Here is a 144,179-nt window from a genome sequence, read left to right as displayed (position 1 = left end):
CTGGTTGATCAATATGTGTGATGCAGCTTCAAGTTAAGAGATACTTGGCTCGCTGACACCTACGCGAAAACCAATGCTCGCAGAGACGTGACACTAAAACATCCTCCTCCGCTTGACATCGCTTATTTAACATTTATATCAACACTTTACCAAGCTGCTCTGATGGAGCGTGGAGGCTTTTGGAGGGCTCAAGTACACTTTTTTTTCCTGCAGCTGTTATGAGGCTGCTGTTTTTTATTGTGTTTTGTTGTATGATTGGGTAACAGACAACTACCATTGATCTGAATTGGTGCACACGGTGCATTAAATGGCAGGTAACCATAGCAACAATAATCAAGATTTATGTATGTTCATGAAAATCAAAAAGTTCCGATATATGTTAGCTTCCTGTCATGATGCTAACCTACTGATACCATGCTAGTGGGAGCAAACAGGATTTAATTAGCAATCTTACTGTTGTGTAAATGTTGCCTAGAGTCAAAGCCTGACTAACCTCCTGGGTAATTTAGTAGATTGGCAGGCAGCCAGTCACGACAGCAGGAATCTCACAGTTTGATTTGGCACCTGCCTGTCAGTTAAAGTCTTCTTATGCACCATTTCTGTACCGGGCTGTAAACACGTTCTGCTCATAAACAGGAACTATAAAGAGAAATGTCCATGATGTCACCCATGAGTTTCTCAAGAGTCATGTTGAGTCTCTGTGGGAGACTCTGATCGTCGTCATGTTAGCCCCAGTCTACATAAACTCCAAATACATGCAAAGAGGTGGATTGTGAGTGGAGCTGGTAGCCGAGGCAGGTAGGCAGCTGCAGAAGCAGGTAGCCTGCTTGCACTGTGAGTCAGCACCCACCTGGCATTCAAAAAATAAATAAATAAATAAATCACTCCTGTACAGTTGTTACAAACACATGTCATCAATAGAGACCAGAATTTTTATCAGGTATGCTGTAAAGTTGGATGTTTTACCATGGAGGTCTATTAGGACTGAATTGCTTTTGGAGCCAGCCCCCTAAAGGCTGCAGGGTGACCCTAACCCTAACCCTGCAATTGTATTTTATTTTATTTATTTTATTTTATTTTATTTTACATAACACTGCATTGACTTCATTTCCCAGTCCCAGAGGTTGGACAGTTTAACATGGAGGTCTATAGAGCCAACCTACTAGAGTCTTGCAGGGGGAACTGCAGTTTTTGACGTGAGCATAATTTCTCAGCCTTTTACCATTGTGAAAAAACACCTGCTGCACATTACTGAGACAGTGAATAACTGTTGGCTCACAGACTGTACGGATCTGCTCGGTAATATAGCAGATTCCGCTGACTTGTAACATTTGAAAACACTTTGTAGATAACACAGTGAAAAAAAAATCAGCTTTGCACCAACCTGTGAGGTTGCTGAAGTTTAGTGCTCCTTCAACATTAATACAGGCTGGGTGGAAATATCCAGCAAAATGTTAGATCCCCTTCCAAATGCCCCATTTTGTACAGGAAGGAAAACAGAAAACGGGATTAAATAAAAATGAGGATTACCCCCATCCCTAAGGAATCTAATGAAAAACAATGTTTTCAGTAGCTTTAGGCTAGGATAACAAATAACAGCAAAAGCTTTGATTTTAGAATGGTTCATCTGTTGCTCCCAATTTTACTTGGGCACTTTTTATTGTGTTGGCATGTGCTTTATATATAAATGTGTTTTACACTCAACAAATCCCAAATTACTAAAAGCCAGTATTTGCTTATCAAGAGCAGTGTTTACTCAGATAAATAAGAGACCTTGATTTCCCTTTTCACTTCGGAAAGCAGTGACTATATAACAAATAAATAGGCAATTGATTTTATTTCTTTAGTACAATAAATAGTTTAACCCTGTATTTCCTTTTCTGTCCTTTATTATTTTAAGGCAAATAAAGTGTGTATTTTTTGTCAATCACAACACATTTTGTTTTTGGAATTAGGATTTGCTCAAAAACAGTACCCTTATTACCGCGTTATTCTCAAACATCATAAAACATTTATCACTTCAGTCGTGCACCAATGACTGGATTTAAAGAGACTTTTTGCTGAATTTGAAGCAGCTTTCTATCATTAGAAACTCATTACATATGTCCACCAAGAAGAAATAAACGTGTCTTCTAGTGGACTCTCGAGATGCTGCTCAAACTTCAAACTGCATTTTTATTCTTTGCATGCTTGTCGTAAACATCATCAAAGCTAACGTTCAAGCAGGCGACAGTGCAGAGGAATTAAACATAATGAGAAAGTGGTTAGCACTGCTGCTTCACAGCCAGAAGGTTCCTGGGTTGACTCTGGAGTCTGCACATTGTCCCTATGCCTGTGTGGGTTTACCAGGTACTCCGGCTTGCTCCCAGCAATTGGGGATTCGAGGTGTGAATGTGACTGTGACTGGTTTATCTGTCTACTTTAGCCCTGTGAGGAACTGGCGGAGCAGCTGGAATAGACCTTGTAGTACAGGACAAAGCGGGTTCATGAAAATGGAGGAAAGGATGGAAGGGAATCATCTTAGTGCTACTGCATGACTTACACTAAATAGTATAATAATACTCAGTAGTTGACTACCGCTTGTCTTGTCTTGTCTTGTCTTGTGGTCACAATAATACGGCTTAAATTAGTTTAATCTCCGGCTGTTTAGCATGTGAATGTGTGTATTGTGAGTGTAGAAGGCAAGATACTGTTGGCAGAAGCTAAGTGGCAGAAGCTATCCGAATGCATAAACAGATAAAAAGAAAAGCTCAAGACCACACATGATACAAACTTCATGATCCCTCACAACAAACATAGCACAGAGTCAGAGTGGCAGTAACAGTGTTCTGTCTCAGTGGTCAAAACATTTGTTAAAAGTTGAATATTCTGTCTTCTAGCACATGCATCCTCCCACTTTGTTGTTGAGACATTGCATGCTGTTTTTAGTAGCAATAAGCTCTAAGGAACCTCTTTTCCTTGGTCCCGTTTCACTGATTTCACATTTCTTTTCATATTTCTACTCTACGACAGTCGAGTCCATCTTCTAAGCACTTTAATTGCCACTGGTATTTGTATCAACACTGCTGGGAACCATTTTCATGCCGGACACATCTGTCAGCAGCAGCTGCAAATTCCCTCCTCTGTATCAGTATCTGCCTGCAACGTGACATCGGTCAAGCTCTGCCTGATACCAGCGAGCAGCCTCACATCCCCCTCTCTTATCACTACGCCTGTTCAGCCACCTGCTACTTTTAATATTAACAGCATCTCTTTGCTACATTAAAAACTCAGTCAGCCCTGTAATGGTGTTTTCACGTCTGAGATCATCATCATCATTCCTCCCCGCAGCTTTATCTCAGTCGTACTCATCATCTCCGCTGATCTGTGTTTCTCAGCCTTAATAGGCCTCTGCTGACCCCGCTCGGCTCCTATCGCCACCATCCCTCCGTGCAAGTCCCAGCCTCATCCCGGCCCGATTTGTTGTTCCCCCCTCCCACAGACATTTTCATTAAGATGATGTCAGGATAGACTCAAACTCATTCTGCATTATGTTTACTCAAGGAGATACAGGATGGGGCGTCTCTTTTGTTGTGATCTCAACGTGGTTTAATTTAAATAAATACAAATACTGTAATTGGAAAAAAAAAGAATCAAAAGGAAGAAGATAAGATGCGCGGGTGGCAGAAAAATGATTGGCTTCATGTAAAACTAAAACAGTGTGCATCAAACAGCATTTGAATGGAGCTGGAGGCGGTGTTTGAAAAGCATAAGTGGGTCAGAACCTTAGTAAGATGAATCACAGGGATGACAAGATGATTACAGGTTAGAGGAGCAGATATTTACACACTGTTACATGCAACTGGAGACTTTTATCACTTCAAAAAAAACACTGTCAAGTTAAACAATCCCATAAGGAAAACTGCCCTGAACTAACAGTGGCCACAACTCTGCACTGATTTTGTGTTTTACTTCAGAAAATTTGGAGGACTCCCAGGAGAGAGGACACAAAACACAGTGGTAAAGCAGCACAGGATGGCGATAGCTGATTGACTTTCAGATGAAGCTCCGAAATCCAGCTGCCTCACATTTCTTTCATGTGAGGCAGCTGGATTCTGAAAGACTACAAATCCACCTTTGCAGGCTGCAAACTTTGTAGACAGGGGGTTCAAACCAGTTTGCATGGGAACCTATGATTTAGAGCGTACTTTCCTATTCCCCATTCAGTTACAGAAAACACTGCCTTATCATAATTCTTGAGCAAAACCCTTCTTGCTGTTATGTGTGTCAATCATCTTATATTCATTTATCCTCAAAGATTTCTCTGTTTGGGTGGATTTGTGCACTTTTTTTGTATTGAGTATCTTTTTCTAAGATTCACCAAATTTCCACAATAATATTTCATGGTGAAGATTAATTAAATAATGGGTTTTTAATTGGGTAGAACATGACAGATTTATTCCAGATTCAACATGGCCTGAGGTAAAACCAGTCCTGTGTGTACATGGCTGAAGACAGCATGCTAATATCTAACCGCTAGCTTTCCAAGGATCACAATAGCTCATGGAATTTCCTCTCTGTGAATATGTTGATACCAATGGTGTTAAAAATAGTGGAAGAGATTCTGAATCTCAGTGTGGTATGCTTCAGCCCATCACCATCTTGTCTGCCAAAGGCTTATTAAAGAATAGGTGAAGCTTGGTGGAGCTGAGGTGGAAAGTGATAAGCAGGAAATGCCTGCGCTCACAGTGCACCTATCTGTCAAACAAAGCAATAATAGAGACAAAAACTGCAATAGAGTGCCTGAGTCACACGACCTAAACCGGACCACAATGGGACGTTAATTAAAAAAAAAAAAAAAGTGGTGGTCTACAAAGACAGAGAAACAAGTTCTCTTTTGTTCCTGTTGTACCCTGAATTACAAATATGAGAAAGTAGCCATTTGTTGCAAATATGTGAATAAAAGTGTAATTTTGTATGAAAGTGCATTGTAGACTACTATTGTCTTTTGTCACATGCAATTTTTCATAATTGACACAAATATGGCTTTATTAATTATTCCGCCATGATAAGGGAAGAAGTATTAGAAAGAGATCGATGGATGGGATAGATGTTACAGCAGCAGCCTCAACAGTAGTGGAATACAAAATATATAACAATCCTACATGATATAAGCATATAATAATATTAAACAAATGGAGGATAAAATATAAAAACAGTATGTAGGCTAGTGCATGTGGTCAAAATGGTCATATGGTTATAAATGACAACCACTGCAAATATGATCATGTTGTGAGCAAATACTAGCACAGACCATACTAGCCAAGAGCTATTTAATAGGGTTGATTTTTTTTCAATGGTTTTGTAACAAACTGTAACTTTTGTTAAATAAAGACGCCTCACTCCTGCTCAACTTCTTTGCCCATATTTGGAATTACCATGAGTGAGGTAGACCCTGATTCTGCAACAGCTGGAGCCTCCCACACACAAATTCAGTAGATACAGTAGCTTATGTGCTTATGTGCTCATATTCGTTTACAGTGTAAGGCATTGACCCACTTTTGGATTCACCCTCAAGTGGCCACTTAATGGACTGCAGTTTTAATACTTGTATGATAGTTTAATTTGTCAGTCAGGTTGCTGCTCGGTTGATGTTGATAACCTTGTCAGGAAAAAAAAGAGTATTGATTGAGTATTTGAAGAGTATTGATTTGACCTTTAATTTTGAAGTCTTGAGTCTGCCACAGCTCCTTTTAAAACAGACAGGAAATCATCTACTTCACAGTGAAGAATGAGCAGAGCATGTAAAACGAGTGCTGATTGCTTTAAATGCATATGATTACTTCTTCTCAGGCTGTGTTCAATAAGCTATAGTCATAACGAGCACCCGGCTTGTGCTGTCAAGACTGTGTTGAGCGGAGTTAAATCTCTCGGTGAAGGCATGTGGTGTTGTGCCAATTAAAGGCAGTTTCATAGAAACTTTGTGGAGCTAACAATGTGCGTATTTAACATTAAAAGCCATCCTTTCATGCTGTGTGTAGCGGTAATTACCTGTGGTCTTGTGCACACAAAAGCATTATTGAGCTGTCATGCAGCAGGTTGCCTTGCGTTGCTCCTGCTGCAGTTGGATCACAGAGGGTTATTCGAGGCCATTTGGCAATGGAGCGAGCTGGTCATGTTAAAACTCCACAGTCGGAAACGGAAATGGTGCATTTCTCTTTTTTAACCCACACATTCCTCTGTTTCTTTTTAAACCTCCACAGATTTTTTTCTTTAATTACTCTCTCCACCTGTGAGAGGGAAGCAGAACAAATCTGTTCTTCGACAGCCATATTTCTTCAGTCAGTCCTTTGTGTTGTGCGAGTGGTCGTTACAAATTGCAGACAAGGTTTTGTGGCTGATTGTCTCCTTCTTTATGCACAGCATGTGTTTAGCAAAGGTACTCTGTGTGACAGGCTGAGTGGTTCTCAACATCTTAAAGGCTGTTAAAGTGAGGTCATGTGACAGCTGCGCTCTGGACTGCAGGGGTTCTTAATGAAACATTCAGTTTTACTTTGTACTTGTCATTTTCTCACTTTACTGGAAAGGAACTAATTTCCACCTGTTTCAGAACATTGCCGCTTTAAAGTGAAGTGATTTTCACAATTATTCTGCTGCTTACAGCTTCAGTGGCATCAGAAGCAAAGGTGGCCTGTAGTCTTAGACACTTACTATCCTGTAGGTTATCTATGTGTAAAAGGAATTAAGTCCCTGAAAACAAAACGTTTCTTTGACCGCTTTACTATATGTGTCCATGTGTGCTGGGACTTGTCATAACCATAGCATGAAATGGGGACCACTCAACAGCAATGGTTTAATGTTATGAATTTGTGTGTTTTAAGTTGATCTTTACCTAAGCCTTACCCTGTTTGTTTAACTACTAACCTTACCCAGTAGTTATTTGTATGCATAAATCCAATTGTGATTACAAACACGACTTAGCCACGGGCAACAATGAAACTTAGCCAGTGAAAACAGAACAGCTCGTGGTGTCAGGGGGACTCAAACCTTAGACTCCTGAGTAAAAGTTGGCTGCATTGTGTTCCCCCTTTACCATCCCCAATCTAACACAGGCTTCTGTGGTTGTATCAGCCCCACAATCAGCTGATGTTGGGCAGTACAATGCGTATGTCGGTGAATATTTTCATGAGTGATTAGTGTACATACATATAACAATTCACAAGCTAAGCAGCAGTTCAGTTTCTAGCATTTAGAGAACCTCTTTCATACCACCTTTCCTCTCTGTCTAAAATGTGAACATTGTTGTCCTCAAAGGAGTGTCCTTTGTCTTTGAGGTGGAGGTGAACAGCTGAGTCTTGTCCTGAGGAGGTGGCTCTCCTGTGCTGAGCCATTCTTCTGTGGAGTGCTTGTTTAGTTTCTCCAATGTACAGATCAGAGCATTCCTCACTGCACTGGACTGCATATATCACATTGCTGTGTTTCTCCCTGGGAATCTTGTCCTTCGGGTGAACCAGTCTCTGTCTCAGTGTTGTCATCGGTTTGAAATGGACCAGGATGTCATGGTTGTTGAAGAATGAAAGAGGAGTCAAGGAGGCCATCTATGTTAAGCTGGAAAAACCTTCCCTTAACAGAGGTGGTGGCCTCAGACATCATCTTTCTACCACATACAATGCAGTGATTCCATCCATTCCCAGGAAGTTTGCACATACTCACAGCAAGAACAAAGGGCTGTCAACCAGTCCCCCTCCGGCAGTTTCATAGTCGTTAGCCAGTCGTTAGACACACCTGGCCCAGTCAGCCAGAACATCACAGGTAAGTATGGAAACATTTAGTGCTATTGTTTTTTCAGTTTTTAAGTTTTTACCCAGACCCACCCACTGAGGTCTGTAACCACATATAAACCATGTTTCCCCACCAACAGTTAGAACTGATGAAGCTGCTTGGATGAGCAGCGAAACGTCTTCTAGAAAACTCTACTAGTCCAGACGTCTTGCTTCAATCTTCTCTATGTATGATGACCTGGATGACTGAGAATCTTCATCAACATTTCTAGCATTTATCTCCCTCCATTGTGTCTGTCAAAATCCAAACAAAAATGCCCCCAAAGGTGATCTGCAGCCACTTTTGAATGTATTATCAAAATCATCATGAATGTCAAACTGGCTCTTTTTAGATCCAGGATTAGATTAGCATTTTTTTAATGCCTCCATTCCTCTCCTAATTGACAGCCACATTATATATAAAAGCTTCAGTGTGTCACAGCGTACCTGTCAGCGTGGCTTAAGTCATTTAGTTTTGTTTTTTATTGATATAGAAATGATAGAAATGTGCAGTCATGATTGTTAAAAAAGTGAGCCATCTTATAAAGTGGCGCATGTCTGAAAGGAGCTTCAGTCTGAGGCTGAAGAAACTCTGATATTGTCAGTCGTTGCTTTGTAGAATAACACTCAAGTTTGATCACTTTGGATATTGGCTATTGATGGCAATTATTTTGGATCAGTATGAACAAGGAAACAGTCAAAGAAATGTTAGTATGTTATATATTAAACCAAAGATCAAAGCAAAGAGACTCTGACATACTATTCCCACATAATATGCTTTACCTGGAAACTTCTGGTAATTTAAATGTGTCTGGTTTAAATGGCACATTTGCACAGGATAAGCACAGGAAAGTTACATAATAGAATGTCATATGATAACTGCTGAGCCTCTTAAAAGGCAGCAAAATGTTTGTTACTGTACACTGTTGTGGGTTATACAGTGGATACAGAAAGTATTCAGACCCCTTTAAATGTTTCACTCTTTGTTATATTGCAGCCATTTGCTAAAATCATTTAAGTTTATTTTTTTTCTCAATAATATACACATGGCACCCCAACAAGTTTTCCACATTTGGATTTAGCGATCCTCATGCACTGTGAGCTGTAAGGTCTTATATAGACAGGTGTGTGTCTTTCCTAATCAAGTCCAATCAGTATCATCAAACGCAGCTGAACTCAGATGAAGGTGTAGAACCATCTGAAGGATGATCAGAAGAAATGGACGCACCTGAGTTCAATATATGAGTCACAGCAAAGGCTCTGAATACTTAGGACCATGTCATGTTTCACTTTTTCTGTTTTAATACATCTGCAAAAATGTCAACAATTCTGTTTTTCTGTCAATATGGGGTGCTGTGTGTATATTAATGAGGAAAAAAATGCAGCTCGTGTGTTTAGCTATAGGGACAAAATGGGACAAAAATGTAAAGTGCAGCTACAGTGGCAAATAATAATGCTTAATCATACATCAGCTTTCTCCAAAAGCATGTAAGTGATGGACGATTAACCACAAGTAAGTGTCCGTGGAGCTCATTGAAGCTACTTTGTCCTGTCTGCCTACTTTCAAGTTATAGCACGAGTGATTTATATATACATATAAACCATCTCAACCAAGTTCCCATCCAATTGACATGAACAGAGCTGTTATTTGCGTTCTTGAGAAGATGATGTTTTGGATCATTGTCATGCCGGAATACCCACCCATGACCCATTTTCAGTGCCCTGGCTGAGGGAAGAAGGTTCTCACACAAGATTTGATGGCACATGACCACAGTTGTCCTCTCCCCTTGGCAGAAAAACACACCTGCCATGCTTGATGGTGGGACAGTGTTCCTGGAGTCATAGGCAGCATCGCTCCTCCTCCAAACACGGCGAGTTGAGTTGATGCCGAAGAGCTGGATTTTGGTCTCATCTGACCACAGCACTTTCAGCCAGTCCTCCTCTGAATCATTCAGATGTTCAGTGGCAAACTTCAAACAGCCTGTAGATGAGATCAAATACTTATTCATGAAAATGAGAATTAGTTTATAACTTTTTTGAAGTGCGTTTATCTGGATTTTTTGTTACTGTTATCTCTCTCACTGTTCTTTGTTAGTGGGCAAACTTACAAAATCGGGTTCAAATCTTTTTTTCCCTTACTGTAAGTGCTCCAAATCTCGACAACACAGAGATGATGACTAACCAGAGAGTCACATACTGCTACATTTGGCAAAACATAGGCAATTTGCAGAGGAATTTTAATTTTACAAATTATAGACATGGCAGATTCGCACTGGATTATGATCCAACTATGAAATTAACAGAAATTACCACAGCCCTCCTAGGTAAAGCTAACCCATTGCGAATGGAGCATAACACTGAAAGATGCTAATGGAATGAAATGCTACTCACTTCCTGTCTCCTCAGTGGGCAGATCAGATTTTTTTTATTATTTCATATAATTAGTAAAAGATGACGTGGTAAAATAAAAAAATAAAAAACAACTCCATTAAATTGTGTTGTTATGTGTTCTTCAAGTTGTTGGCAGGTTTAAAATCAATTAATTACAACCTCACATAAACAACAACAAGTGACATATGACATTATGTTGTGTTAGGAAATGAAGACAATGGGGGAAGAAGCAGCAGCCAAGGTGCTGCTGATCAAATGTGTTTGATTGATTGATCATCAGCATCTATGAACCTCTCTATAAAAGCAGACATCTGCTTGATTTAGGCATAAAGGAAAGATTTCAACGATGTTAGAGGAGCAATTGTTGCGTGCCCTTTGATCTTAGAAGGTATAAGGATATTTCTGAACAAAGTTTCAAATGTTCCACATGGGGGGGAAAAAGAAAAGAAAAAAGAAGTCGAGACAGCTGCTGATTTTCACCAGACATGCGGAAAGATGAAACAATATTTGTTGTTTGGAAATGTTCCCAGCATAAAGCCTTTCTCTCTAAAAAGAACATGGCAGCACAGCTTAGGTTTTCAAAGTTGCATCTGACCAAATCAAAGACCAAACACAGCACATGTGTACAAACACCTCATACCAGCTGTCAGTCACAGTGATGGAGGTCAGGTTATTTGGGCACCTTGAAGTCCACCATGAACCCCGCTGTGTACCAGAGTATTCTAAAGGCAAATGTGAGGCCATCTGTCCAACAGATAGAGCTCGGCTGAAACTGGGTCATACAACAGGACAATGATCGCAAACACAGCACGGAATGGTCAAAAAAGAAAAGAATCGAGGGTCTGTAACTGCCCGCAATCCAGACCTCATGATGTAATTGTTGTGGTGGGACATACAAATGTCTGCAAATTTTGATAAACTGAAACAATTACTATTTAAATTGCTGGGATCCAGGCAGTCTCTAATAGAGTTAATTCTCTCCTGATTGGTTTCCCTGTAAAATACAATTTTAGTGTCAGAATGTATGAACATGTTTGGCTCAAATCAAATGTGTCTAATATTTAGTTTGGTGATTAGGGAGGACAGAATGTGAGATCATGTTCCCTTCTGCCTTTGAAATCATTAGACCCATTACTTTTAAAGGGACAGAGCAGTAAAAAAATGGGATTTGGGGATCCTCACTTGCTCTAACATGCACTGTGAGCTGTAAGGTCTTATATAGACAGGTGTGTGTCTTTCCTAATCAAGTCCAATCAGTATCATCAAACGCAGCTGGACTCAGATGAAGGTGTAGAACCATCTGAAGAATGATCAGAAGAAATGGACGCACCTGAGTTCAATATATGAGTCACAGCAAAGGCTCTGAATACTTAGGACCATGTCATTATTTCACAAAGGGCCATGTGACACAGGTACAGCAAATAACTGTTAGTGAGCATTTTGTTTCTTAACCATCTTTGGCTAAAACTTAGTATGCTTAAGCCTAAATGTTGTTGTGTGTCTATATGCTGGGGGACGGAATGAACATGCAAACGATATATAAAAGACAGTGACGTTTGTTTGTGAAAGCATATAATGGCAGAGTGACACTGCATTCCAGTATATGAACCTATCCCATCTGTCAAACATGGTGGTGGTAGTATCATGGTTTAGGCGTGTTTTGCTGCATTAGAACCAGGATGTTTTGCTGCATTGATGGAACAATGAATTCTGAATTATACAATTGAATTCAACAATTCAATATCCAAGAGTTTGAATTAATTTAAATTGAATTAAAATGCTCCACCTTATTCCAACTAAGATGTTGTGGAAGCACCTGTAACAAGGAGATGATATGAGGAAACATTCCAAACTGCTCAGGTTGTAGCTGCTCTTTACTGACAAATGGACTAAGATTCCTCTAAGCTGTTGAAGTTGACAGATCAGCAGCTATAGCGTAGAATTTCTGATGTAGTTTCTGTGGCATGTTCTTGACATTTCAATGTCCTTCCTGCAACCATCAACTACCCAATCAAAGGTCTTTATACAGCGGCGAGGGTGCTTATAATAAACAGAAAATAATTGTTGCTGTGATGCTCACCTGTCAGGTGACAAAATGAAGCTCGTCTTCTGCACCTACTGATCAATCCCATATTTATGTTCAGATCAACAAGCTACTTGTAAATCATTCCACTCCAACATGGACACTTTATAAAGTCAGGCTATCATTTGATGTGGTCAGTTGATGTAATTAGTGTGTTAGGTGCTCCATACATCATGCCTACATCTTCCTACTGAGAAATGAATTGTGACTGGATGCACATCTCTGAATGATAGAAAGTAGTTTGGATGGATGAGGGTTCAGATGTTGAGATCAGAGCTGGTCTGCGAGTCACTAGTCCGCATTGGTCTTGTAATAATTTGGGTGAAATAGTTATTCAGAGTTTTAAATTAATCATACAAATGAATGTATGATGAGACCAACATTCTCTGCCCCCACTCTTCTCGTCATCAGACATCAGTCTAATGCTGCACTTCATGCAGATTTGTGAGGGGCCCATTGGACCCCTTAGCCCCAGTGTAGAACAGTGTTTGTGCTTGCTTTGTCGCCTATGTTGTGAGCTTCTGTTTGAGTGAAACATTTTAGTCTGTCATCCTTTAATTTATTTACACACAAATTAAGCAGTAGTTTCATTAATAAATTGTGTTTTATTTCTTTACTTTGCAACTACTGAAGGATTTCATTTTCACAAAGCATGCACCCTGTCACAAGCACATGCAAAGTTAGTATGTGTTTCTAAAGAGTGCTGATTAGAGTTCACTGAGGGCATCAGAAAAAAATCCTTTTCACCCAGCAATTTTCACCCAAAGTAGTTGCACTTAATGTAAGATTTTTGAAGATTTTGACTGCCGTAAATGGAAGCAGAGTGACAGGAAGCAAAGTACAACATTGCCATCTAGTGGTGTTTTCAGGTTATTACTATAAACACTAAATTTCAACGTCTGTATCATACAACCCTCCATGTACAGTTTAAAATCTACTCTGGGGTGGAGTTTTACATATGCGCTACTAAATTATTCCATGTTATGCATCTTTATATGTAAAATAATCTCTTATTTAACAGCTATTATTATCATTAATATAATGTATTATGCCATTATATAATTGCAATAATATAAGATAAGATAAGATAAGATAAGATAAGATAAGATAAGATAAGATAAGATAAGATAAGATAAAACTTAATTAATCCCGAAGGAAATTCTTGTGCCAGAGGTATCAAGTTACATTAAATGCAGTTAAGTACAGAGTATAAGAGTATAAGTGTCACTATAATCCAAAATAAGAGTACAGTACGCAGTATGAGCACAATATATGATACATGGATACAAATATGGAGATGTAAGGTGCTAAGTAAGCATAAATATAGACAAGTGGAGGGAATGACAGTGATGCCTGACATGATTATCTAGCGCTTCTCCCTACAGAAAGGGGAGGAGTTATACAGTCTGATGGCCACTGGCAGGAAGGACCTCCTGTGGCGTTCTGTGCTGCTCCTCGGTAGTCTCAGTCTACCGCTGAATGTGCTCCTGTAGGACAGCAGTGTGTCGTGCAGGGGGTGAGACGTGTTGTTACGAATACTGAGGAGTTTCCTCAGTATCCTCCTCTCCGTCACCTCCACCACAGACTCCAGCTCCACTCCCAATACCGAGCCAGCCTTCCTGATGAGCTTGTTGAGTCTGTTGGTGTCGGTCGTCTTCATCCTGCTGCCCCAGCACACTACAGCGTAGAAAATGACGCTGGAGACCACCGAGTGGTAAAACATCTGCAGCATGGTCTGGCAGACGTTAAAGGACCTGAGTCTCCTCAGTAGATACAGGCGACTCTGTCCCTTCCTGTATATTGCCTCTGCGAAAAACAATATATGAAATATGAATAATAAAGTCATTTTTTTCAGAGCACAATAATGATGTGTAGTTGTCATATTTTTGTGCTCCTTGTTATAGTACAAATTATTATCTGAAGCACACTGACGCAGAACCCTGGTACCAAAATGTTTTTAAATCTGTCTGTTTACGTTGCAGCTTCACCTCACCAAGAATATAACATCAGTGTTTGATCATGTGATTTGGTTTGATTTAGTTTTCTAGCAATAAAAATGCTGTGGTTGGTGTGTATCGGCTGCATGTCATAAGTGCTGAAGATGTTACCATTGGTTACTTTGATACCTTGTTTAATGTGTATTTCCACCTTATATTGTGAACTTGCATTTCATTTTGTACCAAATATTTTCAATAATTTACCAGACAGTGGTGGATTTATCTATTTAAAACTATTTAAAAAATGGTGTCAGCCTTTCCCTTGTGTTTGCTGTCTCTGCTCAGACTACTGCATTGTATTACAATGATGCCCTTGGACACTAAAACTTTACAAAAACCTGTGAAAACTCAATAAATGCTACAAAACACAAAGAAAAAGAAGAAACTAATTAGGGCCAGACACATGAGAGCACATAGTGAGCAGTGCTCTGCAATAATGCTTAATTTTTTAAATGTTTTATACTAAACAAAGACAACCAAAACACCCCCTCCCCTACCGCCCCTCTCTAGGTGCTCTATCTTATCTTTCCCTCCAAACACAAAACGAGCATATATTACCAAAAAAAATTATTATTTATTAATTTGTGTCATAAATTGAGTCATATTAGATTGAAACATATTTGTGGCTACATGCAGTAAATTTAATTTCATATATTGTTGGTGTCAAAAACAGCTAAGACACATTGATTATTCAGGTTATTCATATTTGGTACTAAAAGATACAATGAAATTATTTGCTAGTCATTGTTAAAAGTAACAAATTTATTTGTCTTTCAGATTAATACAATTAGTACAATGTTTGTAAGTGGAATAAATGGCAGAGCTCCTAAATGGATTGCTCAAACACCACCAGCAGGGGGAGACAAAGACCAGAGTTTGACTGATGCCTTTTATACAGTGGAGTTAGGTTCTCAATACATTAAGACTTTCAGCAGGGAATAGTGCAGTCACATAAAATCCAGCAATATGCTATAGAACAAACAGTTTCAACAGCAGACAGCAGTGTGTTTACATTTTTTTTATTTGTTTTTAGTACAACAGTTTTAAGTCAACTAGCCACTGTGTCTATTGAGATGCCATAGTGTATTGCTCTTTTGCATTCCATGTGTAAAGACCCCTGTTCGGTGATGTTCATGATGGCCTCCAGTTCTATGTCTGGCATGTTTTTCACAGCTATACAGCAACAAGTCATGTGCTTAGAAGGACAACCCCAATATTTTTACAAAAAAAAAGCCAAGAACCAGCAGCGGCACAAAAAACATGATCTGCAGGAGCAAATGAGCAGAATCTGGGTAGCAAAGCTGCACTAAACACCTGCATGTGTAACAGCAGACGCCTTGACCAAACCATGTGCTACTTTTTTTTTTAATATACAGTAAGTGCCAAGAACAGGTGTGGTTCACAGGGACATTTTCAAAATGCACTATGAAATAGGAGTAAAAGACCTATGCATAGAAACATGCTTCTTCAGGAAAGGATAAGTACACACTGCTAATTTTCAAAAAGGGCAGAAACGGCACAGACAAGCTACATATCGGATTAGACTCAACAAGGAGGGGAAATGATCCACATGTAAAACCAGCGCAAGTACACTTATAGCAGGAAAATTGAAAAATTCACAAAGTGGGACTGGTATTTATTTCAAAAAGGTGGATAGTGAACACAACAAAAATACCTGCTGAACAAAAAATAAATCAATCTTTGGATACGTAAAAAACCCTATACAATCCCCAGTTTGGAACTTTCAGTCTTCCGAGGTGCCTTCTTCTGAGCCGGGCTCTTTGGTTTCCTTGTTCTTTCGCACCTCTTCAAACTTCTTGTCCTACATAGAAAAGAAAAAAAAAAATGCATAATTAATGTTTTGACGGCACAATGCTTCAAATGTACATATACAATGGAAATTAATCACTCACCTTCTCCTTGAACTTCTCGTTCATCGCTGCCATAATCGCTGTGCGGTTCTCTTTGTTGGCCTCCATCTTCTGATTGAGTTTCTCCTCTGCCATCTTGCTGAAGTTGTTGTTCTCCTCCATAGCTTTCTGTTGCACTTCCTTTTCATGCTCACGCTTCTCAGCTAAGTGCTTCAGAACCTCGGCCTCATGGTTCTGAAGAAAGATTATAACAAATGAAGCCTTTAATTTTCTCCCCTTTTAAAAAAATTAAACATGCCTGCTCTAATGTTCTTACCTTGCGTCTCTCCTCCGCAGCATCCAGCTTCCTCTGGATCTCCTCCAGTGAGACGTCCTTCTTTTTGGGAGGAGACAGAGGGAACTCACCCTTGGGATCAGGGGCAGGGGCACCAAGGATCACCTCAAAGGCCTGGCCTGAGGCACGCTTATCAAGCTCCTTGACCTGGATGTCTGAACACATGGAAAAAAGGTAAGTGTTTATGCATTAATGCATGCTGAAGTATGTAAAAGTAAAATAAATGTTTAAACTTGAGGCATAATTCACCTTCAGAGGCTGCCATCTTGAATGTGCTGCAGATCAATTTACCTAAAAGAAGTAATATGTAAAAAAGTAAGAATTCATGTCAGCAGATGGCTTTAAAATTAGTGACCTCTAGTGGATGACTTACACCATTACTAAATAAACCTCGTTCAAAACAACCTAAATTTAAAAAGAAGTCTCGATGGCGACACCTCATGGTTGCATTTAGAAAAACAAGCAACCACCGCCCATCAATCCACACAAAAAACGACCCTGGAATTCGTTTGGCGCACACACACGCCATTGTTTCTTCCAACTTGTGCCAGCCGTGACATTTAGATCAATTCCCAAGCAATCAACACGCTTTATTAGACAAAGAGGATGAGAAGGAGAGGGTTCAAACGCCTGCCTACCTACCACCGCGTAATTGCCAATCGGGGACTTTTTTTTGCTGAAACAAAAGGCTGAGATGAGGGGTGGGTACGCCGGGCAGTGCCAGGTGCAGACAGGGCCCGGGTTCGGCCTGTGTGTTGCACAGCCAATGTGCACCGTCTGAAATCAGATCAGCAAACCAAAGAGCATATCCGGAGAAAATGATCATCAGGGAGCACCTGTTCCTTGCGCCATGTGTGCAAGCCGCAGGGAGGGAGGGGGTGCACACAAACACTAGAACAGACGATAAACACGCCAGGCTGGATCCTGTGCACGAATGTAGAACCAATACGAAAAACTTGATAACCTCAGCAATGAAAACAGCTGTTACGCCATTTGGTCAAATGGTACACGAGTCATAACGGATGCCCAAAATCAGCTGAGCTTCTTGAATGAAAGACCCCTCCCCTATTATTCCATGCTACCAGCTAAGCTACATGTGTCTTGTTTGTTGCTTACTTTCTATTAACGCAAAAAAGCGAGATAAATAGCGCATTGACATGATTAGAGTCAGATAAGTTGAAAGCCCACACCTCAGCATACCAAACTCACACCCACAGATGGCATTTTATTGATCTAAAAATGCCCTCGTTCTCCATGACAATATAGCCCCTTCATTTAAATCCAGATTTCTGTGATCCTGCTGGTGTCGTTGGCTCGAGCAAGCATCAAACAAAGGAGCTTTTGACAGCAGCGTGATGAGCAGCTGCAAACAAAGAGGGGCTGACGGCAGGTCGCTTCCACCCAAAAACATCGAACATTAAAAGATTTGGTGTCTTTCAGAAGACAGTAGAAAGTCAGGAAATGTCAACGAAGCCCGGACTATTTTACAAACATTAAAGAAATCCTCAAACTCTCCTCTCTGTCTCCGTCGGTGCCAACTGTGCCAGCGTCTCCCACCATACAATAGGCCAACAAGCCCGGGAAGCAGCCGCCATAAAGAGCGACAACAACCTCTGCTTCTGTCCCAAATGAGCCTCATGAGCACCGAAAATCATTTTAGTTAGCTTACCTGCTACACTAACAGCACACAACTTTCACAACAACAAAAAAACAATGACAGACATGCAAACAATACCTACTCCCTTAAAAATAATAACCACGTCTCGTTTGCCCGTCGTTACAGCACCTCTAATACTTTTATTTGTTTGTTCCTACTTACGGACGACAAAAAGAATCGCTTTCTCTGGGAGAAAGATGCTGCCAGTCAGTCACACCCACCTTCAGCGAGCAGTGGATGCTGTGCGCTCCTCTCACACAATTTACCGCGAGCCCTCTGTGCGAGCGTGCCAAGCGCGCACATAAATGGTCCAACGGCGAGTGCCGTCACGCCGTCTGCGTCCTGTGATTGGCCGGCTCTGGGCTCCCATGTGTGCTCGGGAATTGTAGTTTTTTTTTTAGACAATGCGCTTCAAACGTCGTCCAGGTCTGAAATGTGAACATTTAGTGCATAGTTATGAAATACAGTGTGGTGTCTATTAATAGTAGTTTAAAGCAAGTTTTTATTTTTTTAAGGAGAGGAAGTAACTAATAATTATCTTTCATTTTACAGTAGGACACTTTCAACAATGACTCCACCCAATTTTGTATACATGCTATATACTTGAATATATACCTGCAATTAAAATAATGTAGTCCCCATATTAATAGACATTCTGGCTTTTAAGATGACCTTTGACCCCTGCAAGAAATAAAAGGATGGTGTCATTAAGATGGATGTTAGTCACATATGAAGCATGATGACACTGCTAAGTTTACACTGAGGAATCCATTGTGAGCAATGAGCTGCAGTCCTGTTCTGCTGATATGTACCGACAACATCAGCACACGTAGCCTTTAAACAAAGCCGAATTAGCAATAAAACAACTGGTGCTGGATTCCCCAGCTGTGTTGCAGCATTTAGAGCATGCTGCACAGAGCAGTGTGACGTGACAGTAAAGCTGTCAGGGCTTTTAAGGAACACGGGACAGGTTTTCACTTCGAGATTATTTGCTTGAAATCCTTAAAACCACTACCTCACAGGTCACAGAACCTCGCTGGCCTCATTCTCCGTACGTCTGTTCTGCATCAGAATTGCAGGTTTCGTTTGCACCAAACCTGAACGTGACCCTTTTTTAAAATAGTATGTCCCTTTTAATCCAATTAATTATCTAAGCTTTTTTCTCCCAGAAGTACATTATGTGCTATTGCATGCTTCTAATTTATTTATGTTCAGATCCAATCTACCAATCTAGCTAGTTAAATTGATGTGTATATGATATTTCTGATTGTGATATCTCTGTATCTTTCTGGCTCTGGCTTCACAGTTTGTTAGGTGTTATGTAAATGATTATCGCTTGGACTGATTTCAGCTTCAATCGGCACCCGGAATATTTGATTTTGGATTATTTTTAGCTTTTACGTTATTCTGACTACGGGAGGAGCAGATCAGCGTTTGTTCGGTGACAGTGATGCTGTGCTGAAAATATCAATAACCACAGGGCCTACAGTTAGATCTATTTTTACTGTTGCCATGCGGATGTCATTTCTTCAGTGATTTTGCCATTTGTGTTGTGTTTATTGTTAAGGAGAGATTATCCAGGAACACCCTGTCTGCACTCCTCTCCATCCTCAGGTCACTTAGACAGACTGATTGGATGGTTATGGTCTCACACTTTTACAGTAGCAGAGTCAACAAATGGGCTGTGTGTGAAGTAAAACACAATGACTCAGCACTGTGATTCCCTGTGGGCTGATGCCACGATCTGTTGTCTGGGAAGGATGATTGAAAGCAAAACACATCAGAAAGAGGTGCTTTTGAGTGCATAGCCAGAGTTATTGCATGACACGAACAATGGTCAGCAATATGAGAGCACAGTTCTGAAAAAAATGCAGTGGGACTAAATATAACAGAACAAACCCACACATTGATCTTTATTGATCTCTTTGTACTTGTTTAATTAATAGCCTTCAAACTTTCATCAGCTACCTTCACACTAGGGTGTATGCAAATGTTTATTCAGTGCTCTCTGCAGCGGACCTGCCAGTGGTCTGATGACACAGATACCAGCACACAGATACAGGACCTAAGGTCAATTAGTCTAAACGCTATGTCCTTTTCTAAACCAATATTCTTTGACCTGGATTGAAACCTGAGACCCTGCACTTCAAACCACAATATTCAGAACAATGCTAAGGATAGAGCCTTTTCCTTTATTAAAGAGAGTGAGAGTCATCTGAAGTCTTCAGACAGTTAAGACTTCTATTATAAACGATGCCTGATATGGAGAAAGAAACAGAATCTCTTCTACCAGTGAGCTGTCACACCTCATATCATTGTCTGGCAGCCATCTTCATCACAGCTGCAGAAATATTTTTGTTGTGTTGTTACTAAAAATCTGATCTGTTTGTAGAAGCAAAAAAAACACTTCACTGTTTGACACATCAGTGTCATTACTTTGCATAAGTCTAAGTGGAGGCACCATCCATCTTTATCTGGCATATCTTGCATAGGATAAGAGGGAGCGTAGCTCCTGGACAGGTCAGCAGGTCTGGATGTATTGTGTTAAACCACCAAAATATTTTATTGTAAGCCTGTCTAAAGGTTTTTGTCAGCAACACAATGAGCAAATGTGTTAGGATTATTTATTTGGGGCATTGCATTATGGGACTGTGGATTACAGCCATGTCCTTGTGTTTATTGTTTACTTACACGAATGTTGCTGCCCAATATTTTATAATGCCGTGGGGCAGCATTATCTCCTTTGTCTTTGGTAATGTGTAGTCTACTGTATCATATGGTAAAGAAGATAATAATGGAAACAAGCTACCATACCTTTTAACTGTTATCATGGATGACACTTTAGTTTATTTTCACTCAGGAAGTTTTCTTGCTGTGCTGGTACACAGTTTTCTTGCTGTGCTGCCGAGGACTGGTGCTAAATGTGTCATCCTGTATCGGAACAATAGATATTTCTCCTTTTTACGCTGCATTTCTAGGCTCCCATATATCATTTGAACCAGCTGAAGGAGTGTTTTTGTGTCTATGGAACCTTAGAGACCTTTTATGTGAAGCAGCTAAGGCAATAGTTTGACTTCCATCACCAAAATCTGAAGGAAATGGAAAATGGACATTTGTTGCACACACCAGAGCAATACACTTGTAAAAGTGTCTAATGCTTCTCTTACAAGGTGCTGATAGGTGATTTTATATATATTTATATATGTTTCTGTCCATCGTGGCTTGTGAGGGTGGTGAGTCCTTTGCTGTCTCTGTGGTAAAGACAAATAGTTATAAGGAATTATTAAAATAAAGTATGATGACTGACTTTAAATTAAAAGCACCTGCTCCTGTGAGGAAAGCATGCACTGAAACAGATTTGAGAGATTCAGATGTTAGCCCATGTCCCAACTGCAAAATCACCGCTGATTGCAGCTAACATTAGCTTTGCCTTTTATTGTTGCTCTAATTTTGTCACTCCCCTCAATAGCACGCTTTGTGCTATAATGTTAGGCGTCAAACAGGCACTCTGTGATGTCCCCTGTGCTCTCTCTCAGTCAGACGAATGCAGCCGAACTGCTTGGTCTTTAGTGAAGAGGAGCAGATGGTGTTCACGGCCTGCCAGCATCGGTCTCCCCCACTAACTGGATCTGTGGTGCTTTACAGGACAAAGACGGGCAAATGAGAGACGGGTAGAGCAGGGAGGAGGCACAGGAGGACTGTCTGTCAGTGGACGGTCCAGCAGCGGCACCAGCCAAAATCTGCAGCTGTGTGTGTGCATAAAAGAGGATTTAGTCTTGTCTGGGGAGGCCGGGTTTTGTTTCTGTGTTGCTGATTATCTTTTTATACATTCAACCCTGTGGCAAAGTTGAAAATAAGTCAGGTTTGGTATTCAGGTCGTTGCTTTCAATTTGGAAACTTACTTGTTTGCATTATTTCCAACAACAAAAACAGCTTGAACAAGATGATCCAGGCTCCAGATTGATCATTAGGGAGTAAAATTGGCTCGCTCAGAGTTTGTTATGTATTTATTAGAGTAGCTTCTGTTCCAAAGATGAGGTGTGCAGGGTTAAAGCATGGAGAAAGCACTGTGTTAAAAGAGAGGACAAGTGGTTGCATGACAGGTGAACATCGGGGGGGCTATTATTAATCTGCACATCTCCTACTGAGCTACCACTGTGCCGTAGCAGCCGATCCACAGGAAGCAAGACTACAGAGGAGTGGGACCCTCCTTTTAGAAGCATTCAGCCATGCTGGTGTGTGCTGTGACTGGGGCGAGAAGCCTGACCCATTTTCTTTTTTTTTTTTTTTTTTTTTTTGAGTCCACACAAACACAGTGCAGGCCGCCACCACCCAGCCCATCCACCCCCTACTCTGTGTCCCTCCCATCCACAGAGAGGATCCAAATCAGGGAAAAACGGGGGGAAGAGGAGTCCTTCATGTTTGTGCTGTAATTGCAGGTGTGCCTCTGATGTAAAACTAGTAACTGAGCTGAGCAGAGTAAGGAACACAAAAGCCCCTTTTTTGTAAACATTACACACAAGACAATACAGTATGCCTCCTGTTACCATGACGATAAATCTATAGGGCAGTCATATTTAAGTGTAGTGATAACTTTTATGTAACTGCGTGTTACGTAATCACCAACTCAGCTGCTCTCCTTTCTGGGAGGCTGCGGGCTGTCTGGAAGTGGTTTCTGCATCCCTGCCCCCACTTACGCCATTCACTCTGCATGTGTGTGTGTGTGCATACGTGTGTATATGTCTGAGCGATGGCTGCTCACGTGCAGAATGCACTTTAGAAATGTGTTGTGTTAACTCAAAACAAGGGGACAGTTGAGAGCTTAGCTTTGGCTTTAAGTGGACAAATCACTGAAAATAGAATATTGGTTGGTTAATATTTTTGGACTGTCAGACATTTCTTATTCTCACTCCTATTGTTAAGCAATGAAATTAGATAAATAATCCAGCAGTATTGTGATTTATTTCTTTCATATGGTTCCTATGATTGTTAATAGTGTGTTTAAATGTAACATGACATAAACAAATTTCTTTCATATAGCTATTCATCAAAAGCCTAACAGATATATCTGAGAATAATATGATGTGGGAACGCATTCCCTGAGCCTAGGTACTACCTTTTTACTTTGTGTTTACAACCAGGATCCCCTTTTTGCATCCGTGTTCGACGAGACAGGTAGTATTCCTGCTCATGAAAGAGACTTGGTTTAGAGCTCCACAAAATACACAACAGAGGACAGAAAGGGTGGCGATGGTGGTGCTTCAGCTTACTTTCACAGGGTCCTGATGTTTTGTTTGCCTTCATTCTGTTTGCTTAGCTTTTGATATAAAAATATATATCTATATATCTATATTTGGACCTCCTATATCTATATCTAACACTACTACGATATGATTCGCTGTCTGAAAAGGATTGGCTGTCACAGTCAAGTTCTGCTGCTAAAGCCAACTGCACAAGGTGCTACAGTATTTATAACACTTGTGTGACATGTTCTAACAGAGTGCCTACTCAGAGCAAACAGTTCCCCTGGATAACTATTCCATCATCGTGTAGCACGCTAGGTCAACATTAAACTTCACTGAGAGGTGCATTTGTAGTGATGGCATTATATCTCAATGTAGAGGTTCCCTCAAAGCCACATCACTGCTGAATGCTGATGTGGGTCAGCCAAACACTACTGGCATAGAGTTATAAGACATTTGAACAAGCAAATAGTGGAGCTGGAGCCTAAAAATATGTACATGCCAGTGTTCCTTTCAGTGGGACTCAGATGTTGTCCCACTGATGAAATACCTCAGAAACCAGCTGTAAATGAAGCTGAATGAACCAGAGTTTGCAATTGTTCTGTATGAGGGTTTCTCCCACTGAAGCAGCCGACAGAGCTGAGAGTCATAACCCTGTTTGTGTCTTTGTACAGCAGTTTGTCGCTCTTTATGCGGGAGAATGTCAAACAGGAGCAAAACACGGAGCATTGGTTGATAGTAGCTTTAAATGACTGGATTAATAATGCATGCCAGTGGACAGAGGATAATGGAATTGGTTTGACATTGCTTCATCAGCAGTTTTTTTTTAAATTAGCTATCATAATTGTTGTAGATAGTCAAATGAGGACACGAGATAGAATACAAACTAAAAATCATGTTTTTCTAAGAGCGAGAGAGAGAGAGCAATGCACAAGGAGAGGTAGTGAGACACAGGTGATAATCATTGCAAACCATGACACAAAATGTGAATTTGCATTGCATTTCATATGTAATCTTAATGATTAAAAGAGTACATGAAGTTCTAGTTTTCAATGTTTTGTTAGAGGTATAGGTCTGAGGAGTCCAGCTGTCATCACAGGGGGATCTCCTGTTGCAATCAGTCTTCATCTGAGCTAACCAATTAGCATCCATTAGCAGAATGCTAGTGGGGTGTGGGGAAAAGTAGCTGTAGAAAAGTGGAAAGAACATAAATCATCATTTCATTTCAGTTCAATGATATGCAAATGATACTATTTTTCCTAAAACTGGAAATTAAATAAAGTTTTTGTTTTTCTACACCATTACTGTAAAGACCATAAAAGCTTTGCCAGTTAATATAAAAGTGCCCTGTCGGGTTTTAAATCATAACCTACTGTCCTAGTTGTGTGTCCTGGGTCCGGATAGGATGGCTTCTTCTTTTAAAAATGTAACTTTACCTCTTTGCTTAGATTTCCTTTGCTGCTAATGCTGTGACTTAAAATGGAATCAAGTCTGAAAAGAGTCTGCTGCATAGAGAGTAATACTTTGATGTTCTCCCTATATTCACTCTTCAATAAATATTTCATTTCAGTGTTGCCCTGCTGTTCCCAGTAATGTACTGTAGCTGTCCCCGGCACAGCCTTTGGTGAAATAAGAACCCAGCCCACATGGGAGAACTTGTTTTCAGTGCTGTAAAAGCAGTCTGAGCCTGAGAGCTTGCTTAAGGCCGCAGGGGGGTGATGGGTGTGTGGCTGGTGTGATAAAGGAAGCAGGGTTGGGAGGATGAAAAAAAATGAAGATGAGGAGAGGGATGCAATAAGCAACCACAGCTGACTGTAAAGCGATGCAGGGTGGCGGCGTGGATGGGTCTACTTGATGCTGAATAAGGGCTTGTTACCATCACAGGGCCCCTTCTGGGACTGTGATGTCAGCCCCGGGACAGGCAGGGTAGAGCGGGCAAACAAAGGGATGAGAAGGATGGAGGTGGTGAGGGGAAACCACAGGGGGATTGAGGAAGAAGACCTGCAGAGGTGATCTGCAGATGGCTGCTGAAAGCTGCAAGCAGGCAGTGGACGTCAATAGAGATGAATTAGAGAACTACAAATCTGATTTCTATCCCACATGATGAAATTACTTCTATAACTCAAAGGTTACTTCTTGTTGAGTGTTTGACTGAAGGAAGTGCTGCTACCAGACTTGAGCATGTGTGCTATTAGATTAGTTTGGGGTTTGAAGGTTTGCTGCTGAGTAATAATCATAATCCCAATCTGCGCGATTAGTGTTATCCTGATATTATCATACAAACATCCACTCGTACAGGCCAGATGTCTGCATGCAAAGCTCAGCCCAGTTTGTTTTGAAATATTATCTCAGACTATCCAAACAGTTCAGTGACCCTCAGCTCTCAGACATGACATCGATCACCTTTGCCTCAGCGTGAGATTAGTCCTGTACAGCCACCACCTGTATGTGATGTAAGGAGGAGGCCATTATCTTAATTAACCCTGATATAAGCCACTTTCATCATGATGTGCTGTGTTATTGCCAGCAGACCATCATCATATGATGTCCTGTACTACACACAAATGCAAGTGATTATGTTCTTTTGTGAGTCTGTGGCCAGATTAAATGCTGAATTGGCTCATCATACCAACTAGTGGTGTAAAATAGTATTACAAAACAATACATGCATGCTAACTTTAAAGCATCATCTGAGCTGTTCACATTTGACTGTATACACTGTCCCATTTAAAAAGTGTATTTGGAATGCTAGCCATGTCTTGCTATCCTCCCATAAAATGTATTTAATGGACAAATTAAACATTTTTTTAAAAAATAAAAAAAAAATCTATTCACCTATAACAATAGAAAAGTCTGTCAATGAGATCCATAAACATTAATTAATTAGTTTTTGGGGATTTTTATCTTATAGTCAGACTCCAAAACCTGCAGTTCCTTTGGTGGCCACATGAGGCTCGCTTATAATTGCAATCAATCTCCATTGACCTTAATTAACAATGAAAATAAACAGGCCTGGTATAAAGACTGTTTTGTTTTATAGAATAATTTCCCTTTTTATGATAACTGAATGGGGGCAAGCAACACATCTTCACATTAAAGTGTTGTTAGTTCAAGCTAATATGTTCAGTTCAATACAAAGCTGGTTTATATAAGCACTGTACATGCACTTGATAGCTCCACAGCCAGTTATTTACAACTGTGTGATCAAATTATGATGGTTTCTGTTGCAGCTGTAACCTCCTATTAGGTTTTTAACCAGGAAATATTGTGACTCGCAGTGAGGAGATCGCTGTCATTTTATTTTGAAAGTGTGTTGAGAGAAATGAGGTCATTTATATGTCTCTGCTCTCTTAAAAGGCCTCCAAAAGGCAGTCTGCAGACTATGGCTGACACTGAATGCACTGACCTATTACTGTAAAGACAAAAATATTGATGAGCTGGAGCAGCTCAAGGATAATCCTCCGTCTGAAGATAACCAATTATGAAGGGGCTTCGTCTGTAAGGTGGAAAGAGGTCGAGATTCAGTCTGTCCCTTTCATGTGAGCATATTTCCTATGAAGATGATACTGTAGAGGAAGAGGCAGATTGGGCTTTAGAAAAGGCCAAACATGCCAGACCATAGAGACGCCTGCTCAAAATGTTGTTGTGTGAAGCGACTTGGTCTCTCTGAGAACGGGGTCAGGCTAATGCTCGTTTCATCTTATTGGGAGAGAGTGATGCCAAGCTGAGCTGTCTGACAGAGAGCTTATGGGAGGCGAGGAGTTGTGCTGTCCTGCTGTGTGCGATGCCAGGCTTACGCTGCCAGTCTCCGCCCCGTCACTGCTTGGGTGATGTCATAGCTGTGTGTGTGTGCAAGCATGTGTGTGTTTGAAGCCTTGTGATCCATCTCAGGACAAAGAATGAAGTCAGGACCAAGATTGGATGCAGTGAAAAGGAGGAAGGAAGGAAGGCGGAGAAACAAATGTGATGAGCAAATAAATAAATTGACCTCATTTTTTTTTATCACACAACAGTTACTCAGTTACACCCCCCCTCATTTCCCGACAGCGTTGGCATGTTCCATACATTAAGGGGACGGGGGATTGGAGTGATGTTTTGGTTATAGTTAACTCGACTGATGCTAAGCTGGTGCTCAGCAGCCTGTTCATAGATTACACAGTGAGAAAGGTCCAATCACTCGCTGTCAAGCTGCTTAATTGTCACTGAGCGAATGCTTTGAGTTGATTATTTCCCCTATTTGTCCTACAGTTAGAAAATCCAGTGGAAAGACTAAAGCCCTGGCAAACAGCTTGGCCATTCATTTCAAGGACATAAATCTTACTTAAAATAGCGCCCCTTGGGATAGGAGGTTGTTTGGTTGGGTTAGGTGGCCAAAGGTTGTGACAGAGTTCTTTGTTGGAGGCTTCAGGGTGGTGGTAGTTTTAGCCAGGACGCCTAGATTTGAACGACTTTATCCAGCTGTTTAAACACACATTCATTGTTATCTGTTTGATTTGATTAAATCTTGGTTACCATGGTACGGCTCCCACCCCAACAACAATATGATCTGCTGCTTTAAAAGGAGTGACTGACAGGCTCATGGTGTCTCTTTCTGCCACAAAATGACTTCCACTGAGGTTTATTAGACTACAATTCTTGTTGAAAACATACATCAAAGTGCTTTCTGATAGCTATTGTGTTTGTCTGTTTTTCTTTTTTTGACCAAGTCATTTTGTTGCCAAAACCAAAAAGTAATGATCTAAAATGGGGCATTTTGCACATTTTGCTGTTTCCATCCACCCCACCACCTCTGCTTGTGGACTTTTGGTGCAGATTGTTTGCTGACCAATGCAAACAACTTTCTCTTTTGCTTTTCTTCTCCATCTTTTTTCTTTAGATCTTTGTCTTGCTTCTGCTGGGTTAACATGGTCCATTGTTGTTGTTGTTTTTTCTTCTAGGTTTAACATAGAAGCTGTGATGTTATATTTATCATTATGGAAAAGCCCTGCCCACAGAAGAACCTACACTCCAGTAGCCAGGAAGTTCCTATGGTCTCACCTATACTGTACATGTGTCTTCCCACATGTACAGTAACACACTGTTTCTTGGTCTTGCTATTGAGGAACTTACCCCGTCTTGCCATTATAGAACTATAATTATTCCAAAATTGATGCACATTCTTTAACCAAGACTCTCATCTGACCAGCCTAGACCAAGAGGACTGCTATGTTGTTGAGATTCTGGAACATATTTGCTGCAATTCTAAAATGCTTTCTTCTGCTGTTTCATTTTCTTTTTCTTGCTTTGAATTTTATTTTTTCTTTGGTGGCTGTGCATTACTTTCACTGCTTTTGTAAAGTGCTTAAAACTCTCACTCTGTAAAATCCTGACCGTTGTAGTTTTGAAAAAGGTAACATCATCCTTTGTTTGTTGCTATTTTCAGCCGCAGATCAGTAGACAAGCATTGGACACCAGCACTGCATGTTCTACATACTGCATAGGTTATCGTAGCGCCGTCCTGTGACCGTGGTAATAAGTGCATCTTCCAGGAAGACTTATGACCATGTAAACGTTAATATGTTAGTGAGTTACCTAAGAATAAATACTTTCTGTGTTGCCATGGTGAACACAGGCCTCTGCAAACCACCAGTTTGTCCAACATAATGGTCTGACATGGGACACTAGCCTACTGAGGTGAAGTCTAAATGTGGATTGATGACATCCACCCTGCTTCCTTTCCTTACCTTAGCTAAAAGAAAAAGTGTTGGGTTCTCTTGTGTTGGGTTGATGATAATAAATACATCATTGCCATAAAATGCCAACTTATAAACTCCTCCCCGTCTCTCCTCCTCCTCCTGGTATGCTTCCTTCTCTCATCTCTTACGTCTCCTCTCCATCTTTCCTCCCGTGTGTCAGAAATAACACGTTGACTTCCACGTGAAAGCTTTTTCTATTTGCTGGGCCGTCTGCCTGCCTGCCTGGCATCCTCTCTGCGACCAACGTCTGCATGGCCTCAGTGCCAGCCTTATTATCCAACCCCCCTCCCAGCCCAATCCTCCCTCCCTCCCCACCTCCCTCTCTTTCTCTCACTGTGTCTCTTACCATCCATCTCTCTAACAATCACTGTCTCCTTCACGGAATCTTTGTCACTCTCTTTGCACTGGGTCATAGGGAGATAGACACACAGAAAGGAGAGCACCTTTAAAGGCTGCTGCTCATTCACTTAGCTTCGATTGATAACAGGAGCGTTTGCCTCTAAATTGTCTGTAAGAGGAACCACAATGCATTTCTCTGAGGCAATTACGTGACAATTTCCTCGAGGAAAAGCCAATAGCTAACCGCTTCTAACCTGATGTTCAATTGTGTAACACAGAGAGCATTCCTCTCTGCTGCTCTTCTGCACAGCGGAATCAGTAAAACTAGTTATTTCTGATTTGTAAACCTGCCTGAGCTATTTTTAGACACTACTTCCTCATTTCACAGTTTATCACCATTTCTTTTAGATTACAGCAATAACAGAGATAGATCCCCTTGCCCTCATTTTGCAGCCAAAGCAAATCAATTCTTCATCTTTTCCTCAAAAAAAGAAGAAATGTATGTTTCCATACAGTGTAAGGAAGCTTCTCTTAAGGCAAGGTTACCCTAGCAACAAGTTACGTAGCAGCAGTCTGGGTGAGGAGGGAAGGACGCCTGAGAGTGGAGAAAAAAAAACAATAAGACACAAACGCATTCCTGGTTGGCCAACATTCATACATAAATACAGCTATGTATTTAATAAATAATGACCCGCTTACATAATAATAATTCTTAGCATCAGCTAACAAACACATGACACTCAGCTGTGGTTCAGTGTGCAGGGAGACAAAGAGCCCTTGGGTGGATCCATGTGTGCATGTTGTCATCATCTAATAACCAGATAACCTGTCTGTGTGAACACACACAGTGTGTGCAGCATTTATGCTAATCAGAGTCAAATCTCTGGTGGTATCAGCATCGAGACAATTCAGGGTGTGTCCAAGTCTTAACTCCTCACAGGGTTCAAAGCTGAAAGACATGTCAAAGATCAACCTTCACATCATGCATTCAATCAACATATTTATGTAATACATGACGCTCATGTCCAATTTGCTGTAAAAAAATTGCATTTCAGCCATTTTCTTTGTACCAGACACAACAAAGAACCCCTCCTGTCGCTGTAAAGGCATGATGTGGGGTGAATGATAATTTAGCAAATGTCTCCATCTGCTGCATGCTCAGAGGAACTGCGCTGTTATGTAACATCAGTGCAAACATGTACACACACTGGAAGGAAAAAGGGCAAGTGCATGACTTGTCTTGTCTTGTGCAGACTTTAAGTGGTCCTTTTCCACTCTTAATTTCTGCTTAAGCAGAAGAAGAGAGAAAGAAACAACGTCTGGCAATGTTTCAAGTGTCTTCAGAGGTGGTAGCTATAATCTGGACACCCCTTTGCATTTCTTTGTGTTAGATTTTTGCGTTTATAGCCTAAATGTCAGACTAAAACAGTTTTTTTTCTTATTATTGGTTTCTTGTATTGATTTTCTTTTGCTAAAATTTGCCATTTACACAGTTCAGCTCATTTTTGGACATTTGTGAACGTTGGGTTCCAAATCGTGTGGTTGACTGCTGCTCTTTTGTCATTGTTTTGTTCAGTAGCAAGCTGTGACTCTTGATCCTTGCCCACTGACCCCCCCACCCCCCCACCCCCATTTCCTCTCTTTTCAATTCAAGTAGCAAAGCATATACGGTACATCACAACAACGTGCATTAGTGTTGATAGATATGTTAACATTTTAAAATCGGTTACCATCATTTCATCAATTGATGTTTAACGATAATACACTCAACAAAAATATAAACGCAACAATTTTGTTTTTGCTCCCATGTTTCATGAGATGGACTTGAAGATCTAAACTTCATTCCAGATACACAATATTACCATTCCTCTCAAACATTGTTCACAAATCTGTCTAAATGTGTGATAGTGAGCACTTCTGCTTTGCTGAGATAATCCATCCCACCTCACAGGTGTGCCACATCAAGATGCTGATCTGATATCATGATTAGTGCACAGGTGTACCTCAAACTGCCCACAATAAAAGGCCACCCTGAAATGTGCAGTTTTGTCTCACAGCAAAATGCCACAGATGCCACAAGCATTGAGGGAGCGTGCAATTGGCATGCTGACAGCAGGAATGTCAACCAGATCTGTTGCTCTAAAAGTGTTGCGTTTATATTTTTGTTGAGTGTATTTGAGGGTACGTATATTTGTTGATGCATGTAATGTGGTCTCTAAATGTCAAATAATTTAACTTTATGTGTTTATTAGTAACTTAAATGTTTAAGGAAGGACAGCATTATAATAGTCAATTTAAAAAAAGGCAAAAACATCTGGCAATAGCTTCGTCCCATCACCCAATCTTAGCATACACACAACCAGGCTAATTATTAGCAACTTTTCAGGACCATGGACAGTGAACACCTTATCATGGGCCACAACAAAAACCCAATATTAGCAATAAACAATATTAAATATGTCACACAGGCACACAAACATGGTGTGTACACATGTGCGTGTAATTTAGTGTAATGTTTCTACAGACACAGGAAGTGACTGCTTAGTAGCCTGATCCCAACAGGCTGTTTGTTGTGCAACTCCGGTCATTGTATGTCCCTGTCCTACATAGAGATAGATAAAAAAAAACAACTCTGCATTGCTGCGATTGATAATGCTTATTGAAAGATATGTGGTAATTCAGAGAAATCAGACAATTGACTCCTTTTGAAGACCTCTTTGGATCTTCAGAATGAAATTTTTTTTGCGGTGCCAACACATGATGATCACTGTGTAAATGTCAATGCAGGGAGTTTACTTAAAAAATGTATCTGAGTTCTTACAAGGTTTTATTCTCATTTAAGTTTCGGCTCCAGCTGCTACTACACAGCATGCAGAGCTCATTCTATGTACAACAAATACAACAAAGCAATTATAATAAACATAAGAATATGCCAGAATCTATGTAGCTTAGCAGATGTCATTCATTCTCTAGGTTTCAGAAGGGTGGTTTTGAGTCCTAGTGGGAGGCTCCACTGTTACCATGGTGGACTATTTCTAAACCATTTTTACACCATATTGTAAATGTGTCCGTCCGTCTGTCCGTCCCATGGATTACATGTTTTGGACATCAGGGTGTGGGCCAGATTTAGCATGCGGGCCTCGACTTACACATAGGCTTTATTTCTCAGCTCTGGAGGTTACTGCTTTGTTTTTCTTTGCTTCAAAAAAAGTGCTACCTACCTGAAGATTGTATGCTAATAGGATGAGGGCAGCTGAGCAGAGGCTCATTGAAATGATATTAATTTTGCAGGTATTTGACTGTAAATCAAAGAACTGCACTCATAAAAACTGCTATATTCTAATACAATGTATCCTCTGGGGAACATTAACATTTGTAAAAGATTCCATGACAACCCATTTAACAGCTGTTAGCTGTTCTCCCCTAGATTTATTTCCAACACCCACAACTAGAACATTTAAATATTCACACACACACTGTGGTATCTGTAAAGCTTGAGGGTTTAATATGGCAAATTTTCACCACCAGATAGAATCAACACAGAGGATTCAATCCAGCTAAGTAAAGTAAATGCACCACTGAAGAAATCAGGACACTACAAAATACACCTCTGATTCATCAGCCTCTAATAAAAAGTGTTTGCCACACACACACACACACACACACACACACACACACACACACACACACACTTTCTCATCATCTTTATGGGGGGGTCAAAAAACAGAGGCTGCACAGCAGGTTTTCCTCCATGTGAGATACATCCACATAAAGACACGGCCACCGGCAACACATCTTCAAATAGAGACACTCACAGAACAATTTCTTTGCGTGGGTACATAATCACAGTCCGGTAATCATATAGGCAGCATGTATGACACACAGGGGTTATACTACAATACAGTATATATATTTATACAGTAGCAGTGAGTGAGGAGATAACAAAGTGCGGGCTGTTGTTTCTCGCTCTCCGTCCCATTCACAGCTCGACTCATGTGTTGATGAGCGTGAACAGACTTTCCGTCCGTGTGGAGAAGCAGAAGGCGAGCGTGCTGCCGTTTGTTTTTCTTTTGCAAACACATTGCAGTGGCGGAGCTTGGTGACTGCTCCCTTGCCCGGGCGGAGGGCATATGCTGCTGTTGCTACAAAACCATAATTGTTAGAAAATTGGAAAGCAAAAAAATAAAATAAATGCATATTTCAGGATGTGTCATGACACTTCCAATAAAAACTGAGAATCAGTGGGTAACAGTACTTTACAGAGAAAACACGAGACACGTTTGCGGTTGTAAACTGCCACTAGGCACATTTTCATAGGTTTATAAAGTGGAAAAAAGCAGCTTTAAGCAAAAAAAAAAAAGATCTTCCTCTTCATTACAAAGCAGTGTGTGCACTGTTGGCAGTGGGACACTAAAGGAATGTCTCAAGATGTGAACTCCACACTGAATAGATTCCACCATATGGGGGAAAATAGTGGACTGAATCCCTGGTTGTTTGGATTGAAACAGTCAGCCAACAAGGATTAGAAACTGTACAATTGCAGTGTAGACGTACCGTACAACAGCTTCTTATTGGAAAACATACACTGTAAAAGCATACGTGAGCCAGACAACACAAAACAAAAACGTCCCAGTTTTCTTAAATCGGGTGGAGAGTTGGGTTAAAAAGCCACTACAGTCAACGCAAAAGAACACAAGTCACAATAAAACATGAAACGCAAGGGGGGACGATACAGCTCGAATCAGTTCTTTAGTTTTAAATAAATCATACAAAAATAGTAGTGCACAGTACACAATCTGTCATGGTCCTTCTAATTCCCACTGTAGTGTCCGTCCATGCACTTATTGTTATGAACTATTTTGACGTTGCTCCAACAGTCCAAAGCTCCAGGCTCCGGGGAAGTCGTTCCGTCGCTCCCCCCCCCCCTTCGTTTGTGGCTCAGCTGCTTCACAAACAGCCTGGCTCTCCTAGGATCATCACTCAAGTCTCCTACAGGTTGCCCTCAGCCTCGTCCCTCATCCCGTATCTCTCTCTCTCAGGTTATCTCTGTATGGTCTCCGGGGAGGTAAATAAATGAGTCCTTACGATCCCTACGATCCCTCCTTCCCCTCCGAGCTCTCCGGCGGTGCCGGAGGCTCCTCAACCGTCGGTGACTGGGCCCCTCCTGGACCATCTGCACACAGACACAACAATTACTTTCAGTTGCGAATGGAAGTATAACAGAATTTTATTGAAATGGTCTAAGATAGTCTGCAGATTAATCACTGTGTTAGATTTATAAATATGCTAATTTTGTTTGCTACCAATGCTGCCAAAAATGCTAAGTGGCCAAAAATTGGCAAGCATGTTAGCTAAAGAGATGAATGAATCTGGCAAAAAAAGACTTTTCCAAAGTCCTCATAAAGTCATACTTGGAACAGAGCAAAATATCATCACAAGAAGAATGGTGGAGTGTACTGTACCACTGAGGGACAGCTCAGCCAGCTTAAGAGGCAGGTCACCAGGGTTCACGCCTGCTGGAGAGCCCAGGATGTCAGGCAGGGCGTTTCTCCTCCCCGAGCGCCCCGAGGAGGCAAAGTCCAACACAGGCTCTACTTCTGTCATGTCAGGACACCTTTATGATCAAAGAAAGACAAAGAGGGGCATGAAAATAATGTTCAAAAACAGTGCATCATTATAAAGTAAGAGATGTAAAATGTTCTGTGTAGCCTATGTTACTCTTCCTTAGGCTGATACTCACCCCCTTTAATTTGAATAACATTACATTTGAAATGATTGACATTGAATCCCCACAGTGAACATGCACCATGACATTTCTCAGAACACAAAATGAACCTAATCTGTTTAGTGATTCGAAAATCGGGAGAAAAAGATTATCACTGAAGCGGAGGATGTGTCTGTCTGGTCTCATGGCAACCAGCAGCTGGGGAGTCAGCTCCGGGCTACACTGGTGACAAGCGGAATTACATCCCTTGTCTCACACTCTCACACCAGCACACATACACACACACAAATACAGCGGGCCGCTGTTGCTATGGCAACAACGCGCAGTGAGGGAGGCACCACTGGCAGGTAAAAATGTACTGGCTGTAATGCATTCTGTTGCTATCTCACTTTCTCTTTCCCAGTCTCCCTCTTTTGTTGTGCTGCCTCACTTTAAATAGCCAGATACAATTCCATGGAGCAGGATCCCATTCCCCATCACTCTCTTTCAACAAAGGAATGACATGCGAGTTAATGGGTGTAAACTGGCACACAAAAGAGGCACAGGTTGATTGTGTGCTAGCCTTAAGTGCTGCCGTAGCATTGCTGTTCAACTTTTAGTAATTCTGTCAGCACAAACTGTTCCGTGAAATACAAAATATAATTAAATGACTGTAAAAATATTTAACTGTAATAATGATTTAACCCAGAAAGCCCACATCCTCCCATCCCCTGCAGCGTATTTACAGTACAGCATGAACATACAGTGAGATACTAATAATTAATGCAGCTCTGACTAATGGATGTCAGAATGTGGTTACACATTGATCATTATAAGGACCAAGAAGGCTGATTGTTGTGTTTATTTGTTAAGTCAGAGATGTCTATATAAATAGGTTGTAATGTCACCTCATAATTTTGGACTAGTTTTTCTTAAAAAACACAAAGAAAGTGACGTCCATGCCTTACTTCAACGCCCCCTAATGCATTGCCTTTACATGGACAATTACCACATTAACTGCTGTAGTAAAACAACATGATGGCTAAGCTGGGCTAAGCTACACAAAATACTGCCATCAGTTCTCCAAACTGCTTAGTCATCAGTCATCAGGGTTGCTGTAACAATAAGTGGGAGCAAAAACACCCAGTCTTCCCTGTCTTCAGCAACTTCCTCCACCTCCTACCCATCTGGCTGCGAGGTCTAAGCCCTCCAGCAGGTCCAGGGTTGGCCTCAGGCCTAGCCTCAGGGCCATACATGGCCAGGCCTGGTAAAACTTTAATAGGGAGTCTTTAGCTAAAGACCCTGCTTTACCCCACCCTGCTAGAACTACCTCAACTGTTTCCTCTCACACTGAAAGAGCAAAGTTCAAGGCCAAATTGGGGACGTAGGCCAGAGCGGATTAATAGAAAGTCACTTCGTTCTCCCATGTGGTGGCAAAACAAAACAATTTTTCAAGTATGAATTACTTAATGAGTTAATGTTACAGTTGGTAAACTATGGCAAACTATGTAGTGCTATGTAAGTGGATATATTACTTGGCTATCTAGACATAGGGTCATATATGGCTATTTATGTCTTATTTTGCTTTTATGGCAGCCTAAAAATGTCATGTTTGATATGCAATAATAGAACCTCAGAAACTCAAGGTAGTTTCCAGGTCAGCAGAGTCAGCCTTCCACTGAAGCAGGTGCATTAGATCTGAGGTTTCAGTAGACCATGCTAAGTAGGCCTGTGATAGTGTGAGGCATGACTTTAGAACTAAGTGAAAGTGTGAGAAGGTTTCTCAGACCCATTGAAAACTGGATCGGTTGTATCCACAGGATTCTCAGACAGACGGAAAAGTGAGAAAGACATTCATGAATCCAATGACAGCTAAAATCTTCTAAGACAGAATAGGGCATACCATTACGGACAGTTGAGGAAAAATATTTTATCGTCCTCTAAGAATGCTCCACTTCCAGCATATGAATGTCACTGTAGTACTACATTTGGCTTTTCAGTAGAAATGGCTGCTGTAGTCGTCCAGGGAATCTAGAATGATGTTCCAGATCTCCCTCTTAGGCCCTACATGTCAAAGCTGCTCTTTGTCCTGGATCAGAGGCCACAGATCACAATGATTGTCTGACAATAGAAGTCTAATCAGGGCCAAGCAGCAGGAAGGAAGGCTCATCTGTGCTTCCAGTCTGACTGATGGGCTTGTCAAACTGAGCAGCTGGTTATCAAGGAACAGCCTGGATTTGTCTGTGAATATTGACCTTTATCTAATACCAGGAACGGCTGCTGTGAAAGCTTTTAGACTGTAAAGCCGGAGACGGGTTAAGAAGCTGTTTTAACCAGCTAAACATCAGTGCAAAAACATTAGCGACTTTCAGAGGCTTCAATCACTCCGTATCAGTGTCACTAACAGCTTTGGGAAGCCACTGTTAGCCCATCCCTAATTAGAACATCTGGTAACTTTCATTAAGGCTTTGGATTAAACAGTGAACAGACAGTGACCTATCATGTGAACAGGTTTATTTTAGCCCTTAATCCAACAACAGTTTAGATGGGATTATCTTGTCAAGAAAATTGACCTACATACTCTGTCAGCCATGCCAGCTCAGTGAGACACAGAAACAAGCAGCAGGTGCGTTACGCAACCAAGTTGTGTTATTGAAGTCTTCAGGTGAGAAAACTGTGAGATGTCGAGGGTGCTTCAAAGAGTCCAAAGTTAGAGTTACAGAAAGAGGACATCTTTAAAGCTGTTCTCTGGCATTAAATAAGAGCTCATTAATGCTGCTAATTGCTACCTGGTCTATTTCTAAACACAGTGACCTCTATAATTTCACAACAAATTATACACTATGTACTTGAAATCCTCTGAGGCCATTGTGTAAATAATCATGCGGCTAAAATTATCCCCTCACATCTTGAGGCTTGGATATGTGCAAATGGAAAAACCAGTGTTCCTTTCTGTGCATCTCACAGAGCCGGTTGTTGCATCTCTGAACTCAAAGGCCACTTAACACTTCCGAGGATGATCTCAACCACAGCAGTACATTGTCTCTAATCAGACTAACAGCGCTCTCAACGCCCGCATGAGTGGGCCCCCTTTTTTTTCAGGAAGGCTTGCTTTATTTCAAGAAGCGCCTGCTACTCTAAATGGAAATGAAAGTTCAAGGACTCTGAGAAGGAAATGTTGTCTCAGCAGACATTGTCACTGATGGTGAATAGAAGCTTTCAGCAAGAAAAAAAGAAAACAAGAGTGGTAAACAGAAAGGGGTGCTGAGAGTTGAGATATCTCTGTGCATCCAGGCAACCAAATTATTGTTCCTTCCTGTGTAAAGAAACCAAATTCTATTCAAGGTCTGGCAGGTAAATGTTCCCTTTCTCAGTTCAGGGACTGCATCTTTTGACAGTTGTATTGCTGTTTATCATTTTTTAGAATCATCAAGTCGGTCTGATATTGAAGTGATTTTTTTGAAGCTGGATCCTTTAGACTAGGTCATCATAGACCTGTTGCATGCTGTGATGGTAGGATTTGCTATTCCCAGGCAAAATGTAGTTCATCAGAACTTTCAAAGCCAAACACTACACTTTTTTTGTATCAACTCGGCTCAGGTCGCATAGATAGAAAACCCTCCAGCTCTTTGGGCAGCCTTAGTAACTACTAATCTTAACATTTTGAGTTACATTTTAAATAACAGGTGAATGTCATCTATCTTAAACTTACTATACTTAGGTGACTGTCAAATCAAATCAAATCAAATGTTTACCTCAAATCAACTTGTATTCTCCTAACTTGCCTGTAATTGAACAACCAAATATAGCTGGACTCCAAGCCTCCATCACTGAACCTCAAAATGGCTGTTTAGTGAAGAAGGCTAATCATCTTTATTTATAGTGTGTAGGCTCCAACCTAAAGGCTGGGTCCTTTATCTTTGTGAAGACAACAAACAATCACATTTTACTACTGTTTTTTTTTAATTATTATTATTAATCCAACAAACCTCTCCCACATCACTGTGATGTGCAAACCTTCACGTATTTGTCATAGATCTAAGGTTGCATCATGTAATATTTTGATGAGGATAATATTGCAATACCAACGTGTAGGACTAACAATACAATGTTGTCTTTCACTCTTTTATTACTTTACAGTTTTTAGTTCAATACTCACACCTTGCCTTTGTATATCCAGCTGATAGATAATAGATATATAGCCAGCAACAATGTTGGTGTAGCAAGTCAGAAATACCTCCATACAGCCGACTCTTTGGCTCACTCCATGTTGTTGCTCTTTGTGTTTGTAGTGAGACAAGTCTACCAGTGTGCTGCTGATGTGTGATGTAGTACATGCTGCAGACATAAAATTGAATTGGATCAGGTCCATTCTAGCTGTTCTCTCCTTGAGTTACTGTTGTATTTAAATTAAGAAACCTTTATTAGTCCCACAATGGGTAAATTGCTTAAGGCAGCCCAGCAAAGAGCGCCATTCACCAGTGAGTACACTGGAGGCTATGCGGGTAAAGTGCCTTGCCCAAGGACACACAACATTGACTAGGGAGGAGTTGGGATTGTACCACCAACCTTCCGGTTATTGGACAACCCTGCTATACCACTAAGCCACTGCTGCCCATTTATTTGGATAAAGTGTTGGGAAAACCGCTCTTTAAAGTGGGTCAGGAAAACCCCACATATCTGGTTCTCAGCACTCACTATATCAGTGGTTTCAAATGTTTTTCCTTGAAACCACCCTTGCCTTTGTCCAAGACAAGTGAGGCCCCTCAACCCCAACTCCTACCCAGGTCTAGCCCAGCTTAGCCTGCTAGCTGACCTGAAGGCTGCTTATGCAAACTGAGAGGTCAAACGTAATAAATATCTTAATGAATTTAAATGTGGACCAAAAATATGTTTTAATTTTTGATTATCCTTGGGTGTGTTATTGTGATTTGATAGATTTAATGTGCACAAATATAATTTTGGTAACCTCACAACCTTAACACAGACAAAATTGTGTGCATACATCACATTTTTACAAAGCAGATTCATCACTTTTGCTGGATTGGATCATGACATCAGAGAAACAACATTAATCAAACTGTGAAGCTTGCACATTTTTATACCTACAGGCTGATGGCACTGCTGTAGTTTTTGCTCCTGGCTGTATGCGTTCATCTCACAGGAGCCTCATGGGATAATAGGGGAAAACTCTACCCTTCTTCAAGTTAAATGTACTTTCAGATAAACCCTGAGCATGAAATAAGTCAACTAAATCCTCACAGTGCACAGTTTTGATTCTAGCCTTGGTCCCCTGTGCTGCCTCTCCCTATATGCATGATTCCCCAGTAATAACTGTCAAATGAAGTTGTTGGTTAGGTTGCATGTTTACGCATACACTCAGACATATGCATGCTGTGTTTAATAGCAGTTGACAGCACATTTGTAGCACTGTTTGTAGTACTGTGTGTAGTAGGCAGATGATATTTTAGTGTGGACCTCCTTCTTATTTATTTATCTATCAAAAGTTCAGTACAATATCAGCACCGGTGTTTAGCCGTCAAAGAGCTCTCTCCAATCAGAAGACAGTGATGGATATCAGTTCACCGACCCAAGCAGCCTGGCCCTGCCTGCTGCCTGAGGCTGACCTCTATTCTCTGCTTCTCTTCATTGGCAGTGCCACAGCCACTGCACAGCTTCTTTACGTTAGCATGAGCATTTTATGCTCATTTTGTGGCATCGTTTAAAGAGATGTTTAATTGCTTATCAGCCGGCTGTCAAACAAGGATGTTTTGTCATTAACAGTGGCTTCTGTGCAGAATCATCCCCTCACCATGGCTGCTTCACCACAGTGGATCCATCCTCTTTATGTCCATCTAGAGTGCCTTGTTGTGTTGCGACTGTACCCCCCCCCCCCCCCCCCCACCCCTTCCTCTGTGACAGCTATGGTATTAGTCAGTAAGACTGTGGGGGTTTAGGTCAGAAAGCTGCCTGCTCTCCCTGACGGGGAAGCGCAGAAGAAATGATGTTTACACAGCCGGCGCAGACACGAGAAGTTTTAGATGAATAAATAATGCCTGGGATTAAGTCCCATGCTATTTTTAGTCCTTCATACTCTGTGATTATTCCCCGTCCTTCTCCCCACTTTTTTCACTGTTATCCTAAAGCTTAACGTGCTAGCTGCCATGGAAACTGCACGATTGTTATAAAGACAGCGATATAGTGGAGGAGGGGAGCCAAGGAGGAAGCAGACTACCTTCCACTGCATTTGTATTGTTTGTGTTCTGCTCTGGTAATGTGTTTTGTTATGTTATCATAGTACATTGTGTATGGGAGTTATGGCTTAGCCATCAGAATAATAAAGAAACACAAGAAAATGTGTCAGGAAGGTGGTAAAAAATTGGTAGTGTTGTTAAAATATTCAGCAATTTGAAATATGCAATGCAAAATCTAGCCACATATCAAATGTGTGAAATAGGTGCCTCTCATCACTTTAACATGAAAAGGTGCACAGAAGGTCATACATATGCACACAACCTGAAAGGTGAAACACGACTTATATCTGCAGTTTGGTTTTTAAAAAAAAAATGTGTTTTTTTTTTTTTAATCTTCGGCAGGAGCTGCTGTGGAGAGAGCGAGAGAGAGGGAGAGGTGAGACTGATCTAATGAGACAGCGTGATCACAGCCTCCCTTCAGATCTCACAAGCATCCCAGGCAGATCCTCTCGTCTTTTGCGCTGATCTGCACAGCTCTTCTTCTAACTGTGGCTGCCTGCTTTTATGTTTCAGAAGCAGCAGCACAGGCTTTGGCTTTGTAGATTTGCTTAGGGGAGGATTCTTTTGGAGGGAGAAACTATTGAGGTCTTGTGCTACAAGTGAGGGCATGTACAGAATAACCTAGATTTACTACTAATATTATTATGAGAAATCTGTGTCCTGTAGTTGTAGTAAAATCTGAACTTCCAACCCCTGACTACAAACAAAACCCTAACCCTAACCTCATATAGCCACTGTGCAGTCCTTAACTAACAAATAGGACCCCTACCCTAATCATCTATCAATCAATTTTTACTAACCAGCTTGATCCTGTACTACAGGGTCATGGGGGGCCTGTAGTACAAACAGCCACTGTCCAGTCCATTACAGTAATCAAGATGGTATGCCTTTCTCTATATAATCCTAGAGAGCATCAAGTCTCTCCTGGAATGGTATTCATATATTAAGACGGTTAATTGTATTTGTAGTGTTCACTATCGACAGTGAAAAATGTTGGAAAAAGCTTTCGTGATAAGGTTTCTGAAGTCCTGTTTTGAGTCTGACCATTGCTATGCTGGCAGCATTACAGCTCTAAAGAGGTGGATGCATAGCTTTTAAAATTGTGGAGCAGAGTCAAGCAAGTGGTCACAGTAGCAGGAGCTCACACTGTGATACAGCAACCACCTGTCACTCAAAGCCATCACACCCATAATTACACGTGATACTATAATTATAATAAAAAAAAGTCACTAAAAGGAAACTTATCAACAGAGACCAAAATAATTTTTTTAACCAGGCTGTAAACATGTTGGCCATTTTAACATAGGAGTCTGTGGGGATTGACACTTTTGGAGCGTGCCCCTAGAGGCTGTGGTGTGATTGACCTTTGTTAACATTTCTGCATTTACTTCATTTCTCAGCCCCTGAGGTTGGCGCTCAGTGTTCACAAAGTGTGTGTTTTGGATTCTCCTTCCATGAAAATGAATGAATAAAGTCCTCCCTCTCTCTAGCATGCATTTCATAAGTTGTGAAAATCAACAGTAACCTCTTTGACCCAGTTATATCAGGCTTTAAAGACAGTACATAAAAAAGAGGCCACGTTTATTCTTCTACATTGGCTGACAGATCTATCTATATGGTAACGTCAGCAGAATTCTGTGGCTCAAAAAATGTCAGATAAAATACACAATATGTAAATTATGTGAGCAAGAGGGCCAAAGTTCGAGGCGCTTATTTAAATTATCTTATTGTCTTTGTCCTACAATAGCACGGGGTCACAGCCTGCTGGGTGCGGGGGATCGTCACACAGCCCAGGGACTGAAATCCAGAGCTTGCATGGCCTCATTGGAAACACCAGTGACCACACATCAAACACCAGAAGGAGGAGGGTGAAGGGGAGCGTTGAAAGTCTGGAGGTAAGTCCACACACAGACACAAAAACCAACTTAACATGCAGTGTTAAAGTTCCTCCTCTTACATGCATGGCACCAGGTTACAGAAACCCCAAAGACAGCTATAAAATAAGCTTACAGAGCTGTCATGAATTGTCCTTTTTATTAAAAAATGATGTTCACAACAAGTCATTAAGTACTCACACAAAGGCAACACAAGCCTGCAGTCTACAGTTCTGGAGGTAAGTTCCATGCACGCCATTTTTTTTACTTTTGTGGGCCTTTAAACGGCTACAACAACCAGATTTATCATTGTTTTGGAATAACTAGCCATCATCATAAGTTATGTATAAATCAATGTCACAGGTCTCAACTTTAGGTCTTAAAGTTACAAGCATTCAGTGATATCATATAATAATGGTACCACGCTCCAAAGAGCCCCTCCCCTCACAGTGTGTCCAAAAGCAAAATAAAGCAAACCGCCCGCTCTGTAATTAACTGCATTTAATGTGCAATAACAACAACAAGCCATTACATAAAACGAGGCAGGGGAAGTGCCCTCCGCGTTGCCAAATATGAGACAGATTGAGCAGCTTTTCATGAGGGTCAATCACAACAACAGTGCACCCAGCTATTTACAGCAATTAACACACTTGACAGAGAACTGTAAAGAATGGCTGGCAGGCAGCGCTTGCAAGCAGAGAGGCAACACGTCCGGCAAAAACCAGCCTGTTTTGGGAAGGACTACGACTTTTATACATCATGTTTACGATCGGAGCAGATTAGCAAGTAATCTGCACAAATACCCAGCACTCATGTGCATCATCAGAAAGGTCAAACAAGACAAATTATATTGTCCTGACCTATGGAATGTCCTTTTTTTGCCTGTGACGGCTGCACACATGACGCCAGTGTTGCTATTGATCTTAGTCTAATTAGACCAAGGGAAAATCAGCATAGATCTACCAGCCTCTGATTCCGATGTCTTCCTGTTTAGCTCACCCGTATGCCGATATTCTATCTCAATAGGAGTCCTACTCATGCCACGAAAACAGAAGCTGATATAATAAATCCAGTGATGTCATCCGGGTTACGCAGCATGGGCTTTGTAGCAACAATACGGCCAGGCGAATAAATATGTCACACATGTCCGAAGCTTGTGTGACAATGATAGGACAATGTGTGCCTCTGTCACATCAATATTTCAGCACAAAGCCTGTTGTTTTTCCAAGAGTGTAACCGAGGCCGTCCTCCACCCCAGGCGCTCTCTGAAGTAGACCATCGTGTCAACAGCAATGCGGCCCGGGCTGCCGCCGCTGCACGTGCCGCGCCAGCACGCTGGCCACCACCAACAGGCCTCTGGCACTCTCTGACGACAACCCCGGCAAATGGGGCATCAGCTGACACACACAAAATTTTCTCCACAACCAATACACACACCCTGCCACCCTGCATCAGCAGAAGTGTCAAGCTCTTGTGTTGGGTTTGTGTTTGCGATTAAAGCTGCACTAAGCAGTGGGGATAGAAGAGGAGCTGTATTATCTCCTTCTTCATCCCTGAAATTTTGAAGAGAGAAGGACATTACACAAACAACTCCCCCAGCTTCCATCATAGTTGAGCAAATGAAAGCGCCACAAATAGACTGAAAAAGCAGAGCTGGAGAGGCCAGTCACAATCCTTGGCACAGCTGGCCGGTTACATTGTGAAGTGCAAGTGAATCATCGGTTTTGAAAGTTACAGAAATGGATGGAGCCTGACATCAGAAAGGTGTGTGGGAAGAGGGACATTTCCGATGTTTTCTGACCATGTAATCAGTATAAAGTTGGCTATATACTAGTCACGTCGTTGTGTAAATATCTCCACAGGGAGGGGGTGAGGACACAGACTGGTTACACATCACCTAGAAGGACAAAGATGGAACATTCCAACATCATGGAGGATCACTTCATCATCTTCAGAAAGAGGTAAATCAGCAGGTCCTCTCTCTATAGCATCATATCTGCAGCTCCAATAAATGATAACAGTACAGGGCTCAGGGTGCCCCAAGGTGTCCATATGGAGTCATGTCAAGGGTCTACACATTTTTATTATTAGCCACTGGCTCTATATGGGGCAGACTCTGACAGCTGGAATAGGCTCTGGCCCCCAATGACGGGACAAAGCAGGTTCAGAAATTAATAGACAAGCTGATATGAATATATCGGCCAACATTCCAGAAATACTATCCATTAACTACTAGAAGCACACAGAGTAAATTAAGCAATAAACAATTTGAAGCAGCGTAAAATATGTGATGATGCATAACTGCAACTCCTCTCTCAAAACAGCTGAACAACATTACAACTAGCAAACAAATGACACTTTGAGGAATAAAATGCGTCACATTTCACTTAAGTTTCAACAGAACAAAAATGCCTGGAGAGAAGAGAAACACCACTGCACTGTTGCCTCAGATCACAACACTGTACTGTGTGTGTGTGTAGCGGGGATAATTATGACTGCCAAACAAGATTCAGTGGTGTAGGAGCTCATAATTAATATTCACAAAATGGGAGTAAAAAAGAAAAGCACTGTGCTGACACGAGACGAGCCCCCATCGAGGCATTGTTGCATTTACGAGGAATGTTGCATGGTTTTTCAAAATAAAACACACTTTAAACTACCGATCCATCCCACTGCAGCCTCATAAGGATGCAAATGTGCAAAGCTGCCAGGTGTAGCCGCAGAGGGGCACATCAAACAAAAACCTTGCCTGATGGTGCCCACTGAAAAGCAATTCAAATGGCACCTCTCACCGTCTCACAGCCTCTCCATTTGCCAATCAGCAGAACGAGCTCTTCACATGGTTGATGTCCGACAGACTGTTTGGAGATGCGGGGCCTGTTTCTAGGGCAGAGGGGATTCCATGCAGTAATTACAGGGGGAGAACTAAGCAGCTGATTCTATTGTATGGTCAGATGCACTGAAAAGGTCACTGATCTCTGCATTGGATGGATGCCTTGGGAATTACAATAAACCCTTTGTCTCCACAGAGGAACTGTCCCACCTAGCCTACTGTTGGCTTCCTGTCTAATCAGTATGGAGAGGCCGGCAGCAGGAGAGATGACATTGACGAACCGCGGTCCTTTTTCCAGAGAGCAGGGCACTGGGATGCTGGGGTACGTCTATTGAGTTACACTGCAGCCCCACTGCCTCCCATCAGGCAGAGCTGCTGGGAAAAGGGGGCAGATAGAGATTGACGTCAGAACAACCTAACACAACTACACACAGGAAAAAAAGGGTCCCTCTTATTATCATCCTCTGTCCTCAACGTCTCTGCACGGCACATTCATCGTCTCGTAAAACCTCTACCGCCAGGCGGGTTAAAGTAGTGACGGACAGAAAAGATGAAAGAAACGATAGCCAAATGGCAATAGGTCACAGTAAAGGGCAAATGGGCTGTACAGATGCAGCAGCTCGGACTACAAACCTAACCTCTTATAGGTCACTGGTCGATACAGAGGAATAATGAATGACTAGCATTTAGCCGGGCAAATTACTGTTTCCCTCCTCAAAGTGGCAAGACCCACAATCAATGGGAATTGAATTCAGCGCCTGGTGGTGAAATTGTAAGTGACAGGACATGTCCGGCTGTCTTTTATCTTGCTGCAGAGACACACCATTCAAACTCTCCCTTTAACAGCAATTAGATGGCAGAGAACAGATGTGTAAGTGTGGGATTATTTGCAATGTGTTGTTCCTCCACAAGCCATTGTTTCTTTTTCTTAATAAGAAGCTGGTAACATAATGTTCAATGATCTCTGAGAGTAGTATGAAAAGTTAAAAGAAAATAAATACAAGTCCATGTGTTTGCTCATCTGCATTATTACAATTACCACAGAAGAGAAAATATAGAATATAATATACAATGTGATTGCATAAATATTCTCCACCTTTACAGTGACCTAATTCAGTACATTGATTACAGGTAAGTGGTCTAGTTGTCTGACAATTGTGCAGTGAATGTGTCACACCTGTGTGTTGAAGGCAGTGACAGTATATAACTATGGACAGAGTGTCTGTTAATGTCTCCTATAGGTTTTTGAATCATTTTGAGTCTTTGTGGGAGGTTCAGACTTTCGCCATGTCACCTAAGCTCCTGCGTAAACTACAGGCGGGCAGTCATTGAAGCAGGAAGCTCGCTCCGTGAGTCAGCACCTGCCCATCACTCAAAGCCCTCACGCCCACAATTTTGTCCAAATATCATAAAAACGAGTGAGTTATAACTTGTCACAAAAAGGGAACTTATCAATAAAGACTAAAACGGTTTGTAAACATGTTCTTCTGTAAAGGTTCAACATGTGATAGTGAGTAGGGATTGACTCACTTGGCCCCTAGAGGCCATGGGGTGAACTACAATTTTTAACACTTCATCATGGGCACCATGTCTCAGCGGCTGCTGCTAGGTTGAAGGTCCTGTCACTGGTGAATCAGTCACTCCCATCTCAGCTGCTTGTCTGATTTAACATCACATTAATACTTAATATATAATCGTATATAATATACTACAATGGGTGTATATGTTCTGTGCTTTTGTTGGCTACAGTTGATCATTTGTTGACAACACTGGTTAGCCGTTTGTGTGGTTGATCTGTTCACTGTTGAATGAGTTCATATATTTGGGAAAACTCCATTAAGATCCCTCCTTTTCCTCTTAATATCACCATCATTGTTACTCACTTAATGTAATGCATGTTGATTATGAATGTGGCATTTTGGCATTGACTTTTTTCAGGCTTATCAGTCTCATATCAGATGGATGAAATTATGTTAGCAGGCTAGTTTTTAGCTTGCTTTTTTAATCAAATGAAGCTCTGATTGATGGGATGTTAAACATAGTGCGGCCACACAGGAGCTGTTCATCAGATGTTGGTGTGGACGGCATTAAATTTAAGATGCTCTGACAGATCCAGCTGTCTGTCATCAAACTTTTGTGTTGAACAAATGTGTCAACACGCACGCTACGTTGTGACTATGAGAGAAAATGTTAGATATGGGAAGAAGATAAGCTACTTGGCAAATGTGAGGCCAATGGAGATTAAAGTGGATTTATAGGTAAAGCTATTTACCTGTTTACTTATTATGGGGCAGCCTTTGTTCCCTGTAAAAAGATAAGGATGAGGCCGCAGATGTTCATGAGGTTAGACTGAGCAACCAGCCATGTCTGGCACCTCTGGGACTCCGAAATCAAAAAGGGTAGGAGGAGAGCGTGCAGCGCGATGTCATCATCTGTCTGCCATCATCTGTGTTAACACACAGTGACATGAAGGCTGATTTCCAAGAAAGAGCGGGATGTGGAGGGAGAACAGATGATAGGAAACCAGATGATTCACCAAAGGGTGACAGGGCAGGGTGAGAAGACGATGTGAATGAAGTACCTTCACTTCCGATCACAAAATAATAACCAGGGTTTTTTTAAATGTGACGGGGACCTGATGGTAATTCCCACGAAGATGAGGCTCCAGTCCTGAACTCCCCATAAAAACCTATAACACATCTCAAAACTGTGCAACAAGCTTCTGTGCCATTTTCTTAGTTACCGTGGTGACATCTGAAGTGCATGCATGTCACAGGAAAAGGCCACATGACGCAGTATTATCAGCCACCTTTAGCTTTATCATGTTTTTTTAGCCTCTTTTAGCTACTTGTTTTGTTTTTGGCTTGTACTTAGAACCAGCATGCATTCATAAGAAAAGGCCTGCCCACACTCTTCTATTCATACACACTATATGTAACAATTATTGTATCTGCCTCCAAATAATCAAAGAACATCATTGCATTATTACTTTAAATGCCCATACTGTGTATCACACTGATGCCAACTGTGAATTAGTAACATAACCTATTTTCCAAGAAAGACCCACAGGAAGTGATTTATGATCTGAAATGAGTAAGGAAGTAAGCAGTTTTAGCGTTGTCCATGCTCTTTGATTGACAGGCGATGAATGCATCCCAGTAAGAAGAAAAACAGCCAGCTGCTAAAACCAGGGCCAAAAAACTGACACACAGCTTCTCCAATATAACCTCACAGAGTCGTAATTAACCCAGGGTGAAATTATAAGATTAAAGGAGGTGCGTTGGAGCTAAAACAGGGACAAGCTGCTGATCACCCAGCAGACCTAGACATCATTTTTCCTTACCTGACAATGTGTACAAGAGCGATGATTCACTAAAGACCTCGTACAAAAAGGACAAGACCGCACGAGGACAGGCATGGTTTTAAATGCAGTTCTTTTTTTTTTTTAGCTCCGCATTCACCAAAGCAGAAAGACTGAGGCTCACTCCAGGGCCTCTGCACACACGTGGAACTGGCAGGTGTATGGATGTGAACAGGGGATGAGGACATGAAGAACAAAGAGTTTAGAAGATTAGCTGATAATGACCTGATCGTATGCAATAGCCACTTTGACAGATTTACATTACAATTTTTGCTTTGTTAGCATGATAGTGGGGATTATTTTTTTGGCCACTTAATACTGGCACCAAATCTGTTTGGCCTTCACAAATATTTACTGTAACTGCAGGCATTTGTGTATTTTAAGAAGTGATGAATCAAAAGCATAGTTTCCTGTAAAGGATTCTTCATTTTTTTAGGATGCGTGAATCATAGCTGTAATTTCACTTCATCATCTGAAGGTCACAGTTTACCTTATAAATAAATAACATCATATAATACAGCTGCCATTGAGCTATCTGTTGTGAGCCGGAGGCATTTTCATGTGATGCACACAATGCTCATAGGTGACAGGCAGTCTGCTTTTTGTATATATATATATATATATATATATATATATATATATATATATATATATATATATATATATATAGCATATAAAATTTGCCTGATGACTGGTACTGGCAGATCAGATCACATGAGGATTTGTTGTTTGTTTTGATATTTCTATCTGAATAAAGGCTTGAGAGCAGATAATGGCTCCAGCAAGCCTCATTGAATCCTCCCAGCATGCCCCTAATCTGGTAACCAGCAGCTTCTTCTCCAGCTTGTCGGTGCTGTTAGCTCACAGCAGCAGAAGCCCATCTGCCTTCCTACCTGTGGAGCAGAACAGGTGACAGTGTATGTGCGCAACGACGGGTACTCACCAGCTGATTTCAGTGCGCTTCAGCCGAGGGAGGAAAAGAAAGAAAGAAAGAAAGAAAGAAAAACCCAGGGTGTCCGAAGTCAGAACTAGCCGCCAGCCACCATCTTCCGCAGGGATGAAGAAGATGTGCGCAGGGTCAGGAAGTTCGTCCCATACGACACATTACACAGCTTCATCACAGCTGACTCCGCCGGACCAGCGGCATAGTGGACTGGAGCTTAGGGACGCCCGAGCGCTCCACTGCGCGCTCAGGCAGCAACAGGGAGGAGCGTCAAAGTGCACGCGCTTAGCCCGGTGGACTCAGAAAAGGAAGACTTCCGGCTTTCAAAGTAAGAGCACCACCACAGCTGTTGAGGAGCACACATTGTGTCCCGTCCCCTGTATGTGTCATCTGTGGGACTTCAATGATGACTGAGGTGTGGGGAAACTCATAGGTCATTATAGCGTCAACATGACAATGTGATGCGTAATTTCCGACAGGTTGATGAAAACTGAAACTGTAAATAAAAATGTTTACTAATAAACAAGCACAATATGTAGACTACAGTGTGTCTCCACGTCACTGCTGCTGGATGTGAGCAAATGCAAAGCAAAGACATCTTTGGAGACTCGGTCATTAACGAGCTGCACTCCTGTTGTAAACTTGGTATAGCCTAATATGATGACTTTGTATAGTCTAACAATCCACTTACAGCTATTTTTTCCTCTGTGTAAACTGGTTTTCTTAACTTTAGATCAAGACAGACTATGTGTTAAAAAGAATGAAAAAAAAAAGATGCGTCCAAGGTTTTCTCTTATTTTGAAGACACTGTGGGCTGGCTTCCTGTGTTATTGTCCTCCGCTCTTTGTCTCGCCACTGCTGCTCAAAGGCTTGTACCATTGTCATTTATGAAGGGGTGTTCCTCATCTGTTAATTCTAAACGCAAGTCAAAACAAATCACTTATTTACCCTCTGAAATATGAATTTGGTGATTTTTCTTTAGTCCAAAATCAATATTACACTTAAGTGTGCAGCATTGTACAACTCTAGCATTGTAGATAGACTAGTACCACCTTAAAACTGTAACAGTAGAACATGTATACGGGTCCAGTAATAGCTGGACCCCTGCTCCTGTGAATGTGTCAGTCAACAGGCTCTTTTACATTTTATTTTTTTCCGTCACATTTAATGCACCTCAGACTTACAAACATGTAGCAATATTACTGCAGTGCCAACAGGCCTAAAAGCCCAAAGACAATAGGGAACATTTTGTGAGGAGATGTAGAAGCTTTATCTTTGTACTGCAGCTGATTATTCACACCTTCACTGTGTTACTGAAGGTCAGACACAAACAGATGGAGGTTCACCCCCTACTGTTTTAAACTCATTGTCTGACCTTCTCTCACACCTGTTTTTCAGTGCTACTGCCGGAGAAACTCAATAACTATACATGTTTTGCTATTAGATGGTTATACATTTCCTCCCTAAAACGTAGCCTACCTGTTGTTATATGAACACTAAGGACATAATTAATACAATATGTAGACCTAACACAATATGTGGCATTGCAAAACACAATGAACGCCATTACACGGGATGCTGTTGGTGTATTTTAAAATAAGTGGCGTTTAATTCCGAGATTTATTCATTTATTTGCTCGCTAACTTGCGCATTAGCACTCAATTGGTAAAAGATTTGGAGTTACAACAACGTGAACCAATCAGCAGGGCTGCTCGCAAATATTAACGCCCCAAAGAAAATTGTAGTAATTTGCACAATTACGACCAAACCGTGGCGGAAGTGAATGGAATTTTTCATCAAAATAAAATACAAGTGTAAACCTGCACTGTTTCAAAGTTGAAATCTGCGTACATGTGAATGGAACACCTCGTGACGTGTGAAGCTGCGTTGTTGCGTCACTTATAACGGTTACCCTGCGGTGATAAACAAAAGAAATGAGACGAATCTGTGTACACCGCGTTTAATCTGAAAGGGCCAACAGCGCACCCCCGTCTTCTTTTTGTCAGACTTGACATCGCCATTTTGTTTTAGTTTCTTCCTGAAGTTTTCAAGCTTTTGCGACTTTCGTTGAAAGTGAGAATTAAACCAACATGGGTGCATGTTTGGCGCTGGGTTCTCTCGCCAGTTGTGTGAGTAAACATTCACCGTTTTTAGTCGTTCCGTATAAAGTATGGAGACTTATATTTTTAGCCATATCCTGACTAATTTCACAAGTAGTTTTGTTTGGCTAGCTAAGACGGAATTACGTCAGGAGACGTTTCACTGTTTTTAATATTTGGCTGTTGCTTACAAATAATCGTACTTGTTATGTGATAATATATTTATTTGGAATAAGTAAGTACTTGGTACGATTTGAATAAGGCATACATCCCCTAAACCGAGATGAGTAATACAGAGAGCGGTGGTGTGTGGTATGGCTCTGCGGCCAGGTGAGTCGTTATCTGTGGGAGCCTGTGAGGCCGCCGTCAGATTTTTAGGTGCGCGATTAATGTGGGGCAAGTAAAAAAATATTACGTTAATGTTAACATTTTAAAATCGAAATACGGGTTGTAACCACAACAGTTGTGAAAAATAGGAGGCGTTTTCTTAAAAAAACGCGCAGTTCCGGTTTTCACTCACGAGTTGTAACGCCTTGACGTCATGTTTTTGTTATTTTATTGTGCGAAGTACATGAAATTTACTGTGCAGGACAGGCAACAGACTGTTTAGATCTAAACTGTAACTACTACATTAAATCACAGGTGACAACAGCTGCTGTCACATGTCACAAAGATTGGAGGTTAGCTGTCTAAACTATGTATGACAAGTCAATTTTTAAGTCCAGTACCAACACTTTGTCTGAAACTAGTTTTTGAACTAAATCTGAAAAACATAAAACACAACATGGTGGTTCTATTTATTATTTATTCTATTTCTATTCTATTTATGTGTGGCTTCTACAGCACTCTGTGTCCAAACATATGTATATTATGAGGCCTTTGTACTTCTGTAGTTTCATTGCAAAAAACTAGACTACCTTTGTTGATACCTTGGTTTACTCTTTAAATATTATCTAATGCATTCATACCTAAGTAGGGAAATAAATATTGTGTTTTGGCATCTGTAGTCTTGACACTTTTAATGGCTTACAGTTATTTGCAGGCAGTGTTTGTTGCCAAGGCAGTACCAACCATGGAAACTGGATTCTGCTCGTTGCAGCTGCAGTGTTTATACCCAAGGCTTCTGTACTCTGGTGCATGCTCGTATTTAGTGAAGGATGGCTGACCTCAGCTACAGTCTCTGCCTCAGTGCCGCACACACCTCTTAGCAGTCTGTGTCTGAATCATGCAGGAATCCTCTGCGACCCTGTTCACAGCGCTGGATAAGGAACAGAGGGAGAGATTTGTCATGATGGCAGATCTGATCACAGGCCTGATTGCTGCCACTGAAAATCATTGTTTGTTTCTGCTTTTCTGAGAGCTTGCACAAAGAGGAGGAACATTGTTGCCCTGACAGCACAGTGTTTGTTTTGTTTTTGCAAGCCATGCATGCATTACCCTGATCATCCCACACCCCAAAGCCCTGTCTCTGACTTTAATAAAATATGAAACTGCATGAATGTCCTCGTAATTGTCTCTCTCATCCTTTCTCCAGGCTTCCTGCTTGTGCGGCTCGGCCTCCTGCCTCCTGTCATCATGTTGCCCTTCTACATACAACTCTACCATCAGCCGGCTGGCCTTCTCCTTCCTGCTGCTGCTTGGGACACTGGTGTCCATCGTCATGATTCTCCCAGGCATGGAGGAACATCTTAAAAAGGTACAATCAGATTAGACCTGGTTAGGTCAAATCCAATGATCCACATGGAATATTGTCCTGTTGAATATTCTAATAAGGTATAAGTGTCATTACATCGACCCACATGCCATTTTCAAAGTGCACATTTTTTTAAGTTGTAATCCATAAGCAGGTTATAGGTATCACAATGACCCCAAACCATGCTTGAATTATGTATTATTTTTAGTAATATAGTAGTAATAGTAATATAATAATAATAATAATAAATAATAAAGTAGTAATATATCAAAACAGTTGACCCAGTTTTTATCCTTGCCAGTCCTCCACCCAGTATTTCTTTTGTGTGCTTTCCAGATTCCAGGTTTCTGTGTGGGTGGCTCATCCATACCTGGCATACAGAACAAGGTGAATTGTGACATCATTGTGGGATACAAGTCAGTGTATCGCATGTGCTTCGCCATGGCCTGCTTCTTCTTCCTCTTCTCTATCATCATGATCCGAGTGCGCAGCAGCAAGGACCCCCGAGCCTCCCTCCAAAATGGGTTTGTACCACAGCTCTGTATGATGACTGCATGCTGCACTCTGGTGGCCAAATGCAGACACTGCAGCTCTTATGATTGTATTTACACTGAAGTTTAAAATAATGTTTATTCTGCACATTCATAGAATAGCTGTAATTGTGTCTTCTTAGTTTTTGGTTCTTCAAGTTTCTGGCGCTTGTTGGCATAACTGTGGGGGCATTCTTCATTCCAGATGGCACCTTCAACACAGGTATGTAGCCAGGGTAATTATATCAGCTTTAAGTTCCTTTACTGCATGTAAGGGTTGATGTTCTCTGTAGTAAGATGGAAATAAATATGAATATATCAATAGCTGCAAGGAGCAAGTGAAATAAGCACATCAGCACCAATTTAATTTCTTGCATCCCAAATCGAAACTCTTTTGTGTTGCTTCAGTGTGGTATTACTTTGGCATGTTGGGCTCCTTCATCTTCATCCTCATCCAGCTCGTCCTGCTGGTGGATTTTGCTCATTCCTGGAACCAGTCTTGGGTGGAGAAGGCAGAAAATGGAAACACCAAGTGCTGGTTTGCAGGTAAAAAAAAAAGAAGCAAAGCATGACTCACTATTATTAATTGTCAATGCTTTTACTTTGAAAGTTTTGAAAGCAATGTGCACAGCAGGTGAATGTACACGATGTAGGCAAGTTTGATAATTGATGAATTGCTCCTGAACAAGCTGTATTCATATGTTTAAGTAAAAAAAAAATCCGACAACTATTTTATTATTGACTGAAGTGATTGTATTTGTGTTTTTTCTTCAGCTCTCTTGTCCTTCACGATCATTTACTATGCTTTGGCTTTTACTGCTGTGGTGCTCTTCTATGTATTTTACACCCAGCCTGATGACTGCACAGAGCACAAGGTCTTCATCAGCCTCAACCTCATATTCTGCATCATTGTGTCCATTGTGTCCATTCTGCCTAAAGTTCAGGTAATGTAGAGGCTTGAGCAGACAGATGTGTTCAGTTTTACAGTTGTTTTGTTTCATGGCCTCTTCCATGCCTCCACAGGAAGCTCAGCCCAGCTCAGGCCTCCTTCAGGCCTCTCTCATTTCCATTTACACCATGTACATCACCTGGTCAGCCATGAGCAACAACCCAAGTATGTGTGGTTGATCTACAGTACAATGTTTGCAGTGTTCACATGTTGTAGCAACCTCAATTTTATACTGTCAGGAGTTTCCACAGTTTTCTGTGTTTATACCTAAGATCGGCAGTGTAATCCCAGTCTGCTGAGCTTGGTCCAGCCCATCAGTCCAACTCCAGCACCTGGACCTACTCCAGCCCCAGGAAACGTCCAGTGGTGGGATGCACAGGGCATCGTGGGATTGACCATTTTCCTTTTCTGTACTCTTTATGCGAGGTAATTTGTGCTCATCACAGGTGGTTTCCCTCAGCCCAAAGCATTACCATTCAAAACTTTCTGTAGATCACTTCTGTATATAGTTTATATTGGTGACTGACATGTCACGTTACATATATTTGACTTCTTGTGTCATTACAGTATCCGCTCATCTAACAACGCTCAAGTGAACAAACTGATGCAGACTGAGGAGGGCCAGGGTCTGACTGCCAGCGACGAGGCTGCCACAGGGGAGGATGGCGTCCGGCGGGCAGTGGACAACGAAGAAGAGGGAGTAACCTACAGCTACTCTTTCTTCCACTTCAGCCTCTTCTTGGCATCACTTTACATCATGATGACCCTCACTAACTGGTACAAGTAAGTATCTGTTCTCTGCATTCTCGGCTAACTCCCTGAGTCAGACTAAACCTCCTACAACACTGATCCTGCCTCTGACTCTACAGGCCTGACACAGACTACGAGACCATGCAGACTGCAATGCCAGCTGTCTGGGTGAAGATCGGCTCCAGCTGGTTCGGCTTGGCCATCTATCTCTGGACCCTGGTGGCCCCCGTGATTTTCCCTGACAGAGATTTTAGCTAAATGTGGTGCATTGGCTCACACTACTTCTGCATGAAGTTTTGACATTCTTAGAAGATTACAGTTAAAATAGAAGCCGGTAATAGTTATGCTTGGTTTACTGGGAAAATTGTCAATCAGGTCATGTGTTAAAATAAAGATAACTGGACTTGTTTCTTGGAGACATTCCACCTTTATATCCCACTGAGAAGAGATTCACATTTGCAAGTCCTGTTGTCTTGGTTTTATCATGTGTACCTAAAGTTACTGACAGGTTGATTTTATGTTGCTGAGTTTAAGCTTTAATCTTATAAGTCTCAGGTGTATTTTCCTTTTTCTCTCCACTCAATGTTATATTTGAGAACACTCCGTGCCTTTTATAGGACAAAACCAAATAAATAAGAAATTATCTTTTTGGGAAACTGAAGGCTTGTTTTCAATGCAGTTATTTTTAAGATTTTATCATACCAGTTAAATCACTTTTTAGTCAGGGGAAGCTGTTGTTTAAATGTTTCAGCCTTGCGTCTCCTAATTTTGTATATTATCATGCAGGTTTGATTTATTATCCAGATAAGGTGCTTTATTATACGTTTGCACACGGTATTCAGAGGGACCATTTGTCACACAATTCTGCTAAGCTCCTTTGTCAGTGAATATGCACTTTTCAATATAAACAATAAAGTTGACATTATGTTTAATGTCTCAAACCAGTGCAGAGTTCTGTCCAGTAGGTGGGGCTGTTGACCCTCAAATTAAACAGCTTCTCAAAGCAGATAGTATCTTCAATTAATCCCTAAACCTGTATTATAATCTGTTTTTACAACACATATGACCTTGCATGTTTGCACTGTTTTTATCTTTAGAGGCTGCAAACACAATGTTATCCACTCTGGTCAGCAGGGATTTCCAAATGCTTCGTTGCCCTCCCTCCATTAATCACATGATCCTGCTAAAATGTGATTTATTGTGTTCCTTCCATGCAGGATTCCCTGGTGCAACACACACACTCACACATATTTGGCAAGTAATGTAGAGGGAATGTGCTTTTCCCCTATCACAAGATCAGAATGAGCAGGGTGGTAGAACAACACTTCATTATACCTCACAATATTCATTCAAGGCATGTGTTGGGTGAAGAACGCCTGTCTTTTAAAGTCATGTTGGACAACTGGTAACAAATCCCAGATGGTAAACCTGTAACATGTGAACCAGAATAATAATATATTTTCCTATACGAGTTTTTCCTCTGCCTGTGCTTTCCATTTTACAAACCTGCATTTACTGCCCTCAGAACATCTGATAAACAGACAGCATGCCTCAACTCTGTACCCGGTTTGCTGCGTACATTTGTTTCTCATTGGTCAGATTTAAGAGCTGTCAGTTTATTTACAGCCTGCAAAGCTGCAGGCAGTTTTCTGGCTCTGATAAAATAACATGATGTCCCAAATTTGCACAGTCAAAAATCAGTTGCCTCTCTATCCCACCTACAGTCTTCTGATTGGCTCCTATGTTTCTACAACTGCAGAAGCAGGAAGCAGCCATCAGCATCTCATTGAAGAACGAGGAATTTAGACACACGTAAAAAAAAACACTTCATTTCTTAATCAACGTCCCACTATGAGTAATTGGGTTTACCATAGTTACAACAGCCTGGGTTATTTCCCTTAAGGCATTTCTGTATTTTCCCTTTAAGCTTTGGGTTGAAGTAGGCAGGGCTCAGAAGGAAAAAGATGATGTCACTCAAACAGTCCCAGCACGAATCAACAGCGAAATAAATATTAGTCATGCTATAACCTGATTCTGTAAGCTATTGGCAATGGTTCTGTTTGTGAATGGTACAGAAAAATAAGTAGGCCAATTTAGCACACAGACTAAGATTATGTTAGCAATCTGCCCCATTTAACTGTGTAAAGAGTATGTTCATGTAGCATTTAGTGGCCAGTGATGTCCGATGTAGGGACATGTAATTGAATTTTCCTTCCTATAGTTGTGATCTGACTGTAAGGCTCTGACCCACATTGTTATGGGTGACTGCTGCAGTGGTAGTTCCCGGCCCAGCTGTGAGCAGCAGACCCATCTAATGCTGTTATATAATGCTGAATGAGGCTCTGATCAGTTGCATAAGCCAGTTATAGAATCATGCTTTCATTGGGGGACTCTCCGTACTCATCTAGGCTCGGTAGTAGTTTGGTATTCTCAGCACGTCCCTGCGGGACCCTCATCGTTGCCATTGTCAACAATGACCCCACATCACTCCTCTTTAGAGGATTCGTCACACCTGGCAACTCAGGTGGAGAAAAAAAAACACCCTGTGACACATGCAGGCTTTTAATGGGCGGCCCCAGTAGCCCTAATTAGAAAGCTGTGTTCGTTTCACACTTGTTAGGCTTGTAAAGACAATGTCATGTCCTGGAATATAAGAGATAAGATTTCAAAGAGGCAAATTGTAACAATTAAAGCTTAATTCAATTAAGAAAATTCCTGAATAATTGATAAGTGCAGCTTAGAGATGGAAAAAGGAGGCTGCATTAGGAATGACATCATTCCGCCTCAATTGTTGTTTTGTTTTGCCTGACAACACTGACAGAAAATTAAATTATAAGGCTTTTCACATTGACCATAGTCCAAATGTTGCTGATACAAAAGTTATTTTCAAAAGAAATTGAAGTTAGTTTGTTGCATCAAAGAACAGAGTTGTGTAAATTTGTGCGCATGGCTTACTATAACACTATCCTAGCATGAAGACATGAACAAATATGTGCATATTATATTACGTCACGTTAATATTTTCGTGTTAGATACATGTGCACCACAAACTGCACAATTTTCTGTTTTCAAATACTATTTTTTAGTTTTAGACCCTCAATTGCCTTCTTTTCCGCTTTTAGTTTGAAAGCTCCATTACTCATTTCCGGTCTAAGCGTGAGGGACTGTGCCTCACTTGACGCAGCTCGTGAATCCGTGTCCGCACCGCAGAGAAGTGAAGTTGAGCATCCTGCAGGTAATGTACGCTCATTCATTCTGTCAGCGAGGCGTTCTTGTAAATGTTATCATTCACGTCGTAGCTTAATGTAACTGTAACATTACATGTGGCGCTACAGTACTGGTGTTATTACACAGCATGTTTTTCTTGTCGCTGTTTGTTCTTAATGGTAAGATAAAAACGTATGCTAGCTAACGTGAGAGCAACGGCGTGACCGGAGCTAAAAATACGCGCTGTCGCGTTTTTTGTCCTGTTTTTCCACTAACACGCTAGTCGGGTGTATCTACCTGAAGTGGTATTGGGCTTGTCCATTCCCCCAAACTGGCTTCATTCATTGTCTGTGAGAGGGAGGAGGAGGTGGTGGTGCTGAGCTGCGGCAAGTCAGTCAGAATGGGGTGTACCGATACAGGAAGTGTATCTATTCCAGGTTCAAAATAAACGTTTCGTTGGTGTCGCGTTTAGTGTAAAATATGAGAATTTGTGTGTGTAGTGTATCGGTTAATATATTGTTGAAATATTGTTATAAGAGCAGCAACGCTCAGTCACTAATTGGTTGGTTTTGTGATGCAGTTTTATTTTGAAGACTCTTATTTTGAAGGGTGTGTTATTTTTGGTAGCTTGATGTCGATCGTAGTAGCTCAACTGTGGCATTATATGTCCCGAGTGTTTAGGGAAAATCCATATTGTGTGGTACTGCTGTGCTTTGAAAACACAGGGTCGCTTGTTCCTCAAATGATACCAGCGTCCGCATGTGTTGTTCTATATAAAAAAATCCCCCATGAGGCTGTTTAACACAGGTGTGTGTGTGTGTGTGTCCGCGGTCATGGTTTGTGGTTATTGGCCATTTGTGTCGGCAGCGCGTGATGCTGCCGTGGGCTACATCCGCGCTATGCGCCTCGTTTGTAGCCGAACCAGCCTCCATTCAAAAAAATCTGGCACTTTAATATTTATTAATTCGCCTGCCAGCGCGCATGTGCGTAAAGATCATGACTTAAGACGTTTCATTGGATTGTATTTTTATCCAAATACATCATCCACTTAAAAAAATAATTTCAAGAACCAATCCTTTAGGTTGTGTGAACGCACACATACTCACACACGAGTGTATATCGTAAATATCACGACTCCCCCACACATGCATACTGTCTGTTAAGAGCATATTTGGACACAACATGCGTGATGTGCCTCACATGCAACAGAGACCCATACGCGCCCCAGCTCTGCCTGCATAATGCCTCCCCGCTGCTCGGTCATTTCTGCATAACCTGCTTGCAAGGAATCCAACATGACATCATGCGTGAGAAACAGTCCCGTCCAGGGTGGATTTTTATTATTTATTTATTTATTTGTTTCTTTTATTTATTTATTTAGGCTATAGCCGCAGGATCAAAACGCCGATAACATTACATAATCACGACTGAGCTTAAACTGGTTGTTTGATTTGGATGTCAGTGTGTTTTTTTAGCCAAGTGGATAAACATTAACAACCTCATGTTACATGTTCAGTCTAGGGAAATTTAAACGGTATGTGTTCACAAAAAAAAAAAAAAAAAAGAAAATGACCTACTGTACAGTCCTCTTTGCAGTGATGCCTGCTGGAATAGAGGGCATCTGAGGACAGCTGTGGCTCTTGCATCATGGTTGCAAGAACACCTGATACAAGAGGGCTTTTTCCTTTGTTTCATTTGTATTTAGACAGAGCATTTTGTAACACTATAGCAGTGATTACAGGGAGAAGCCTGCTTTATGCCCTGTCTGTCTGTCTTTGTCCTGCTGCCTCACTCCGTGGGGTCAGATTGTTGGCATTCTTGTGTCAGACTGCTTCCTCGACAGGGAGTTTCTCCCTTCTGAAGGTCCATAGTAACTGTGTGTCTAGGGTTGTTTATTATCATTTTTCTTCCCCCGGAGTTGTCCTTCACCTCTGGAAGCATGCACCAGGAGGACATAACAATCCATGGCATGTGTGTGCTGGCTGTCAGGTCTGATGCTTTGTACCTGCATCAATCATTTACCCTGAAGATGAACAGGAGTGTGACAGGATAGGAAAACACTGACCTTTATGTACCTTTGGAAATATAGTCTTTATGTGTGTTGTGTTGCAGAGAGAATACACACTCAGGCCCCCTGTAATTTGCCCTGCTGGTCTCATATAATGTTGAAGTTATATCAGCATTACTCAGGTTGGTCCTGAAGACATTTGCTATTTACACACAAGTGTTTTTAGAAGGATGTCTGTAGGGTTAAATGAAGAGGTAACTGTAGGATATTCACTGCATGTTCTCAAGTTGGCCTCTTTTCTAATATTTCAAATCTGAATTTGTTTTTTTTGTGTGGCCCAAATGCAGATATTGATATATATTACCTGATACTCTGTTAGAGTTATTGTGTGGCATTATGTATGTTATTGGTATGTAATTCACACACTTCAAAAAGCAACTTGCTGTAATTTGACCCACAGCATTGATTTTTCAGCTGTGATGCTACACATGCTGCTCAGAGTACTGTAAACACTGGAGCAGCTCAAATTATGTGATGATGCATACTTATACCATATTGTTTTTGTTAAATGTTTCATAAAAATGGCAAAATATACACAATACCTTTATCTGTGCAATACTGGGCACTGAGTGTCTAAGTCATACCCCTTCCAGTGGACCCCATGGGACCCAAATTCCAAAACAATTCTGTTTGTGCCCCATGGATAGTTATTTTTATATGATATGACAAAATTGTTATTATTGTTAAAGATAATTTTTTACAAATGATGGCAGTGGCAGTTTGTAGCTTATAACATATATTGATCTAGCTCTATCCTCAGCAGCACAGAACATACTAGCTACTATATGATGACATCACTTATGCAACATTTGGGTGTTGCATTTTATTTTAACTTTTAATACATTTGGTTCTCTCCATAGATGCCATATTTTTTTCAGAATTAAGGTTCCTTGGGGTCCACTGGAAGGGGTGTGAGTTAGGCATTTTACTTTCAATACAGGATTACCCTGTATTTCCTGATAACCAGGTGACATCAGGTTCCAAGGCGATAAGAAAAGCTCATAGAACTAGATTTTTTTTTAATGAAGGTCTAAATTTTTAGGATGCCGCTTCAAGCTTGGGAGCATAACAGTCTTAGTGTGGCACTGATAGAGCAAAACCCAAATTTCACTTGTGTACTAGGTGGTTTCTTGATATTAAACATGAGCAGCGCAGCTCTAAAAGGCTACCAGTCTGAGAAACTGCCCTGCTCTGACTCAGAACACGTACAGCGGTGGTACAGTAAACATCCATGTGGTGTCTCTGAGCGCGTCCTGAGGTCCCACGGCGTGTTGTTGCATTATGAAATGGCAGACATTCTGGGTTTTTTGCCCTGTCAAAGGTCCCTCTGTTCAGCCAAGGGCAGCAGAGCCCGAGAGGACAACATTGATATTCATGCAGCTTGTTCATATGGAGTCACCGGCAGGCGCCTCATCCCTCAAGTGTCAGTCATTACAGTGTCCTTGGTAGCAGCAGGTGAAGTGTGAGGTCACCCATATCTCCGGAGCCTACCTGATCCTGCCCATATCGCTCCTTCACGGGATGAGGAAAGGGGAAAAATGCCAAGCAAGGAATGAAACTGAACAGTTTTCCACCCTAGGGAGTGGATACGTGTGTAGAGAGGAAATCCTACACGATGGTGCCAACTGGTGCCTCATTAGAATTCACATGTAAACAATAGGTCTAAAGTTTACTCTGAACGTGGAAAACACACCCAGCAAGAAAACTGTAACTGTGAGTTCTCTTGATAACATATGATAACTAAATGTTGACCCATCCCTTTTGCATATTTCAGAATAGATTAAAACACTAAAACAAAAGAATAAAACTAAACTTATTGAGTGGGTGCCATGTTTGATAGGTCAGATGGGATTTGAAGGTGTGAAGAAGAGTCAGTGGTACAGGGGTCCTAGGGTAGAGTTTCAGAGTCTTGACTACTGTTGTTGATAGATTAGAGCAAATGAAAATCCTTGTCATTGTTTCCCATATATCACATTAGCTGTTTTTCAACAGCAGAAACTCAAAGAGCCCCAACCCCAAGCATAAGGTAAGGTGCAATAAGAACCTTTTGCCTCCTTGAAACCAGCCCTAAAAGAGCTCCTGCTGGGGACGTCTACACTGTCCGCCTGGTAAGTCCTGTGGGTGAAACACACCTATTGGCACTCTTGTTTATTCAGCCTTCACAAATATGAACCATTTTTTTAATAATAGTTATATTATAGTACATATATAGTTATATATTAATTATAGAAGGTGTGACACAGTAGTGCACTAGCCCCATGCATTAATGGGCGGTTCTAAGCTGGCCATGTGAGCATGAAAGGTTCTCAGTCTTTTTGGAGGGATGGTGATATTGATTTGTTAGTGCAATGTGGCCAAAAATGACCTAATCGATTAATATAAACACATAGTATCAGTGTCCTCACCACACCTACAAGTTTTACTCCTTTTAAATTGCACTTGTTGACTTGAACAACCAGACAAAAACCCCCTAAAAAGAATTATCCAATCTTCAAGTGGCCATCTTGTAGGATTAATGTAGTCACATCCTACATTGTCTTGACATGCACCTTTGGAAATTCCAGTGCATCAACTGTGTAGTTTTCAAACAATAATAAACAATCACCATGGTGAAATTGTCTCTCCCATATTACAGAAACATGCAGTAGACCACAACACATGATTTACCTCCTGTGTTTACTGTGTTGGTTCCCATGGCGGCAGACATCTAACCAATAAGCAGAGAGAATGTTCTTATGACGCATTTTGGTACGCTCAGATTTTTCTCTCTGTAAAAAGGAACCTAAGTGATTTAGGCCAAAGGAAATCTGGTGTGAAAGCACCCAAATTTTCCAAACATTACCGCCAATTAATTCTGACCTGTGTGTATGACTTCACACAGGTCAGCGTATAGTGCTGAACTTGCTTTGCTCTCATTGGAACAAATCTCTACCGAATATAATATATCATCACACTCTATGTCCTTGCTACAAACCTGAAATTTTTTTTAACTGTAAGCGACCACAGCAGTAATAAATCACAGATTGCCTGTGTGAAACCTTATGTTTATGATTTAGGATGTGTCATATAACCACATGTGTGTAAGGATGTGTAGTGCACACACGCGTGCCTCTGCCATAAGAAGGTTGGGGTGACAAGTTGCAGCTAGTTGTGCAGCGGGAGACCCTAGGGTGGCCCTGGTCATCTATCAGTTGGACTCCCCCCAACCTCAGCTGCAGAGACACTAGCTTAAATGTCAAAATGGCAATAAGCGAACAGATTTCCTCCCTGCCAGGAACTGGCCTAAGACGACGGGAGCGGAAATTGACTCTCATCCTTGTTAATGAAAGGATACACTCACTTGTGTGTGGTTACATCCTTGCCTACGCATTTGCTTGTGCCACGTGTTGGCAGCGAGGCTTGCACGTGTGCAAAGTGTTAAGTGTCATGTTTACATGTGTGTGCGTAGAGATGCATGGGAAGCTGGGCATGTGTGTTCTAGCTGCGAGTTGTTAGGCCCTCGGCCAAGCTGCAGCCCTCTGCTGGAGGGTGGTTGGATGCCGTCAGTGACCCTGGAGGAGAGCGTATGGGCCCAGCGTGGGTCGCTCCGCGAGGTGGAAGGGCCTCTGGTTTCTGTGACCCCCGTGGAGAGAGCAGCCTGTCAGGCAGACGGCCTGTCAGCTGCAGTTCTCATTCACAAATCACCTTGTGGATGTACACCACAAAATACACCCAATGCTTGCCTTTCTCTTTGCAATCACAAAATTTGACACAAACCCACTAAAATGCAGTCAGTTGCATTGACACATGGCACTTGGATATCCAATTAGGCACTGGGTACAGGTTTCATTGGCTGGGCCTTTATTAAGGTCAGATACTTGGACATTTCTCTTTAAGAAACACAGTAATAACATTAATATCCCTTCAAAAGCGGCTCAGTATTGTGAATGCTGGCTCACTGGGACACTCAATAGAACAGAGCTATGAATAATGTCTGTGAGAACTGCCTCCTCACTCACTTCTCTTCTGTTACTCAGTCACATTGTTAATATGATGAGGTAGTTCAGTCCATAAAGTTCAGACTTGTTGAACTTAACCTGTTGCAGAGTCTATATTGCAGTATGTGTATCATGCATCTTGATGTGCATATATAGCTGTGCTGTTTCTGATGCATTGACTGTATGGGTGATGTAGTTCCATCTCCATTCATGGTACAAAACCACACATTGTGTTTACGGGTGCTGCCATGTTGGAAGAAGGCACCATCTTGGAACCAGACTCTGCAGTAGGTGTCAGGAGGTGAAGTTGCATCGCTGCTGTTCCGCTCAATCACTCCTCCACTTCTGTTTCAAGCCAGTCGCTCATCTGCTCCATTGTCTGCTGACTGCTGTATCTTTTCTTTCTCCTTTTTATTTTTAAAGCCAACAATAAGTATTTTATTACTAATATGTAGAAAAAATGAGTACTTGAACACAAATCAATGTGATAAAAACCACCTCTGGAATAAATGTTTTTGAGGAGTACTTTAGTTTTTAGTTGGGTCCATGTCCCATTTACTAACATGGAGCTGGCAGGGTTTATGACCACCAGGGGTTATCCAGATGGTTTGACCTGACTTTTGGGTAGCTTTTATGGTGTCAATTGTTATACTGCCTCTGGTCTGATGCAAAAATGGTGCGAAAATCTGAAAAATGACTTTTCACACTTTTCATGTTTTGTCCAGTCAAAATTTTGGTTTCTGTTTTGTAACATATTGGCACCTTGTGTTTCACTGTAAGTGTGAAACAATATGTGGTCAAAAAAGCATCAGTTCAGAGTATGTTGACTGAAGTTTTGCCCATGTTTTAACATTGATCCAGTTTCCTAACTCACTTCTGTCCTGTGCTATTGGGCCACAGGGAGGACCCAGAGATTGACAACCAGTCAAATAATGCAGAAAAAGATGCTATCGGTATGATTTATCACAGTTTCAGCTGCTTCATCTAAGTCTGAACAGATGGTTGAGTAAGTCAAATGATGTCTTTTAGCAACCTAGAAAGGTAGCTAGCATCTAAATTTGTCCGTATACTGCAAGATTATTGGTAAATGAATATTTCAATATTGGTATATAGTACTACCAAAATATCAGTAGTGGTCTATAAAATCAACTACTACTAGCATGCTACAGCAGAGCTATGTGGGGGTGAGAGCAGATTGGGTCCCCACTACCTACCCCTGTTGACACTGGTATCATCAATAAAGGACTATATAGTTGTAGACTGCAGCTTTTGTATTATGTAACAGCAGTCAGGATTGGTCCCTCTGTAGGTCTTTTGTCTGCAGCACTGCTAGAATGCCTAGTTTCACACAGCGCTGCCGCTGACTCAGCTGGTACCCACAGGTAGACCTAAGTATCATTGGCAGCCACGTCATAATTATTGCTTTGCATCGTAAGTATATGTCAAAATATTCCTGCTATACTTCTCCTCGTCTGTGTGTGTGTTGACAGTATAGATTCCTGAACAGGCAGGCACTTTGGCAGGCTGCCTCATCCCTGTCTGTTGATTCACTGTTGGTGAAATAAGAGAACATATGGCTCCTCTCTCCCTGCATTACATCACTTTGAGATCCAAGCAGATTGGTTTGCATTTACAGCCCGGCTAAAGGGGGGGGGCATATTGAATTTGGGTTTGATCAGAGCCACACAAAAAAAATTGGCATGCTGGCCTCTGAAATCAACTGAGTTAACGAGGCGAGTGCACCAAAGGTCAGCGACTCTTTTGGTTTTGTTTTGCTTGAAATAAAAGCAGGCAAGGATGTACTTTTTTTGCAGTCTGGATCCTGCTTAACCCAGTGCACAGCCCAGCCAGATGCAGCAGGCTCAACTGTGTTAGTATTGATCCATCTGAGTTATATCACATCATGCAGTTACTGCCCCACTGCACACATTCAGGCTCCTGTGGAGACTTTGCATGTGGTTGTTATCAGCTATTCACTGGTTTCCATAAGCTTCCGGATTTAGCTTTTTTTTTCTTTGCTGCTCCTTTAATGCACTGTAGCACTGTGTACACTCACAGCTCTGAAATTCAAAATGAATTAGGTTGAAACATCTTTGTGGCATCTCAGGCTAAGTTACTCACTATCCTTTAAACACTCTGAATAGAATTCATACATGCATAGAAATTAATTTGAACTTTAAGAGCCAAGTGAAGAATCAGAATCCTTACGGTCTGATATGTAAGACCTTAAATTCATCCCTAATTTGTCTCAGTGTGTAATTAGACACACCTATGGGTAGAAAGTGGGATTGTTCTCCACTAATGATCCACTTACTAACCATTTTCGAGAGCTTGTAACACAACCAGGGATCAATATATTCTTAGCTTTTATTGCTTGACCATAGACCATTGACCCTACATTTGTATATAAAGACAGATGAACATGACATCATCTTTCCCGAGGAGTGTTTTTAAGCTCAGTGCCATTGGCCATCCATCTTTACCCTCAGCTCCGTGCGGACACAGATTTTTTTTTTCTCGTCTGTTTAAAACTGTTCTGAAGCTTAGAAATTAGACATCGGGTATAAACCGGGTTTATAGAGTAGAAGTTGTGACATAAAATCACATTGTTGGTGTAGCCTCATGTACTTCTGCATTGAGCCAGCAGCTCAGCTGCTTCATTGGCTGCTGAACTCAACAACACTCCCTCTTTTGTTAGCCAAAATAACTAATAAAACACTAACATTTTATATATATATAAGTGGTTGTTTTAAGTTGAGTCTGTGCTGCATCCACTAACATGGAGGAGGCAGGGTTTATAATATACTGCAGGTTTTGGCCCCTTTTTTTTGAGTAGCTGTCATGTCGTCAATTTGTGTGTATGGGATTGACTTTTGGAGTGAGCCTCAAGTTTGGTTGGGTGATTGACTGTGTCTGTATAGTTTTAGGTGTTACTGACCATATCATGTATGTTCTTGATGCATTAATTTCACAAAAGTTAGCCATCTTCAGCGGACTGCATTCTGACACCTTCCTATCAAAACTTTATATATATACACTACTGTTCAAAAGTTTGGGGTCAGTTGGAAATGTCTTTTTAAAAAAAAAAACTGTTTTTTTCCCAATGAAGATAACATTAAAGTAATCAGACATACAGTCTAGACATTGTCAGAGGCCCTTTTCCAACAACCATCACTCCTGTGTTCTAATGATGTATTGTGTTAGCTAATCATGTTAAAAGGCTAATTGATGATTAGAAAACCTTTGTGCAATTATGTTAGCACAGCTGAAACTGTTTTGCTGATCAGAGAAGCTATAGAACTGGCCTGGTGACCCCAAACTTTTAAACGGTAGTGTAGGTGTATATCAGTTTGAGCAACAGCAGCTCAAGGACCACAACACGTCTTCCTTAGGCCACTTCCAATTGGTGCTGTTTACTGTAGACCTAAAACAAGCTGCACTTTTAGAGACAATCAGGTTCTTGTCAAAGTAATTTAAATCTTCCTGCTGCTCCTTTTTCCTGCTTCTAACAGGACATAAAGTTCCCTTTTTGCTTAATGTATCCCACCCACTGACAGGTGCCATGGTAACTGGATAACCAGTGTTATTACACTGGTATTGACACAGGATGTTATAGCTTTTCAATGTGCAGTTGTAGCATGATTGTGACAATGCAACACTCACCAACAACATCTCTGTGGGTGTGATTTCTCTTTGACATGTTGCAGTTCGTATTTAGCGGTTTTCCCATAAACTTCTTGCTACAGGAAGTTGTTAGGTTTTAGAAGCTAGGTCTGCTACTAACAATGATAATTGAAATGTTATAATGTCTTAGTTGATTCGATGATGGTGTGTTTGATATCAGACAGCAGGAATGCAAACTGCTGATGTCATTGTGTACATAGTGTGGAGCTCGGGGATTTCCCTAAAATAAATGTCATGTCTCACATCAGCAGGTATCATACTTACAGGTTTCTGTCCTCATATATTTATATATCCCTTCATGCAGGCTTATGAGATGTTGGCTGCAGGTGTTGTGCGCAGTTTGCCTTTGTCATCATGTGTGTATGCAAACATTGTTAAAGTTTCAGTCAGCGGCCCGAACCGAAACCCACGCTCACACCCTGAAACCACAAACACTCTCAAACAGCTCAACTTAGATGTGGAGACAAATATAGCAGGCGGCTGGTCATTTTTCCTATAATTAGCATTTCCTCTCAACATTTTCAACTTGTTTTCACTCTGGCTGCACAATGCCTCCCATTCTTTCAGCCTCTGTCTTGCTCTAAATATAAGACATCCCCACTTTGCTGTAAAAGAAACTGTTGTCACTGTTTCTGAAAATACCACCACACTGTTTTTAACAGTGATTACTACATGATTTACACTGCAAAGTTATTTCTGTGGCTAGTTTCTTTTGCGTTTTCAATGACATAAGGTCACAAAATGATTGTCTTTGATCAGTCTGTGTCGCTGACCGTAGTAATGCAGCACCATCAGCCAGTGTCTGGCAGCGCCTCCAGCAGCCTGTAAGCAGGGTTTTTCCTGGCTCAGAGTAGGGCTTTGGTGGTGGGACCACCCGTGCAGATCAGTGTGTGCAGCATGATTGACTAAAACCGTTAACACTTTGGTGGTCCGTGCTGTCAGTGCACATCAGCCTCTGGACACTGAGAGGAAACATTTGTCATACAGTTAATGTTGCTAATGGAAATAGACAAAATGACACACTGTTGAGGGAACTACAGGAAACAAAACATCATGTTTTCATGGCCTAATATTTTGTCTTATACTAGACACTAATCCTTTAAACATGAAAACATTTTTCAGAATGATGATGATCAGATGGTAAATAAACATGGATGAACCTTCCATGAGGTCACCCATTGGATTTCTGAAAATCCTCCCTCTGCTGTTTGATATCTCTGTCACCGTCTTTAAACAGAAAAAAATGACTCTCTCTACTGATTTGAGATTTTGGGAATTTTGGCCTATTTGCTTTCTAGCTGAGAGTTACATAACGGGACTGTCGCCTGTTCAATCCCAGCTGATGACCTTTGTTGCCTTAAATGCCCTTTTTCCCTCACTGCCTCTAATTTTCTTTCTTAAGAATTGATGGGATATTTATTTAAAATAATTGAGAATCATGTCCATTCTGATAGTCTACACACTTTTTTTCTGTGCTGTGAGCATAATATTTATCTGCATGTAAATCTTGTTAACTTCACGGTAGTTGCTTCTGGCACGGGAGAGCAGAAGATAAATGTTTTGACATGTGGTTGACTGATCAGTTGTTGGAACTGAATTCGGTGCCTCTGCTGTTCCTCGGGATTAGATTTATTCTTGAACAAATATAGTGTCAATTAATCAAAAATATTGATCCTAAATTTTTGACTAAAGGAAAAATGCTGGTAAATGATGACAAAACAGGATAAGTCAGGTGAGGAAGGAGGAGAAGTCTTTGTGGTATGCTTTATTATATTTTACAAATCACCATTTGTATGATTTTAGTAAACATAAAAATACACTCTTAATTACATGTTGGAAGACTTGATTGACTCACTGCAGACTAATAGTTGCATGACAAAAAAACGTTTTTGTCAGAGCTGCAGTTGATGTAAGTGATGAATAGAATGAAAAATTGGTTTGTTGAGGCTGTAAAAATGCAAAATGTTCGATATAAAAACCATGATTTATGTAGTGCTTATTTTTTCCAACATCAGTAACACCTGTGGAAAGCTGGAAAAAATGTTCTACATACTATTTCTAGGTATGTTTTTTTTTGTTTTTGTAATATTAATTATCTAATAAATGCCGTTTTGTTTGTTTTAACATGATCTTTTTTCAAATTTACTGTATATGTAATTTGCTACTTTTTTGTAGTTGTACCTCAGAAATATGTCTACAGCATTTCCTGCTTTAACAAGGCTGGCAAATATTTTTGCATACCTTAATATCGGATGATTGTAACATACACTCTCCTTCATTACTATTATAAATAAAAATGTACTTGACATATCTAAATGTATCTAGTGTGTGTATTGTGGTCACTGTACCGTGGTGCACAGTGAAAATCATAATTGTCAGACACCGAGTACACACACAAGCCTGTATGGCCCATAAAGGTACATTTGTACACACATGGAATTAGTATGTTATTGGAACATTTTGTAGTCTAAACCGGCACCACCCACCACAGCTGAACTCTGTACAACATCTGTCAACGTGGTCCACTGTTGGGAAGTCAGTGCAGCTATGGCTGGCTGTTTATCTCCATGCGCTCTTTAAAATGTGGCAGCTTAGCCTAGCCTCTGCTGGTCAGTTTCAGTATTGTACGGCCATCGAGGCAGGTTGAGGTTGACAGGGGCATCTGTTCTGTTCCGGTTGGTGGTCGTAGTGCAGGGGTGAGTCTCTGGTCTGTCTGTGGTTGAATGGCTGGAGGGAGGGAAGTGGGAACTTGTGGTTCTGGTTATACGTTAAAATTTATCGGCTTGTTTAAACACACACAAACATCGGCCTCATAGATTCAGACACCCTGTTTTATTTATTGCATTTATTCTATTTTCATTTTTAGACTTTACATGAACTCCCATAGACCTGTTCTACATCCCATATTTGAACTTGATAATATGTACAAACCCCACTGTACTGTGTCAGTGACAGATTCTGCTGCCTTACTAGCCTTTAAGGGCCATACGTGAAGCCCTGGATCTCTGGGATGCTGAGGAGGACACTGCCTGTGTTTGCTCTCCTTTGACAGGTGGCACCAAGCCCAGAAACTCCCACTATGGCCCCACAGGATGGAGCCAGCACTGCCCTAAGCAGGGATGCTGGCTGCTGACACTCCACCCCAAACAAGCCAGGGTCAGGCCAATATATGCATTTGCCAATATTGGGCCTTTTAGGTAAAATCAGCTATCGACCGGTCACTGTCATCCTCCTAACATTAGATGGGGATTTATTAAGTCAGACTTCTTAAAGGAGAAGTTATTTCATTTATCTATATGTTAGAATGTGACTAAATAAATGAGCTTTACCAACTTGATGCTACACTACATGACAATTAGCTGGATAGCTTATAAAATCATGGCCACCTGCTCACCTTGACTGGTCTGCAGCTACAAATCCCCCAGACATAACGACTACACGGTAGCTACAGTAGCTCGTCTGTTGGCCAGCCCAGTTTGTGGACCACTGCAGACCAGAAACACAAAATGCACAAAAAATCTTGCCTAATATATCCCACCCACTGACAGGTGCCATGGTGACCAAATAATTAGTGTTATTTAATTCACCTGTCAGACTATTTTAGCTCATCAGTGTACATATTCCTTCAGACTTCTGCCGAAGTTCTGATCCACCCTATTAGAAAACAGAATGTTTTACCATATTTTTTACTACTAGTATAATGTAATCTTGATATTTCGGTGTAAACGGATGCTGAATACAGTTGATTAATGGCCTCCTGTGTCAGTAATAATAACAATTATTATTATTATTAGGATTTTTCTGATTCTTGCTTTTCAAGCTTTTAGGGTTGAGTTTGGTGGGTGTTCAGTGAAACGTCTCCTGTTTTGAAAGAGATATTAACATGCAATGTTTAACTTTCCAAATTTACTGACTTGGCCAGCAAGGTAGTAACATTCAATTGATGTGCATTTATGTAATTTAGTACCATTAGTTATTGGTATAGGCCTAATGGCTTGGATTCCATTACCCTATTTTTTGTCAGTTTTGCAATATCACTTAGAAATATAACAAAAAAATCACTCTAATTTGCAAAATAATAATACTAATGCTCACTTGAAGTGGTGGTGAGTTGTGTGGGGAAAAAAGGAGATGGAATTTGATTTGATTCTAATTAAATCTATCTAATCACTAATTTGATTAGATGGATTTGCTGAATAAGTTCTGATGTAGTGAACATCAATCTCACAAGATTGAATTCTTGACTGCTTTCTGTGTTTTTCTGGTTTCCCCTAATATATATGGAACATGGCCACTAACAGGTAGCTCAAGAGGAACCTAAGTATGTCGTAAAACATACGCCACTTCAGCCAGAAGTGTTAACACTCTGGGCTGAAGGTTGTGTAGATTGGTGAAAAGGATCAAATCGAAGGCTTTACTGTGAGTGTGAATTAATGTTGTAAGGGTTAAATAGTGTGTGACCTTCCATAAATCATTAGTTTTACAGTAGTTTTACACAATAGCTGATGTTAAACACAAAGATGAATGAAGCAGAACCCTCTGTTGGCAGTGTTGGTTAGTAACAGATTACATGTACCAGCATTACAGACACAGTCTAAAGTGATAGGAATTAGAATACAGTTACATTTTTGAAATCAGTGGATTACACGACGGTACTTTCACATGTTTATTCACTCTGCTGGATAAAACAAGCCTCATAAAAATCAGTGTCTTTGTTGCAACAAAGATCTTGTTTACAGCAGATGTCTGACTTTCTTCTGATCGCTTGTCTCATTCTGTGTGTATGTACATGTGTATGATGGTGAATAGTCATTGGAGTGAGAGGTCTTATTGTCAATACAAAATCTTTGATCAAAGCAAAAATTTGGGGCCATGTCAGCAAACTGGACAGAAAGCTGCATGCTGCAGGAGACAGAGAGGACAGTGCAGCTGATGGGGTTTAGAGTCTGAGGATGAGGATGAAGAGTTAAGGTGTCACGCTGCAAGCTTATAATGCTCCTCAATCATGATGCTGGTACACTGTTAGCATCACTTGAATGCGTGAACTAGTTAGCTATTAGCTGCTAGCTAACTCCATCCAAAACTGAGGCTGATTACCATTTACGTAGGAACATGTGACTGCAGTCAGGTAGTTTATACATGGTAAAATGAAGAACCCTAGTTTTATGTACGTATTCAAACAAAATTCTAGCCTCCAAACTGAAATTAGGCCAGAGCACACACAGTATCTTCAAAAATAGCCTTTCTTTCTGTTCAGCCACTGCTAAATGTTAATGTATTGTACAGCTTGAGGTACAAAATGAAACCTTTATCTTTTTGTTGTTGTCTCTTTGTCCCTAACAAAAGGAGGAAAAAAAGTTTGGTAGCATCATGTTTACACTGTCACAAGGCCATCCAGACAAGCCCCAGCTGCACAGACAGAGCCATCCCCTGTGAAAGAGCTCCGCTCCTGTCTGAGCCCTCCTGAAAGGCCAATATTAGCCTTCACGTTATACCGGAAATATCATAACAAACACAACCAAATTGCAAGCAATTTTCAACTAGCAGGTTTTACCTAGTTGCCGTGTCAACTTCTCTGAACATACAAAGTCGTCACTAGTCTGCGGCCTAAATTCAATTATTCTTGCGGCAGCATCCGTAAACCAAAGTTACACCGGTTCAAGTGTTGTTGCAGTAGTCTACGGTGGTGTAAAGCAAAAGCTTTTCCTTTTATTATATATGACATGTACTTTTCCTATGCTAATGGCTTTTCTCCCTTTGTTTGGCCATAAGCATTATGTTTTCAGGTTATGCCTCTGTCTGTCCCATACATACATATATGCAATTATCACAGGATGTGATGAGGATTTTTTTTAATATTTTTTTTTATTAAAGTGTTTTATTTTTTAATTTGCACTGATTATTGTTATCAGTGGTCCATAATGTGAGAGAAATGCTAGGAAGTAGGTGTTACTCTCGCTTTAATTTTCTTGCCTTAGCAATGCCAAAGTCAAATAGATCTGATGCAGCTAGTTAGCTGGCTAGGCTAAGCACTCTAATGCCTTTGTTTAGATAGGTTGTGGTGTACACTACACTTGCCACTTTGTTCATTGCACAGCTCAGCTGAGTTGTGAAGTATAATAAGGCAATATCTGCAAACTTATATTGCTCAATGCTTAGGGATATTGCCTAGGGATTATTGGGACTGTAAAGTGGGATTGGTATATCTCTTTGTTAATGTGTGTGTGAGTGTGCTGAGAAACAGGATACTGAGTGCAGTTTACACAAAGGCTACAGGTGTCATGAGCTTTTTTTCCATTTCCTATCTCAGAACATGAGCTGCTTTAGCATCTGTTTCAGATGCTTTTTTGACCAGAATCAACTTTTAAAATTAATCTTATGTAGCAGCCTAGATGCTGGTCTGAGAGCTGGCCTTTAGACTTTCAATATGGAGCTCTGGAGTCACAGAGACCCCCTGTTGCCTGGTGCAGGATGGGCACTCTGGGCTCTCCTCCATTCCCCTCCCAGCTTCCCCTTTTCACACAGACAAGCAGCATACCACCTGCCTACATCTCAGCAGCTGGTATTCCCACAGCACTGTGGAGGGCATAAAAGAGCTAAGTGTGATGTCAGAGTTCCCTGGACTCCTTTCAGCCAGGAGCACTGTGGACATTCTCCAGAGCTGCTCTTAAAAACCGGATCCCTGTGGCCCCCCTCACCCCACCCCCAGTTTTTTTTTCCAGCGTTTTCTCTTAATGCAAGTAGCGATCACTCCCCACCTATGCTTTAAATTGAGCCCTGAATGGAGAAGCTGTGTGCTTTAAAAGTATGAAGTAAACCCCCTCCACCCCTCTTACCAGTCAGATTAAAACACCGACCACTCGCCCTGCCCCTTTACCTCTCACTGCTTTGCCAGCTGTGCAGCCCGAGACCGCTGCCAAAAGAAACACAAGCTTACGTCAACTTCCAAATAAGGAGCTGCCGCTTCACTTTGACCCGAAAGAGATACACTGAGAGGTGGGAGAGAAGGAGGAGGGGAGGGGGGGGGGTATAGATGGACAGGGAGAGACTGTCCCCTCCTCCTCATTCATACGCATAATATACTCTGCTACCTGTTTGTCAGCCCAGTGCACGTAGAGCGGAGACTCGATTACCTCTCTCTCCTCGCCGTCACTCTCATTCAACATTTCTCTCTCTCCTTCTCCTTACCCTCACTCCCCGTTTCCAGTCATTCACAACCGGAGGACAACACCACCTGCAACAAGGTAAAAAAAAAAGAGGAAAACATTGATATGCCTTTATCATCTGCTGTAATGTTGATGTAGGTGTGATGTGGTGACTGAGGGGATTTTCTCCATTCATGCCTTTGTGACTGCACAAGAGAGAAGCAGAATACTCTTTGTTTATGCCATTTTACACATGTGCAGCGCGTGTTTGTGTGGCTGTGTGTGAATGAAGGACAAGGAGAGTGCATAATGTAGTGAGTGGATCGTGGGCTGTGTGCAGCTCACAGCTCAGGCTGGTAGTGAATGAGGTCCCTGTGTTGTGCATTCAGCCTCCTATGCTTGCCATGTCCTCCTGTAGACCTGAGGGAGCGCTCCCCAAGCACGCACACACACATGCACATATAGAGGGAAGGCTATGTATGCAATGACTCCCAGAGGGCTCCCCTCCGTCCCTGGAGAGCATTGTTATCAGGCTGCTGATGGAGCTGCGCTTTCGACAGCATCATGATGCATAATGCTCAGCTGACACAGTGGTGGAAACGCAACAAAAGATGAGACTGTTCAGGGTGTTGCTCAGGTCAGATGAGTCTGCATGATAATGATTCATTTACAGTGTTTACATGTTTTTTATGCATAAATCTTGTGGAATAAGTCACCATTTTGAATAAAATTTGTAGGCTAAGATTTGTGGATTTGTTAATCCGTTTTTGTGGTCTCCTCTGTGCTACCTTCCTAAAAGAACAATGTACAAGTGTAGTACAAATTTAAGACTCCCAAAGTATTGATTTTTTTTTTAAAGACATGCTCTCTCACTCTCTCGCTCCAAAAATCTGTAGCTTCTGGGAGGGAGGCACCTTCGCTGCCTCTCTCTCCCTTCCTCTCTGTAGTCAGTGAGGATGCTGGAAGATAAATTTAGCCCTCCAGCTCTCCTTCCATCTGCTACCACATGGTTTAGGGCCGTTACCATAGGAACCACCGCTGGGTGCCCATTAGTGTGAGAAGAGGAAATTGACAAGATTTTTAAAAAGCCATTTATACAATATTCTCTTTCTGTGCCTGTGCATGAATGGACGCGGCCTTTCACAAATTTATATAACACCTTTTTTTAACTTAACCTGCAGCTTTTGAACACACCCTGCAGAAACTGTGCTCACTCAGCACTAATGAAAATTCATATTGCATTTTTAGTTTAGTTTCTTTGGCTTGCACAGATACCAGTACATTCTGAACCTTTTTTGTTTTTATATCATGACTCAGTGGCTTGTCCCATACAATAATAGGAAAAGGGCATGTATTCTGTAAGATGAGTAAAGGACGATTATCTTTTTGGAGTTGTCTACAAATTTCTGTAAATTGGTGGAGCTCTCCTTTAAGATTAATTTAATGGATTGATTTCTGCAGATCTGATATTCACTGAATATGCAGTACCATACAGCTGTCTGCTGTTAACACAGAGAGTATCACACCCAGACTTGTCTTCTAGCACAGTTCATGCAGAGAGAATCACAGCGGCTGTGAGCCAAAGAAGGAAAAAAACTGTATGTGTGTGGATGGAGGGGGGTGGAGGGTGGCTGCTAGGCTAGTTTCACTATGTGAGGTGTAAATGAACATTTTTCACTAAAGTCTGGAAGAAGTTCAAATGTTTCAGGTGCTGCCTATATTTCAGTGCACCACCTGAAATGTACTTCACAGTCATGCAGAGTGTACTCTGAACAGCTCACAGTCTGGGGGTGTTATTTTCAGTCAGATGACTTGTCCGGTTACACTACCTGAGTGGCGTACATTTAGAGCTATATCATGCCAGGAGTGCAGACATTCTACACCTCTATGTTGTCATATTAATGATTTATATTCATTTAACATGTATATAACTGTCCCCAAAGATGGCTACCAACCTGTTATCAGTCATTTGGATTATATTCAGCAGCTTCGTCGTCTTCCACCAGAATGTGGGTGTACAAACCAGCTGGTTGGTGCGTGGGATGCCTTGTTTACTGTTTCAGTATGCTGGCACAAAACATTCGGAATTTTCTTCAGTATCTCCACTGAGTCACCTCATGTATGCACCCATAGCTACCGGCCGTCCCTCACCTTCATGTGGCTTTAATGAATGTAGAATCACATGTAATGAAATGAATCATGAAGCAGGCAAAGCATTTCACATAGGTGCAGGGGGACTCATTTTATGGGCTGGATATGTAGAGGAATAAATTAAGGAAGAATAGCTGATCATTTTTTTACATATTACATAAAGCATTTAAAATAGCAGCCAGGGAAAGTGAAAGATGGAACGTTAGGACAGAGTGATTATGTAACACATGAAACATAAATATCCATGTGTGGCTAGCAGAACGGCCAGAGGGTCATCTGTTTGTGGATCCTACAGTATATAATGAGTTTGTTTGTTTTCACAGTTCTCCATGTTGAGAAGACAGCAGAATCAACTGAGCAGCAGTCGGTAAGGCAGCAAAAGTGGCCGAGTGCTTCATGATGGGACACTTTAGGTCAGCATGGAAGAGGACTTCCACCGCACATGACATATCACAGCTGCACTCATCGATGCCAGCGTACTACGTTTGACGGCATCGTTCTGTTATAAAGCAATAACGTTTAACAAAGACAATTGGAAAAAATGAAACCAGACATCAAGTAACGTTTGATAAGATTTATTCCTATAAAACCTGTTACCCAGTTCTAGATTGGGCTTTAACTCTGTAGCCTGGCAGTGGCAGACGCATCCCACGTGTCTACCTAAGGCTGTCCTTCCATTTTATGGAGGCCTTGCATAGTCGCCTAACGACTGGGGAGCAGTCCGGAGGTCAAGAACATTCTCAAGTAGAGTCTCCTCAGAGAGGCCCCCAGCCCAAGTGTCCCTCCCAGCCCCAACAACACCAAACCGGCTCCCAGAAGCCACATGGCGCACAGCAGCAACCTAAACAGTCTCGGAGACAGAACCCTGAACGTAAACGTCTCAGGCACCAGCGACAGAGCACTGAGACAGACACAGCACTGGAGCACAAAGATGAGGCGACGGCAACAACAAAAGCATCTACAGCTTCTGATTTGTCATCAGGAGTCCCTCTATCCTCAGCTGGTGGCCATGCCCAGTCTAAACCAGAAACCCAGGAGGGTACCCCAAAACAGAAACGTGAGCGTAAGCCTCAAAGACCAGGCAAATACGTTTGCACCTACTGTGGCCGTGCATGTGCAAAACCCAGTGTCCTACAGAAACACATTCGCTCCCACACTGGTGAGAGACCCTATCCCTGCGCCCCATGTGGCTTCTCTTTTAAGACCAAGAGTAACCTGTACAAACACCGCAAATCACATACCCACAGGGTGAAGGCAGGTCTGGCACTTGGGGAGCCAAAATCTATAGAGGATCAAGTCACAGAGTCAGAAGATGAAACAAGACAGCTATCATCAGCTGCATCCCTAACCGAAAGACAAGACAGCGTGACCTCAATAAAGGAAGCAGGCAAAGAGGGCACTGGAGGAAACAATGACTCCTATGCAGTGAAAAAGAGACTAGCCCTGCGTCTAAGTAGAGGAAAACACGCTCCTCAAGACTCATCAGATGAAAAGACCTCATCACTCATACTAGGTAGTAGAGGCAGCACAGAATCCGGCTATTTCTCTCGCTCTGAAAGTACTGAACAGTCACAGGACAGCCCCCCAAACACAAGTGCCAAAAGCTATGCAGAAATCATCCTCGGTAAATATGGGCGTCTCGGACACCTACAGAGGATGTCTCGTCATCATAACCAGCATCCTTCCGGACAGGAAGACAAAAACATCTCATTCACGGTGCCCAAGAAACAGGTTATTGACCATATCACCAAGCTCATCACCATCAACGAAGCGGTGGTAGACACCAGTAAAATCGACAGTGTGAAACCGAGGCGGTTCTCTCTCTCCAGAAAAAACAGTTCAGAGTCTCAGAAGAGTTCAAATATAAAAGAAGCCCTTATTCATAGCCCCAACGCTGGAGATGTGGGTTATAAAAACAGTGGGTCCATCACCATGGGAGTTCCATGTGAAAAATTTCATCATCCATCCCTAAATGTTGAGCAGCCAGCTGGCCAAAAATCCACCGCCCCTCTGATGAGAAGTCACTCGATGCCATCCGCAGCTAGTTCCTTTGACGCCTCCAGCGGCAGCAAATTCCGCTCAACTCAATCCTTTGATGAACCTTCGCAGGTGCCCCGTCGTTATGGGATGCTGAGACGGCAACCAGCTATTGAAATCCCACTCGGTGCTGAGTTTACACAGGAAGAACACGAAAGCTCCCATTCCTTTTACCCTGACAGTGTAACCGCTGTGCCTGACCACAAGCAAAGTCAACCACAGCCATATGAGTGTGAGGCTTGCGGTGTTGGATGCAAGGATTGGGACGGTTATAAGAAACACAAGCAGAGCCTGTGCCTAGCACATCCAACTAGAAATGAAGCAGTAGTTAGTCAAATGGAGTGCTCACAGCTAATTAACAATGCTGTCCGAGCAGGAGCTTCAACAATGCGCAAGAGAAGGAAAGAGGAGAGCTTTGAATTTGATGACCCCTCTTCTCCTTCTCAACCATTGCCTGCTCTCTTGTCAGGGAAGTACAAAGATGAAACGGGAGTAGCACATGAGAGTCCTAGGCGGCCGTCGCTTCAAACCTGTTCTGTAATCCAGCATACCAGTTCATTTGAAAAGCAAGAATTGTGCAGTGAGAGTCAAGGCACTGAGGTGAAAAAGAACTCTCCACCTTGTGAAGAATTTCAGCTTGTGCCTCAGAAGCAACCACAACAACAACCAACAAAACTAACACCCCGAAAGCTGGTCCGCCAGCACAACGTGCAGGTTCCTGAAATCCTGGTGACAGAGGATTCCAACATGAGCACAGAGATCTCAGGAGAATCAAAACATTCAGAGAAACCTGATGAATTCCAGTGGCCGCAAAGAAGCCCCTCTTTGGCGCAGCTCCCCATTGAAAAGCTTCCTCCAAAGAAGAAGCGCTTACGTCTAGCTGAGGCAGCCCAGTCCTCTGGGGAATCCAGTTTTGATTCTGTGTCCCTGCCTCGCAGCCCTAGTCAGGACAGCAGTGCATCATATACATCCAGCAGATCCACATCATTTGAAGAGCCAAACAGGCCTGACATGGAGATAGCAACGTCAACACCACTCAGGAGATCCAGAGCTCCTCACATGTTGACAGTACCTGGGGTGCATCAGCACAGAGAAATGAGACGTTCAGCATCCGAGCAGGCCCCTCATGACCCACAGACAAGTGTCTTAATGGCCCGCAGCAAATCTTTTGATTACAGCTGTCTGTCTCCTGAGCGCTCTGCAGTTGGCTGGAGGGAAAGAAGGAAATGTCTTCTTATGAGACACACCGCTATCAGAGATCCAGATGAAGAGGAGGAGCAGCAGCAATGTGCCATCCCGAGCCATAGTCCTGACCATATCAGCTCTAGCAAATCCTCTCAAGCAAGCCCAACTTCTGTCTACTGCAGCAGGTCCTCTTCCTCTCCATTATCAGGAGATACAGTTTTGCATAATCCAGGGGGATCACAAAGCAAAGAGATGTTCTCTCAGTGGAAACTTACCCAAAATATCCAGTTAATGGACAGCAAAGACCTGTCGCTCTCTCACATTCCCCCTGTAGCTATAAAAGAGAAGGCCTTGCCTCTCCATACAGAGCAGCCCCCTCCTCAGCCGTACCCCTCACATGGACCATCAGGGGCAGCCAGAGCCCGCTACCTCCCAATGTCAACTGGGCTCAAGTTAGAGATCCCTATAAGACACGAAGAGTATTCAGAGGTTCGAGTAAGTCACGCCCACATCCAACACTCCGTCCCTCACATCACTTCCAGTCTAGAAATTCTGAGGCCCATCATATCTCCAGCAGTAGCTGTACGCCTCCAAACAGACACTCTCACCCCAGCATGTGCTATATACACCACACTGTCCCAGTCCATCTCTCCCAGGCCGCAGGAGGCCGTAGACGCTGTGTCACATAGTGGAGGTATTTCAACCACTGAACGCAGTCTAGATCTTTACCTGTGTTCTGATGATGGCTTGAGGTTATCAGGCTCAGGTGGCAACAAGCGTATGCTGTCCCCTTCCAACAGCATAGAGCTCCCTCTAGAGTCCCAACAGCAGCAGAAAAGAGTAAAAGAAGAGGACAAGGAGGTGGGCGGTGTGGACAAGGTGACGGTCAACCCTAGCAACCAGGAGCTTAAACGGGAGAATCCTCCACCAGGCATTTATCCTCCGATCTCACATGTTGGACCATCATACCCCAGTCTGCTGTCAAGCACCTGCAACAGCTGGTGCTATTTGAACTACATTAAACCAAACCCGTCTGCTCTGGACGAACAGAAGCCCTCGGTGTATTCTTCGTGGTCAACCAGCGGCTACGACCCCAACCCACCCGGGCTCTCAAGCAAGACGGCTCTCTCTCTGCTGCACTGTAAGCAGAGGCTCAGTCCATCCATCTACACCATATCCCCCATGTCAGTCCGGACAGCAGAGTCAATGGAGCAGGAGGACAACAAAAGACCCTGCTCTGCTGAGGTAATTACAGCACTAACACTGACTTTATGAGAGACTTAAGCAAAGTGGCTAAGATTACTAATATTGTTTTGATCTTTCCAGTCATAATTTAAAAATTTGTAACTATTTACCTTTATAATTTTTCAATGAGAATTCCCAATTTTTGTCTCCCTGGGCATGCTGGAGCAGAGTTGGTGAATTTGCCCATGTCTCTTTCGAGTGTAGGTCTACAACTGCAGGGACAATGACGGGACGGGGAAAGGACAGCAGTCAACAGATGACAATGGGTCAAAACGAAAGGAGGAGAATGTGGATAAGAAGAAGACGCAGGAAGCAGAGGAGGATGCCGATTCACACTACATAAATAAACAGGAAGTTTGGATGTCAGAGAAAGAGTGAGTAGAACCTTTTGACGTCTCATGACTGCAGGGACAGAAATGATCTGAGGTTCAATGCTGACATACTTTGAATTTATTTATACTGACAGACTTGGGAGTGTTGAAAGCATGCGTCACATTGTGTGGTGTGTTCTGGAAACTGTCTGTTGGAGAGGCCAAGGGTTGGCTGTCTGTACCAACAGAGCCCGTCTGCTGAGGGGCTGAAGCCAGGAAACTACCTAGCTTCCTCCGCTCCTGCAGAGATTCATTTACACCAAGCATCACAACCATTCACATGGAACAGCAGCACGGCTCTCTGTGCTCGCTCTCACACCGACACCAAAGGAGCAGTAGAAAATAAACAGTGGGTCTGTGTTATGTACATTAGTCATTAAAGGAAAACTTCCATACAGAATGGAAAACAGATGGACTATAAAAAGGAGGGACAACAAAAGTATTCATTCATTATAAATCAATCAGGCATCAATAAAAATTTGCCACGACAGTAACAGTTCAGAAAAGGCAACACATTTTTTACACTAGTATGTAAAAATGTATCCTTTGCAAAGGGTGCACATCCTAGCACTGTTTTTTTGTTAGCTGATCAGTTTCTTATCATCTCTTCTTTGTTTCTTAACATTCCAAGTCCCACCTCTACTTGATTTTGATTGGCTGGTGAAACAGAAGTGATACTGGTCTTGCTTAAACACACCACATTTTAAAAGCTTTGCATAGAAAATAGATGCTACCAGTGCAAGAAACAAACAAAAAAAAACAGCAGGGTGTTAGGAGATGCCTTTAAAATATCTGAGAAAGCTGATATTTTGTCTAAAAGATGATTATTTATGAGACCAAAACAGAGCAGGCTATTGTTAGAAACAAAGAGTCCAGGCTGGATGGTATTATTAATAAAAAATATAACTGAATGTACACCCCTTAGTATGTGTGTCATGGATTGTAACGCACCCCAAAGTGTGCTAAACACAAAACATTCCTATGTCTTAATTAATTTGTGTGCGTTTTAAGGTGCACACACGTCCTCTTAAAAAAATTTGCAACAAGTTGAGTTTTGATACCTATCAGATATAAACACGGCTGCAATGTGACAAGGCAGAGAGGTGCCATCTGTGAATCTCTTTTTTTGGGTCTGCAAACAAATCCCTGTGACTCATTTCGACGCTCATCGCAGCCTTCCTAAAAGAGTGAGTCATCTTCACACCCGCTCACTTTCTCCTTTTCTCCGTCTGCTCAGTCTGTCTGAGGCACAGAGACAGAGGCAGCTAGGTGATTGAGAGTTGTTTTTTTTTTTTTTAAATGTGATATAGGGTGAAATTTGAGGGCACCGAGATTCAGATCTTGTGTGTGAAGGGTTTTGCAATAAAGGCCTGTGTGTATACCTGCTTTACAGTGCAGGAGGTTAGTGTACAGGCATGAAGGCGCAAAGTGTTTCTCTTTCATTAAAGTTTTTTGAGACTGTAAAAGTCACCATTTATGATACCTGCCGAGTTTATCCAGCCGTGCAGCCTGTAGTGAAAATAGAAGAAAAAACAGCAGATTATAACCAGAGCCATTGTTTGTCGTGGGAATGTGTTTTCATTTTTAGTGTTTTTTCATGCTTATTTGGAGCAGCAGCTGGTCTGGGCCAGGGTTTCCCTCCCTCTCTGGCCTGTTTTTATTGGCCGGCAGCAGCAAACCCCCGGACCTTGAGCCGCATCGTAGGCTCCCTCCTGTTTGGACTCGGTGGTGGTGTGAGCTGTGAAGGGGTTTTTAAGGTGGTGGGAGGGTGGGGGTCTGGTTTTTGGCTTATGAAAGCTGCTCTGTTGAAGTTGAAGTGGGTGCCTCGCTGAGGGACCCTCAGTGTACATGAAGGGGGTGGACCCCAGGCCCAGCTGCCACAGTGTGAGCTCCCTGTGTAGTTAAAGGCCAAACAGATAGCGCACTTACACTTGGATAAATACAGCCACTAAAAAGCTGCTTACAGGTGCTGAAGGGGGCCACGGCCTTTCTGTCAGCTCCTGTTACACCCTTATTGATTGCTGCTATCATCCCGAGAGGAACAGCATCAATAGACAACTGACAGGGAAAGACTCCGGGGACCAAACTGAAACCTCCTGCTCTCTTCACACCTACAGATCAAATACGAACTATGGAGTCTGGCCAGGTGGCGGTAGAGAGAAGATCTGCTGTGAGGACTCCAATGAATCACCACCGTATACTTGTAACCACTGCAACAGGACCTTTAAAAATATGGGTAAGAAAACACAGTGAAAAATCATGATTTTGTATCCACATCCACTCCACTGAGCTGCTGTGTTGTGTTTGCAGTGAGCCTCACTGAACACCTGAGATCACACGGAAAAGAGACCTGCAGTCACTCAGAGAACACACATCAAGGTATGCTAGCTACCCCTATGTCCTGCCAGTAACACATGATCAAAATATATGTCCTCTTCTAACACTCAGCTTAGCTTTATAACACATTAAGCAACACAGATGCGTCTATCAACTCCCTGTCTGCACCAGCAGCAGTGTTCCATGTCTGCCCTGCTCACTGTGAATGTAGAGTCCTGACAGAGCCCGTCGGAGACACAGTGTTCCACAGCACTGTTATCGTCATGGCAACTGATCAGAATTAGTTTATTTTTATTATGTGTTTATAGAGAAATGACATCATGGTGTTGATTTTGGGCTATTAAGAACATGTGCTAATATATCTGTTTATCCAAAACACAGAATCACTGCAAAAGCCCGTCACATTCCTGATTTTAATACTAGCTAATGTTTCTAAATGATACAAAAAACATGAAATTAGCAAAAAATATTTAATTATGGTCAGTAAAGATTGCTGATGATAAAATGTAATGATATACACTACTGTCCAAAACTTTGTGGTCGCCCACAGACAATTTCATGTCTTCCATGGAGTGTCACACTTTTATTTATGTCCTTCAAACTTTGCTTTCAGCAAAAAATCCTCCATTTGCAGACCTTTCTCATTCTAGTGGTCAATTTGTTGAGGTAAACTGAACACTTCCTGAAGCACCTGCCACAAGTTGGATTGGCTAATGGGCACTTCTTACGTACAATACGGTCAAGCTGCTCCCACAACGGCTTGATAGGGTTAAGATCTGGTTAGTGCGCTGGCCACTTCATTACAGACAGAATACCAGCTGACTGCTTCTTCCCTAAATAGTTCTTGCATAGTTTGGAGGTGTGCTTAGTTTGGATCATTGCCCTATTGTAGGAGGAAATTGGCTCCAAATCAACAGCTGTCCACAGGGTATGGCATGGCGTTGAAAAAAAAGAGTGATAGCCTTCCTTATTCAAAATCCCTTTTACCTTGTACAAATCTCCCACCTTTCCAGCACCAAAGCAGCCCCAGACCTTCACATTACCTCCACCATGCTTAACAGATGGGGTCAAGCACTCCTTCAGCATCTTTTCACTTGTTCTGCGTCTCACAAATGTTCGTTTGTGTGATCCAAACACCTCAAGCTTTGTCTGTTCATAACACTTTTTTTCCAATCTTCCTCTGTCCAATGTCTGTGTCTTAATCTTTTCCTTTTATGGGTTAGTTTTAGATACAGCTTTTTCTTTGCCACTCTGGCTAAGAAGGCCAGGATTTAGGAGTTGCCTCTTCACAGAGGACGTTGAAACTGGCATTTTGCTGGTACCATTTAATGAAGGTGCAAGTTGAGGACCTGTCAGGCGTCTATTTCTCAAACTAGAGACTCTAATGTACTTGTTGTGCACCGGGGCCTCCCACTTGTCTTTCTATTCTGGTTAGAGCCCATTTGTGCTCTTCTTGGCAGTTACTCACATGGAATAGCCTTCATTTCTCAGAACAAGAATGGACTGTGAAGTTTCAGAAGAAAGTACTCTTTTTCTGGCCATTTTGAGGGTATAATCGAACCTATAAATGCTGATGCTCCAGATACTCAACCAGCTCAAATGAAGGCTAGTTTTATAGCTTTTCTGATCAACCGTTTTCAGCTGTACTAATATAATTTTTCTAAATGTAGAACACATTTTTCAGTCTTTCCAGCAACAGTTGCTTCTCTAACACCATTGTTTATATCTTTCTCTCTTGTCATTGTGTTAACACACACCTGATTGCTGCAGAGAAACCTGTTTTTATAGAGGCCTGTACACCTGCTGATGATTAATTCATCAAGGACTGATGATCAGCAGCACCTGCTGCAGCTCGCCTTTTTTCTATTAACTTCTATTTTCTATTAACTCTATCAACTATTGGTAGCTATGAGATATGGCTTCATCTGTGATTGGTCATGAGAAATATAAACAAGAGAGCTGTGTGAAAGAGAGATTTATTTTCTGTCTTAGGAGTCTGTGAGGTTCACTCAGATCAACACAAAGCAGATCCACGCTCTGCTCTGGGGGAAGGCGGGGATCTTGATGATGACAACACAAAGGACAGGCATAGCAGACATGATGAAGACAGGTCCACAGTGACTGAAAGCTCTTACAGTAATAGTGGGAAAGCTCCTCTGGTGCAACCTGAACCCAGCCCTTCACTCCCGCTTACCCCTAAAGATTCTACCCAAAGGGGCTCCGCCAGTGCCAGGAGGGCCCTGTTCGCCCACAGACGCCTGGACGCTTCAGGAGGCTCTGGAGGCTTCCATTCTCCTCCTCGTAGTCCTTCACCCGGGCCTCACCATTCCCCTCCTGCTCCTACTTTATCCAGTTGTCATGTCTCCACCGCACTCCAGAGACCACTCTCCCCAGATAGAGGCCTTTCTCCTATAATAGTCCTCTCCCTGGGACCGGATTCCTCTGGGCGTCTAGGCTCCCTGGCTGAAACCTCCTGTCCTCATCCCAGGGACCAACAACCTACAGCGAGACTGGTGAGTTACTGAATAAATAATGATGACATAACTTTTTTTTCTTCATATGAGCCATTGTGTTTTTCTTATGCTTTAGTAAGAAATTGTCTCAGTGTGTATAATTACCGCTGGTCAAACCGTGGCTTTTGTTCAAGCCACAGTCTTCACTCACCTGTGACTCGATCCAAGTCTGTTAGTTTAGCCTACAGTTTTAAATAAGTCGGCATTCAGCTCACAAAGCCAATCCTGTGTGGCTCAGTTAAATCCACGTAAGTCAACATCTAGAACAAATATAGATAGGCTGGTACATACGAGGCTATTTTAAAGTCGCACATTTATTGGAAAGGGAAGGAAAGGCAACTCTCTTGTTTTATATCAAGTCAAACCAAGCCTGCAGCTCCCAGACTTAAAATAATGCAGGAGAGCCCCCAAATAGACACAACATGTTTTCCCTGGGCAGCCGCTGATAAAATGAGAAGCAGGCCCATCGTTAAATACCAAAGATTGGAACCACATGTCCACGACCAAAACAACATGGCTACATATCTCAGCTCATGCTAATAAAATGTAAAAAAAAAAAAAAACATGCCTACCTGAAACTTGTGGTTATGTTACAGTTTAACCTCACTGCTTCCTCCTCACACTTACTAATACATAACATTACGTAATACATGTGTGACTGTCAGTTGTATTTAGAAACACAAATATGCCTTTGAACATAATGACCTGCTCAGATTGTTTTTTATAAAATGAATTAACTCCAGAAAAAATGTAAGGAGCACAGAATATAATGTAAAGTGTGTTCTTGAATATATAACCTTTCCTTTAAGATTTCTCTCAGTCCATTATCTTCTACTAGTATGTTTTCTGATGACAGTAGCTCCCTTGTATGTGCCGATAATTGCATCAGTGCTGTTGCACCATGACAACGTGCAGCATCTCCACTGGCTAAATATACAGATGTGGAGAGCAACACATGAACCGCTAATATCACGACCATCATTTGTTGACTACTTTTCATGATGCATTGTGGGATGCTTTGTGTACACTGTATGGTGTTCACTGATTTTTACTACAGCACAACAAAATGGCAAACTATGTAGTGAGAGAGAGAGAGGGTATTTGACACAGGTCAACAGCAAGGATGATGAAGTTTTTTAGCTCTTGTTAGCATCTTATCAGCTGTGATATGTGATACCTCATACTTGTCGGTTTTATTCAGCAGCACTGATCCATGTTGGATGCCTAAATAGTGTCTGGGGAAAAAAAAGCAAAAAGTTGAGCAATATGCAAACAAAAGCACGGTCACATGACCTTAAAGTCACCACAGCCAGATTGCTGCTGTTAATCCTCTGACATTGTTTGTGGTCCAATTTTACCACCTGTTAACCATCAGTGCTGTATCCACTGGTGTGTTTTATATGGTAGAATTAAATGTGAACATCTTTTGAGCTCGTGTGCACTCACAGGCGCACGACCAAAAACTCATTGACTTCAGGATGACTTCAGGGTGAGAGAACGGGAAGTACTAAATGCTAACACATTCCCTGTAGGACTCATTTCTGCAGCATTAGTCACCTTCTCACTTGAGCTTGATTAATGCTTGTGTGCTGCACCTGTTTACTTCTTTAAACCGAGTGGAACATGGTGCAGTTTGAGCTCATCATTTTCAACAATTTATCCACACTTTAGAGATAAGAGACACAGGAAGGAGAGGTGCATGGTAAAATATGTTTTCTCTGCATGTCCAGTCTGAAAGACATTTCAGATACTCAATTCTGAAATCTAGACCCAGCAGATCCATTCAGGTTTCTTTTCATCTCATCGTTCTTGCAGTCAGTGGATGAGGTCAGTCTGACCCACATCGCCCCGCATCCCACGCGGCCTCGGGGAGCCCACAACCTCCTGAGTCACCTCCCGTTGCACTCGCAGCAGCCGAGCAGAACCCCGAGCCTCCTGATACCCATCGGAGGGATTCACATGATCCAGCCCAGGTCCCACCTGCCTATGTACAGCTTGGTGGGAAAAGGGGAGTCCAGGAGACTGAGCAACTCTCCAAAGGGAAGGCTCGCCCTGCCGCCACCACAGGACACCCTCAAAGAGACAAGTGGCCAAGCTAGCACCCCACCTCCCGAGTCATTACGACAAAAGACTCAAGGATGCTTTGGCATCCAACAACCATCGAGTCCCGGGACTGAGACGAGACACTCGGAGGTGAGCACAGCTATTACGGAGAGACGTGTTTACCCCGAGACCACCCAAGGCCAAAAAAAGGCTCCTTCTTCCCAGACACAACTCTGATAGGAAGCAGAGTCTGAAAAGGGACAGTGCAAGAGACTGAAGACCAGGGTCCAAATCCTGCAGCACACTCTGGTTCAGAACCCCACAACTAAAGGCAAGAGCACTTCAGCACCGCTTCTGAATGACGCTGTTATGTAATTATATGAATATTATATATATAGACACTATGTTAGATATGCAGTATGTTTTGTAAATCTTTTTTACCCTCTTGTTTGATGTCATCGGTGTTAATTTATTTGTGCTATTATGCAAATTCTGTACTATATGCAAAAGCAGCTGGAATGAAAATAGACAAAGTTTTAATCAGTTTCCCTATTAACCCCGTCAACAGCTCTAATATACTATTGCTGTGTTCATGTACTGTATTGCCAAAATGGATATAGAAAGGTACTACAAATATTTATTCACCTCCCCCGACCAGTATTTTGAAGTGCAATTTTTTCTGTCAAGATTGTGGTTTTGAAACGTCATTCTTTAAAGGCTGTAACTATTATTTGTCGATTCCGTTGTCGTCTTCGTTTTGTGTTTAAAGAAGCAGGGTTACGATCAAGCTCCTTTTTCTAAGATTTTTAGGAAATGAAGTTTCAGATCAAAAACTTTTTGGAGTGCACTGATTTGATACCCAGTGGAAACCTGTTTCACGGTAGCTACGGTACACTTTGTTTTTTGTTTGTTTTTTTTTTCACAGATACATGTATTTTTGTGTTGTTGCTTTTCTAAATGATACAATCACTCTGTCATTATCATGTTTGCCATTAAACTTCTCATTTTTACAGATTTATATTAAAACTCTTGTGCATGTGTGTGTGTTTTTCTTAGATTATAATTATTATTATAAGTCAGGCTTATTTTTAATGTTTAAAGATGCAGTATGAAGAATTTAAATCACATGTAGTATGCTCTCATGTGAGGAACACTTAAAGGCCCTGTGTGGAGAAAGGGTATTGTTGTTTTTAGGCTACAGTACAGCCAAAACTCTGAAGTGCCAAAATCTTCAGACCCTCTGGTGCACAGACCAGAGCTAACAATATTTGAGTACTACTAATGTGGAGGAAGTGGGGTTTATGACCTATAATGCAGCCAACCACCAGGGGGCAGTCAAAGTAAATTGACCTTACTTGACAGCTCTCATACAGAGCTGTTATATTGTCCGTCTTTATATACAGTCTATGAGTAAGAGTTTGGCAGGTGTTACCAAGATGGCGGCAGCCAGCGCCACCTCCCCTGTGCATCAAAAGCAGAAACCAGTGGGTCACATCACTGAAGGTAAGTCAAACTTTATTTACATTCTTTTGGTTGGTACGTGTGATTATACAATACAAAAAAATTATTTTTGCTATATTTGTACAAATTTGCCTTTTATATAGGTTACCATGCCAACCACCCTGGGCTTCAGTGTTAATCTGCTGTACCTGAATGACATCGTTTTGTCCAGTGTTCCTCCCCTGTTTGGAGTTCATGCCAAGTTTAAACCTATGGCTCTGGGCTCTGAGGGGCCCAACCATCACTGTAAGACTACAACTAAAATTTTGATTGCTAACAAGGAACTAAGAACTATCACAAGCTACAGTGATGTTATTCAGAAGCTGCCTTCATACCATGCTGGATGGATGAGGAACCCCCCCCCTTCCCTGCCGACTGAGGTAAGGTAAACCTAGTTTTGCACACACTATGATGATGGGAATGGCACCACCCTGTGGCCCACATGAGGTTGTGCATCATGTTTAAATCCCACTTTTAAAAAGAACTTACACTAACATTTCTTGAAACCTGCAAATTGTGTGTGTTGTGTTGTGTTGTGTCTTGTTCCCTAACATTATTGTTCCTCTTCTCCCTGCTGTGTACACCCACATGTCATCATGTTTATTCCTCCACCTGAAGAAGCCACATGTGACCACTGGGTGGCAGGAGAAACCAAGCCAAATCTACTGAGGCCACCTTATCACCGTCTGCTGAAACAGATGACATCATATAGTGAAGGTACTGAGCGGCACACTGGAACCCTGAAGGGAGATTTTACTGTGTTTTTTCACATTTGATGGAAAGTGATAGGAAACTGCAGGCAACAACTGTGAGGAAAAGACAAACCTGCAGATAGCAGGTAAACCACTGTTGTTTTAAAGACACAAAAACATTCTTTCCCTGAAGCTCTGTTATTTACAGATGATTCCCAGTGCTGCTATATGATTGTGGGGGAAAAAACACATAATTGATTGGTTTCCAGATATAATGAGATGCTCACTGCCTAAATAGGTAAAATTAATACATCACCAAAATAAGCTAAAATTCTCAAGCATATTCAGGCAAAACTGATAAAAGACATTTTTGTATATTGTATGTATTTTTGGTATTTGTGTACTATTGTCTATGACCAACAGATAATATAGACAATACAAATAGGCATCTACATACTGCTAATTTGATTTGAACAATAGACACTACCGTTAAAAAAAGCTTGGGGTCAAATGTCTTAATTTTTAAAAATGTTTTTTTTTCGATGAAGATAACATTAAAGTAATCAGACATACAGTCTAGACATTGTTAATGTGGTAAATGACTATTCTAGTTAGAAAAGGCTGGTTTTTAATGGAATATATACAAAGGTATACAGAGGCCTTTTTCCAGCATCACTCCTGTGTTCCAATGATACATTGTGTTAGCTAATCCTGTTAAAAAGACTAATTGATGATTAGAAAACTCCTGTGAAATTATGTTAGCACACCTGAACTGTTATGCTGATCAGAGAAGCTATAGAACTGGCCTGGTGACCTCAAAGTTTTGAACGGTAGTGTATGTATATGTTATATGTATAAAACAAAGATAGGACCTGAGCTTCTTGAAAGTTCCATCCATTTGTTGCTTGTTTGATGTGATAAGTTTCATTTGAAAGAAGAGTTCCCTTCAAGGAAAGTTTCGTATTGTTTAAAAGTGAAACAAAAATCAATGAATGAATGGGGGATTTCTTTAAACTCACATTTCCAAGAATCATAAGTCATCATAGCATCAAACAACAAAAAGTCAACAAGCAGGAAAGATTAATGGCCACATGCTCAATAATGACATTCTGTTACAGCAAAACAAAACAACAAAAACAGATTTAAATAATGGTATGCTTTATCCTCTAAAATATCAGCATTTTTAAAATGGACTTCTGTGGCTTTTTAAATTTTTAACCCATTTTCCTTATTAAACCCAGACAAAACGGAATGATGCTAAATCCAGAGTCCACAGTGACAGGTTCAGTATGCAGAATAATATTACATTTCTATTTTTTTTTAAGGCTGAGGGGCTTTATGTAGACGCTCTCTCACCATTTGACATAGTGACATCTATCATCCTGAGCAGACTTTGTTGACTGAGTTTTAGATTTGATTGCTTCTGACAGGATCAATAGGAGCATGAATGAACATGGCAGACTGTTGCAGACAGGCGTGGCAGACACCCTCATGATGAACACACACAGTCTGAGTGTAGTTTCACTCTGTATGTCCCACATGCCGCAGGTGATGCTTCTTATCAGAACTTCCATCTACTCATGCAGTTTGGCCCATATTCTTGGCCTCGCTCACATCAGGGTCCTGTCTGTGAGTCACTGCGCTCTTTGTGTCTTTCATTTACCCATAAGGAAGAAGGATGGCATGCCCATTTTTCTCTGATGTGGCGTCACATTCCTGATAGTGTAAACGGTTTAAAGGAAAGGAGGTGGGGGAGTCCTGCATGCTGATCTCATGAATGTGTTAAATCACCTTTCAAAGTTTTGTCTTACTTCACCACATTCACGCAAAAACATTTGAAATGATGATGTGGTGTTGATGTATATTTCGACCACTACTGTCTGAATATGGAAGACAGCTGCAGACACAGCAGACATTTAGGTGTTATTACACTGTAAAAAAAAACATGTTGCCAAACCATGTTGGTGAGTTAAAAGTAGAGATGGCACGATACCAGTTTGTAATGTCTGATACTGATACCACAAAATTTAGTATCTGCAGATACTGATTCCAATCTGTTTTTTTGAACATTTCAGGGGACCAATTACCTAGATTTAAAGACCTGGATGAAAAAGACATCCACAGACCATTTACATGACAGTTTAAGCCAATAAATCAATACAATGATAATAATTATTAACAATAATTATTGTCCGATATCCGATCCTGAAATTTTGCACAGTATCAGTCCGATACCGAAGCTGAATATCGGTACATCTCTAGTTAAAAATAGCTAGTCAAACTAGCAAGTCAAACCACCTTGCCAATAGAATATTAGAAGGCATTCTATTTAGCTTACTAATATTGACATCAAAACAAAGGTTAGGTTTCCAGCCCAAAACACCAAAACTTACGGTAGCTATCCTTACATAAGCAAAGCAGCCTTGCATGCATACAGTTTGATGTGATCAATGTCAGTGTCAATAGAAATTCTGTTCTGTACTTATATCAAAGCCATACATAGATACAGTGGCTTGCAAAAGTATTCATACCCCTTGAACTTTTCCACATTTTCTCACATTATTCCCACAAAAATAAATATATTTTATTGGAATGTTATGTGAAAGACCAACACAAAGTGGAATACAGTTGTGAGGTAGAAAGAAAGTTAAACATGAGTTAATTTTGTTTTTACAAATAAAAAACTGAAAGGTGCAGTTTGCAAAAGTATTCAGCCCCCTTTTCTCTGAGTGCATCCAATTGCCTTCAGAAGTTGCCTGATGATTTCTGACTGATCGAATGTTGACCTAATGACTAGATACAGTCAACCTGTGTGTAATTTAATCTCAGTCCAAATACAGCTGTTCTGTGACGGCCTCTGTGGTTTGTTGAGAGAATACTGGGGCGCAAACAGCATCATGAAGTGCAAGGAACACAGCAGACAGGTCAGGAATACAGTTGTGGTGATATTTAAAGCAGGGTTAGGCTATACAAAGATTTCCCAAGCTTTGAACATCTCACAGACCACTGTTCAGTCCATCATCGGCGAATGGAAGGAGTATGGCACAACTGCAAACCTACTGAGACATGGTCATCCACCTAAACTAACAGGCCAAACAAGGAGAGCACTGATCAGAGACACAGCCAAGAGGCCCATAGTGACTGTGGATGAACTGCAGAGATCTACAGCTAAGGTGGGGGAATCTGTCCATGGGACAACTATCAGTCATGCACTGCACAAATCTGGACCTAATTGAAGAGTGGCATTAAGAAAGCCATTGTTAAAGTAAACCATAAGAAGCCATGTGAGTGACCTAGCAATCATGTGGAAGAAGGTGCTCTGGTCAGATGAGACCAAAATTGAACTTTTTGGCCTAAATGCAAAACGCTATATGTGGCAGAAACCTAACACTGCACATCACTCTGAACACACCATACCCACTGTCAAACATGGTGGTGGCAGCATCGTGCTCTGGGGCTGCTTCTCTTCAGCAGGGACAGGGAAGCAGGTCAGAGTTGATGGGAAGATGGATGGAGCCAAATACAGGGCAATCTTGGAGGAAAACCTGTTGGAGTCTGCAAAACACTTGATACTGGGGCGGAGATTCACCTTCCAACAGGACAACAACCCTAAACATAAAGCCAAAGCTACAGTGGAATGGTTTAAAATGAGACATATTAATGTGTTAGAATGACCCAGTCAAAGTCCAGACCTAAATACAATCGAGAATCTGTGGCAAGATCTGAAAACTGCTATTCACAAACGTTCTCCATCTAATTTGACTCAGTTTGAATTGTTTTGCAACGAAGAATGGGCAAAGATTTCAGTCTGTAGATGTGCAAAGCTGGTAGAGACATACCCCAAAAGACTTGCAGCTATAATTGCAGCAAAAGGGGGTTCCACAACGTATTGCCTCAGGGGGGCTGAATACTTTTGCACACTACAGTTTTCAGTTTTTTAATTGTAAAAAAAAAATGAACTCATGTTTAATTTTCTTTCTGCTTCATAATTGTGTGCCACTTTGTGTTGGTCTTTCACATAACATTCCAATAAAATATATTTATGTTTGTGGTCATAATGTGAGAAAATGTGGAAAAGTTCAAGGGGTATGAATACTTTTGCAAGCCACTGTATAAGACATACACGGGAAATCTGTCAAAGAAGCTTGCTATCTAATGTGATGAAATTACAACAGAGAATAGAATAGGATACGTTGTTAGTTTATATCCTTATAAAGACTAATTTTCCAGACATGGCTCTCCTCAGAGTCAGCAGCTGTGTTAGTTTCCCAGTGCACGTGCAGCTGATGACCCTGCAGTGAGCTTCCTTTAAGCTATAGCGTTTTCCTCTTGTTTGAAGAGACGAGGCTTTGAGGATGTGTTTTTAATGTAATCATAACATATGACGCGATGCACATGCTTTGGTGTTGGATATCCCTTGCATAATTTTCACTTTATTGTGTGAGTAGTTGTGCGTTAATGCATCACCTCATCCCGGAAGAATTCGAAAAAGAATCCACAATCATGTCTCCGCTATTTGTTTGTCATTGTGATGTCTCACATTCCTGTGCAGCAGCCGGAAGTGAGGACAGATAAGGGCAAGTTTTTCTATACTGTGACCCGAGAGTGAGTGTGTGTGTTTGTGTGTGTGTGTGGAGGGGAAGGGGACAGAGAAAGGAGGAGAGGAAATGAGTGGCAGTGGTCACGCTTAGATAGAGCCCATTCCTCCAGTCTGCACAGCTCCACAAATATTTACTCCAGACGACAACTTCTTTTTTCTTCACAGTACCAAATAGTTGGGTAAATGCCAAGCTTTTTGCATTGTGCCATCCATTTGTCACTTCCCCTTAAGCCCCAGAAACTATGACCAAACACATTATGTTTGCATCATCAGTGTTTTTTTTCCTTCCTGTGTCCCTCTGTTTCTATCTTTTGTGTTTCCGATGATGTAAAATTCCTCGACATAAAAGTTTCCATCCAACTTCCTGTTTTTTAAATACTAGTGCTTTCTCTGGCCTCTGCTTTAAGTTGACCATTTATGGTAAACAATAAAACCAATGATCACTGCTGCTGATTAAACTTCAAAAGCCATTGTTATTATAAAGTACAGGCTATTAGATATTAATATGGTTAAACATGTTCATTCTATATGGCATTTGTAGGTCATATGCTTTCACAATTTAAAAACAAAAACATGACCCATACTTGTTTATTCTAAATTAATTTTAAAGATTTGAACTTTGCACTTACTGTGTATATGAAAACATCTATAGACTCCTCCAGTATTTTGACCTCTCTGGTATCATGGTTTCTTTACACAACTGAGGCCGGAATCTATTTTTGTTCCAGCTTCTTCAGGTCCAACAGGGAGTCGAGCAAACCCCAAACCTGGGAAGCTTATGTAACATGCTGCAGGTGTATGGTGGGACCGCACACAGTGACTAGAGTGTCAGCGATCAGCAGCTGGTGGCACGGCATGGCTGGAAATGTATCCAAAATGCACCCGGCAGTACTCGAGGGTATAAGATAAATGTGCCACTGAAAAAAAAAACTCAACAGTTTCCATACATACCATTCTTAAATTGGTACTGACTCCTGTTTTAGGTAGCAAGATGCTAATTATTTAGACCAAAGCTTTAAAATTGTCCCTGATAGACTTTTATTATATAAAATAATAAACCAAAATATTGTATGTATTATTTTTATATAATTACAACAAACAGGCTGTTTGAGGAGCTTCTAGCTGGAACTTTAGTTTCATCATCACCCCTATTTGTACGTCTCATTCCAGGTGTATTTTATATAATTGTGTTATCAAATGCACACTGTTTATTCGTTCCTATGCTGGTACATACCTGTGGATTTGAATTATATAAGCCATCCTTTATCTGATAAGAGTAAGGAATACCTTCAGCTGTGTGTATAGCATGCTTCAACTTTTAAGACTGAGACAGAGTGTGTGTATGTGGTTTTCAGATGGCTGCGTATCTCTTTACGAAGGCCAGAGCACAGAGAGATGTTGTTTTGTGTGGGACGATGGTACCATGACCTCACCTTCCTGTGTGTGTGTGGGTGGGTGGGGGGTGGGGGGGTACGTGGTGCTGACAGCTGTCTTTGACTTTGAGGGTCATATCGGACTGTGCGACACATACAGGCCCCTCTGTCGCTGCTGTTCGTTTCCTCTGCCGCTCCAGCTTCATCCGCATGTCCAACGCCTCTGGAAAAAAACCTGTTGTAACCTCTGCCACTCCAGTCCTGAGTGGGCACTGTGGATTTTTCTATTCTATAGCTAAGTTAGTATTTATTACAAGCAGGAGTCACACTGTGTAACCAAGCAAGCAGATGAAAGAAATCTAGTGCGAATGTGATTCTTCTCCTGATTGATCTTTTTGGAAAAATCATAATAATGAAAAGTGGCTGTAGTTTAGCTTGGCGACAACAGGGTTAAAGACTATGGGTCCACTAGTTTTACTAATAGGACTGAAATCATGTGACTATATGTATACAGGACATGATTCTCCTTTATACCATCTCACTATAATCATCTCTGCTACAAGTAAGCATTCATGTTGGTGTCCATAGGTAACTGTCTGAGAACTTTTTTTCACTTTTTAATCTTTATTCATGTATTTATTTATTTATCTGTCCTGTCTAGTGACATTTTCTTGAAAAGATACATCTTTGAATTCCAGCTCAAGGTCAATGTGAACTCAATTATCTGTGGAAATGGCGATTTATTCAGCGGATAAAATGAGAATAAATCATTTTCATACAGTCTTACCAGTGTTAAGACTGCATTCACTGATGAGTCTTCTTTACAAACAGTCTACCTGCTCATTAGGCTCATTGTGCACTACTACTACTCAACATAAATCATATTCAAAAATAAAAAATCCTGCATCAGATCAGTACTGGGAGGTGGTCAGGATCGTCACTGCAGAGAACAAGATAACATCATCAGCAAACTTGATTATTGCTAACTATTCATTAGAAAATAAGAAGTTCCCAGTAAAAGGTTACCTACCTACCAGCTCATGTTGTGATGTTAATAATGCATATTGCATAAAAATGAGGATTAATCAGGGGAAGCATGATGGGGATTTTAACACTAAATGTGTAGAATGTTGACATTAGTATCCCTGCCACATGCATGAGAAATTGTTTGCTAAACATCTGTCCTGTTCTTCCTATTATCTGTTCTCTCTCTTACACACATCTCCACAGACTGGCAGATTAAAACACACACACACACACACACCAGCCATTGTAACTCAACATAATTCCTCCTGAAATCTACACCCAGCTCTCACATATTTTTTATATAACTTGTAATTGTGCTTAATATTTACTGCTATTTAAAATCATGTGTTTAAATTTGACATCTTGTCCCTCCAAAAAAAAAATATGACAACTATGATAAACCAATCCGGATTACTCATACCTGCCTCGCACGTTCTTCCTGCCCTTGTTGGACTATGGGGGGGCGCTGACGGTGTTAATAAGGTCACTGCTGGAATGCGCGTCTACGTTTGTGTGAGTGTATATCAGGAGGAGGAGGGAGGGAGGGGGAGGAGGGGGGTGCAGGCAGGCAGGTGGAGTCTCAGTGTGTTGTGTAAGTTTCAACAACACGACAGTACACGGGGGTTAAGGAGGGGCTTGTGATATCACACACACACTGTGTGTGTGTGGGGGGGGGTGTATAAGTAGCTGCTGCCGACGAGGACGTGAACACAAATCACCTGTTGCTGCTGCCGTAGCTCCACATAGACTTTAAAACAGACTCCAGTCACAGAGGATGAGGATGGCTTCCTTCATGTGCAAGACACTGACTCTAATCATCATCTGCATGGCTCTGCAGGAAGGTGAGTGGCTTTTATTTGTCACTTTTATTGATTTTTTGGGAATTTTGCAGGTTAAATACTTTTTTTTATGTGTTATGGGTGAAATTTAATAATAAATACATAATGCAGTAAATAGTTACATTTGACATATTTAAAGGAGATTTAATGCAGCAGGCTGCAGCATTTCAGTGTGCAGCCTTTGACCCTCTGAGAGTGTAAATACACTATAAGATCTGGGTTCACCCTTTCCAGAGAATATTTCCCTGCGATAAGTAGCGCACCTTTTATTGAACAGTAATCATTTTATTAGCACTAAACTATTATACATAAGCGTCTGGGCAGCCTGCAGGATTGTTTGACTTGGATTACCTTCACCTGTATGCACACAACAGCATTAGCGGTTGGTGTTATGCTGCCAAGTGGGTTTTGTTTGTTTTTGCGCATGATAATCACTAATTGCAGAAGGCTTAGTTGGCTCTTTGTGTAATCTCTGAATTCTTTTTTTTCTGTGTTTTGCTAGGTTGTGGACTCCCCTTATCAGAGAAGGCAGAGCTGCCAGCTCAGGCACCACAGCCACACCGCGTCAGGACCAAACGCTGCTCCTGTAACAGCTGGGAAGATAAAGAATGCATCTACTTCTGCCACCTGGATATAATCTGGGTCAACACGCCAAGGTAAGGCAGACTCTAGAGAAGTAGCAAAAACTTAACCCGAGGATGCTTTCTAGGCATTATTGTTTAACAGTTGCAATGTAAGTGTATGAATAAGTTTCATTTTTTCTTTTAGTAAACTTCTTCCTTATGGTCTGGGAAGCCCCCTGTCTCGTCGGCGCCGCCGGTCAGCCGACCGATGCCAATGCCTGAACCCGTCTGATAAAACCTGCCAAGGTTTCTGCCATAAAAGGTGAGTGCTCCTTTCCTCCTTCCCTGTCTGGTCCCGTCTACCTACAGCAGAGCCCTACGCCCCTCCCTCTGAGTGCTACAGTAGATCCTATCAAAGTGGTGTCTCCCTGAACAGTATGAGGAAGGCAAAAAAAAGTGATTGAGCGTCTGATAGTCGCTGTACACATGAGGGCAGGAGTCATACTGAAAAGAAAAGGCTGCATTTCCTTGAAGGAAAACAAAGGGTTATTAGCAGAGCTGCTATTTTTAGAAAGTTTACATTTCTGCTTTTGCTAAAAGGAATGTTTGTTGCGTCTTTGTTATTGTGGTCATGAAACCACCAGTATGAATTAGTCACCATCTGTAGATGTTATCTAAGGACATGTTGTTCAGCATTCTTACCCACGAAGCATCTAAATATTGATTAGATTGGATAGAAATTGCTGGGGACATCCTGAACTTATTGACCCTGGTCAGCTTGTAAAGCCTCATTTTCTGTGACAGAGTTTCTTTCTTTGAAAGAGTTTATCCTTATTTTAATGCTCTTATTTGATCTGTCCACAGCTCAGAGGATTGCCAGAATGTTGTAGCAAGAGGTGTGGTAGAATCTACAAGGACAAATGGTGACAAACTGCTGGCGTCTTTCAGGTAAATGAAGATCAGTTCATATTTGCATGTTTTGAGGAACACAAGAAGCATCTCTGACCTGGTTTTTATTATCTTTCCTGTAGATCTGTGGTCAAATCTAACACGGCAGTTCTGTCATCAAAGAAGAACACTGCTAGAGTCAACAAGAGTAGAACCATGAGGTAGAGGCCCGAGCGAAAAAGCTTGTTCAACGTCTATGAACCTGAGACTCTTCCGGGGTTGCAGGGGCACTGGATCAAGAGAGAGACTGATCCACGGTGAAGGATCGAGCCCTCGGGCATGAGCATGAAGAGGGGCGGAGTCCTCTGTGGAAGCATCAATAGTAGCTAACCTGCCAAAGAAGGATCTCTCTCAAAGAAAATACCTTCAAACAGGTCAATAGTTTGGTTTCAATGGATGAAGCCACTTTATGACTCACCTGCACGGACACTTTTAAAACTACAGCAAAGGATTACAGGATCGTTCCACATAACAGTCATAGGAACTCATTATTTAATTATTCTTGGAAGTACTCTGTCCATTGCTGACCTTTGTTTTCCTCTGCATCAGAGCCTGGAATCTGTTGTGCTGCCTAATGTTTAGGACAAACTAGCTTTTAATTATCGGGCAGTACTTGTGCTAAAACGGCAGCTTTGTTCACTCGCTGCTTGTTGTAATATGAAGGTCATCTATTTGGGCTTTATCCACTGTCAACTCCTCACACTCCAACACACATACATTATACTTTCTGTTAGCAACATCAGGGTCTTTTTACTGCACATCACTATTTTTTGGATCGGTGATAAAGCCTGAGTGTTCCAGTGATGTACAGTTATGACCCTGAACCCTGAAGTGCACTACACGAGACATTTTACCTGTGGACCTTCATTGCGTAATGAAGCCAAGTCGCTCCACCTCACATGTCTCATTGCCGTATGTGATGAAGAGTTCATCATCTTTAGGTTTAGTGATGATGCTAAAGGATTGTAAATAGACCTATTATTTATTCTCTAATTTATTCAGAGATGTATTTATATTTCTAATGATGTAAGCGCTGCTTTTTGAATGAAAAAAATAAAATACACAAATATTTTTACAGACTTTTTTTTACTTTGTTCATCATTTATCAACTACTGTAAATGACATATTTATGGTGATTTTTCACCCTATTTTATTAATGTATTATTATTTAAAGACAAGACAAGGTGCAGTGGTACTTGAGAATTGCTTATATTTTATACTTTGAAATACTGTTTGAATAAGTTCAATATTTTAGAGTATATAATATAATTAGGTATAATTAAAATAAATAGCATTTTATATATATAAAAGTGCTGGTTAACAGTCTTTATTTGTAACTTGGTTATTATGATTCTAGTCTGTCTACGTAGGTCCCAACATGAACGAAGCTACAACTAGCAGCTGATTAGCCTAGATTAGCAAAGTTAATGCTACCAGCCTATCATGCATAAGTATATGTAAAATGAAGATAGCTGCTCAGCATATCTTCACTCATTTTATCAAGACTCTGCCCTGAGCTAAGCACAATAGTTAGAAACTCTCTTATACAGGTTATTCTAACTATTGTGCCAACTTTATCTTAATTCTTTATGATCTTAGTGCAGCTGTTGGTGCTGTAAATTGTAGCGGTTTAACTTACCATCTCCAGAAGAAGACTGTCTTACCCTAAAAGAGCTTCAAGGACACTCACCATAGGTAATTATTACATGCCTTTTCACAGCTGACATTACTTGTGGTGTACCACAGGGATCAATTTTAGGTCCTGTTTTATTTTTTAATATGCATGCCTCCAATTTGCTGAATGAATACTGCATGGTTGAATCACCCATGTCCTTGTAGATCTATCGGTCTTGGTCCACTTTGAGCTAACCAAAACCCCCACACATCCAGAAGAGTAATAACTGATACACATATCACAGACCCACACATCAAAAACGTTGTCAAAGTTTGACCTGGTGCCATTTGTTACAGGTATGATGTGAGCCAGCTTGAGCCTCAGATCCTTGCAAGGTGCCTTTTTCATTGTGTGTCGATGAAGATTCCCAGTCATCAAGGTCATTTGTCACATGGCTCATCTGATTGTTTCAAATTTGAAAGGTGACCAACCTTTTGCCATCAGCATCAAGTGCATGTTTTTGCAAAAGCAGATGTGACTACTTTGACGTTGCACTTAATATTCACGTATAATGCGCAGGCCTGCTGTAAAGTTGCTGCTGGTTAGAAGTGTGTGGTTACTACACACAGGATTTCTTTGTTGTGCGGTGATTATCTGTACGCAGTGGGGGCGGGGGGGGGGGGGGGGGTCTGACCCATCGTCCCTACATGAGCTGATGTTTACTTAAGATATGCTGTTCTCTAACTGGGACGTGAGCTCAGAAATTGTTTATTGTAGCGGATGCTGGTGGATCATTATTATCCACAGGACATCCCGGGTTATAGGTCAAGCGTTTAAGGAATGACAAATAAGTGACAATAAGTGAAGAGTCGGCTCAATTTGAAGGTCGGTGTGTGGTGGAAATTCCACGGCTTCAAACACCTGCAACACATGCATCCAGAGTAAACCAGGCCAAGCGGAACTACTCCGCACCAGTGTGTGTCCACTAGCTCTTCTAGTTGTTTACCCTGATGTCACTAAGAACTCTCTGACTCCCCAGCTCTGCGCTGCAATGTGTGTGAATAGCTGACTAAGAGTGCAGAATGAAAACAGGATGCTTTTTGCATTCCTCCCAAATTCCTTAAGCACAGGAGAGGAAGACAAACAAAAGAAAAAAACACAGGAGCATGGTTACTGTTGGAGCATGGAGGACTGATACGGCCTGGATGGAGGGCTGAGATTACAAACTTAATCACTCAGTTGTCATAACACCGTGTTTTGTTTGACTCCTCATTGTTACCCTGTTTTTTTTTGCATTTCAGCTTGCTGGGTGATGATAAATTAAATAACAGCGATACAGTTACAAAGACAATTTACCAGGGTGTGGACAGGGAAATGTCATTGTACAGATCGTCATTATGGTTTTATTGGAACTTACCTTTGAACCCCAGTATCTCAATGCACAGTAGTACTGGGTGGGTACAACTTAATCTGGCACTAAAAAAATATGATCACGTTTGTTTTGTTTTTCTTCTTTTTTTTTGCACTTTGATCACCAAATATTTGCCAAACTGGTGGCTGAGGAGCAGCAGCAGCATAAGATGGCAGATCAGCTGATCAGAAGTTGCTGTCATGCCATCGGTGCACAACTTAACACAACCCTTTAGACAATTATGTGTAGTGTACACAATACACAGTTATTATTTATTGTGTATATTGCTGACTATCTTGACAATGTTAGCATCCCTAAAGCCATGCAAATTGATAAATAGTGAAAGAAATTAAATCTTAGTATATTCATGGTATTTTTATAGGATTCAATCATAAAAACGTTGACCCTGCATCACTATCCCTCTCCCTAAATTATCTGTATACACTGTTGAGTTTGCGCTATTAACTTGTACTTTGTGTTGTCCACTGCACACTAAAACTGTTTTTGTCTTTTGACTTTTTTGCTGTTCCAGTCCCAACCGGCTCAGATTACAGTAAAAGCCCGTGTCGGTACATTCCTCTTCTTCCTGGGTTTGTTTGCAGGGACCCAGGCAGCTTCGGGGACAGACTGGGGGACATACTGGCATATCTGCACCTCTGCTCCAAACATGCCTGCTGATACCAAAACATGAAGTCTAGCCATAATCAAACGGCTCGTTCCGACGGGAAGGAAGCAAGCTCAGCCCAGGCAGAGGAGGAGGAGGAGAAGCCGTCTCACTGAACAACTTTCCAGAGAAAGTGTCATGACTTAAGAGAACTCCCGCACAGTACGGTGAATAAACAGTGACATAGCTGCTCAAAATAGCAAGCATTCCTGGATGCTTCCTCACCAAGTTCAAAGGTGGGCCTCATTAAAGCAGTGTAATCATCCAAAGACAAACAGTGTGCAGTATGCGGTCAATGTTTCCTTTAGCAATTTTTCTTGAAGGTAATGGCCCCCCCAACACCAGCAGACATTCCTGCGCGTGCTGACAGATGAGAAACATCTTTATTTGTTAATCCAGCCTGTGCGGCGTGCCTGTACTGGATAGCATTCTTCACATTATGGTTTAAGATTGTCATCATTTTCTGTGTCTATGCACACGTACACCAGATATGGTGATAGCTGCACACGATGTCTCGCATCGCAACAGTTTACAATCTGTGAAACTCTGTAAACAGCTACTGTGCTCTGCGCGAACAATGCTGATTGAAATCTTAATTTGGCCATTCAAGCTACCTGACAATGGCCATCTGATATCTCCGTAGGTTTAAATACATACCAGGTGAATACGTGATGAGCCATGGCAGATCAGGACACAGGGACTATGTTAATGTGCACGTCCACTGGAACACATGAACTAATTTAAGCAGTGTACACTGTTTCCTTGAACTCATGATGATTGCTGTGAGTAAATACTGTCTGCGATCGCAGTTGTTTTCCCATTGTGTATCAGTGACATCTGTCCTCGTACACTGTGATGCTAATGCTGGGTTGATTTTGGTTACGTCATGCTAGAAGTGGCTAAAGTGGCTGCTAGCCCAAATCAGATAAGCATATGTCTCAATATTTCTACTAGGGATGTCCCGATCAGGTTTTTTTGCCCTCGAGTCCGAGTCTGAGTCATTTGATTTTGAGTATCTGCCGATACCGAGTCCCGATCCGATACTTTCTATAAAGGCACTCATTGCGGCAAAACCTGTGTGTGTGTGTGTGTGTGTGTAGGCCTGTCACGATTTCTAAAGAACATTTAACACTGGAAAGGCCCCCAATCATCAACACTATTATTATTATTGTTATTATTAATGATATTGGTAGGCCTATTACCATAGCTTATCTGAGCATAGTCAATGGAGTTAAGTCAAACCAACTTGCACGTCATGAGCAACAGAGAGCCAAACAACACGCACTCTACCTGCTGCTGGGAGTGGGCTCACCTGTGCGCACATGTGTTTGTGTGCACACGCGTTTGCGTGTGTGTATGCGCATCAGCAAATTTTAAAAACGCCACCATGTAGACAGAAACACATAAAATAGCAGAGATGGCACCAGAGGACTGGGCAAGAGGACTAGACTGGGTGGCGCTGCAGCGAGTGCCGCCGGTAAAAAGGCAGAGAACTTCACTCGTACAGCGGACTCTCTTTGATGGCACGTTGTATTCATAAGCATGTTTAGTCTTGTGGTGAATTGTGTCGAAGTGTTGAACCGGTGTTGTGCAGCTTCACAGCTCTCTGTGTTGCTGTAACCAGCGTCCAAGCCCTGCAGCGCTGTGACGCACCGTGGCGACGGTAAATTTATTTATTATGAAAAAAAGGCTTCTTACTGCTGACTCACTGTTGCAGTCACCCCCAAGTGGTCACTTTAGGAACTGCAGTGGCTTGCTTGATGTGCTAAAGCACCAGAGGCTGCACCTTGGTGTAATTTTGACCCACTAGCACAATGCAGAGATGAGGCCTGGGCCACACACAGATACATTTTCTGATTTTTTTTTTCTTTAATTTTGATATGTAAAATTATTGCTCATCAGATAGCTTTGGTGATAGCTGACTTAGCATAAATCCAGTTAACAGTCAGAATATGGCAGCAACATGCAAGTGGAGCTGAGGTAACAGTAGGCTAGCAATCTGAGAGGGCACACAAATTATTATGTTATGTAAATGTTGTTGTAAATGTTATGTAAAACTGAGTGGTTCCAAGAAAACTCTTTATTTCTGCTGTAAATTTTACTATGGAGATCTGCTAAGACTGACAAACTTTTAGATCCAGCCTTCTTGTGGCCATTTTAGGTAAAGCAGGTAACTATGTGATTTTTTTTGTTGCCAGATGCTTTTACTTTATATTGCAGTGTGTTCAGAGCTGGAAGGTAAAAACTTTTAGTACCTTTGTTTGTTCTTTTTTGGACAGTTGAGTGATGTGAAAGAAACAGTGACATGCGAGCTGAATTTATAGTCGCCATTAGGGACTGTGCACTTGCACTTTTATATCAGGTTTTTTTTTTGTGGACGTTTGGCATCACACTGGGCTGTCAGAATGAGCTCTGGAAAGGCGTGACAGCTCACTCTGAATTGTAGCTTCCCTCACTTTCATGATAAAGTCAGTGAAGGAAACAAAAAACAGTCAAACTGCCATTGCTTCCTTTGGAAGGCCTAAGAAAACACTCACATTTTTTTTTCCAAGAATAATCTGCACAGTCACGCAAGGTGACAATGCCTACATTGACTTTAACATACACGTCTTCCTGTAATAGGAACGTAACATGTCCCTGAACGGGAAGCATGGAGGTATGAAGACATTGGATTCATCTTTAATTTTAATAATAGTTTACACAAGTGACACCATGCACCATGCAAGCGTTAAGACGCTTAATGTCACAGTTACTGTCATCCACACAGACAGCATCCAGAAAAGGAAATGAAACCCCTCTCCTGCAGACAAATATGCGGAAGTCACGCTTTAAGAATTTCTTGCTCCATTCCTAACCGCTCATGAGCTATGCAGTCAGTTGTTTATTAAACGCTTCCTAACCTTCTGCTGCCATTGTGTGGGCCATAAATCTGAGAGAGAGAGAGAGAGAGAGAGAGAGAGAGAGAGAGAGAGAGCAAGAGCAAACAGTGCATCACTGTAAATGTGTATATTGTTTCATTAATCATGTTAAAATAGAGGCAATGCCACCTTGTGTACATATTAACATTGAAGTAGACTGCTAATTTATTTGTTAATCAATTATTTTATTTTATTTTCAATCAATTATTTTATTTTTAATCAATTATTTTAATTTCAATCAATTATTTTATTTTATTTTATTTTTGCTCTGCCCCTTCTGTACAGACTGAACAGTTCTCACATAATGCAACAATGCATTAGCTATAGCAAATAAACTAATTAAATGTATAATATAATATAAATATTAGTATTTGTTGTATATAAAGATTACATAATAAATCTAGAGTATCTAGAGTTTAAGCAATCAAACTAATTTTAAGGAATTATATATTAGGAATCTAATGTGTGTTTGTTAATGAGGAATGTGATTGATGACACTGCTGTATTATGGGTGTCACAGTATGCCGTTACACTCCAGCATGTACAGCAGCAGCTCGCTGAAACCGGCTCGCCTGAATGGAATGCAGCCATCATTAGTGTTATACGCTCCACCTGTGCATTCCCTGCTGTGACGTGTCAGAATGTGTGCTGTGAAGAGAACGTCTAAACTCATGTGAGTTGTATGTTTTTGCTGAACATATCCTTCATTTGACATTTTTAAAATGTTTCCAAGCACATTCAAACAGCTGCAGTTACCTGGAAAGGCAAACAAAACACAAAGACGCTGTTGTGATTTCCATGTGTTACTGCAGAAAACAAGGGAACATGAAAAATGTGTAAACAAAAATATCAGTATACCCTCTGTACAGCTGTTGTTGTGCAGGTTTGTAAACATGCTAGTTTCCTCTTTAAAGCTGGACTTTTGAACACGGGGATTGACTCACCTATGGAGCCAGCCCCCAGAGGATGTTAGAAGAACTGCAGTTTAATTACACTTACTTGTTGGCAATATTTCTCAGTCCAATAGATCAACCCCTTCTTTTACATCTCATTTATTTATTAATTCATATTCACTCATTTATTTTTTAAGATATTACATTTTGGATTATTGTGAAATGGATAATTGATGTTAGACTGCTGAAACCCAATCTGCATGTATTTGCAGTTGACCCTCTTATATGACCCTAATATTCACTCTGGATATCTGGATATCTGTTTTTTTAACTTAGTCTGGATCAGCTACAGTCATATTCAAAAGTCGCTACCTCTTTTTTTTTAAAAAAACACAATACATAATGTTTATTAGGCAAATAGAATTTGAGACAAACAACAAGTAACTTTTTTTTTACTGTGCCATTATCGATTTTGCAGATGGAGCTTAAAAAAACATATTTAAACCTAATTCTCCTTTTACTGCTTCCATAGGATTTAATTAGTCAAGCGGCAGCAGGTGCTGCTGATCATCAGTCAGCATTCAGGTGCGTGTTAACACAATGAGGGGAAGACAGAAGCAACTGTTGCTGCACATCAATCACCTTTGTGATTGCTTGTCCCGCCCCTAATGTGTCTTGTTATCCTTCTGTTGGATCTTATTTGTGGTTTGATTTGTTAGTTCGTTTTTTGGTTTGTACTTTTGTATTTTTGGGCTTCATTTTTGGACAAAGTTTTGGACAAAAGTTTTATGTTGTTTGTCAGAGATTGTATTTGAGGTTGTTTTTACACAGAATCAAAAGAGGGGGTACAAACCTTAGAACATGACTGTACACAGTCAAACAGGATGAGGTAAAATCTTTCATCTGTCTTTTTTTTTTTCAAAACCAGGAGTCACCATGGGCCACCACACCTATGTTTTCCTGTTCTTTTTTGTTGTTGTCGAACACAGAACACCCTGACCCACATGTCACCTCTAACCAAAAAACCATGAACACAGCCTGAGGCCCTGTGCTCATCTTGAAGCGACACGCTGCAGCTCATTGAATATCAGAGGAAGCCTGTGATGACACCCGCCTACTCACACTGCAGTATTTTTTATTTATTTATTTTTTTTATTTTAGATGTATTACTGTATTAATCCCAGAGGGAAATTCTTTACGGCTGCTGCCAAGCAGTGTCATAAAATGACTAGCAAGGCGCGCCACAGGCTAGGGTGAAGTGTCTTGCCCAAGAACACACAACAGTGACTAGGGAGGAGTTGGGATTGAACCACCAACCTTCTGGTTACTAGACAACCCTGCTATACCACCTCATCCTAAGTGCAGCTAATGTCTCACATATTAGCATCTAATCTGTCTTTAATGTGACACCCCCCCCCCCCCCCCCCTTATGGATGCATTCCATCCCAGTCGTAGACATTAACATGTCACCCACTGTACATGTGGGGAACTGATCTAACGCCCTACTGAGGATGTTTATCTTCTTATAAACAATACAGACACTGGCCTGAAACTCAGTCTTATCAATCTACTCTCTCACAAATTCCACAGCTTCAGCTTATTATTTTTTTTCAGTCTAAATATATCTGACACTGTGCAGATCTTCGGGTAACTAATTATAGTCTGAGGAATCTCCCTTTTAAAACAAAGACGAACGACCACCTTTTTTTATCCAGTTTCCATGATGCTCCTTGTGGATGTGCTCTTTATCTGCAGGTTTATCAGCATGGTGACCTTCACTCAGGAGAGTCATTTGCTGTATAGGAAGGGTGGATCCAGCTGTTTGCACTGCTGCACAATGTCTTACCTAAAATCCCATTTATTAGGTAAGAAGAATTTACATGTATATGCTTTAATTAGTGTGTAAACAGACTCTAATATCACCTTTGTGTTACTCATGGCTCAGTGAGCAGACATATTAATGTCTCTAAAGCCAAGTAGACCCACCACCTGAGTGTTGTTACTGTAATGCTGCATGACTAATGTCTCAATACATGAATCTTCTGTGTACCAGACTTTATAACACCGTGTCCCAGTGGCGCAGTCACACCACTGCATGAACAGACCGTGTGTCATCACCTACAGACAGACTTTGCTGTGACCCAGTGAGACACCTATTCTTCTAAAAGTGACCTTTGTGTTCAAGCCTCATTTTCAACTTATGGACATTTTTTCCAATAGGTATTTTGTGAAATCTCGGGTAATCAGATTAGATTATCAAACTTTAAGCTCATACACATCAAAGAAATGTAACCAACCATGTCCTCTGGCTGGTTCTTCAGCTGAGCAGTTTCTTTCTTCTTGATGAGAAATGCACCACCTGATCTTATGCAGTTTATACTAGGTGCTTAGATTATATGGTAGTCTGTGATAAAGCCACATAAATATGTTTATTCCACCAATATCATAAGTGTAATATCATTGTTGTGTTCTGTTGGCTGAGATATGACACCAAAACTCTTCACAACTTTATATTGTTGATACAGTTTGAGATAATGTACTCGTTTGGCAATAACACCTGTCAGTAGGTGTTTTTCTTCTGTTTATGCCATATGCACATATTGACCTATCATGAGTGTTGCTATTTCTGAAAATTTGCAGAGTTTGGAGCATCTTCTCAGATGTGCATGAGCAACGCTGCACCCAAACAGCTTTTGCCGCTTTGCAGAGAGCCTAATGTTTGTCAGCAGCACAAACAAATACAACCAGTGTAAGCGCTCACTGCTTCCAATGTAACATGTTAGCATTTAGCATTACCCACAGCTAACACATGTCTGAGGACAAGCTACAAAGGTTAGCAATACAATGCCTGTAGGCCAGGCTAGTAGAATGCATGGAGACATGGAGGGTTTATATGCAGTGGCAGCCATTTTTACAGGATTACAGCAGCTACAGGGGGCACATCTTTTTGTCTTTTGTCATAGCCCACATGTTATTTTTTGCTATAAGGGTTAAAAGACAAAGCTCACGTCTGAGTGTTTTTTATTGTGATCTGTTGTGTTTTGATCCTCTGTGCTTTTGCCTGCTGTCCTCATGTTTAGCCTGTCTCAGCTCAGACAGCTGTTCTGCACCCTGCATCTTATTATTGTCTCATAAAACATCTTTAATCCATTCTATTTGACTATTTATTGAATGCACAAAAACAGCATGAAATGGTGCATACAACAAAGTGACATTTAAAGTCTGTTTAACAAGCTCTCTGTTGTGGGTTGTTTGCAACAACACAGAGAGCATGCAGGTCAGCAAATGAGACTTATGATCCTGAGTCATACATAATCTGTTTTTTCAGGAGAGCTTAGCATTGCCGAGTTATCTACTGTTTGAGTGAAACCGTGATACGGCACTGGGTAATCGGCCACTGTGTCCACACGCAACAAGCTTATTGTTTTACTGACTGTTTCCTGTGTGGTGACACAAGGAAAGTGTAGGCAGCTCTTTTATCAGGCCTGTGGCTTCACCCCCCACTACCAAATATAACCCACATCTGTGTTGATGGCTGTTTCACTCTTTCCACCTCTATGTTTGTGGTATTTGTAGTTATTGGTGATGTCATTCTCAGATTATAAGTCCCACTGAGGTCAGGAAAGACAAACTTTGGATCTACAGTTAATTGCAATGTTAAACATTATATTATTAAACATTCACAATCAATCCTAGATCAGTTTATGGCTTTGACAGCAGAGAGTGCAGCTATATGAATGATAAATAATGACATAGATAGATAGATGGACAATGATCCCAACCACCAAGTCCACCAAGGCTTGGTTTCAGACGTTGTGTGTGGCCATCACAGTCACTTGACTTGAACCACATTGAAAATCTTTGGTGGTTGCGGCACACAAACCCAAGAATATTAGAGGAATAGACTAAAATAACCTCCGGAACACTGCCAGAAGCTGGTGTGTGGCTATGCATTATGTTTGGAGCAGGTCATAACAGCTAACTGAGAACTAATACTAATACATTTCCAAATAATAATAATTATAGGAATCGTAATCATAGACATAATCATAAATGTAATCCTAAAAATAGTCGTAATCTTAAAAAGAGTTGTAACAATGTATTGTTTTCTTTTTATATGTTTATTATTTTTATGTGGGTGCAATGTAAATCATTGCATGTAATCATTGCATCAATCAATGTAAATCATTGCACCTGGATAAATAGCAGCAGAACAACAACAAAATAAACTAAAAACACACCGTAATTATTATTATTTTTTTAAGTTAGCCGTTGGCTTACTGCCTTAGCTTACCTTCCAGGTTAGCAGACATTTTATATTATATTGATTTTCATACACACCAAGCTAACTTTGAGTCATACATGTCAACCTAGTCATAAATAGTAAACATATTAATGTACATTTGAGTCAAAAATAGCTCAGAACTCCAGACATGGATTAATTCTCTGAAAGCTGGTGGATGAATGAGGTGAAAGACATGACTCAGCACCTCTCCTTCATCCAGTGCAGTTCATGGACATGTTGTCCACGTTGTGTCACAGGAAATGAACATATGAATAAGAGCTATGACTAATAATAGATCTGAAGACATGCGTATCACTAATCAAACTGGACATTGCATTGTGCGGGTTCTATTCATCATATAAAAGAGTACATTTATAGTTTATGCCAGTTTCCTCTGTTTGTCCGCTGCTTTAATGTGAGGGAGGTCCAGACGAGACCACAATGCTGATCAGCAAGTGATTCTCTTTGCAGGAAATGTCCCTAAAATGAGACATTGTGTATAGTGAACGTGCAAGTCAGACAGTATTAAGCCTGTGTTTGTCTTTGATGAATTCATGCATGCTTGTAGTGGATCCAAAAGTTAGTGTGCGTTCAGTTACTTTCAAAATAAGAGGGGGATAAGAACAGCAGCATTTTAAAAGTTAAACAGGCTTGAACAGAAACAGGAAGCTTATGGCATTACTTAAGGAAAACCAGGCCTCTTAAATGATCTAAAAAAAAGCATATGCACATACACAATGTGGCCTTTGATACATAATGAGAATTGCTGAAAACGTATGTTTTCACTATGCTGCTGTTAACAGCTGTACTTCCCTTTTCCTCCCATTACCATCTTATATCCCAGCCTTTAAACAATACAAGCTTCATCCCTGACTGGCATCAAATCATAAAAGGCTACTACAACTAAATACAGTAAGAGGGTGGGAGACCCTGTCTGGGGGACTAAGCCAGACTGAGTCCATGCTAAAGGTCACTGGCAGGCTTGCTTTTGTCTGACTTTTCCCTTCATGCCCATGGAGAGAAAAACAGCTTCAGACTGGGAATGGCTGTAGCAGCTATTCTCACAGCAGGCAGCCGTATGATGTGTTTACTTCCTAATACCAGGAAAACAAAGGGCACATAAATTTTTATCAGAGTTGTTGCAAACACAAACTGCTTCACTATCAGCTCTGGCATCGATGCCTTTTTTTTCGATTGCATAGGAAAGAAAATTACTTCCCTGTTTGAGGTTAGATGTGTGACTTTTTTGTGTTTTGTTGGGAGTGTTTACAGTGAGCAGCACCGTCTGTATCAGCCCAGCAGATGGCAGACAAACCTGTCTGTAAAGTGCAGTGATAAGCAGCACATTGTAATGCAGCAAGAAACCAGAAGAGATCACAGTCATCAAGCTTTTGATTGTTGCACCAAACCAAAGAAGGAAGGTTTCGTGTGGGTGCAGCTGTAATGGAACGCAGCAGGGGATCTGCAATGGAATATGAACTTCTCATTTCTTTGTGCAAAGATGAATAACTCAATATTTTATAATTGTATAGTGGAGGAAAGCTTTCATAATGTACATAGTTTTCTCCTCTCCAGCTCATGTTTAACTGCATAAATACTTGGCTACTCCTTTATAAATAAGATAATAGATTTTATAATAATAGATTAAATAAATGATAGTAGCCTTGTTGAGCCTCTTACATAGAATAGCAGTTCACTCTCAGCCATATGTAAATTATGCACAGCTTCACAAAAACAGCCAAGAGTCCAACTCTATTTTCAAAATACTTTTCCCCCTAGTGTTTATAATTATTATTATTGTATTATTTTTAAAGCTTTTTAATAAAATTATATTGTTTATACCCATTTTGTCTTAGCACAATTGATAAATCATAACGCCAGGATAATTTAGATGTTTAAACCCAAATTCAGGTGAGAGAGGACAAGCGTTGCCATGGCAACCGGTAGTTGTCACATATTAACTATAGCTTTATATCATTAACCACTCTCTCCATGTATAATTAATAAAGTTTTCAATGTGCCATGTGCGTAAATACGCAGAGTCGTCTGTCTCTGGAGCCGATCAGAAGGTTCCGGTGCTGTCTCAGGCTGAGACTCACAGTGACGGCTCAGTGGAGCTGCTGGTTATTAGCGCGACAACTCCGTGCCTACCCTATTATGTCTGTAGGTCACGTGGTTTCCCTGCGTCGCATGTTCACACAGCCCCCCCCCTTTCTCTAGGTTGGGGGGAAGCAGCCACATTGAGTCAAAACGCGCATGCGCGTCAGTTTTTAATCTTCCTACCCGAGTCAACATGCAACACTCTGTAACAGCAAAGTGTTAAGAAAGAACATCTGAATACAAGCTGTAGCGTGTCGGTGTAAACTTTAGGCGATGCGTGTGTGCTTGTGTGTTTTCTCGCCTGCTTCGGAAGGTTACTCTTGTGGCTTGATTTGGGTGCAAAGGTAGTTTAGTGGAGTTAGTTCCGCCTTGCCCCTCTCACTGTGATGGACAGCAGCGACAAGTGTCAAAAGTAATCAGGGTTTCACATAAACGGGAAAACGCCTTTCCGCCAATCTGGATACTTTCCCACACAAGTCGACCACTTACTAAAAAAGGTAAGTTGCCTTCCTACACCATAATACACTGGTCTTTGTGGGCGACAAGTCAGCGCTAGTTCAAGTTAGCTAACAAAGCTAGTGCTAAAGTACATGGGCAGTAGCCACCTGTTGCAGGCTTTGACTTGGCTTTAGCTAGCTACAGCTAAGGATTAGCATTGTACAGGTACTGCGTTTCTATGTGTGCGTTTCTTACAACCAGTCCAGCCCTCTTAACGACTTATTTAATCGCTTTTATATCACCTTTCAATAATGTGTACTTGTATACTCTCAAAAAAATAAAATAAACTAACTTTGGTGTAGTTTTAGTGCTGCCGGAGCGCAGCAGAATGATGCTTCTTGCATTTATTTGCATTAATTATACACTTTAAGTTGCCATAAACTTAAAATACTTATATATTTTGCCTTTATTAAATTGGTCAGACTTTTATTAACAATAGCTAAATGATCACTTCCGTATTCAGGTCAGGATTTGAGGGCAGTGACACAATTTATGACGAGTTGTGTAAAGTGTGACCTGTGTAAAGTAAACAGTACACAGGGTTACTTGCAGGATATCAGTACTGACTGTACAGTAATATTCTGAATCCCACTGTTGCTGAAATGTTGCCTGCATTGTATCACTTGCTGTGACGTTCTGATTGATCCTGTGTACATGTCTTTGATTATAATCAGCCTAATGTCTCATTATGTGTGAATATATCTGCAAAATGATTGACAGTGACGGGTTAGTTAGGGGGTTGCTGTGACGTGTTACTAATCTTCTTTACACCCTGGTCTGTCCCATGGATAATAATACATACCTGAAAATATCAGGTATATAATAGCCCTCAATAGCAGTTTAGCTGTCTTATTGATTACCTAACTACTACCAGATTGTCAGCCTTTTTCCATATTTCATGTTTTCTTTTATGGTTCTGTGAAACTTTGCATTTGAGGCATCACTGTCTGCAAGCTCGGACCTTGACAAGGCAGCTGTAGTATTATGTTATATTATATTATCTTACTCCAACTGTGAGAGATTTGCCTTCCGGGGAAACAGCTCACCTGACTGTGAAGAATTCCACTGCATTCCATTCGCAGGCCTGTCGACTTGTTCTGACAGGCAGCTGCTGCTTTTAGCTCTGGCTAAACACAACAGTAATACGCCCTTGGTAGTTCTAGGCAGACTCTTAGAGAGAGGAAAGACAAAAGTATCTGCAGTTTATTGTTTATTATATATTTATTTGTTCTAGATAGGCCGCGCTGTAATCAGGGCAGGCATGTTATTGTGTGCTTTGTATACAGATAGTTGTGGGTAGTTGCATTTGACTTGGTTTGCAGAGGTTAATTTTAAAAGAGTATTTATAGTTTAAGTTCCTGCATTTAGGTAGAATTGGTACCAGGTGAATAAGTACGGCATGCTGCAAGGCCGTTGCAGGTTTCAGACCCAGGAAAAGGAGCACCTACCTGATCTTGTCTTTTATAACAGATTCTTTGCCACGCAACAGGCTGTATCCAGAGGTGAGTGGCGTCGTTACATCTCAAAAACTTTACTTTAATATTAAAAAAGTTTTCTGTGGATGTTTTGAATTTACTTCTTATCATCAAGGTATGTATGTAATACATACATACAGTGTTTGTGTAGACTGTTAGATGTGTGTAGCATGTTGACAGTCAGTGGTTTATAGAAATCCGTTCAGCTCGCTCCCAGCAAAGTGCAGCTCAGTCCTTCGTTTAGCGATTGCCAAGTCTGCAGAATGAACTTGGCACAATGGCCGATTGTGCTCCCCCTCCGCTCTGCAAAGCTCCGGCTCTTTATCCGACAAACTGGGAGTCCTTAATGAGCTAATTGGGAGCTTACAGTGAACAAACAACATTGTGTGAAATTTGCAATGCAGTGCAAACAGCTGATTTTAAACACTGACTTTTCAATAGAATCATATCTACTAAAGATGAAATGGCTCCCACATTGCAAATGCATTATTTTTTATGCAGGAATCTTTGGACCTAATGCTTGGGATATTGTTTGCACTGAGTAAACTACTAAAAGGTAGCTTACATGTGTATCTCATATGCTTATTAACCCATGGTAAACTCACTCAAGTAGGTGACAGTCAAACTTATCTTTAAGTGGCACCATGGCAGTAACATTACTTTGATGCTTGATGCCTGTGGTTTGCAAATTTCCTTAACATGCACAGGTGTTTGAAAAAAATGTTGCTAAACCCACCACAAAAACGATTTAAAACTATAAGAGGATACCATTAAATTTTTTATGGTATCTTACCTTTTTCAGTGACGAAAACTGTATTTTTTCACAACATATTTTGAAGTTGCTGACTTCACTCGATTTTGGAGGACTAATAATGGTAGAAACATGGTAGATTTATAGTGATTGATACTGATTTATTGCACTGCATAATTTGTTCATGCTAAATTGTTGTGTGCTTAACTCTGCAGCTTGTTTTGTGAAGAGGTATGAGGCCTCACCTCTATTCAAGATGCTGTTGCTGGCTCCTATTACCAAACCTGAAAATCTGGTTGTCGTTTTGCTTCCTGTACTTTAAAATGTACTCGGAGAATGTCCATGAGAGCTCCGTCCATTATGCTGCATTGGGGCGATGACTTTGTAAATTTAGAGGCCCCTACTTTGGATGCTCTTTGGAATAATGACAGGAGTGGGTGTGACCCAGTGCTTGTTTGCACATGCTCACGTGGTGTCCTGAGGCCTCCAAGCAATCCACTATTTCAGCTGCTCCAGTTTACTCACTGTGGCATGTCCACACACAAACGAGTACACATTAACTTGCCTCTGTGCTGGCTCTGCTGCCGGCCTGGGAGGATATTTGAGAGCAGAATTGGGTTGCAGTGGTGTTGAACTTTATCTAGTGAATTATTTGTGCGTTCAAGTGTGTATCAACTTCTCTCTCTTGGCTGCTTGGAAGTAATGAATAACAAATGGATTAAGCTTGCTTTAATTAGAAGAAAATAAACAAAATCCAATTGTTAACAGTTAAAATTTAAGGGTGAATTTAAATTTGTAAGAAATAATTAGTTTGCCATTGATGTCCAGCCAAAATTATTGCTGTAGTTGTTTGCTGTCCAGTTTTTCTGTCATATGTGCTGTTATTCATGACAGAGTGTGTATATTTATAAGAAAAAAATATACAATTATTTTCTTTTCTTTTATAGATAACAACAAAATCACATTCAAATCAATTTTTCATTTTTCAAATAATACCTTTATTACCTCCTGATTTGATTAACCTATATAATAACTGCACTAGGCATGTTCCATTAATATTTTAACTGGTAGTTAAAACACACACAAAAAAAATATGAGATGGGGTAACAAAGTTTCAAGAAATGAGATGATGCTTAACTTGACATAACTAAGACTTGTTTTTTAAAGTTTTTGAGTAATAGGATTTATATAATTTACAGATAGTGTAACCGAAAAAGGAAACGTATCATATTTTAGTTTGATGGGAAACAATGAGCTAGCAGTTGTACTGTAAAGAGAATGCAGTAACATTCTAGTAGGCCTCTCAGCCCTAGTATTTTGGTAAAAAAATATATATACGGTGCCTTGCAATATATTCATACCCCTTGTATTTGTCCACATTTTGCCCATGTTACAACCACAAACATTTTATGTATTTTACTGGGCTTTTATATGATAGACCAACACAAAGTAGCGCATTGGTTGTCCTCCTAAACTCACTGGCTAGAGTTTTCTGGAAGATGTTTCCCTGCTCATCCAAGCAACTTCATCAGTTCTAACTGTTTGGTGGGGAAACATGGTTTATATGTGGTTGTAGACCTCAGTGGGTGGGTCTGGGTAAAACTTACAAACAATAGCAATAGGAGCAATAAGAGGCCCACGGTGATCACTGTGGAGATCTACAGCTCAGGTGGAGAATCTGTCTACTGGACAGCTATGGCAAGTGGCAAGAAGTCATTGTTGGGGGACAGCAATGCAAAGAAGGCATGTTTGCAGTTTGCCATAAGCCATGTAGCAAACAGCAAATATTTTGTAGAAGGTGCTCTGGTCAGATTTCAAAATTTCAAAATTGAACTCTTTGGCCTTAATGCAAAATGCTATATGTGGCGGAAACCTAACCCTGCACATCAACCTGAACACATCCTCAAATAGTGTAGGCAGCATCTTGGGCAGCTGTTGGAATGCTTTTTTCAGCAGGTATAGATGCGTAGCATGCGTGAAGTGATGGAAGGAAGGACTGACGGAACTAAATACATCCTGGATAGAGGCTGACCTGAGACTGGGGTAGTGGTTCACCTTCCAGCAGTGCAACGACCCCAAACAAGGGAATCGTTTAGATCAAAGCATATTCATGTATTAGAATGAGTCCAGGCCTAAATCCTATTGAGAATCTGTACAAAGAGAAAATTGCTGTTTACAGATGCTCTCTATCTAGTCTGACTGAAAATGAGCTATTTTGCAAAGAACAATGGGCAGAAATTGCAGTCTCTAGATGTGCAATGCTAGTAGAGCCGATATCTGGCAGTAAACTATACATTTTCTTTGATGCATGACGGGGTGTGAGAAATGTTGGTAGAGCAAAATGCTCCATCTAAAAGTATGCATTTGCATAATTGCTGATGCTGATATGAGGAACACAGTCATTCAGTGGTGAGCAGTGTTGCCCTAGAAGGTTCTCGGACCACCCTTTCTGAGTGGAGGTGAATGTTTTCTGTTTTTGTGGTGTCTATTAAAACATGGACGTAAAGAGTTCAATGTTGTTTTGACCATGCCTTATGTTTCTCTTAAGCAAAACTATTTTCCCTTGCAAGAATTAATTATTTATGCAATCATGTACAGCAGTGGTCCCCAACCACCGGGCCGGGGACCAGTACCGGTCCGTGGGTCATTTGGTACCGGGCCGCACAGAAAGACTGAGCAAAACATATTATTCATTATCTGAGTCTGAAAGCTGTTTCATTTATAAATCGATCAGATTCATCCGCCTGTGCCTTTAAGCACCTGCCCAGACGCTTGTCTCGGTCACGGGATACGGCACCCCAAAATTAAGCCCACAAGCAGCAAAAATGAATAAAAAACAAACGTCTTTGGAGAGCTTCTTCGGAAAGGGGAAAAGGCCTAACGAGGAGACAGAAGAAGAGGAGCCTACCCCTTCAAAGAAAAAGAAACCCGCATTTAAAAGACTATATCAGGAGTCCTATTTAAAATACGGATTTATTGCAACAGGTGATTCTCACACACCAAGTCCGCTCTGAGTGATGTGGCGACAGACTCGCAAATGAGGCAACGAAGCCTTCAAAACTGCGAGACCGAGCACCCTGCATTAAAAGACAAGCCATGGAAGAAAACATGAACAAGAACGACTGAAGCAATTAATGACGGCCAAAACAAAATTACGGAGTGGACTGGACATAAGAAACACGCTTCGGGTGTCATGTCTCCCATTATCCCTAGATGGGACCGCCTCGTTGCTGAGAAAGCTCAAAGGCTCCCACTAATTAAGCATAAGAGTAAGTTGTCTCTTTATGCACTTTTTTTTTCTGTGCCAAAAAAACAAACAGAGTTTATGGCTGCTTTCATTTTCAAGTGTGACTTGGCCTACATTGCAATCAGTGAATAGAACTCTTCCGCAGTGTTTATTGTGCTAGGAGGAGTTTTTGCACATCCTCTCTCAATCTCTATATGAATTATTGAATACTGATTGATCTGACATGATCTCACACACATAAGTCAAGGGAACCTGCCTGCAGGTGCAGAGCATGTTTGCACATTATAGCCCGAAACTTGTCAAGCCGGTCAGACTGAACCAATGCTGACCATGCAGAGGGTTGACGACTGCTGCTAGAAAGCTGATGTAAATGTTTATAGAAGTCGATACACATCCATGTACAGTATTTGTTGTAGCAATAAAATGTGCCGGTGTTTTAGTCACCCATGACAATTTTGTCCTGGACAATAACAGAAATGAAATCCTTATCTATCAAACAGCTGACTCGGCAGGTTTTTAAAAAAAACGCTCAGCACCATGAAGGACACTGTGTACTCCCGTCTTATGTACCTGTGTGTTTCTTATGTTTTGCAGTGAGTGCCATCATTACCTTGCTGCTGCGTTGTCCTGCTTGAACTGGAAGTTACAGCAGAGCTTCAAGGACAACATTTCTCAGGAATATTTTTATTGAGGATCAATGATCTTAAATACAAGTAAGTTTGCTGAATTTTGATTTCACTACGCATTTTTACTTGTGCTTTGTCGCAAAAAGGAACTTGGCCTGTTCCACCTGATAAGAAAGTCAAATACTTGCCAACCAGGCCTCACTCACCCTTTTTTTTCTGCAGTGTACACATTGTGCAGCCTGTTTAGTAACACAGGTTGGGTATTTACCAGTTGTTTTCTCATGAGACTTGCACATTCCAAAGTGCAGCCCGATACTGCTGTTAGGGCCCACCTTTGTTAACGTCACGGCGTGGCCGCACCTTCTGATTCTAACCAATTGTGTGCATGGCCATTTTTTGAATAGCTGCTGTGGGAAAGAGGGGCACAAATTGTGTTTGTCTCTGTCGGCTGTTTATTTGTCCTTGTCATCCTGAAATTGACTTGAAATGAAGGGTGTTATTACTGTCAGTTCCTTAAAATGTTTAATTGCTACTGCTTGCTAACCATGCCTGGATTGACTGTTAGAGAACAAACTTGCTTGCATTTTTTAAAAAATATAGGGAAAAAAATCCAGCTTGGACTTTGGCATGTTAAACATTTCCTTGAAGATGGCTGAGGTAATTGATGCTGGTCTGACTGTTTTATAAAGTAAATTAGAAGCTAATGATGTCAGTCTGGTTTAATAGGTGCTTGTGTTTTCCCGAATAAAGAATTACCTACAAACACAAGCACCTTAACTAGCTCCTTCTCCCAGAGCACCTTCCCAAATTGTTAATAAATGCTAAATCTTGGAAGTTTGTTTCTCTTTAAACACACACAGACACACACACACATTGTAATACTTGGTGTGTTTTTGTATTCACTGGGAATCAATTCAGTGTAAAGTAACATGGAGCTGTAGTCACTTCTCTTGTGAAGTGATGCTCTTTAGTGTTTGGCACTGTGGATCTCCTGGGCTGCTGGTCTATAATTACTATGTTTATGGGTTTCCTCTCTTCATTTGCATTCAATATATGAACAGCCTAACCATCCTTTTGTCTGGACCTAATAACAATGGCTAGCTTTTAATTACGTTGGTGTAACTTCACAGTCACATAAAAACCCCTATTTCATTTGTAACATGGCGGGCTCATTTCTGTCTGCAATATTAAGTCCTGCATCTCAATGGAAACATAATCATGGCCAGAAGTTGAAAGTCAAACATGTCTTTGTAACTTATAATATTCTTTTATACTGTACCTATTAATCACAAAAAGTTGATTATTGATTAAAAAAACACTTATATAATGAGTCAGTAGGTACAACAGCTTCCTAAGTGCCTACAGGTGTTACATGCTCCATATTTTATGGATATTCAGCTTTTAACAATTTACAACTTGTATAAAGTTTTTCCCTTTGTTTTGCAAAGGGATGACTGCTGGCTACAAGTGAGTCAATTATTGCTTTCTAGTTATTCGATAGTTGCGCTATCGAATGACAAATTTATTGTATTTCACAGAATCTTGTTAGTTTTTGGGGTTTAACTGTCAACTAAAAATATGCATACTTATTTATTATGAATTATGAATTCATCAAAAATTTAAGTGCATGTCAGCTCATTTGCTTCAAGGAAACAGTGTTCTTCCTTTCTCCATCACTTTGCCTAATCTTTTCCTTGTCTTAAATTTGATTTTCAGTTAGTCTTTTGATGTAATTAATGCTGTATTTTGTTTTGGCTAACGCCACAGATCTCTTGTTTAGCTCTAATCTCTTGAAGTGCTCTGAGACCTGTTCAATGATTGTGTTTTTATAGGATCCAAAGTTATTTTAGTCCTTGGTGAAATGATGTTTAATGTTACATATGAAAACATTAATATAAAACATGAATTTAGACAGCAAAAATCATTAGATATTGTTGTACTCATGTAAACATTCTTCTCTGAATTTGTTGCAGGGGCTGTTAACCGTTGATATTGGGACTGTGATGGAAAAACCTGGTAAGGAAAATCACTTTTGCCAGTTACTTACTATTTATATATATATATAATCTCAAGTGCTTCCTGTGATTTAAAAAAAAAAAAGTATATATATACTTTTTTTATCACAGGAAGCACTACCTTCACTGTAGTATTGAGAGAGATTGCGTTATAAAGTTGCCCATTAATGGGTTGGCCATGTGACGTGCTTGTTTATCAGTGCCTTTGTTTGATTGGCCCTCACCCAGAGGACACACCTGTATGTTAGCAGAGCTGCCGGTGTCTCTAACAGCCACACATGGCCTTGTGTCTATTTCACCACTGACCTCGATCGTTTAACGACCTCTGCGTATCACCTCACACGGATTGTTACTTTGTGGCTGTTGTGTTGTGTGTAGCTGTGGGACAGAAAATACAATAAGGATGGCTGTGCAGGCTGAATATTTTCGTAAGTAATCCTTCTTTCAGTCTAACAGATGTTTAAAGTTTCTTTTATTGAGTGTCATTTGGGACCATAAATATCAGTAGAAAGGCCAGGCCAGAGCAGGGCAGGAGCACTTACCACAGGTAAGCGGGCCGTGGCAGGAACAGATTAAGGAAGCTTGATCTACTCATCCCTGCCTGGCCCTGTGGCCAAGCAGTAAAAATAAACTACCTCCTTGGACTTGCTCTAACAGCGATGTGCTTCTGACATAAAGACAAGGCTGCTTCATGTATCCTTGTCTTTTGATCCTCTGTGTTTGTATGTTTTGTCCTGCTGACAGTATCTGATAGTATTTCTGTGAGTCATCAGGTTCAGCATGTTGGTTTGAGGGCCTGAAAACATATGTTTTGTCTCCACCTGCTGCTGCTCTTCGGGAAGAGTGGGAGGAATGTAATTTTCTATTTATTTGACCATGATCTCGAGGGTTGTCGTCTAAATTAACCATCCTTGTCGCCGAAAGCCAACTTGTGGTCTTGCATTCCATACATTCTTGGTCATTGTTGTGCTGTAGTTGTAAGTGGACTGAAGGGGGAGCAGCACAACTAACATCATAGCATTTGTAGCCATTTCTTCTTATTATTTTTTTTAAATTTGTTCTTCTTGTAATTAGGCATAAACGGTCACTTTCTGTAAACTAGAATTGTCTGATTAGGAGTATAAATGATGGCATTCGTTTTTATCTTTTATCATGCCAGAAGGAGCTCTTTTAACTCCCACACGATGATTACATAGAATCTAATCACACTTATCTGATAGAAATGTTCAGCCACAGACTGCTGGGCTGCCCTGTTTCCGCCCTGCATGAGACTAAAGCTCTTTAATAGTTTAGAGGAAAAATGAAAGTAAAAAGCTGTCAAGTTGTCAAATTTGATGCATTTTCAGACATGACATCTAGCACCGGGATTGTATCTGGTAGAAAAACAAGTTTCTCTATCATATCTAACATAAAATCATCATATTTTAAAAGGACAGTCCCCGGAGTGCCACCTGACACCTGCTCTCTGTCACTTCCTCTTCTCTGGCACTGAGCTCCACCTTGGCTCCGGCTCACCTATCACTTCTCAAGTTACCTCACCGTGCAGGGCCCACCCCTTGCCGCCCTTCAGGGAGTAGTGTTGTTGTCAATCTGTAAAATGGTCTTGCAGCCCCTCCCCATCGTACTGCAAATCCCTCATGGACTTGATGGTTGGACTGGCCAGCCTCAAAGCTTGCCTGTTGTGAACTTTGCCCCTGAAAAATCTCCACTCAGGAATGAAAGGCATCTAAGACTGCTGGATTACCTTATTGGTGTACCTTATTTATGAAGTCAGAGCTCCAGGAAGGGAGGGACTTAAGAACTGAGTGAGTGTGTTTGTGTTTTAAAGCGAGAAGAAGGAGGGAGGACTGAAGGGAGAGACCAAATATCACAGGCTGAACAGAGGGGGAGGGCAAGACTGTAGAGACTAAACGACGCAAGTGAGCAGTCAAGACATTCTAGAGTTACAGGAGCTCTGTCGAGTTAGAAGGGAGCGAGGTGGCTTTAGGTTTTCCTCTCCTGCCGCGGGCCTCAGGAGAGGCAGCGCCCGGCAGGCCCGTGGGGACAGGAGCCATAGCATGGGACACAGTGCTAGCAGCGAGACTGTGACACAGCAGCGCAACACGGGTGAGTCCGAGGCCTGGCAATTAAATGGTTGAACAGAATTCTGAGCGACTGTGGAAGCAACCTGTTTGAGGAATGGTTAGAGCTTACACGAGCAGGTGTTTTCAAAGCAAAGTAACTGTGAGACGGCAGGCACAGACAGGTGCAGAAGAATGCTGCAGATGGAATGTGGTGATTGTGAAATGTACAAACCTCTCAGTGTCTGTACACAGCAGTATGGAGGCATATCTGAAAAGCAAGGCATCAGGCGACACAGACTCTTGTAACTTATAGACAATTTATAGAAAACCTCTCTGGTTAAGCTAACAACAGTTCAAACATTCAGAACTGGTTTTGCTGTCAGAAGGCAAATTTATATTAGCACACACAGCTAGCAGCGATTGGAATCCAGCTAACTGTCTTGACGTAAATAACACCGTGCATGACCTGAATCAGTATGTTTGTAATTGTTGGGCTATTTTACAAACATTTTGCAGTGTCCCTTTGAAACAAGTACATGAGATCATCCTCTTACTCACATATTTGCTGTATTTGTAAAAAGTATTTTGGTCTCTGGTGTGCTATTCTGTCTACTTAGTGTCATGTGATTGACATGAGTCATATGGACAATTTGACCAGAAGCATTCGTGCCAGCTGGTTAGCATTTAGATGTTGATTAAGCAAGTTTCATCTGTTTAGATCCAGACAATGCATCTTGTTTTTGTTATTGGTGTCAGCGTGGAGCATTGCTTTGCAGCTATCACACAGATTGTGCTACAAGGTCACCACATGCACCAGTGTTCTCCCAGTCACCACCACCCACTCAGAAATAACTGTGAGAGCCAGTGATCTGTGTAGAGGTCACTAACCTCTGTGCGCCTGTGTTTTAAGCATGGGATTTCACACATGCATTCGGCAGCCTCATTCACATTACACTGTGGGGAGACACAATAATAGCACTTCATGGAAGAATGTGCTCCCTGTTGTAGTTGCAGCAATGGGTTGTTTATATTCTATCAACCAAAAACAAACTGAAACCAAGCAGTACAGCCCTGTGTAATGATAGGATAATACCAGTGTGGCACATTAGAGATGTATAATACACAAGCATAATGTACATTTCTATGAATGAATTGGTCAGAAAACAACAAGAAATTCAACGTAACACAGACTGAACCTATGTTATATGTTCACTGTTCATGCTTGATCACTATAACCTGTTGAGAGTCCTGTGTAACATTTTATTGACATACTATACCACCTCATCTGACTTTCCTTGTGAAGTGTTTGTCTGTTTCTGTTAGAGGTTGTGAATACACAAGGAGGTACGTGCGACTTTCTTCTGTCCCGGCAGTGTAGCATTGTATAGACAGTGTTTTTGTGGTGTTGCCTCCTTTAGATGTGGGTTACCTCTGTGAAGGTTATTTATTCTTAGTATAGTCAACAGTCACTGGCACTGAAAAATCCCTGTCCGGATGCATAATGTCCCATGAAATGCGTAGCTGACATTTCTTGTAATCATAAACTTGCAAGCCAGTATGAATGATTGGAATCATTCATAAAAACAGTTTCTGACTGTCTTTGTAAGTAACATGTGATATGCAATTGTGTTGAAAAGTAGAATCTAAGTCTAATATTGTAATATTTAATTAAAACCACAACTGCTTGGTATTCAGAGGGTTACTAAGGAGCATGTAACTTGAATTGTTAAACAATTTCCATGTGCGGCCCTGTTTGGATGGTTAGTTTTATTTCCTTTTGAAATTGCTGATAACATTTTCAAATATTTTGCAGACTTTAATATTTAAGAGAGCCCAGCCTGGGAATCAAGTACATGATAGATGGGCCCCAATATGTCAGGCCTAACTGAAGCACCTATGTGAAAATGGCTCTGGGCAATAATTTACCTTTATCACTTTTTTAAAGTATCATTCTGTTTAAGGCATGCAGGTTGGGTGAGGTAGATTAGGTCTCCTTACAGTTCAGATGCTTGTAAATAATAACAAAAAAAACCCAGCTAGTGCATAGTGCACAGACTAGACTATTTTATTCATTTATTTTTTTTTTTAAATTAAGCGACATCGAAGGGCTTTTTCTTTGACTCATACCCAATCACATTCCTTTGACTGGACACATTTATCTCCGGCCTTGAAGGCAGGTCATGGTGCCCTGGGGCTTGTAAGAATAATTCCCTTTGTCACATATTGTTGAGTTGAAATCAGTCAGTTGTAGTTCCATCGTTTCCCATTTCTTCTTTCATTCATTAATTTTAAACCTGTTTTCCACTGTGCTGAGCACAGCTAATATTTTTTCTTTGGTAACTTCACTGTTCCTCTGTGTACTAAAGGCATTTTAACAGTCTTGGTAGTAACAAAACTAGTTCATTCATTGCTTTTTAATTCAGTTTGGCATTGCTAACTCTAACCCTTAATTTGTTTTGATTTAATTTATTTTAATGTAATTTAATTTTGTGATTTATAACAAAAGAACATGAGACAGGATTTTTCTTTTTGGCTGCTATAGATACACTGACCTAACATTCTTGTGTTTTCTACTAAGGTAATGTATGTATAAATAATGGCTCATTAAAATATCAGATTGACAGTCATGCCAGCTTTTCTGTGTGACAGATAATGCTCAGGCAAATGACTTAATTGTGCAACTGTTCCACCCTGTACTTAAACCACAGGCCTCCTGCCATGCTGTTCAGTATTGTGTAATTGGCTATTTTCCGAGGACTCATCACATAAGAATTATGATGGTGGTTGCACACCCAGTTATTCCTCTCTTTGGATTTTCAATAGCAGAAGAACAACTATGGAACTTTGAGTCACAGTTTCTGTCACAGTTGCCCCTTCCACTCAGCTGTTTTGATTTTATTTCATTGCAAAATGTTGATTTAACAGTATTAAGGGGTTTGGTTGCTGTGTTGTATGATACTATTTTCAGTCAGATGAAAACAAATCATTCTCATAGTATGTAAATAGCAGCATATGAGCTACATGCAGACTGTAGACTGGAATTTGGACCAGCCTTGTTTGAAAGGTTTGGCCCTTTTATTAAAAGAGAGTCTGAGCCCTGCCCTGCATTTATGCTTACCTGGTCAGGAATCCTGTATTTTTTTAGCAGAAAAAATGACAGTGCTTAAAAATTCTTCCACACTATGTCCTGTTTTATGCAGACGATGAGGTCAGCCTGCAGCAGCACACGACAGGAGGCGAAGAAAGAAACTCTGGTGGGGGGACACCTCCATCCAAACGCAAAGGGAAGTTCTCAAAAATGGGAATGATCTTCAAGCCCTGGAAATGGAGGAAGAAGAAGCCAAGTGAGAAGTTCACAGAGACATCTATAGGTATGCTTGTTTGTTTTGTTTGTTTTTATGTGATATACATTGCCATCTTTGATGTATTTTTCTAATATTTCTTTCAGCTTTGGAAAGAAAGATTTCTGTTAGGAAAAGTCGACAAGAGCTAATTGAAAGGGGGGTTTTAAAGGACATCCCAGAGCCCGGTAAGTAGAGGCGCAGTTCTTTAAAAAAAAAAAAAAAAAAAAAAAAAATTATTCTACCAATTAATGACTTTTGTTTCGCTGTCTGATTTGACAGAGAGCAACGATGTGAACCACTCCAAAGCTCCACCTGTGAAAAATGGTCACCCCATACCAGTGGATGCAGACAGGGGGTCTGAAGCCGGAGTGCGGGTATCTCGAGGAGAGTCTGACATCAAGGGGAATAGCCTCAAACCGCCTCAGGGAGATGAGCGTCGAAACAGAGTGCCGTCCGATGCCTCCCGAAGTAACCGGGCTCCTCTGGATGTGGACTCTCATGCACGGCTCCCTGTGGATGTAGACAGACGAAGCCGTCTGCCGTCTGATGACAAGAGAGGGGGATCTTTACCTCGAGGACCTCAGGATGATAGATACCGCAGAGAAGAGAGAAGGGATGGCAGAGATGACAGAGAGGACAGGCTGAGGAAGGACAGGGAAGACGTAGAGAGAAGGGACTGGCGAGAGGAAAGAGAAAGAGATGGGGGAGCTGACCGGAGAGATAAACGAGAATGGAGAGAAGACAGAGACAGGAGGGACGAAAGGACGGACAGAGACAACAGGGATAAGAGAGATGGGAGAGAAAGGAGGGATGAGAGGGAAAGGAGGGATCGGGACGAGAGGGAGCGGCGAGACAGGGACGAGAGGGAGCGGCGAGACAGGGACGAGAGGGAGCGGCGAGACAGGGACGAGAGGGAGCGGCGAGACAGGGACGAGAAGGAGCGGCGAGACAGGGACGAGGGTGAACGCAGGGAGCGTGATGACAGAGAAAGGAGGGATGACAGGGACAGGAGAGAAGATAGAGATCGGCGGCCAGAGAGAGAAAGAAGAGAAAACAGAGATGAGAGAGAAGACAGGGAGAGGAAAGACACTCGAACGGAGCGAGATGACAGGGACAGATGGGATGAATGGGCCAAGAGGAATGAAAGAGAGCGTCGAGACGAGGGGGAGAAGGAGAGGAGAGACAAGCCGATGCCTCATCGGTCTGCGGATGACTCACGGCCTGTAGTCAGGCCTGCCTCTGAGATGGACCTCCGGCCATCTCTGCAGAAGAGCTCCTCAGAGGACAACAAGAAGGCTCGACCAGCCTCAGAGGCCGACAGAAGGACCACCCTGCCCAGATACACCCCAGCTGTAGAGTTCAGAGAGCGCTCAGGTAAGAGCACCACTACCAAGATTATTATCCCTTTGCAGAATAGCAACAGTTGTGGGGGTGTGACTCATCATCGACAAAAAAACTCACCACAATCATCCCAAAAGTCATCACACACAATGTCACAGTGGAAAGTGAGTAAATGGGGCAGTTTTTCTATAAAGGCACAGGCTATGGGATGCTAGCTTTTTGCTTCTTTAGGTCATGCTGTACGTACCTTTAGTGTCCCGGTGGCACGTTCAGTGTTTTGTGTCTTTAAAAGCTCCTTTGTTTACCAGATTATCCTGAAGTACATGTTCCTATGGTACATTGTGTTTTTTTTCCAGAGGAACAGTTGTTGGTACATCATGTTGACATGATGCTCTCCTACATTGTAGTAACAAAGAGATTGTTTTTGATAATGAAATTGCAACATTTTGGGGAACATAGATAAAATAGGCTGTATAGATTCAAATGAAAAACATCATTAAAAAATCTTCCTTCCTGGCTTCTTTTGGTTTTTCTCCATGGCTGCTCTGTTCAAATCGTCTGTTTCATGTTCATCCTCTAATAACTTGAAAGCTTGATCAGAGTTTCCCCGTCTCTGGATAAGATCTGATAGCGCTGCATATTTTACAAGCTTTAGTAACACTTCAGCTTTCCCTCCAGCATGTTGAACCTTTTATTTTAGTTTGTAACTGTTTGTTTGTGCATCCCCCTCCCCTCTGTAGAGTCTGCTGGTGTCCGCTTTGCTCCTGACCCTCGTCCATCGCAAGACCCCCAGCAGGACCCTCCCCCTCCTAAACAAGCTTTGCTGCCCCCTAAATTCCTCACCGGTTCTTCCACTGAGTCCGGCAGAAGTCCGACCCCATCCTCCTCTTCCTCCTCATCTTCATCCTCCTCCTCCTCATCCTCCACTCCCATAGCTGTGGCCAAGCCGCCAAGGACAGTTTCCTTAATAGCAGATGACCTACCCCGTCCTTCTCTCGCTAATGCTTCTTCAACCGACTCCGACATGCCGCCCCCCATCCCTCCCCATGCCAAGCAGCCTCCTGTCCCTCCACCCAAGCCCACCAACCGCAACAGCGCACTGCTTGGTGAGTTTGTTGCTTCCTGCAAACATGCAGTCAGTGTTACTGTGTACAGCTATGTCTTTGTGTGTCTTTTTTTTTTGATGACAGAAAAACTGCTGTGGGCTGCCTCATCAGGTCAGGATTTATGTGGTATGTTGGGTGTGCAAAGTTAGAGCCCACACCTTCTTTCAGGGGCGTTACTTGCCTGAATGTTGTTGTTGTGCTGTTTGGACAGACTTAGTCCATGGTTTGTTGTTTGAATTAAAGAAGAAAAGGAACGCTTTTTTTAAACCTTGGTGAAGTTGTCATGGCAGCATCATTTTATTTGCAATCGCAGCAGTGCTATGAGTAAACATTGTCCAAAATTCCTCCCCAGTGCTGGTATAACCCTGGCTTAGGGGTTAGCAACATGAAGGAGTTTTATGAAATGCGATAAACCAAGTTTTATATTTATTAAGACAAAAATTGGGTGTTGGCACAGCTGCTCATCAAGTACTTGTTGCTTTTCTGTGTACTGCCATAGGGAAGCACTATATACTATGGATCAACCTGGTGTGGTTGGGGTTAAATTGTAACATCTGAATTTGTGAATTTCAGTTCCATTTTCTGGTTTAAATCTATTATAGAGTGTATGACCAAGCAGGGATGTTTATTAAGTGTCCACTGTCCAGCAAAATATTTTCAAGCCTGCAACCCAAGTATATAATGACCCTATTAAACTCTCCAGTTTATCTGTGAGATGTTGATATATGATGTTCAGGTTCTAGTGAATATATTTTCAGGAATTAAAAAAAAGAAAAGAAAATTCATTTCATCATACTCCTTTATGTTGCTAACTTCTAAGCCAGGCAGGAATTTTGGACCATTGTCTGTGTGAACAGCTTTTTTGAGGTCACTCCACACAGCACCTCTTGGCTTACTTGAAAGTCATTTTGTGGAATGATTCCTTTACCATGCAGATATATTTTTTCACTTTTTTTCTGTATTGTGTATTAATAGTATTAATAGTGTAATTAATAGTTTTTATCAGACTAGACACTGTAAATAATATGGCACGTTTATGTTTCAGTTGTGTCGGCAAGTATAGGTGTTTTCCACTATGTTGCTAGCTGTGCAGTTTCGGAGAGCAGGGATAGCCACCAGTCTCTAGAGAGGAGACACGCACCGGCTTGTCTTTGTACCTTTTATGCAACACTGGGAGCAATTCGCCAGAGGGCAGATAGGAACGGATTGGCTGTTAGTATTTCATAGCTTTTGTCCCAGCATGCCACTGCTGCTCTTGTTTACAGCCCATCCTAATACTGTCTGTTTGTAACTGTCTCTGTGGCAGGGACACATTCCACTGCCATTTGTTAGGTGAGATCCTCCTCATGCATGTACATTACATTTCACACTGTTACAAATAGGCTTCAGCTGTTTCTCAGTACAGTCACAGTGTGAGATCATCTGTGTAATGCACTTTGTCATTTAAGTGTTCAGCAGTTTAGCTGTACAGTCCCTGCTGATCTTCTGTTTTCCTTTTCTCCCACAAACTTTATATTTTTTTATGGCTGCATTGCATATGTCATATATATTGTTGATGGAGTCAGTGATGTAGTTTCAGGGATGATTTTCACTGCTGCCACATTTTTAGTCAGTGTAACCTGACTAAAAGGTTTTAACTGGAATAAGAACTATTACTCTGTTTATATTACTGTGTGGTGTATACCTTTCGACTGATATCTGCAAGCTTGAGAACTTTTCTAAAAATATCCACCTGCCACTTAGTTTGTCATTTCTGTATTCAACAGTCTTATTTATCAGCCAGCTCGACCTGTACAAGTAGAATCAGCTACTGTGTTTTTGCAAATGTGACTCCAATCCTAACCCTTTTGGGGTTAGGATTAGGTTAGATAGCTTGATTTCCTGAAAGAGGTTTTTGTTTTTTACCACCATGAATATCTAAATGAGCCTTTGAGTCAAGAGGAAGTACCTATCCAGGACAGGGATATTCTTATTTGAAGTAATGCAGAAGCTACACACTATTCCCCTTTTATGTCAAAAACACCAGAGAAAGGTATAGTCAAACAACTTACTGCTACAGTGGAAAAGCACTGTATTTCAGTGTTAGTCTGATATTTTTAAAGCTGCTGAAATTATTCATGATGGTTTAAATGTCATCTGATCTGTGTCTGTGTTAGTATTCAGCTGCAAATGTTTTACCACCTGTATTGGATAATTATTTGATCTTGTGGTGTTTCATTAGGATCACTTTCGTCCCTTATTTGTTTGCTTAATTTATTAGAAAGCACTCTGTGATGTCCTAAACAAACAGCAAACACTACTTTGTATTGTGCTTTATGCATCCAGGAGAAGTGTTTCTTATCTTCTGCTCGGTTATTTTTCCACTGAAGTTGTTTATTGTCTAAAGATGGATGCATACTGTGCTTCTGGACAGCGTTAAGCCAAGAAAAACGTTATCTGAAAACCGCCCTCTCGTATTTATCTCCCAGCTTGGAATGTAAACCCAGCCCCATCCCTGACATCTCCACTCATTTTTGCCAGCTTCCACATTGAACAGAGCCTCTAAGGTCAGGCAACCTTGTTACTGGACCAGCTGGAGACGCCAGAGTGAGCTTGGCGCGTACCTTTCTCTACCCGTGTACCTGTGCTACAGGGCTGACCAGGCCTGCTCAGGTACCCAGCTGGATGGCAGATCTCGCACATGGAAAATGTCACCTCCATTTTTAACAGCAGTCCTCCATTGCATGTGTTTTTCAGCAAATGGAGCTGTTTGTAGCCAAACTAACATATTCTAAATGCTGCAAAGAAAGCAATGCATGGAAACTGGATGGACATGTTGTGTGTGAATGTGTTTCATCCCAGCTGACAATTAATTCAATTCTGTTGATGCAGTTGTCTGTTATGTGTGTTTCCCTCCACTGACTTAGCAAGCAGCAGTAACAGGAACATTCTTTCTCCCCGACTAAAATTGACATGTTTGCTTTTTTGAAACTAACGTCACTTCTCTCCAGATTAAATGTGCGTCCTCATGTTGTGATTGTCATCTGTCTTTACAAGCACTGATTGATGTTGTTGATGTCTTTTTAACAGCAGAGCTTTCTCAGCCTGGCAGCACTATCATTGTAGGCCCGGTCCCGGCTAAGCGCTCTCCACCAACCCCACCAAAGCGGATGACTCCTGTCACCAAGCGCCATTCTGTGGATCCCACTCAGGTCCCAGAGTCCTCCACCACTGACCCTTCTTCTGCCCCTGCAGCGGCGCCCTCTGCTGCTCTGAAAGGAGATAACAATGAGGACAAGTCAAACACACCACTGCCTCAGACCTCCACTGAATCTGTGCTCTCACCGCCTTCCCACATACCTCCATCTCCTCCCAGAGTCCAGAGTCTCCATCCGCCCAACGCCACCTCCTCTGTTCCTGTGCCCACTGTGCAAACCGATCCTCCCACCCCAACAACCGAGCCTCCCAGCCAGCCTCCAGCCGTCCCTCTACACATTCTCATCCAGAGAGCGCTGGCCAGCCCCGGACCAGCTCAACCCAACCCCGACGGCTCTCAGAGGGCCCACTCACTGCTGTTTGAGTCTCCTCCAGATATCCTTACAGAGGCAGGGGGTAACTCCCGGCGCTCTCTGCCTGTCACCATTGAACCACTCAGGCTGTAAGTTTTCTCTGGAGCATTATGTTACATGTTTGATTAACAAAGAAACATTGCGTTGAAAACTACGTTTTTAAAAATTTTTTTTTTTTATTTTTTTTTAATATTCACTAGATTGATTTTGGTTTAATTTAAAGGGCACTGAGAGCCATCACCATAAAAGACTGTTGTTACTGGTTTGTCTATGTATTGATAATTACTTTAGCTTCCAAAGTAGTAGACCTTGTAGTAGTGTGATGCTCTCATGCTCACAGCAAGAGAGAACCATTCATCCAAACAAGAATTGTGCAGATGTGCTGTTAATCTCTTCAGCTTTTCTCCCTCAACTGCATACCACATAAGAATATCAACCCATGAAAGAAGCCTTTAAGTGTTCTCAGGCTTAACAAGCCTTAAAAAGCTTCTTCATCAGCTCTCTCACCGCTGCTGCATTCCTTCACAGGCCAGAAGATGACGACTTCGACATGGAGGAGGAGCTGCGGAAGCTTCATCCTCCAAAACCTTCCCGCCAGCCTGAGCTGGAGCCACGCAGCAGGAGGGGTTTGATTGGAGACCCCAGGGTGAGCGTCATCCCTGAGGTTGGAGACCACGGGGACAGCGAGGAGGACTCGGACTCCGACGGGCCCATCCTGTACAGAGACGATGACGAAGAAGACGATGACGAGGAGGAGGGCCCTCCAAGTGAGTTCTTCTTACTGTGCGGCATTCAGACCTGTTCCTATTCAGCACATGAGCTTTCAGCCAGTAATTACAATGTCATGTTCTCACTTGGCTCTTTTCCTGCCTTCTGTCAGTAAACGGGTGCAGGAAGTGGTTTCTGTTTTAAGTAAAACCAACCAGCTATTTTACATAGAACCACTTTAACTGGATACTAAATGCGATCAGACATAAAGTAATTATTTGGAAAATATATTTAGTTCAAAAAGGAGAAACTTGATGCCAGTCCCTGACCTTGTTGTCCTCTTGGCTGAGACACCACTCACATTCAACTACAGACATATGAACTAAGTGAAAGTGTGTTATTTCATGGATGGTTCGGATGATTTAGGTAAAAGCCTAAAATGGCCTTATCTAAATTTCCATAAAGTAACAATATGACCCTCAAGGGCATTCATTGCTTCAGGATAGTGTGTGCAAAGGAGCTGTTATTCATAATGCCTGTTCTTATTGTGCACACTAATTCCAGTACACAGAAGGCAGATTTACCATAACACAAAGCCATTAACATCAGTCTTGGCCATGTGTAACAGGCGGGCTGGCGAGCCGTGTGAAGAGGAAGGACACATTAGCCCTGAAGCTGGAGAGGGAAGCTCAGGAGAACTCGGACAGCATGAGCTGGAACAACAGGGAGCAGTGGGTTGCGGTGAGGAACAAGATCGGCACAGCTCTGACACGGTAAAGGACCCTCACCATGCCGGTTTGAAGTCAGAATAAATGCTTGAATTTTAGCAAATCGATCTTAATGTAGCCACACATTGCCTTTAAAGCAGCAGTCTGACTGATTCCGTCCACCAAACTCATACATTATGTTTACTGGTTTCTTATGGAAGATTCTAAAATGTTGTCTGTCTTTAGGCGGCTCAGTCAGAGACCAACAGCAGAAGAGCTGGAGCAGAGAAACATTCTTCAAGGTGAGTCTCCCCCTCCATCTTTCACTCGTCTGCAATGTCAGGTCAAAAAGCACACTTGTCATTTTTCTGATCACCTCAAATAAGTAGACTGCCTTAGTCATTCTTCCTCCTGGCTAATGTGATTTTCTTGTTCTCGCCTCAAGCGTATTGACGTTGACATTATTAGCATTATTAGTATTATTAGCGCTGAGGTCGCTTCATTACATTTTAAGCTTCGAAAAACACATGACTGAAATATTAGTACGATTGTATTGATTATCTGTGATAGCATGTGATTAATGATGCTACACGTGCTGTACATTTGTCTCTAAGGATAACAAACTGTGTGCAAATAAACACAAGCTCAAGTTCCAATACAAATTACATTTACTGTGTTTGCTAAGTTTGAGGCTATCTTGTCAGACTGGGTTTGTAACTTTGGATGGATGAAATCCACTTAAGAAAACATCCATTAAGAGGGAAACTTCATTGATAAAGTACAGTGGAGGAGTTAGCCACGCACCAGAAAATGGTGGTCAGCATGCCAAAGATTTTCTCCATTTAATACAGTGGTATATTAAACCCTCTGAACTCCACGTAGTTTGAGTGTTTTCACATATCCAGTCATGGCTTTATACTGTAGTGGACAATGAGGCCAGTCATTGTCCACTACAATATAAAGTCATGTGTTTCTAGTGCTTGCTAAGGTGCCTGCTGGTTTAAATTGAATCATTCATGGTTTCTCAGTTGTGCTGAAGAGTGGAGAATATTTTCCTGTCATTTTACTCTATTTTGTTACTGCATACAGGATTTGCAGTAACAAAATAGACAATGTGTTTAATGATGGAACCTTGTTTGTCACACACGATGCATTCAAGGACCATAGGTTTCAAGCCAAGTTACTTTACTCAGTGCCACTTTTAAACCGGCTGGAGGCTTTTGGCATTCAGAGGGTTACATTTTTAACTACCAACAATACAAGTTTTTTTTTTATGCTTCAAAAATGAGACACTTCCTCTGCTGCCACTATACATAGTGTGTTATTAAAATTTATTTTCAGGGCTTCTTAAATCCAGAAAATGATCCTAGCCTGGATACTGATCTCCATGTAAGCACACTTGGTGGTTTGTTAAAACAACATGAACCCTACCAGCAGCCTAAATCTGTGAAAACCAGCCCTCTGTGCGGGAGAATTAACACGGCCGCACTGGCATCCCAGAACAGAGTCTGAACATTATACTTGTCAGAATCTGTCAGCACGTTTTGATCCAGGATTCATACCAAACCGCCACGTCCTGCTTGTCCTCAAATGACTCAACCAAGACAACGCTCCTCGGCCCCACTAAAAACAATGTGGAGCCTTGTGCACAGCAGGGTCGTGATTAAAGATTCCCGTTACAGCAGCATGCAGACGGCAGCTCGGGTGAAATCCACCTGACTGGCCGCAGTGTTTCTCCCCCTCTCATGGAATGTCTTCTCCTACCACAGCCAAGAATGAAGCAGATCGACGGATGGAGAGATCTGAGATCAAACGGAGGCTCACCAGAAAGGTCAGGATTGAACGAAGTGTCATACATTTGACGGTTATTAGTACCGTAAAGCAGAACCTGACAGCGATGTCTACTCCACCCTCAGCTGTCCCAGAGACCCACAGTGGCTGAGCTCCAGGCCAGGAAGATCCTGCGCTTCCACGAGTACGTCGAGTGCACGCATGCTCACGACTACGACCGGCGAGCAGACAAACCGTGGACCAAGCTCACTCCTGCTGACAAGGTGAGACACCCACACACACTCCACACCTCTCACTTTGTATTACCAGAGCTCTTGTGGCTTGGAGGTTCTTAGCAAGAAACAGCTTAAGCCCCACAACTTCTTTTACTTTGGTCAACTCTGAGAGGATTTGCATTCCAAGTAGATTCAGTATCAGGAAAGAATCCCAGGAATGCAAAACAGACTCTGCTTTAATACTGAATTACCTGGTCCAGTGGAGCTCAGAAAATATGGAAGAACAGAAAGCATGTTAGGATGCAGAGAAGGTGGGAAGTGGTGTGATATCGCATAAAAGCAAAAACAGAAAATAGTGTAAATACACAGAACTTTGATGTTTTTTTCACGTCTCCTCCTCTCAGGCTGCCATCCGCAAGGAGCTCAACGAATTTAAGAGTTCAGAGATGGAGGTTCACGAAGACAGCAGGATCTATACTCGGTAAGGCTCACACACACACACAGTTCTCATCAATAATTCACTGAATGTTCTTCAGCTTTATTCAGCAGCACTTTATTAGTGTTGTTTGGAGGCTCTCTTAGCCTTGACCTTTGCCCCCTTCCTCTTTTTCTTTCTTCCAGGTTCCACCGACCTTAGCTTGACAAGTGAAGCACTTAAACTGGGAGGAACAACACACGGCTCCTTTGGTGTCTCTTTTTTTGTTGTTCTTTTTCTTTTTTTTTAACCACTGCCTGATCACGGCACTGATGGACAGATCTAAAGCATACAGGACCACTCATCAGTTCTAGATTTCCATCAGGACAGGAGGAGTTGGTGCATCCATGTTAGAGGTGCCCGGTGCCAACACTAAAATGGTGGCAGACTTTTAAGGACAGAAATCCCTTCCGCCTTTACCTGCCTTCGTGTACACATCCTCTGGAGAACAGAATGCAGCCGGAGATCTTCGGTACCATTAAACTAACCTGGTTCAAACACTGAGTGTGTGCTGTCACGCAGCACCTGCCTTACTCTCCCACACCAACACACACAGAATGTGAAAGACTAATTTAAAAGCTCGCCACGTAGACTCTAATTAAAGTGCATTTTACTGAATTTTGCTTAATGATTTAGATTTTTTTTTTCTCATGGAGCACATATCACTAGATAATTTTCTAAGTAAGAAAAGGCACCTTATGTTCTTTAATTGGGTGTATAGATTTGAGCCTCTTATTCTGTTTATTATTGAATTATTAAAAGCAGGAGAATGTACATATTTTTTTTCCTGCTCATTTTATGGTACTTTATATATGCAGGTTTTCTGCTGGCTGCAGTTGTATAGATCAGTTATGTAGATGTAATTGACTTTATTGTAAACTACTGACATATAATTGTAAAGTATTTCCCAGTAGTAATGGTACAGATTTTTTTTTATACTGAGAACTGTTTGCAAACACACTGAATAAGTGAACCATCCACTCAGAAATTAAAACACAATGTGATTTTCATTTCAATCCGCTGTGGAATTTTTATTTCCTCTTCCTGCTGCTGTCAATAGTCAGTATAAGGGCTGTTTAAATTGGCCAGAAGGGGCAGCATTGTATAAACTGACAGATAAAGCTTTTGGACAAGAAAAACACCACATAAAATCATTCTTTTTTTCTTTTGTTGCAATAGAAATGTATAAAAAAAATACAATTTAGTGCATCATGACACAAATGCATCTCTCCCTGTCCAAAAGCTGAGCTAGTGGGTCTTTCAGCAGGATAATCATCTAAAAACAAATCCACTGCCAAGTGGCATTAAAAAGAAGAAATATAATGGTCCAGATTATAATCTCATATGGCTGTGCATGCACTGCTCCTCTTGCCTTTGTCCACTGCTGTAGCCCTAATGCTGCTTCATTTTCTGTGCTGCTGTTGTCCTCACAGAGAGCTCTACAGTGAGCCCCACAGAGCGCCAGTGGTTTTAATAGAAAAACAATGTACATCTTACACATATGTTCCCAGCTCACATGTTTTGGTTCTGTCACAGGCAGTGACTACAGTTTTGTGTTTAGCTGCTAAAAGCTTGGGTGTTTTCCAGAACTGAGATGCTTGGATGTTTCATTCCATACTGTTATGGCACTTTTGTTTGAGCTTGGCTGTTGCTAAATAGTTTGCTCTTAACAAAGTGGAATGACCCAGAAGTAGCTCAGTGCCACTGAGACAAGAGCTAACAAAGTAATAACGAGAACGACTAAATGTTGTTCTTTTCTATGTAAAAACACAATAACATTGCTGTGGATCATACTACAGCCAAAGTATTCTCTTTCATTTCATTATTAACATCATTACTTTCCTTGTGTGTGACATGTATAAACAGTCTCTTTGTGTGTGTGTGTGTGTTTACCTATGCAGTAGCGTGAATGATCGAAGGAGTGAGAACTCTTACCGAGATCAAGATCTTTGAATAACACACCAAGAAAACAAACTGGACATACAGCTGGATGCTGCAGCCTGACAGAGAAGAATGTACTACTCGACTGAGAGTTCAGACTCTAAATGTGGATGAAGAGTAAAAGTGTCATCCTGCGGGCTGTGTTTTTATTATCTCCCTCAGTCATAATGCCGGTGCACTGGTGTTAAATATTTATGACTGTACTGGAGGGATGAAAATTTGATGTCCAATTTGTCTTCCTGACAACTAATAGAAGCATTGAGTTTTTGTGACAGGCTGCTACAGTAACAGATATTCACTATTCATAGTCTATTGTGATTGTCATGTGATTTTATTTTTAAACATGACACATTCATTAGCATCCATGTAATAGTCACGTCCCCACTTTGAATGTTGCTGTAAAATCTGTAGCCAAGCTCAACAGTTTTGACCAGATGGCCAGAGGTTTAGATTGATTAGATATCAGAAAAGATGCTACATCAGTTAGCCAATACTATTCTGTACTCCTTCAACTAGTCTTTGGTTTTACATCACCTTATTGTAATCTCCACCAGAGACATTCCTAAGCATCAACCTCCAAGGCTGAGAAATGAAGCCATGCAGAAGTGTTAAAAAATTGCAGTTCCCCTTGTTGCCTCTGGGAGCTGACTTCAAAAGTCTGATCTGATCTTAAAAGCCTAATTCTTTTTTTTTTGTTCTATACAAATAATTAGTCTGGTGTCTGTGGATTTGAGTAGGCTTTCCAGGGGGCACTACTGACAGGTGCTGAATACATTCCCTCTGGAGTCGTCACATAAAGCCAGCCCTATTTAAGATTAATGGTTTTGACTGGTATGATTCATTTTACTCAATTTCTGTGGCATGAATGTATATGGCAATCCAGCTTTAATCCAACCAACCACCGTTAGAAACTGTTTTCAACCAATCACCTAAGGGAACTTCTGAAGGAGCTGAGCATTAGCATTAGTGATTGTTAGTGTGATGTAATTAGTGGAGTACCATAGCATGCTTAGACTAGTTGTTGGTCCCACACAGAGCAAACTTACTTTATTATTTTTATTATTTTATTTATTATTTACTTATTATAGTGAGATTTGTAAAATCTGTATCTGCAACATACAACAAAATTACATCACATGATGTGATAAATGCAGTGTAACCAAGATGCAGCCTCCAGAATAGAATATAATCTTTGTTGTCATTGTACAAAAATGAGTCAATTTCATTTTTAGTCTTATTTATTATTCATTATTTTTTTTACATTATCTTTAGTAAATCTCAGCACTCAGCCTGTATGTACTCATCCCCAGTGGGAAACATGCTGTTCAGGTTATCTCTGTATTGGGTAAATTGCCCTAATCCAATGCTGTACCATAAATCTTGCATACTGCTTGCATGCTTGTTTCCCACTGGCAGAAACTCAACTTTTATCGCTCTCAGAAATTAGCATAAAAGTTTCTGCCAGCGGGAAACAAGATGAATCTGTTGTTTATCTAGTTATCCTCATGCCAGTTGTTAAATACAAACACTTCTTCTTCACCTTCTTTCTTGTTGGACTCTAGACCACCTAGTGGATTAAAGTGGTATTACACAATTTTACTATCAGCAGGAGGTAAACTGTCTTGAAACAAAAACAAAAATTATACAATATTGCGATGTTGCATCACATCACCTTTACTTTTCATAAGAAAATGCAATTAGCTGCAACTGAAAATCCAACTTTTTCAATGCTGGAAGCTTTTTCTTTCTGCACTGCCAGACTTGAAACCACACTGGTTTTGTGAATCCATTGTTAGTCTTCCATTACTTCAGCTTATATGTGGCTGCTGGAAGCATGTGGTCTGTTCCATCCGCTTCACTCAGAGCTCTGTGAAAAAATATATGCGAATTACAAAAGGAATGGAAGATATAAAGAGACATAGTGAGGCAGCGTGGGTCAGAAAGAGAGAATATAACATAGATGGAAGGAAATGAAGTCGTTATCTGTGGTACAGAAAGCTTGCGTGTTTATATAAAGCCTTTCTCCACAGGGGGTGTGACTTCCTAACAAAATTGATCTTCAATGACATCTTCTCAGCTTTGCTCTGCTGTTAGATGGAGAACACTGCATACATCTCAAAGAAGCAATTCATTCCATCTGCTTCACAGCCGAGCTGCCATTTTCATTCTCATTTTTATGATTTCTTTCTTTCAAAACAAAATCTTTACCTGAATGTGTGTTGTGTAGCTATCCTCTCCCCCTCTTCTTTTAAACTCTAAGGGAACTCCTGATGAAGCACTGTAAGATGAAATAATATGTTTAAAATAAAATCTTTATCTGCAGGACAACACATGCAGGGGGTGCAATATTTGGCAGGGCTCCTTCTGAACATGTTGGAATTTCTGGCCCTTGATAATGACCCTTGTCTGTAGCTCAAAAATATGAACAGCCTTCATTTTGCCTCAAATGAGAGGCAAAATACCAAAATTCAGTTCAGAGGAAATACCGAAATACTCGGA

At 41.3% G+C, this 144,179-nt stretch overlaps 6 protein-coding genes across 16 annotated transcripts; 4 read left to right on the top strand and 2 right to left on the bottom strand.

Moving 5' to 3' along the window:
* Window positions 1-15,273: 15,273 nt before the first annotated feature.
* LOC114428553 (stathmin-like) lies at window positions 15,274-18,402 on the bottom strand. 2 transcript variants are annotated; one of them, XM_028397086.1, is made up of 5 exons: window positions 18,295-18,402; window positions 16,725-16,766; window positions 16,458-16,630; window positions 16,184-16,375; window positions 15,274-16,092 (listed from the first exon to the last, which is right to left on the bottom strand). In XM_028397086.1, the coding sequence occupies exons 2-5, from the start codon at window positions 16,738-16,740 to the stop codon at window positions 16,015-16,017; spliced, it is 459 nt and encodes a 152-aa protein (XP_028252887.1). In that variant the 5' UTR covers window positions 16,741-16,766; window positions 18,295-18,402; the 3' UTR covers window positions 15,274-16,014. The 2 variants fall into 2 exon arrangements, with proteins under 2 accessions (XP_028252887.1, XP_028252878.1); XM_028397077.1 differs by having other exon boundaries at window positions 18,354-18,399.
* Window positions 18,403-34,318: 15,916 nt separating this feature from the next.
* pkib (protein kinase (cAMP-dependent, catalytic) inhibitor beta) lies at window positions 34,319-50,480 on the bottom strand. Its single transcript, XM_028400148.1, has 3 exons — window positions 50,419-50,480; window positions 34,912-35,063; window positions 34,319-34,622 (listed from the first exon to the last, which is right to left on the bottom strand). Exons 2-3 carry the CDS (start codon window positions 35,051-35,053, stop codon window positions 34,540-34,542), a joined length of 225 nt encoding a protein of 74 aa, XP_028255949.1. The 5' UTR covers window positions 35,054-35,063; window positions 50,419-50,480; the 3' UTR covers window positions 34,319-34,539.
* Window positions 50,481-52,404: 1,924 nt separating this feature from the next.
* serinc2 (serine incorporator 2) lies at window positions 52,405-57,384 on the top strand. Its single transcript, XM_028400169.1, has 10 exons — window positions 52,405-52,547; window positions 54,052-54,213; window positions 54,547-54,734; window positions 54,884-54,963; window positions 55,149-55,286; window positions 55,515-55,684; window positions 55,764-55,854; window positions 55,962-56,115; window positions 56,257-56,472; window positions 56,559-57,384. The coding sequence occupies exons 1-10, from the start codon at window positions 52,509-52,511 to the stop codon at window positions 56,695-56,697; spliced, it is 1,377 nt and encodes a 458-aa protein (XP_028255970.1). The 5' UTR covers window positions 52,405-52,508; the 3' UTR covers window positions 56,698-57,384.
* Window positions 57,385-59,640: 2,256 nt separating this feature from the next.
* Window positions 59,641-91,173, top strand: hivep3a (HIVEP zinc finger 3a). Of its 2 annotated transcripts, XM_028396420.1 has the most exons (8): window positions 59,644-59,674; window positions 76,583-76,619; window positions 78,995-83,138; window positions 83,343-83,512; window positions 85,627-85,745; window positions 85,820-85,888; window positions 87,839-88,359; window positions 90,175-91,173. In XM_028396420.1, exons 3-8 carry the CDS (start codon window positions 79,353-79,355, stop codon window positions 90,637-90,639), a joined length of 5,130 nt encoding a protein of 1,709 aa, XP_028252221.1. In that variant the 5' UTR covers window positions 59,644-59,674; window positions 76,583-76,619; window positions 78,995-79,352; the 3' UTR covers window positions 90,640-91,173. The 2 variants fall into 2 exon arrangements, with proteins under 2 accessions (XP_028252215.1, XP_028252221.1); XM_028396414.1 differs by lacking the exon at window positions 76,583-76,619 and having other exon boundaries at window positions 59,641-59,674.
* Window positions 91,174-100,309: 9,136 nt separating this feature from the next.
* On the top strand, window positions 100,310-102,972 carry edn2 (endothelin 2). Its single transcript, XM_028399197.1, has 5 exons — window positions 100,310-100,435; window positions 100,935-101,088; window positions 101,201-101,317; window positions 101,860-101,943; window positions 102,027-102,972. The coding sequence occupies exons 1-5, from the start codon at window positions 100,369-100,371 to the stop codon at window positions 102,106-102,108; spliced, it is 504 nt and encodes a 167-aa protein (XP_028254998.1). The 5' UTR covers window positions 100,310-100,368; the 3' UTR covers window positions 102,109-102,972.
* A 13,038-nt stretch (window positions 102,973-116,010) lies between these two features.
* phactr4a (phosphatase and actin regulator 4a) lies at window positions 116,011-141,546 on the top strand. Of its 9 annotated transcripts, none has more exons than XM_028423204.1 (16): window positions 116,011-116,326; window positions 122,395-122,513; window positions 124,400-124,442; window positions 129,705-129,875; window positions 129,953-130,033; window positions 130,128-131,222; window positions 131,930-132,295; window positions 134,816-134,947; window positions 135,365-135,932; window positions 136,372-136,610; window positions 137,180-137,324; window positions 137,505-137,560; window positions 139,028-139,089; window positions 139,175-139,312; window positions 139,669-139,745; window positions 139,886-141,546. In XM_028423204.1, exons 3-16 carry the CDS (start codon window positions 124,430-124,432, stop codon window positions 139,899-139,901), a joined length of 3,159 nt encoding a protein of 1,052 aa, XP_028279005.1. In that variant the 5' UTR covers window positions 116,011-116,326; window positions 122,395-122,513; window positions 124,400-124,429; the 3' UTR covers window positions 139,902-141,546. The 9 variants fall into 9 exon arrangements, with proteins under 9 accessions (XP_028279005.1, XP_028279014.1, XP_028278997.1 ...); XM_028423213.1 differs by lacking the exon at window positions 116,011-116,326 and adding an exon at window positions 117,529-117,829; XM_028423221.1 differs by lacking the exons at window positions 116,011-116,326; window positions 122,395-122,513; window positions 124,400-124,442 and adding an exon at window positions 126,062-126,547 and having other exon boundaries at window positions 130,128-130,680; window positions 130,753-131,222.
* Window positions 141,547-144,179: the final 2,633 nt, after the last annotated feature.

Source organism: Parambassis ranga, chromosome 2, assembly GCF_900634625.1.
Source record: "Parambassis ranga chromosome 2, fParRan2.1, whole genome shotgun sequence".
Taxonomy (NCBI): Eukaryota; Metazoa; Chordata; class Actinopteri; family Ambassidae; genus Parambassis; species Parambassis ranga.
This window is presented reverse-complemented; position numbering and strand designations above follow the sequence as displayed.

What these genes read in the sequence shown, in the direction of transcription:
- LOC114428553 (XM_028397086.1), bottom strand. An exon ending in CTGCGGAGGAGAGACGCAAG is followed by an intron (nt 16,376 to 16,457) that starts GTAAGAACATTA and finishes ATCTTTCTTCAG; the next exon opens with AACCATGAGGCCGAGGTTCT. An exon ending in ACGAGAAGTTCAAGGAGAAG is followed by an intron (nt 16,093 to 16,183) that starts GTGAGTGATTAA and finishes TTTTCTATGTAG; the next exon opens with GACAAGAAGTTTGAAGAGGT.
- pkib (XM_028400148.1), bottom strand. Translation starts at nt 35,053, where the DNA reads ATGACAGAAGTAGAGCCTGTGTTGGACTTTGCCTCCTCGGGGCGCTCG. An exon ending in GGCTGAGCTGTCCCTCAGTG is followed by an intron (nt 34,623 to 34,911) that starts GTACAGTACACT and finishes GTCTGTGTGCAG; the next exon opens with ATGGTCCAGGAGGGGCCCAG.
- serinc2 (XM_028400169.1), top strand. Translation starts at nt 52,509, where the DNA reads ATGGGTGCATGTTTGGCGCTGGGTTCTCTCGCCAGTTGT. An exon ending in AGATGGCACCTTCAACACAG is followed by an intron (nt 54,964 to 55,148) that starts GTATGTAGCCAG and finishes GTGTTGCTTCAG; the next exon opens with TGTGGTATTACTTTGGCATG. An exon ending in ACCCTCACTAACTGGTACAA is followed by an intron (nt 56,473 to 56,558) that starts GTAAGTATCTGT and finishes CTGACTCTACAG; the next exon opens with GCCTGACACAGACTACGAGA.
- hivep3a (XM_028396414.1), top strand. Translation starts at nt 79,353, where the DNA reads ATGGAGGCCTTGCATAGTCGCCTAACGACTGGGGAGCAGTCCGGAGGT. An exon ending in AAAGACCCTGCTCTGCTGAG is followed by an intron (nt 83,139 to 83,342) that starts GTAATTACAGCA and finishes TTTCGAGTGTAG; the next exon opens with GTCTACAACTGCAGGGACAA. An exon ending in AACAACCTACAGCGAGACTG is followed by an intron (nt 88,360 to 90,174) that starts GTGAGTTACTGA and finishes TCGTTCTTGCAG; the next exon opens with TCAGTGGATGAGGTCAGTCT.
- edn2 (XM_028399197.1), top strand. Translation starts at nt 100,369, where the DNA reads ATGAGGATGGCTTCCTTCATGTGCAAGACACTGACTCTAATCATCATC. An exon ending in CTGCATGGCTCTGCAGGAAG is followed by an intron (nt 100,436 to 100,934) that starts GTGAGTGGCTTT and finishes GTGTTTTGCTAG; the next exon opens with GTTGTGGACTCCCCTTATCA. An exon ending in CAAGGTTTCTGCCATAAAAG is followed by an intron (nt 101,318 to 101,859) that starts GTGAGTGCTCCT and finishes ATCTGTCCACAG; the next exon opens with CTCAGAGGATTGCCAGAATG.
- phactr4a (XM_028423179.1), top strand. Translation starts at nt 126,499, where the DNA reads ATGGGACACAGTGCTAGCAGCGAGACTGTGACACAGCAGCGCAACACG. An exon ending in ACCATTGAACCACTCAGGCT is followed by an intron (nt 135,933 to 136,371) that starts GTAAGTTTTCTC and finishes ATTCCTTCACAG; the next exon opens with GCCAGAAGATGACGACTTCG. An exon ending in CGAGGAGGAGGGCCCTCCAA is followed by an intron (nt 136,611 to 137,179) that starts GTGAGTTCTTCT and finishes CATGTGTAACAG; the next exon opens with GCGGGCTGGCGAGCCGTGTG.